At 41.9% G+C, this 112979-nt stretch overlaps 4 protein-coding genes and 1 non-coding gene across 7 annotated transcripts; 1 reads left to right on the top strand and 4 right to left on the bottom strand.

Annotated features, from left to right (window-relative positions):
- Positions 1-32693: 32693 nt before the first annotated feature.
- LYN (LYN proto-oncogene, Src family tyrosine kinase) lies at positions 32694-59631 on the top strand. Of its 3 annotated transcripts, none has more exons than XM_056854280.1 (12): positions 32694-32762; positions 34092-34137; positions 34230-34335; positions 35666-35764; positions 35870-35973; positions 37192-37341; positions 38745-38897; positions 44273-44455; positions 46230-46306; positions 52918-53071; positions 56057-56188; positions 59317-59631. In XM_056854280.1, exons 1-12 carry the CDS (start codon positions 32694-32696, stop codon positions 59517-59519), a joined length of 1476 nt encoding a protein of 491 aa, XP_056710258.1. In that variant the 3' UTR covers positions 59520-59631. The 3 variants fall into 3 exon arrangements, with proteins under 3 accessions (XP_056710258.1, XP_056710257.1, XP_056710259.1); XM_056854279.1 differs by having other exon boundaries at positions 32694-32825; XM_056854281.1 differs by lacking the exon at positions 38745-38897 and having other exon boundaries at positions 32694-32825.
- A 4470-nt stretch (positions 59632-64101) lies between these two features.
- Positions 64102-91670, bottom strand: LOC130482097 (kinesin-like protein KIF20A). Its single transcript, XM_056854913.1, has 18 exons — positions 91584-91670; positions 90134-90211; positions 89071-89190; positions 88021-88159; positions 87746-87930; positions 87277-87364; positions 82089-82262; positions 78500-78611; positions 76049-76120; positions 74651-74797; positions 73598-73763; positions 72528-72704; positions 71096-71235; positions 69907-70072; positions 69284-69389; positions 69131-69201; positions 67723-67842; positions 64102-64392 (listed from the first exon to the last, which is right to left on the bottom strand). Exons 1-18 carry the CDS (start codon positions 91668-91670, stop codon positions 64102-64104), a joined length of 2439 nt encoding a protein of 812 aa, XP_056710891.1.
- Positions 91671-97985: 6315 nt separating this feature from the next.
- Positions 97986-101210, bottom strand: RPS20 (ribosomal protein S20). Its single transcript, XM_056854291.1, has 4 exons — positions 101104-101210; positions 99465-99564; positions 98787-98860; positions 97986-98168 (listed from the first exon to the last, which is right to left on the bottom strand). Exons 1-4 carry the CDS (start codon positions 101104-101106, stop codon positions 97986-97988), a joined length of 360 nt encoding a protein of 119 aa, XP_056710269.1. The 5' UTR covers positions 101107-101210.
- Positions 98923-98990, bottom strand: LOC130482210 (small nucleolar RNA U54). The gene has a single exon (XR_008933501.1). It is a non-coding gene; the product is annotated as a small nucleolar RNA U54 (small nucleolar RNA).
- A 4542-nt stretch (positions 101211-105752) lies between the features above and the next one.
- Positions 105753-106799, bottom strand: MOS (MOS proto-oncogene, serine/threonine kinase). Its single transcript, XM_056854288.1, has one exon. It carries the CDS (start codon positions 106797-106799, stop codon positions 105753-105755), a length of 1047 nt encoding a protein of 348 aa, XP_056710266.1.
- Positions 106800-112979: the final 6180 nt, after the last annotated feature.

The following is a 112979-nucleotide window of genomic DNA, read 5'->3' as shown; positions in this document are numbered from 1 at the left end:
ATTTGCAATTGATTTGTTCTAGACTTTTTGAATTCTAGAACTACATTGAACCATTAATGTCTTGTTGTTAACAGCAATAAAACAAAGCTAGATTGGTATATGACTTGTAAAGTACATGCTATGATCCAAGGGGGGAAAAGCTAATGAATCTTCCAAGTCCCAGGTGAATGTCATCACCTGTTAATTTGCAGTGCTATGATAAAGCGAGTATGCATGGCATTGTGATAGTTCTCTACGTTCGTCTGGGGTAAGAAGAAATAACAATAACCAAGCACGTATTATGCCTTTAACTACATCTTAAAGTAGAAATTTAAACAAGTGAATGATGTGGTAGGAACCAACATTTGTGAGTCATGTATCTGCCTTTACTAGATAAATACAACAGGACATCCTGTCATTGCTGCCTAATTTTTCTTTAGCTTCTTCATTCTACCATCAGCATAGATGGAAAACAATTGGGGAGGGAGAATGAGGCTTTTCCTGCCACAAGGCCCTGGCACATTTCTATGGAGGAAAGAGTTGTATTCCTAATACACAGCAAAACATTTTTATTGATATATGATTTTAGACGGGGTTGGATCCAGCCATCTTTTTCACTTAATCTCACTCAATTCTGTTCACTGCAGCCCCAACCCACATTTGTATAAGCAGGTATCATAATCCAACAGATCATTTCTTGATTATCAAAGAGGACCCTCCTCCTTTTTCACCGGTAGAAGAACTGGTTGGCTCCCAACCCATGGTTTCATGTGCAGGAGCGGATACAAAAGATCACATATTTGACTACCAGCTCAACAGGAGATCAGTACTACCAGTAGTTTGTCGGGGGGGGGGTATGCACACTATCGGCCAGAAGATGTAGTGATGGTCACAGGCACAGATGGCTTTAAAAGGAGATTAGACTCATGGAGGATACATCTATCAGTGGATACTAGCCAGCGTGACGAAAGGGAGCCTTCCCATTCAGGTGCAGTAAACCTCTGAACACCGCTGCTATGAAGCAACAACAGGGGAAGGCTTTGGCTTCTATGCCTTGTTGTTGGCCTCCAAAGAAACTAATTGGCCACTAAGTGAGACAGGATGCTGGATTAGATGGACCACTGGTCTGAGCCAACAGGGCTCTTAACTGATCTGGCAAGTGAATAGTATCCTGTATGCTACAAGGGAAATCCTGCAAAGAGAATAGGATACACACACTGCACACAAGCTTGGGCCAAATTCAGAAAGTTCTCCCCATTTAGAAGCCTGCTTGTCTTCTGCAGGCCACCTTTATAGGTTCAGGATGATTGTCAGCTAGGCAATTTGTTTTGTTATTGGGCATCTGAGTTTCTGTGCTCCATGCCTCTTGCAATACTAGTTGCCACTGTTCCACAATCCCATATTTTTCATATCCCCCTTTATCCCTAATACATTAGGTCCACATGTTTGTCCTCTTTCCTGCTTGTAGCCTGTCTGATCCTAGCATGTGATGAACCACCATCTCATTTGTGTGGTATCACTTACAAAGGTACTTTGTTGTACTGCATCAAAATGAAGTGACCAGAAAAGTCATCTTGTCACTTTGCAGCTTCAAAAATTGCCATACAAATTGGGTCTTAGTTTTAATTTGTACCAGAAAAGCTCATATAAGAATAGCACATGAAAACAGGAGTGGGCACCTGCAGGTTAAAGGGACTTTCCCCCGTGTTCTGCCGAAGGTGATGAGAAGCACAGAATATCTATGGTGAGTTCTTGACACTCTGCCCCCCCCCACTTCTCCTAGGTGGCCAAATACTTAAGATGCAACCTGTGCACTTACCTAAAAGCAGACCAAATGAATGCTGTGAGTAAGCATGCAGAATCATAGCCAGGCTGAAAAACCAGCAAGGGAACAAAGATTTTCACTCTCAAGATAAAAGGGGTGAGCATTGTTTTGATTGATGTAGGTGCTCCTCTAGCAGGTGACTCTTATCAAAAGTGTCAAATCTGAAGCAGCACTAGGTGCGGGGGGGGGGGAGAGAGACAGGCATCAGAACACCCCATTGATGCTATTCCCTCAAACACCCATTCCTATCAACTGGTTGCCTGAACCCAGTCACTATCTGACACAGCTGTTACCTCTAACTCATTACTGTCTCTTCAGCGCTTCTCAAGCAGCCCTTCATTCGGTGCAGAAGTTAGGATAGCCTCTTCCCCACTTCCCATCACAAGTGTGGTTTTGGAAAGAACATCAGTAGCAGTCACCACAGCATATCCAGCAGCTTTCTTTGAGGAGGGGGCAGGGAGCCTGTGCCTTTAAAACCTGCTGAACAGACAGCTGTAGAAGTTGTGCAGCCATTCCTGGCAGGATGCTGTTAACAGTGGGAAGGCTGTACCTGCTACGTTGTAGTCTGTCATGCAGAAAGATTACGCTAGATAAAAAGTTGGCAACTCTACTCCATTATTCCTTTCTATGTCATTGCTGTTCACTAAAAGCTTTGTCTGTTTTATAGGTGTGTGTCTCTGGGTAAAATAAGTTAGCCCAGAAGAATGAGGAGCGCAGTTCTGTTCGCTGAGCAGGTTTCTACTCAAAGGACATTGGGTCTAATCCACTGAGCCCACAGTGGAGCCCAAAAATCATAGGAGGCTGTGAGGGTCCCCTCAGTTGGCAGAAAAGGCCTGTCCCAGCTGGTTTTGTTTGTATTGCTTTAGGACTCAGACAGAAATACAGCTTTAAATGTGTTTGTACCAATTTTCTCATTTGGTTGGTTGGCCATGCAGGAAGTGGATTTATAGACAAACTTGTATGTTCATGCATCTTTTACCTGTCTGTTGTAGGCAGAAGGGGTTCTGCACGAGCCATGTTTTAGTCCTTCATCAACCCCACCCCACCATAGATCACTGCACATTTTTGAATTTTTTTTTCATATTTTAATCTCTCCCTGTATTCAAATGTGCCTCTGTTACTATTAAGAAGCGTGGCTCCACTATTTGATTCTTATTCCCTTTCCATGACTCCGTGAGCATCTGCAGCAGGACCATATCCTTTCCCATCCTTGTTTCTGGACTCTGGTGAAGCAAATAAGTTTGGAATAAAGCCTTGCAAATTTCACAGTATTTTTTTGTTTTCTTTCCAAAGTCATGTACTGTACACCTACAGTGTCTGGAATGCATGGTAATTTTTTTTTTAAATCCCAAAATAAACAAGGCCTGCCAACAAGACTGGAGGGGAAAGTCCTGTCCCTTTAATAGGGGCTTAATGTGAGGAAATTGCAGTTGCAGATTGGCCATTAAAGTCACAGGGGAAGAGTCCCAGTAGGCTGATGACCTGGTAAGACACCCTCCCCTTCTTGGGGCCACCCCAGCCTCAAATGAGGGGCAACCCTCAATCTGTGCATGGCAAGTGGCAGCTGCCACCATGAGCCGCTAGCTCTCACCCATGCCAGATGAGAGGGAGATACACAGGTTCACTGACTCCCATGCTGGTAGGTTGCCAGGTCCCTCTTCACCACTGTTGGGAGGTTTTTGGGGTGGAGCCTGAGGAGGGCAGGGTTTGGGAAGGGGAGGGACTTCAATGCCATAGAGTCCAATTGCCAAAGCTGCTGGAGATCAGTTGTAATAGCAGGAGATGATGATCCAGCTAGTACCTGGAGGTTGGCAACCCTGCATGCTGGACAGGAAAGGAGGCATAGAGCCCTGGCAAGGTTCATGTAGCAAAGGAGATGCTTGGTCAAGCAATGTGCGGCAGGCAATTTCTTTCTCCCTCCCTCCTTTGGAAATAGGCAATTGAAAGCTTTCAAGACTTGGAGGTAAACAGCATCACCTTGTAACTGACATTCTTTTAAGCCTCTATTAAAGGAACAAGACATGTTTCTCCAGGTCTGTTTTTATTTTTATTTTAATCTTATTTAATTTTATTAAATGATTGGGGAAGGGATGTCATGGGGAGTCATGGACAGGTAATTCAGAAATGGGGGGCTACATATGAAATATAGCTACCTTTGCTGTAAACCTTGTCCTTGTTCACTGTTACTGGGTATATCAGTATCTGCCTCTTTAACAGTTTCAGGGGGTAGCCATGTTGTTCTGCAGTAGAAAAGCTAGATTCAAGTCCAGGAGCTCCTCACAGACCAACAAGATATTTGGGGTATAAAACTTTAACAATAAAAGCTCCCTTGGTCCCTAAGGTTCTACTGGACTCAAATCTAGCTCTGCCCCTTTAACATAATGCCCAGTTGGAACTATGGGGAAGAGAGGAAAAAGCAAATTCCATTGCAGTTGTCTTTTGCTGAGGATATGGTAGTAGTCCGTTAGGGCTGCCAGGTCCCCTTCTCCTCCAGCGGGAGGCTTTTGGGGCAGAGCTGAGGGGATTGCGTGTGCAGCCGCGCCAGCTGGGGTTTACAACCGGAAGTGCCACATTGTGAGGGGCCCTTTACCACTCAAACTCCCAGTGTAAAGCCCCTTCCAATGCGGCACTTCCGGTTGTAAACCCGAAGTGACGTGCCATGGTGTGTATGCGTGCATGCATGTTTGCCCGCCAACCCTCAACTGGTCAGCTGGCAGGGGGGAGGATTGCCGGGAGTTTGCCCGCCACCACTGGGCACCTGGCAACCTTAAGACTGTGTAAAATTATTCTGGGAGGTTGCAGGGCTTTGAATCAATAAAAGTTGATCTTGCTTCAACTCCTTGGAAAGTAATGTAAACATTTTGGACAAAAGAATTAACCTGCAAAGTTGTGGAAGAAACAGCTGGTTCTTAAAAAAAAAAAAAAGGACTAACACGGAAGAGGCACTTTATCAATGACTGAGTTGGTCAGAAGCTTTATTGCTAATAGTTAATTATAAATCTGGCTTGTGAAGGTAGACTTTTAAATCAGCCTCAGAAAAAGCAGTTGAGGGAAGCCTGTGACTTTTTAGATAATTCACAGATGGATTGCAATGAAGAGCCCTTGCTCAGACATGTAGAGAAGTATTTGGTGCTGTAAAAGCTTTATAGATTACTGAATCTGAAAAGGCTCCATTCATAACCTAGAAGGAGAGGCAATAAACTGAGAAAGTAAAGCCTAATAGTAGATCAGTTTCAGGAAAGGACAAAGGAGGGCACAATTGTGGTAGGCAGGAAACCACCTTTGTAAATGGAATTAATCTACTGTGAAGATTTTAAGAAAGTGATGCAACAGAATGCTCCTTACACTTGCAGTAGAATATTACTCATGCTTGTCAAAAGCAGGAAGAGAATTCCAAGTGTCCCCCCCTTTGCTGAACCCCACAAGAAACAGATTCTGTCCTAAAATGTGACACACACACAACATACTGCTCCATTCCATTCTTGCAATATTACAGAATTTGAATAATGATGCATTATTTTGAGATCTCTAAGAGGAACCACGTTGGTCCATTGTAAAGCAGCACCTATTATGGTTTTTCTAACTTATTCTTTTGGGATTATGTAGCTGATGAAGCCTATAGCGAAACGTGGTCACATGATCTAGACGACACGTCCCTTGGACAGCTATGGATTGATTGGAGGTTCCTTTCCAAGGCTTCTGTGTGTTTCTTTCTGTATAAAAGAGAAAACATAAGCCTCTACCAACAAAAGACTTTTATGACTTTTAGTCAATATTTGCTGTGTCAATACATTTAGTCAATACATTGTTTCTATCTTGTTATTGTTATAGGCTGGAAAATTCTTTTCCTCCTTCCTCCCACATATTTGTGTATATAGCTCTATGTGTTGTATTGTTTGTCTAATTATATTTTTGTATTTTTGCTTTGTTGTAAATTGCACATCTATTTATTGGCACTAACATTATAGACTTTCACGTTTATAGCATTGTGTTGTGCTGTTTTTTGCTTGCTAAACCTCCAGGTAATAGCAGAAGATCTCCTGCTATTACCACTCATCTCCAGCCAATAGAGATCAGTTCCCCTGGAGAAAATGGCCACTTTGGCAATTGGACTCTATGGCATTGAAGCCCCTCCCCTCCACAAACCCTGCCCTCCTCAGGCTCCGCTCCAAAAAACTTCCCGCCGATGGCGAAGAGGGACCTGGCAACCCTATGCAGACTTGTTTAAATAATAGCCAGAACATTTGTTCAACATGATCTCATTTGAAAAACTGAACATCATTATCAGCAATTTTACATTCAAGTCTCATTGATTGTGATGAGAAAAAATTAAACACTAAATGTGATACATAAGGCCCTTTCCTGAGACTAAAGGACGAAAGTCTTTAGGAGGCCAGGAAGGGGTTGCACCAGCGTTCAGGCCCCCTGCACCGGCGCCCATGCCAGGGTGGCATGGACCCCAGTAAGGGGGGCCTGGACACCATCCTCCTGGCGCTGCCGCAGCAGCACCACTCAGCGATGCCAGCACAGCTACGCCCCATCCTCCTGGGGGTGCTCCCAGGACATTCCTGTGCAAGGCCAGGGGAGGAGCCGCCTTCAGGCAGCCTCCTAAGGCCTTTCGGCCCAGGAACGCCCCCTTTCCCTTTTCTTGAGATATGCCACCTTTTAAGATGGCATATCCCCATGCAACCCTATGGAGTGGTTGCACAGGTTTTTGAGGGAAGGGGAAGATTTTGGCCTCAGTGGGCGGGGTGTGTGTCCTCCTTTGGAGTCACCAGCGCAGCCCTTCCCCTCAGGAATGGGCTGTAATTGTGTCAAGTCTCTAAAGTATGCTGAATATATATTCTCCTTCCTGTTTATGTGTGTCTATCTGTTTGTGTATTGTTAAATTGTTTTTATTGTTTCATATATGTGCAGCTAAAATTTTGTTGTAATGTTTTGACTGGGGACCCTGAACTGGGTGGAAAGATGGCATAAAATGTTTTAAATAAATAAAATAACAATATTCCTCCCCCCCCCCCACATAACATAGTCAAGGAGGAATTTTCTTTCAGCAGTGCCTTGGAAATTATTTTGGTTTACTTACTTAGTTGGCTTTGACTGTGTGCTTTCAGTTCCAGTGATATAAATCTTCTATTATGCTTTCATCACTTAACATTGTCTAATGAACTCCAACAGTCCTTTCTTTATAATGTATTTCACCTTAAGTAACCAGTTCAGGAATGTTTGATTATGAACAAAAGACTCTTGCTTCTCAGTAGCAACACAGCTTACAAAAATAAATTTACTTCCTTCTTCTGTAGGGGAAAAGGATTTAACAACAACTCACATACTTCTAATGTAGTTTGATTCATAAAGTTAAAAATAACCTGATGGAAAAAATAAGATTTGATACAATAACTAAACAAGTATCTTTTTTTCAGCTAATTCATATGTGGGTGTAATGGAAGTGCAGCAATTTAAAAAATGACCTTCAAATCTCAGCTGAGCCATGAATTCACTTGGTGGTCTCAGGAAAGTAATGGATCTCCTTCTTTTATATTGTCCCACTTTTCAGTTAAAGTCTTCATCTCAAACCCTGCCCTCTGTGCCTCTCCCTGCTGTAGAAAGGTGAGTAGTGAAGAGAGACAGGTTTTCCCAGTGATGGTGCCTTACCTGCCTTCCCCCTTGAGAGCCAGGGTGGTGTAGAGGTTAGAAACGGTGGACTCTAATCTGGTGAACCTGGTTTGTTTCCCCACTTCTACACATGAAGCCAACTGGGTGACCTTGGGCTGATCACAGTCCTCTCCGAACTCAAATTTTATGATTTTTATACTGCCGGCTTTAGCACACATACTGGGGTAGTTTTACTGCCAAGACATGAGTTTTATTTAATAGTTTTAAACTTTGTACTGTTTTTTCTTTTACTTATCTTTTCGTTAGTTGTCTTGATTAAGTATCTGGAAAGGTAAACAAACAGTATGGTAGAACCAGCATTATGTCAAGTTGATAACAATGGAATAGGGCTGACACTCTGCTATGAAGCTCAGTGAATAACCACTGGTCTATTGCTCTCTCATAACCTACCTAAACAACATAGGAGATGAGATAGAAACCTGTAACATTTGATAAACCAGTAGGATGGAGGCATGGTCTCATGATAGAACTGCCTTCTGAGAAATGTCTTCCATGAAGAAATAGAACCTCTATATAGAACCTCCCTCCCTGTCACATCCTTTCCCAAGCAAGCAGACCCAGAAATTTTAGTTGTCTTGATTAAGCCTTCTGAGAACTGTCTTCCATGAAGGAATAGAACCTCTACATAAGAGAACCAGCACTCACACCCCCTTGTCTTTCTACGGGGATACGTTATGCAGTTGGACAACTCAAGGGTTTCTAGAGTGAAAATGCATATGGTTCAGCGTGTAAGGATCTGGGCCCTTATGAATTCATGCTCACGTCTACATGTGGGTATGAAGGGTACTTCTTGCTGCCTAGCTATTTCTTCCTCCTTCAGACTGAGAAGGGAAGAGGATAGTTGACATATTGTTGACATAAATAGGTTAATGTAGGTCTTAAACACCGAAGACCCCAGTGCGAAATCACAAGAGACTTCCCAAGGTTCCCTTTTCCCATCCAGAAACCTGCCTGTTTCATAAGACTTCTTTTTGACATCCTTCCTTCCACATTTTGGAAGTGTCCTGAAGACACCATTGCTACATGGGCTGAGCTTGTCTCACAGCATGAGCAGTCACCAAGGCACCCACAGCCTCTTAGCTTTATTTCCTCTCCCCGGTAATTTTATGAACTTTTCCCTACCTGTTGATATTTGTTTTACCTGCTGGAGGGCTTGAGAGGTGTGCCCTCTGCACCACAGTATCAATCCAAGAACCTCAGCTTAAGCATCTTGCCCAAGAATGGTTTATGAGGGATCAGCTGGAAGCTCTTAAGCTCTTTAGGACTGGTACTGCCAAACTTCCTGCAGGGCTATATGTTAATAATGTCTTCAGTATCTCCACCATTCAACAAGTCCCCTTCTGAGTGATCTACGTAGCCAGCAAGGATAATGCTTTAGCGTGTAAATGGTAGGTCTCACTTCACCAAGGATTTTGTCTATGTTCTCAGGCAGAACGGAAAAGTATTTAAAACAAGCCAAGGCCAGTGTGACCCCACTGAGCCTAGTCAGTGTTGGCCCCTGTAGCAGCACAGTGTTACCTTTTGTGGTTCCATTTGGGGATGTGTGATCCAGAGTGGGCCAAAGCTCTTTTTAGAGTGCAAAGGGCATGCAGCTGCCCCAGTTCAGGGCATCTTCTATTAATCCCAGTTATCCCAAATAGACGTTCTTGGTGCTAAAAGAAGTGTTTAAACTGGGCACCTGTGTTTGTACCCTTTAAGGGCACAGTCCTCAAAGCATGGGAGTATACAGTTTGGGGTGGTCTGAAGGTTATGTTGAAATTCAGCTATCCCTAGTTTTAAACTTCATTTCTCCTGGGGTACCCCACTTTTGGGCAGTCAGTGCAAAAACAGGCTTTGGACCAGGAAACAACATTGGTCCGTTTAATAGGGCAGAATGCCCTGAATGTGGGAGGTTTATGATTTGTGGTGTTCCAGAGCTTATCTTGCAGTGTAGAGCTTGTTAAGTATCAATATTTGTGCCTGGCTTTGTGAATAAGGAAGTAGGAATTGTGAATAAGGAACTGGAAACCAACTTCAGCCTCCTTTCTATCCAGCACATGCCGGAGGGTAACACTTCCTCTTCTCCTACAAAGAGCCAGCATGGTGTTGTGGTTAAGAGTGGTGGTTTGGAGCAGTGGATTCCGATCTGGTGAACCGGGTTTGATTCCCCCACTCCTCCACATGAGTGGCGGAGGCTAATCTGGTGAACTGGATTTGTTTCCCCACTCCTGCATGTGAAGCCAGCTGGGGGACCTTGGACGAGTCACACTCTCTCAGCCCCACCTACCTCGCAGGGTGTCTGCTGTGGGAGGGGAGGGGAAGATGAATGTAAGCCAGTTTGATTCTTCCTTAAGTGGTAGAGAAAGTCGGCATATAAAAACCAACTCTTCTTCTTCTGAGTATATAATTCTTATTCTTCCCTAAAACCATAACAACCAAAAATCATAGTTTCAAAACTGCATTGCCCCAATAAGAATAAAATAAATGGAAACCCATAATCATTCACTGTGAGTGGGACACAGAAACAAGATGCTTTCACTTCCTTTGTCCTCTGGTTGATTCCAGCAGCAGATCTATCTGCCTGTCAACTCCAGGACTCAATGTTCTCTGTAACCATATCCTTTTGAATATATTTTGCACTGCTTGCTGGACTAACAGCAGGGTTTTTGGGGGTGGGGTACCCACTGGTTCCACGAACTGGCAAAGTTAAGGGTTTTGTCAGTTTTGTTGCCACAGGATTGCCAAGGTCTTAAAGAGGCAAATCACTCAGACCACCTGGACAGAAGGATCAAGCCATTTGTGCTGTTGTAGCCACAAACTCCTGACCTGGATGGCCCAGGCTAGCCTGATCTTGTCAGATCTCAGAAGCTAAGCAGGGTCAGCCCTGGTTAGTATTTGGATGGGAGACCACCAAGGAATACCAGGGTTGCTGTGCAGAGGAAGGCACTGGCAAACCACCTCTGTTAGTCTCTTGCCACGAAAACCCCAACAAAGGGGTTGCCATAAACCGGCTGCGACTCGACGGCACTTTACACACACAGCCGCAGACTTACCCCACTTCAAGTTTTTGTGGGTTGGCAGCTTATCATCAACCAGTCTCTGAGTCCACCTGCTCCTCTTTGTACATTCTGCTTCTGCGTTGAAGGGCTTGGAATCTGGCCAATATCATCAATTCTCAGAGGACTGAACAGATTACCATGGCATTACACCCCTGTATCTGTAACTCCTTATGTTTTCTCTGGATATTAGATTTTCATTATTGTTAGCCACATGGGGAGTCTTGGTTCTTGATAGCTGAAAAGTAGAAAATAAATACAAAACAACACATAAAGTTAATAAGAGGTTCTAGGGCACTGTAGCCTTGGGGGCAGTGGTGAGTCCTTCTGCCCATCAACAACACAGAGGCAAAAGGCAAAAACAATTTTTAACCTAGGTGTGTTCTGAAGCTTTCCAGAACTGAGCAATCACTATATTTGTTAATACTGGAATTTTGCCAAGTATTGTTACATAAGAAAACATGCTGCATACCAGCCAAAGAGACCAGACACTTGCCTATTCTTTTAACTATTCCGCCCTTAAGAAGTAATATATGAAATCTTTGTGTATTTTATTTGTCTTCCCTGCCAGCTTCCCATGGTATTTCACTGTTGTGCTTTTAACACTGACCTAGTAGTACAAATGTACCAACTAGTGTGTACTAAATGCACTAGTACTACAAATGCACTACAAGCTTTAGTACCATGTGGAAGTAGCGTGTACTTCTACATGGTACTAAAATTTGTGTATGTGTGTGCATGCCATCAAGTCATAGCTGACTTATGGTGAACCCAAAGGATTTTCAAGGCAAGAGACGGTCAAAGGTGGTTTGCCATTGCCTGCCTCTGCATCACGCCCCAGGTATTCCTTGGAGGTTTCCCATCCGTTCTAACCAGGGCCAACTCTACTTAGTTTCTGAGCTCTGATGAGATCAGGCTAGCCTGGGGCTATCCAGGTCAGTTGAACCAAAATATTACTCCCTATTTTGCAAAGGGATGCAAGAGTAACTGTATATTCTTATTTATGTATAACATTTTACCCTGTATCTCCAGGGTAGCTTAAATGAGACAGCTTACTGAAAAACACAGTCCATCAACAATGAAACCATAAAAAATAACCAATTCTGGCTCCTGAATCTTTCTACAGGAAAGAAATTGGTAAGGACAGTGCTCCAGATGATATTGATTGTGTGACAACCTATTACTGATGGTGGATCATCTTGTTAAAGGTTTGGGACCCGTCTCCTTAGCGTGATAGAACATTTAATTTACAAAGCAAAGAAGAATGATCAAAGTTCCATAAAGTCCACAGCTCTCTCTAGCAGAGTCGGAGGCACTTGTTCCTGAGATTCTCATAAGCAGGAAATCATAGAGGTAGCCAGTAGCTACTGCCCTTTGTTTGTCCCCACCAACTGGTAATCAGAGGTACATTGCCTCTGTCCACAGAAGACCTATTTTTAGTCATCATGGGGCCATCACTATTGATACTCTATGAATGTATTAATCTATTTTAAATGACAAGGAGTGGCCATTGTTTCCAGATGTTAACTGGGAGCCAGCAGTGTGCAGTGATTAGAGTGCTGGATTATAATTGGGGAGACCCAGATTTAAATCCCCACTCTGGCGTGCAAGCTTGTTGGGTGACCTTTGGCCAGCCACCATCTCTCAGCCTAACCTACCTTACCAGCTGTTGAGAAGATAAAATGGAGGAGAGGAGAACAATGACCACTGTTTTGGGTCCACACTGGGGAGAATGGTGGGGTATAAATAATGTAAATAAATAAAAGTTTGCATTATGCATTGTAATACTTTGTGTCCAGAATCCACTGCCATTAACCCTTATATGTTAATACTTAAATATTTTTCTTCTACATGTTTAAACAATTTCAGATTGACAAACTTTATGGTTGCCATTTCTGGCCTGCCGCCTTCCCATTTTGCATGTGTGTTTAAAGTGTTGTCAAGTTGCAGCCAACCCAGGTCACCCCCACAGAGTTTTCAAGGCAAGTGATTAAGCAGAAGTGGTTTGCCATTGTCTTCCTCTGCAAAGTTCTTCCTGGCGGCTTCCCATCCAAGTACCAACCCAGTTTAACTTCTGAGGTCTGAAGAGATCCGGTTCTATTATACCATTCCACCCTCTCCTGTCCCATTTTACAGACATATATAAAGGGATGATTAATGTAGCGGTTACCCATCCCCACACCATGATTATTAGAGGAGCCAGCCTCCAGGTACTAGCTGGAAATCTCCTGCTATTACTACTGATCTCCAGCCAATAGGGATCAGTTCACCTGGAGAACATGGCCGCTTTGGCAATTGGATTCTATGGCATTGAAGTCCCTCCCCTCCCAAACCCCACCCTCCTCAGGCTCCGCCCCCAAAACCTCCCTAAATTACAATCCTTTTGTCCATCTTATTCAGCACCTTCGCGGTCAAAATTGGTTGCCAACGCAAATGTATGTTGAGAATTGACTTCATGGATTTTCATTTGCGTTGCGTATGAATTGCAATTCTTTTTCTTTTTTTTTTTGGATGTTATGTTGATGTTTATTGTATAAGACAGGGGCTTTGTTTCTGGTGTTTTGTTTCTTGCGATTGACTATTTTCTTATCAACATCATGAGGTCATGCTAAGTGGTTTGTAAATAAATTTCAGTTATAAGACAGAGTACTGCTCAATGTAGATCGGTTAACAGGGCGTGAGCCTCCGTACTACCTGGAGGTTGGCAACTCTAGGCAGGAAACAATAGTTTCTCTAAAGCAGTGGTTCCCAACCTTTTTTTGACCAGGGACCACTAGGACTTTTTTGTTTGGTGCAGGGACCCCAAGGTTCAAAATAATTCTGAGAATTTGAAAATAAACTTTAATCATAACTGTTAGTTAAACATTAAACTTAGAATATTTGAATATATATTTTTATAATAGAGAACTTTTAATTGAAAATATTAATTTATTATGGGTTTATAACTTTGTTTCGCGGAACTTAATTTAGTTCTCATGGACCCCTGGGGGTCCACGGACCCCCGGTTGGGAACCAGTGCTCTAAAGGGTGAAATACTTTGTGTACAGCTCCTGTCTGCAGAGGCTGTATGTGTGATCTCTATCGGCTGGAGATTAGTTGTAATAGCAGGAGATAAATGCAAATATCGTCATATTTGCAAAATATAGTTATTCTGCTGGTCCTGGAATATTTTTATTTCATGTTTATATGTCTTCGTGAAGAAACAAAAGACTAATATAACAATGGCCTGTATACTGATTTGGATATCACTGGTTTCTTTTGCGTCATTGAAGGAACTATAGCCGGAGTGATTGCTTACCGTTGAGTACCTGGAGGTCGGCAACCCGCGCGATCCCCTCCGCAACAGCCTTCCCTCTCCTTTCCAACGCGGAGCCCAAGGCTCGGGGTCCGGATTCAAGTTCCCCGCTATGCAAATGCCCCACGCCCAGGAAGTCAGCGGCGAAGCCTCCGCCAGGGGCCGGCCGGCCGGCCGGGCGAGCCGCCCCAGTTCCCCTGCGCAGAGGAGCGCGGCCAGCTGCTCGGGGGCTGAGCGCGCGGCAGGCTCCTGCGCCCGGGTTGCGGGTCCTCGCCCGGGACTGCTGAGCCGCCCAGGTCGGAGCCAGGCGCCTCCCGCCTGCGGCCCCCGCCTACCTGCCCTGCCCTGCCCTGCCCAGCCCAGCCCACCCTCCAGCGCCTGAAGCCGCCGCCGGATTAATTGGCCGGCGCCCAGGCTCCCCGGTCCGGAAAGTAAGTGGGTTGCTTTGTTTTGGGACCCCTCTCCTCTTTGGGTTCTCTCCGCACGTCCTTCGGGCGCCTCTTCCTTGTCCTGAGAGTCGGGATCCGGGATTTCAGGGACGGGGAAGCGCCGGGAATGGAGTTTAGGGCACTTTCCCACAGCCCAGTGAACCCCCTGGCGATCCGCTTTCGCGGCACCTTCCTGGTCGCTTGCCAGTGGGGTTTGCCCGTTCGCACCGTCAAGTCCACCTCCCAAGTGGATTGAAAGGGCCTTCTTGGGGCTGTGCGAAAGTGCCCAAGGGACTCGTCCGGTCTAGCCCCAGCGTTGGCTGCCGCGAACCGCAGTGGCCAACAGGTGGCCATTTGTGCATGGGAGGGTTGGCCTTGGATTGGCCACTCTTTCCATCAACGTTTCCCCCATCTGAATTCTCAGAACTCCGCAATAAGCTCCCCTGCAGAGTTTTGAGAACTCGGGGGGGGGGGGGGAAACGGGCATCCAGAGGGCTGCAAATCCAGGGCAAAACCTCCCGTGCATAAATAGCCAGGGTTGTCAGCGGAGGGGAAGCGAAGTCCGAGGAGGCTTCCCTTGGTGGCCGTGCGTGGGAGAAGTTTTGGTAGACTGTCCGTGGGGGGCGGCGGGGGGGGGGGCGCCTGGAGCGTTTCATTGCAGGGACCTCGTTAGCTGGGTCCATAAACCCAAATATCGCCTCCGAGGTGATTGTCCTATCTTTCCCGTCGGTATAAAAGATCTCGTCGATCCCTAAAGGAGGGCTGTGTGGATGGGAGTGGCGGGCCGTGGACAGATCTAGATTGACCCCAGGAATGGTGAGGCTGAGTGGACTTGCGGGAAAGCCGGATCCCGAGCTCTCCAGGCTGGCCCCCTGGCCAGCTGCCTTTTCTCAGAAGCTCTAGGCGTAAAATCAGATAAGCAGCTTGTACAGTTCGAGAGCGCAGCTGATCACTGAAGGGTTGCTAATAGATCAAAGCTGGTCGATTTTTATCAAGTCCTGAAACCGAATCTCCTCTCTTCTCTTCCCTCCCCTTTTAAAGCACTGTAATGTGGACCATATGGGAAGCACGTTTTTTGAAAAAAAAAAAAAAAAAGAGGAAGTGGACAGTTTGTGCTTCTGACCCCCTAGAGGAACTTTTTCTCTGAACACCAGATAAAACCTGTTACAATACATTAGTTAAAAGGAAGTCGGTGTTATTTTCACAAGGGATCACTTTCCTCCTGCCTGAGGGAAGGGCCGGCAGTCCAGTTTAATCTCTCTTGCAGTGCTGATGAATTTTAAAGGACATTTGACCTATTGTTTGAATGTTTCCTAAGGATGCTTAATGTTTTCTAGCCTTCTTGTTATGATAATCTATAAACCTTGACTGTTCTTTGCTTGTTTTAAAAAAACCTCTGGAATGTGTAACATCTACCATTCTCCTCCAAACATGGTCAGTGTCTAAAATCAACTAATTTAGGTGAAGGAACATGATGAGTGACCCAAAAGATTTCAAAAAACGAATAGGATTTACTCCCTAGTAAATCTTTAGATTTGTGGCATGAATTTCTTCTTATTACTAATTCGGGGAGGGGCTGTAGCTCAGCGGTTGAGCATCTGCTTGGCATGCAGAAGGTCTCAGGTTCAATCCCCGCCATCTCCAGTTAAAGGGACTAGGCAGGTAGGTGATGTGAAAGACCCCTGCCTGAGACCCTTGAGAGCTGCTGCCAGTCTGAGCAGACAATACTGACTTTGATGGTTTAAGGGTCTGATTCAGTATAAGGCAGCTTCATGTGTTCATGTGCCAAGAAACGCAGACTGCTGTTCATTTGATCAATTCACAATTTTACTCTGGCATCTATATCTTAAAGGTGTGGTTTCATTTTGTCTTCACTAGTCCTCTTGAATATTCCCCCAGTAAGTTTAGGATTTTCAAAGTCTTCTTACTGTTTAGCATTCTTATCCCATAACTCTTCTGGCATTCAGTACAGGATTAACAAGAGTCAATGAGAATGGAGGGTTAAAGTGAGCAGACATAATACTGGATAAAAAAAAATACATTTCTTAATTTTAAAAATGAGGCAATACAGCAGCAAAAGTTGCTTCCTGTCCTGTCAACTACTCAAAAGGGAACCAACTACATGTGACATGAAGCTGGTACTAGCCCTTCTGCTTGAAAGCAGTAATGCCTTGGGGAACAAAGGCAGTTGCTAATTTAAAGTGTTTTGCTCCTTTAGCATATTTACCACCCACTCATCCCTCAAACTGGTTTAGATCGTGAACCATATGATTGAGTCCACACCTGTTTAGTTGTGACAGTAGCTATACATCATTCCAGCTTATTCCCCAGGCAGTCACTTATTTGGTTTGGGGGGATGTAATCCTGATCTGGATGGCCCAGGCTAGCCTGATCTCATCAGATCTTAGAAGATAAGCAGGGTCAGCCCTGGTTAGTATTTGGATGGGAGACCACCAAGGAATACCAGGGTTGCTGTGCAGAGGTTGCCATAAGTCGGCTGCGACTTGACTGCACTTTACCACACACACAATCCTGTGGTACAGTTCCTAAATAGGGAAGCTGCTCTGTTTCTGTGATTCCTTATCCTTCTTATTGACTGTTCTTTTTTTTTAAAAAAAAAAAAACCATTTGTTAGAAAGGTGTAATACTAATGTTATAAATAAATAACATTTAGTAACCCATCAATATGCAAAGCAGAAATGTAAGCATTCCCAAAGAGGGGAGCTGGAGGAGGATGGGAGGTGACAGGACTGGAGGTCAGTCTCCTTCCCTTGTATGAGACAGGATGGGCAGAGGGGAAGTCGGATGGTGCCAGAGTTTCCAGCAGTACTAAAAAAAACAACCACTGTGTGCCTCTCCTCTGTACTGGCCAGGCCATGATCAGTTATGGGCAGGATGTGGAACACATGAAGAATATTCAGAAAAGTAACCTGAACATTGTTGTTTTAAGCTCATTCTGCAGTAACCCTTGGTGTACTCTGGTAGGAATGACTCAAGCAGCTGTTGCATTATCACTTTTGTTAAAGATTTTTAAGCATGCACATTTGGTCTTGAAGAACATATAGATTAGAAATGATACTTTTATCCAGCTTTTAATGAAGATTTCACATATTCATAATTGGTGGTGGCAGCGTTTTGTTTGAAAATGGAAAAATACCAATGCTTTCCCCCCAAAAAAACAAATAAATAAAATTGACTGTCAATTAACTGGTTTGAAGACTGCTTTCTTTTAACAAGGCAAGCTTTGCCAGATAAATAATGGCAAGCAGCAAGCCTTGTTTCAGTAGGCTAGGTATTTTTTTTAGCAGTAATCAGTATTTGTGTAAAGGAATAGGGCTGCATACTGGTCCGAGTTTTTCAATATTCAAATAGGAAAGGGTGAATCTACAGAAAAGAAACATTCTGCCTCACGTCAAAGTATGTTTTCAAGCTCTGGGTGTTTTAGTACTGTGAAACAAAATGAGTTCTGCCATTACAAACAAAATCAGCTGAGTGGAACTTTTTCTAGCTCAAGAAAAAGGGTGTTTTTTTACAGTGTTGTTCGAGGGTTAAGAATATAGTTAGTTGCCATATCACATCTGTCAAGGAACATGTTGTATCTAAGACACCATAAATCTATACAGTTGCTAAAGGAGATAGCAGTGAGCTAGTGCTCCCCTTTAAGCCCTTTGTAACTGAAACCCCTGGATTTAATGCGTAGGTTAAGAGAGGGGAAAGAAGATACATTGTGAGCTTAGGCCCTGTTACAACGCTTCTCTGTTTGTTCCTATGGCTGTATGATTTAATTATGGAAACCCTGGTTTCTCCTCCAGTTGCCTCTCTCAATCTCTATCCAAGCTTAATTTTGCCCAAAGGTGGTTATTTTAAAATCCACGTCTGTTCCAAGGATGATACATATCGTATTTTTCCCATTTCATTGTCCTTTTCTGCTGAACTAATAACATTGCATCTATAGTCTTCCTGTTGTAGCTTCATTTTTCCTTGTCTGTGGCTTCATTTTCTCCACCTTGCAAAAAGTACATTCTCTCTCCAAGGATGTAAATACAAGTATGTTATGTGCAGTATCGTTAGCATTGTCTGTATGGCATTATTGGCACATCAGTGGAACGTGCAAGTCTTTCTCCTTGGAAGCTTCTGTGTTTTATTTTTAATATATGCCTTGTGACAACCAGACTGCTGATGGAGACAGTGCCATTCCTGGAAGCAAGCTTGTGCATTGTGGATGGATGTACCGAGTAGTCACAGAACTGGTTAGGATGCCATTACTATAGTATTTCTGCTGCATCTTACATGCATAGCTAATACAGGGTCATCATCAATATGTCATGTGGCTGGAGTTGTAATATTTTACAGGTGTCTGCTGGTATTTATGCCTTTGTCATTTTTTCTACAGGTATTATTTTGTTGTTCTCTGTGATGCTGGAAGTGGTGCTATCCTGGTGTAGCAACTGCTGACTGGCCGGTCTGTAAAATTAACCTGAAGAGAGTATGCTGGAAAGTTTCCGCCTCTTATAAGTCATGAACTCATTAGGGAGCATCATCAAACCTTTTTCTTTCAGGCTCCCTGATTGTAATGCATATGACTGACCAATCTTATGAGGGTTATAGTAAGGATTGTTGAAGGCTGAGCATTGCTCTTTGGCTTGGACTGTAGATTTATCACTAAGATTTTTCTGTAATAAAAAAAAATCAGTCTGCTGTGCATCTCCTTTCCCCCCACACAAAGTTCTCCAGTACAGAACCTTAAGAATATAAAAAAGGTAAAGTGGCAAATTTGCAGCATGAGCATGGGTTCAAATCACCCAATCATTAATGCAATATGAAGAGACTTCCATTTTGAAATTTTTTAAAACTTCTGTCAACTACGCTTCTGATGCACAGACATCTTTGAGTTGAAAAACATTTTCCTGAGGGGGAAAAGGAGAACACGGACTCTGGTTTCGCTGGAATTCCCTTTTGATTGCTGCTCATAAAGTATAGTTTCCTTGGCTGAGGCAATCTCAACTCGCAGTGTTTTTCCTGAGGTCTGAATACCCTAAATGCACAATCAGTCCTGTGTGCATTTCTGCTCAGGGCACTTCTACGATTTAGGTCTTGCTTTTCTATTAGTATGTTCAAGATGGCTAACAGAATCGAAGTTCTACAGAAGAATTATTCATAAGATAAAATGCAAAACGGAGGGCGAGCGCTTCTGCTGCTGCTGGAAAATCATTTATATTGAGTAAGTGCATGGCAAATGGAGTCAGTCCTTGGTCCCCCCTCACAATTGGTGTTCCTGTTCTAGGAGCAGAGAGTAGTACCGTAGTAATGGAATAGTACTGTCAGTCAGAATGGACAATCTCTTTGTCTTGGCTTAAGAATAAAGAGGTAACAGCCAGTTCTAAAGTACAGTGAAAGAGAATAATAGCATTTAAAACTATATGGTATTCTTGATAATCTATTTTTAAAAATCTCAGGTGGCAGGCTTGGGCAGACCTTGGCCCGAGATCTTGAGAACAGAGATACTGACCAAGATGGACCAGGGCTGTTGATTTTAATATTCTTTATCCCTTCATAATTGTAAATTAGATTTAGGCAGCAATGCTAGGTATATCTACTTGGGAATAAATCCCACTGAAGTCAGTCATCATCAGATTGTTATGTAGATAATGGCAGAATACCACCAGAATACATTATTGAATACAACTTTATAGTGTAGTTTCCATTATGATGAATCTGACATACCACCTCTGTGAGGTTTTGTATTTTGTGTATTAATTTGTTTATTTTACTGTTGGTAGTTATTACTTGCAGCTCAGACTGGATGTTGATTTTAAAAGCACTGTTTTTGTCTTGGAAGCCTGATGTTGTTGGTCTCATTTTGTGACAGACTTTTCAACATTTCTCTCAAATACACGAGTTTTCATGACAGCTCTACTGTTCATATTGCTTTGCTAAAGATTCGTCTTTGATCTGTGGGTGGGTGTGTCTGTGAAAGCTAAAGACAATGCTTTTAGCCTACCTATTTTGGCCTGTGACGTTTTGTTTTGCAGTGTGTACTGCATAGATTCCACATCCCTTTTTCTTTTCGGGTGATATACTACTCTTCCTTTTGCATAAATCATTCACTAATGAACTACTTGGTGAGCCAGCGTGGTGTGGTGGTTAAGAACAGTGAACTCTAATCTGAAGAACTGGGTTTGATTCTCTTCTCCTCCACATGAGCCACTGACTCTGATCTGGAGAACCACGTTCGATTCCCCACTCCTCCACATGAAGCCTGCTGCATGACCTTGGGCCAGTCACAGTTCTCCCGGAATGCTCTCAGCCCATGAGGAAGCAGGCAATGGCAAACCACCTCCGAACACCTCTTCCCTTGAAATCCCTACGGGGTCGCCATAAGTCAGCTGTGACTTGACAATACGCACACACACACACTGAACTGCTTTTCGTTCTCCAGTGTCAGGCATTTAAGCCTGGTTCAAAACCACATGACTCATGAGGTCACTACCTACAGTTTATAGGAGGAACAGACATGCTTGCGTAGAAGAAGAAGAAGAGTTGGTTTTTATATGCCAACTTTCTCTACCTTTTAAGGAGAATCAAACTGGCTTACAACTGCCTTCCCTTCCCCTCCCCACAACAGACACCTTATGAGGTAGGTGAAGCTGAGAGAGTGCAGAGAGAACTGTGACTAGCCCAAGGTCACCCAGCAGGCTTCATGTGAAGGAGTGGGGAAACCAACCCGGTTCACCAGATTAGAGTCCACCGCTCGTGTGGAGGAGTGGGGAATCAAACCTGGTTCTCCAGGTTAGAGTCCACCACTCTTATCCACTACACCATGCTGGCTCACTACACCAGTGGAAGGATCATGTTTCCTATGAGGTTATCCTAAATACCTGCTACAACAAATTGTTGATTTGAATACACATTCACGGTATGCTAGGATACTGTGTAGTGCACATGATAAAAGAAAATTGCCCAACCTAGGTGCTGTGGAACACAGGCAGGATGGTGCTGCTGCAGTCCTCTTGTTTGGGGGCTTCCTAGAGGCACCTGGTTGGCCACTGTGTGAACAGACTGATGGACTTGATGGGCCTGGGTCTGATCCAGCAGGGCTTTTCTTATGTTCTTAACCTGAATCTGACACCTTTTAAGTATGTCAGATGATAAGTTAGAAGACTTTTGCACCCTATTATGCTCTTGTTAAATGCTTAGTTATAAGGCTTTTGAGTGAAAGGGAGATGGGGAACATAGCTTAAGACAGATGCCGGAATTTCAGATGAGGAAGTGAAAGTTTCTGAGGTAAGCGGGAAGAGGGGGAGGAAGTGGAGAAATCTATATTTGGAGTCCTGGAGCTCAAGTTCAGACGCACAAAATACGTAATGTGATGCCTCATATGTGACCAATGTATGGTAAACTATATGTAAGTTTTTGAGTACGCCTCCATCAGCTCACTTAAGTCTCTGTCCCATGTGTTCAGTCTGTGTGTTATGGGTTAATGTCCTAAGTGTCGGCTGTCAACATGGACACTGGCTGTTTTTGGATCACTCTCAGGAGGCACTGTGCTATAGAGCAGCAGAAGTGAAGCTACAGAATTATCTGGTTGGTTTAAACTCTTCTGAAGAAAACATACTCCTCTTTGCTGCTTTCATCTTATCTTCTCCAGTGCAAAGACAATCTCCACAAGTTGCCTGTAGCTGAAATATACTCTAGATATATGAAGAAAGGTGAAGTTAATGAGCTAAAACTCCAGTGACTGGATGGAATTCTCTGTTACAGGGCATCTTTCTGGACCAAACTAGATGAGCTGTGGTAGTTTTTTTTTTTATTGTTCCATTTACTAATTTATTGACTAATTACAATTTACTGATAAATTAGGACTGGTGGAGAATACAGAAAATGACAATGTGCTTTTCCTGCTGCTACCCTTTTGTTAAGGAGCCCCGTGGTGCAGAGTGGTATGCTGCAGTACTGCAGTCCAAGCTCTGCTCACGACCTGAGTTCGATCCCAACGGAAGTTGGTTTCAGGTAGCCGGCTCAAGGTTGACTCAGCCTTCCATCCTTCTAAGGTTGGTAAAATGAGGACCCAGCTTGCTGGGGGTAAAGGGAAGATGACTGGGGAAGGCACTGGCAAACCACTCCGTAAACAAAGTCTGCCTACTAAACGTTGGGATGTGACGTCACCCCATGGGTCAGGAATGACCCGGTCCTTGCACAGGGGACCTTTACCTTTTTACCTTTTCGTTAAGGATGAGACAAGATTTTCAAAGCTGTCTGGTTTGACTGGAATATTGCCATTTTGATTTCATTTCTGATTTCCATTTTGATTTCATTTCTCCCTTGTGAGAAACAAATCCACGAGTCTTCATTTCACATTGTATCTCTCCTTGCACTGAAATTTGCCAGTAAAATGAACACATTATTTGAACACCAGTGGCATGTAACCTGTATAAAGAGAAAGGACAGCAATAACAAACAAAATCCAACACACAAAATCCAAAAATGATCACGTCTAATAATCCTACCACTAGTCTGTTGTTCCATGTACTTTTTCCCATTCTCACTGTTCACTTCTTTTATTGGCACCAAAGAGGGAGGAAAGTGCATAGAACATGAACCCCTGCTTTATACACGAATTACACCCTCACTAGTTCTGCTTCCATTGATAGTAGAAACAGGCCCTTGCACAATTGCAGGATACCTCTTCTCTTTCTTGTTGCTTCTCACTGTTGCTTCATATGTGTTTGCTGTATTTACAGTTTCTAATTTTTCACTTCACTCCTGTAGGATCCAAGCTTTTGTCAGGGTAAGCAATCTACAGCATGCTTCCGTTTCTCTTCACTGGCTGCTGTTCCACAAGGCTAGCATTAATACAGATGATACTACTCAGAAGGAGGTGAAGAAAGTAGTGAGGGACACCTACAACAATGAGAATAATTTAACTAAGCAAAGAGATCCATGTGAGATCCATGTTTATTGCAATGTGACGGAGGCCATGGAGCAAAGGCAGTGGTTGATGAAACTGAGAGCAGTTTCTGACTTTTATCTTTAATTATATATTCTTGATTAAAGCCTAGTTTTCAAAATAATGTCATGTAAAATACAAAGCAGAAGTTTTCATATCGATGCCATCAGAAAAGTTTATATTCAGCTCTTATGTGGTCTGGCTGGGTCCCAAGCTAACCAGCAAGAGATAAAACTGCTGTTTACAAAAACAGAACAGCATACAGCAACTATAGGGGTTGGGGGAAAGAAATGCTTTTGTACACATGAGAAAGCTGGAACTATTTGTATGTGCGCATGTGTTAACACGATAGGGCACTTTAATAAACACTGGATAATGCAGTTTCAATCCACTTTAGCAATCATTTGAAAGTGGATTTTGCCTTGGGTTTCCAGGTCCCTCCACGCCACCGGCAGGGATTGGAAGGTTGCCAAGATCCAGGTTAGAAGACTCCTGGAGATTTGGGGGTGGAGCCTGGGGAGGACAGGAACCTAAGTGGGGTACAATGCCATAGAGTCCACCCTCCAAAGAATCCATTTTCTACAGGGGAAGTGACATCTGTAGTCTGGAGATGAAGTATAATTCCAGGGGATCCCCAGGTCCCACATGGAGGCTGGAATCCCTCATTTTGCTGTTTCACACAGTAAAATCCATTTGCAAAATGCATTGAAAGTGCATTATTGTGTGTGTGAGAGAGAGAGAGAGAGAGAGAGAGAGAGAGAAAGCTCCCTTAAATTCTTTTTGCTTGGAAGTTTTGGAAGCCCCAAGGCTTGGGCCTAGATAGCCACACTGAGAAGGGATGGATAAGAGTATAGTGTGAAGTGAAGGATGGATAAGAGTATAGTGGAGTGAAGGTCAAGTCTAATATATCAGTGAAGACTGATAAGTGACCCCATGGAAATTTTAACTTTTCTTTCCAGCCTATCTCATAGAATTGTTTTGAGAATAAATGAAAAAATGGGAGCTATGACAAGATAATCCATTTTTGCTGTAAAGAGAACATTTTATTCACAAAAGATTGCACAAATGAAAACAAACATTCTTATTTCACTGTTTCTCTATATCCATTGTATTCCACAAAACAGACAGTATGATGTCAGATTTTTATTATGAAGTTAAAATAATAATTTCAAAAACTAAAGTCAGATTTAACCAATTGCTATTTTTCTTTGTAATGAGCTATTATGCCAAATAGATTTCTGTTTTTTATTGGTATTAATTCCAGCTATTCTGCCTCTCTTAAAGTATGTTTGTATCTCTTTCGTGATATAGTCATGATTTCTAAATTGAACCGGTAATCACAATGGAAATGCTCTCATGAAAAACTAAAGTCTGCTTTGTTTTATCAGTACTTTTTTTAACGCTGCTGCTGTTCAATGGCCTGTGTTTTAAATGGTTTCTGCTTTATACTGTGGTTATTTTATTGTAAGCTGCCTTGAGCAGAATTCTGAAGAGGCAGCATAGAAATATTCCATGGGCTTAAATTGGAGTAACAGCATAGGATTGCATTTATAGGGTACAATCCCAAATAGACTTTTCCCATGTGAAATGGGTCCAGGGCTGATGTGTCCTCCAGAAATGCCTGAAGATGTTTAAGACATTCTTCTTAAACCCTGCTGTCTGTTTCCATGCCTGCAGAGGTGAGTGGGTGGTGACCACAGACAGGGCTTTTTCAGTAGTGGCACCTCACCTGCAGAATGCCCACTACTTTAAAGCTCACCTGATGCTTCCCCTACCCTTTTTTAGGTGCCAGGCTGTAACTAGAGGATTTGGACTTTTAAATTGTTTTTACAATCTGCTTCTAGTCTGAGGACTGTTATGAGGATCATTTAGGCTGCCAAATGAAGGACTATCCTGTGTCTGTCAAGATCATTTGTATATAAATGTTATGCTTTCTGTATTTAATGTTTCCTTTATATATTTACTGGCCGTGGACTGTAACAGTAAAGAACTGAAGGCTGCTGAATGTTTTGTGCCCCTGAGTTGTTGTTGTTGTTTTTTTGCTCCTGTGTTTTATTGGCTGGTTTTCAACAGCTGTTAAGTTTAATGATTTCATATTTTTATGAGACTATAATTTGTTTTGTGAGGTGTGTCAAACAGGTCTCTGGAGAGGCAGCATATAAATGTTTTAATAAATAAACTTGATTTGCTGATAACCCTTCACTGATCTGACTTCAGTCACAACAAATGCCAGGAGGAAGCCCAGGCTGTCTCTGTGGGCAAGAGGAGCTTCTGCGTTGGTCCTTTTATTTCCCTGTGGCTCCCATAGGACACAGTCCATAGGAAACATAGTAGTGAGGGTCAGTTAGGGCCAAAATACATAGTACATTTGTTCACTGGATACTCTGGGTTCCTAGAACCCAACTAGTTTTCATTGGAGTCACACATCAGCTGCAGGAATGTCATTTTAAAGATCAGAGGGGATCTTTTTCAGCTGGAACTGCTGCTTTGAAGCTAAATAGTGATGGTTTGAGAGTCCAATGCCTGATCAAGATGTGGCAACCTCAATGTAAGTGTTTGTTAGACTGATACAACACTGGGGGAAAAGTAATGAGCTGACAGTACAATCTTAAGGATAAATCCATTGAAGTCAATGAACTTTTCTGAGGTAATACCAAACGGTGGTTTGGTGCAAAGTAAATGAGTTGGAAAGAACTATGGGCTCATACACTTCCACTTCCTTTCTTCTCTCATGTGCCACAAATTGATGAGTCATTTCCTGGTTTTCAGTAAACCATATGATCCTATTATTATTATCAGAACTGGCAAGTTACAGTTGCCTTGCCCTAGAAACCAGGATTGCACATCACAAATTGTTGCTGTTAGCTGGGCAAGCATGAAACATAGACCAACTTTCCATGGTAGATTTTGCTTCTCTCTTGCCTTGGAACAACAAAAAAAAAAAAACGATTTACATTTTTTTTCATGGCCGCGGATCATCCCCGTCAATCTTGAAGCAGCTTTGGTTTTTCATGGGAACAAAGCAGGCAGTATTCTACAACGATTTGGTCTGCCCCTTTGCTGGAGCCCTCCCCTTCTAATAAACTCATTGTTTAGGCCCGCCCCCAACTCTGCCCCAATTCCACCCAGCGAATTACCTTGTGCTGTTCACCTCTGTGGACACGGCCCCAGGGCAGAAAAACAAGCACCAGTCCCTCTTGTTTTCTTATATAATTTTTCTATTTACCATTCTCCCTGTTTCCCCCCACCCCCATACTTGGCGACTCTCCCCCCCCCCCTTTCCCAGACTTTGACAGATGGTCATCGTTGTGCCCCTCCCAGGACAGCTCCGGCCGTCCAGTGCCAGGAACCTCCATCCAAGAGGACTGGCAGCCTTGGGGGCGAGCCTTGGTGGTGAACGCTCAGGAGACCAAACCGCTCGACTCCACTTTCATGCAACCGAATGTATGGGGAGTTTTGCCTTGGATTTGCCACTCTCTGGATGATCTCTGGATGCAAACTCTCCCTTCCCTTCCCTTTGCAGCATGCCGATCTGCACACTTTCCCAAGATTCCCATAGTTCCTTCTGTTCTTTTACCAGGTTGGGGATGCACAGGATGCATGGGGGGGGGAGGGAGACCCAAAGCAGACTGGCCGCCCCTCCTCAGAAGGGTGACGGGAGTTTTGCCTTAGATTTGACACTCTCAGGATGTACATTTCCCCATCCGAATTCTCAAAACTCAACAATAAGCCCCCAAAGCAGAGTTTTGAGAATTTGAATAGGGAAATGTACATCTAAAGAGTGGCAAACCCAAGGCAAAACCTCCCATGCATAAATGGCCAAACACTCTCCCTTCCCTTCGCAGCATGCTGATCCATCCTGCTTTGGAGGGAGGCTGTCCCCCAGGCACAATCCCCTAAACATACCCCCCACAAGCAAAGCTGCGGCACTCGCTCTCCGAAGAACAAAGAGCGCACTCTGCAGCAGCTATGCGCCGCCCGGCAGTCCTATGAAGAGGAAATGCACACATCTCAGGCTGGAAGACTTCTGTGGAGGTGGAATGGCAGCCTGCAATAAAAATTCCCCTTGTCCAATCACCGTTCGCTTGCCGGGGAGGGAGGAGAAATTCGCCTGCATGGGCGGGGAGAGTACATCTGACCCCAGGGAGTTTTTCATGGAGATCTGCGCCAAAAACTGAGTAGCAAAAGGAAAAAAAATGGACCAAAACAGGTTTGACTTGATGCGGGGATGAAGCGGTTTTTCCCCACAAATTCGAAGCAGTCATGAAAAATCAAAAATTAGCAGCGTTGCAAAACAAAAATGAAACCGCTTCAAACCTCTGTGAAAAAATGACCATAAACTGCAGATTGAGATGGCCGAGAAAAGGAGAGAAGCTAGAAGCTTCTTCTTGGCTCATTCCTTTAGTACCAGACTTGGTACATAACAGTACAGTTCTAAGCAGAATTTGCACTCTGTTTAGTATTGCACTGTAAGAGTCCAAAAACCTTGATTTACTAAAACGCAGGCAAAGGCAAAAATAAAAATAAAAAAATCAGGTATACTCTAAAATGACATAGATACAGTAAGAATAGTCAATTTTTCTACTCTTCAATAATGTTTATTACTCAAAACTTGTTTCTAGCTGGTTAGAAGCCTGCATTGTGGTTTCATTTTATCCGTATGAAATGCATAAAAACATGGATAAGATCCTGTGTCTCTTCAGTAGTGGCATCTAGACTACAAGCACCTCCTGGTTTTGTTTTAAGAAAATATTCCAATACAGGCCATTGATTGATCTTTTAGGTACATAAGTAGAATTGGAAAAATAATATGGCCATAGTTTGGAATTCCCAACAGAGGACCTCATCCTCTCTGTTCCCAACCAGGCAAGCCCAAATACAATGAGTTAAATTAAGGTTTTTATCATGAAAGCATTCAAAAGGGATAAGAACAAGAACAAGTTTCATGGTAAAACAAAATGAAAAAGCAACCTGATTCCTGGCTGATGCTAGAGGTACATCCCTAATATATTAACTTGTATTTCGGTCCTTTCATAAGTTTCCAGAACTGGCTTAGTCTTGCATCCTATCAGGTTTTTTCCAGTCTTCAGTCCCCCCCCCCATCCGACCCTCCCCCTTTGTTCTTTGTTCTGTCCTACTGGCATAGACACAAAGAGAATTTCACCCTCCACTGTACCATTTTTTAGTGCCTAGTTTCTGGTATGGAAAGGTTATCCCCTTACCCTGAGGAAAGGGCCTGTTATTTGCTTACCAGTCTCCATAGAAACATTAAGACCACATCCTCCCTCGGTAGACATAGTCCTACTCTTGGGCATGTCAGATAGAGGAACTTGAGTGTCTTCCTAATATGGTGAACAACTGTTACGTATACAAGTAAGCTGTACATTCAAATGTACCATGCATCTATTGCAATCTTGTGTTTTGCAGGATTTATTAGTTTAGCTGTGCTTTTAGGGCAGAAGGAGAAGTGACACAACAAATGATGGTCTTGAAATATAGAAATATGAAATCCCTCAAGCCAAATTTTTCAGCTGTTTTGTTTTGGGGTTTTTTCTCATATAAAAATGTTCATCCCTATTTTGATAAGTGAAGGACATGTGTGTAAAGTGCATGGAAGACTGGCAGCATCCTGTACAAAGAGAACACTATAAAGCTGTTAGCATGTGAGTACATAAAACTTGATGTGTAGAGCTCAGTGTACTCTTTGTTGTAGTATTGGATTTAGATCTCTTTTTTATAAGGACAAGCTTGTAAAACTTTCCTTTTTGGTTTATTAGTGATGGGTTTTTGCTATTTTAGGTTCTCATGAGCTTCTGTCTCATGTTTTGCCATTTTGAATATTGCTATTCACAGACTGCTCTATTGAGGGATATCCTTTAAATAAACAGTAATTAGTAAGATACTGTAAATATTTTCCCCCCAGTGTAACCTAATATTCTCAGTATTTTGACAGTGGTTTGTGGTCCTAATGCTTGAGGACCAAATACTGATTGCAGGATACCTTTTCTAGTAGTGAAGAAGCCCTCTGGCTTTTTAATGTTTTCATTGTATCAGTAAGACATTCTTTGTTATTTTAAGAAATATATAATTTGACTTAATAGTTTTGTTTTGTTTTTTAGCTTGCATGAGACTTCAGTATAGGCGTGTGCATTTGGATATATATGGTCCAAATATATATCTGAAAAATACCTTATAGGTATTTTCCAGATATATTTGAGTCTCCAGATGGTATCTGAGATTTTCTGGAATACTGGAAAACAGGTCCCGAAAAAAATTCCAGAAATATTTGGGATTAACTGGAAATATCAGAAACCAGTGTTTTAAGGCTCCCAGGAATGTTTTTTCTTCATTTTTCCAGAGTTTCTGTGTCTTCCTGGGGCTTGGTATCAGCTTGTCATGGTGGTTTTGCTTTGATTCCATCCCTTTAAATTGGTTTTGTTAGTCTTGCAACATTGTATTCTTCGTGTGAGTGGCTTCCTGTCCGGTTTGCTTTTTTGCTTTGGATTCTTAGGTATGACAGTGCCTTTGATTCTCTGGTTGTACATTGGTGCAGATTCTCTGATTTTACATTTGTCACACTTGTTCAGGGTCCTATTCAGTTGAGTTTAGATGGTTATCTGTTTTAATGTTGGGTTGGATTCTCAGGCTGTACATTTGTTGTGTGAGGCTTGCCACATTTTCTCGCAGTTCTGTTGGGCTTCCATGGTTCTGCATTGGTTCTTTAGGTTTGTTGGTTCTCTGTGCTTTGAGAGGCTTTTGGCCAGTGATTGCTTTACTTGTTCTTGTGTCTTTGGCTAGTCTTTGCCCTGAAGAAAGCATGGAATGCCACCCCTCCCCCACCTCGCCTCCAGAGCAAACAGTGGAGGATGACTGTGGGCACCTTGTTCAAGCATGAATAGAACTGGGCCACTTGTGCTAATTCACTTGAATTTTAGTAGTTATTTAAAGGTCAGGCACCAGCAGCTCAGCTGCAATTTTGGTGAAATTTTCTCAAAAAACAACCCCTACAGCCCTCTGGAAATATTCCCCACAGGGAATAATGGAGCTGAATAACATTGGAATCTCCCCACAAATAGTCCTGAATCCAAATACCAAATGGGTATTTGGAAACCAAGAATACTGATATTTTTTAAGCTCTGCAATATCTGGATCCAAAAATACAGATTTTTTTTTTCTGAGCTGTATATCCTAACACTGAACTGTGCTTAACACAATAAGATTTTGTTCAGGAAGTATAGCACAAGGGTTCAGCATGATCATGTGATGAGCTGCCATGTAAAATGTCAAGTGGAATAGCTACTACAAGATACAGAAATAGCATTTGTTGGAAAGCAATGACTTTTCAAAACAAGCATATATGTCTGGCAGTGCCTCATGTCTGAAGCATAACTGAAATCAAAGGCAAACGTAAGCAAAGAAAAGCATACGTTTTTTAAAAAATCCCTGTAATGCTGGAATGAAAAAAGGTGATGACAGATAAGAAGTTCAAAAGGAAAATTTAAGCAGTGACTTTTTTATATATATCAGAAGGTGAGTGTCTGTACAGGAAAGGAGTACCAGTGATTCCCCCACCCCCACCCCCCGTTTTTAGCTCTATCTGTACTATTAACTACTGATCACTTGGAAAACATTGAAAATAAATTATTAGAACCAGTCTGAGCCAATTGGGCTTTGCTGATCTCCTTACTTTTGCAATCTGGTTTTCTTCCTCATATCTTTCAAAAAATTGCTTGTAGGTGTTTTCCCCTCCTCAGTTATTTTTATAATTGTACATCCTGTAAAGTCTTGTATAAATATTATTTAATATAGCATTTAGGGTGTAAGAAACAAATGACTATTACAAATAGGTGCCAGTTTCAGCATATTTCTGAGCAAGATTGTTTTCAGGGAAAGAACTGTATTAAAGTCAAACTATCAAAAATTATCTTTGAAGCCCCTCTGACTGTTTCTCCCCCGCCACCCATGGGGATAGATACATGATGTTGCAGAAGATCAGTGAGCAAGTGATCTCTTTGTCTACGTCTTCTGCTGCTGGAGTCTCTTCCCTTAATTCTGCTCCTTGCTGTAGTCCTCTGGTTCTATTACACTTGTCCACAAGGCTTCCCTCTGGTGGGGAGGGGGGTCACAAGATGCTGCTTACATATGTGATCACCCTGTTGCTTGCTGCTCATAGGATCCAACCCAATGTGACAATGTCCTTATACAAGGTACGAATCCCTTTGTAGTGAAGTAGGGGGAGACCCTGGTATGAAGATGGCATTTCAGTGGCATCCCTAGCCATGTTCCCAGTAATTTGTAGTTGTTCATTAAATGTACCCCATCTTTCAATATCAGTTTTCAAGCTACTATGCAATTTGAAAAAAGTTGTTTTCTGTTGCCCCAGAAGGTCAGACCAGAACCAACGGGTTGAAATTAAATCAAAAGAGTTTCCGTCTGGATGTTAGGAAGAATTTTCTAACAGAGTGGTTCCTCAGTGGAACAGGCTTCCTCGAGAGGTGGTAAGCTCTCCTTCCCTGGAGGTTTTTAAGCAGAGGCTAGGTGGTCATCTGTCAGCAAGGCCGATTCTATGACCTTAGGTAGATCATGAGATGGAGGGCATCTTGGCCATCTTCTGGGCATGAAGTAGGGGTCGCTGGGTGTGTGTGTGGGGGGGAGGTAGTTGTGAATTTTCTGCATTGTGCACGGGTTGGACTAGATGACGATGGTGGTCCCTTCCAACTATATGATTCTATGATTCTGTCATTCTATGATTCTATAAGTACACATTATAACTTGTTACACACTCACATTAAAATGAGCAAAACAAATAAACCAAATGTCACTGATGAAACGATGAGTAAATCTTAAAACAGCAAATGGAGATCTTGCTCTTAAAGGACAAAAAAAAAAAAAAAGCCAGTTGCTTAAAAAGAGAAAAGTTATGGCTCAAAATGACCTGCTAGAAAAGTTTTATGGATGCCAGCTAACTCCTGCAAAAGACAGTGCCTGGCCTAATTGAGCATAAAGTATGTGTGGAGGGAGGGGCATAATTTGGGTAATGTTCTTTGAGATTCTCTAGACTGAGACAGCAGGGGTGTTAATGGTGAAAACCTGTACCTTGAATTCAATTTGGAAATGTAATGACTGCTGTCATGAAAAGAAGTCCTCTCTGATTCTGATAGCCTTTCTTATTATGGCACTAGAAATTTAAGACTTTGTAGAAAATCACAGTGGAGCCAAAACATGAACATGAAAAAATGCACACAGATCTCTTCTCTCAATCCAACTGTACACAACATTACATCAAAGGGACATAAATGATTGTTTTGGGTCCACCCTTTATTTACTAACCTAAATTCAGTTAATCTTAAAGAATAGGATGCTGGCAACTTGAAGTTATGAATATCCAGTTTCTAGATGCCATGCTGTAAATATTGGTGAGAAAAGGAAATCTTTGTTATATAAACTGGACAATGTGACTACCTCGTAAAGAATTTTTGCTTAATCTTTTTTTATTCCAACAGGAAATATGGGATGTATAAAATCCAAAAGAAAAGAGAATCTTCATGGAGATGGGCTAGATATAAAGACCCAACCAGTACGTAAAACTGAAAGAACTATTTATGTGAGGGATCCAACGTCCAATAAACATCAAAGGCCAGTAAGTAGATAGTTTTAGGGGGGCTGGGAATGCAACAGTGAGATCATAGCATGACTGGCACATCTTAAAATTTAATTAAAAAAAAATGCTTGCCAAAATGAAAGTTGATTTTTGCCTGTACTTCTGCTTTATAATTATTGTTCAACCTGCAAAGAATATTGCTGAAATCACAAGCTTTTAAGCACAATGGGCTCTTGTCAATAGCTCTGAGGGCACACTGAATACTTTGCCCCGCCAATACGAATGAAGACTGTGGCACTGACTGTAGTTTACTAATCTGGCTTTTTGATTTACAATGGTACGACAGCTCATTCTTCAATGAGCACCACTTGGTTTATTCTTGATGTATTTGATGCTTTAAAAGAATCCAAGGTAACTTTAAAAAAAGTGTTGTATTCCGAAATTTCTTACATTGTTACTGAACATTGCTATTTAAAATTATTTCCAAACTATGCCGCTTGCTTTATGAAAATCAGAGTATTTGGTCACCTGAAAAAAGAGGTTCTTTTCAAAGTGTGGTTACATAAATAGGAAACATGCTCTTTCATATGCTTACCTCATAGGCCAAAAAGGGAGGGTCTCTGTAAATGAGGGGTGAGAACTTGTACTTAGTTTTGGGTACCATACTTGTGGAGGTTATATGTATCTCAGGGGCTTAGAAACAACACTTCAGTAATGATAAAGGAATCCAGTAATGATAAAGGAAAGTATTCACACAGTGCCTTTCCTTCACTCCAGTGACTGTAGCCTGTCTCTACACAGATGCAGGGAGGGGGGTTTCTATAGCATATGGTGCAATCTTCACACAGCTCCAGTCCATTCCTTCCTACACAAGTATCTGCTCCACTTTTTCCCTTCACCCCCTGCCTGCATTTCTGATCATCCATGCCTGCTCTTTAGGCATAGAACAAGGCAGAAGAGAGGCTAGCAGAGCCTTTCTGGTAATATAAGTAACAATAAATCTTACCTTCACTACTGCGTGCAAGCTGGCAGTTGCTTCTCTGGGAGGAGGCAACTCCAGTGAGAATTTCTGAACCTGATGTTTGCTCTGTCTGTATTCTTATCTTTGGAGATGGCATATGGGTGCTATGTAGTGGTGTGCCTGATTCCTTAGACTCTCACTTGGTGGTCTGTTAAGAGCCACAGTGTTATGAAGTGCTTCGAAATATTGGCCAAAGGAAAAATATCTAATTAAAAGTAGTGATTAATAAATGGGAGTTTATAAATTTGACATGGACATAAACTGCTTTTTTATTATTATTTTAGCCAAAAGCAGATGCACTTTTACCAGGTCAGAGATTCATTACAGAAGGTACGTTAATACGAGACGTTGGTTACTACAAATTTCTATTTATTGAAATCTGTAAATAAATTAAAATATACCTTAAATTTATATAGTAGAAGAGGAGAAGGATCTTCGGCCCATTGTAGTAGCCTTATACGCTTACGACGGTCTTCATGAAGATGATTTGTCTTTCAAGAAAGGAGAGAAAATGACAGTTCTTGAGGAGTAAGTATAGGAATCTCACAGCAGGGATGTACTTTCAAGCCTGTCCTCATAGCTGGAAAGAGTAGAAACTTTGTTTGTTTGAAAAATAATATTGAGATAATTGGAAAGCTGAATGTTCTGCATAATACTGTGCAGAATATTTTTAAAAATATATTACTTTCATAATTCATTTATACCCCACCTTTCTCCTCAATGGGCTCATTCTCCTCTCCTCTGTTTTATCCGCACAACAACCCTGTAAGGTAGGATAGGTTGAGACAGTATGACTGTTCCAAGCCTCCCAGTGAGCTTCCATGACATTAGTGGGGATTTGAACCTGGGTCTCACAGATCCTAGTTTGACACCCTTAACCACTACACCACGTGGCTTGATCTAGTGAATGTGGCAGAAAATACACACAACCCTGGTTTTGGTTTTAGAAAACGTCTCCTTTGGTAGAAGAAAACTCTTCTTTGTATATGAAAACACTCACAAATTACACAGCTATCGGTAAAATGTATCCATCTATGAAAGATACATCAAGTTCCACTGAAGCGTATTATTATTATCATTCTCATCATCATTTTTTATCCCACTCTTCCCAACAAGGTCAAGCTCAGAACAGCTAACAATATTCTGTGTCACTGAATAAAACAGAGCATACAAGCAATGCAACCAGTACAACCAATGTAAACTATAAAACCAGAGATTAACAATACATTTAAATACTTAAAAGATGGCATCCTCTGTCTTCTCTTAACGGAGGTGCACAAGCAGTAGCAAATACAGACAACTTGGTATAGTTTCCAACAGGTAGCTCATGAGTTACTGGTAGCATGCTGGCTGCTGCAGAGTAACTTGTGCATCGCCTAGAACGCTCAGAAAAGGTTAGTGAAAAGATCTGCTCTAGGCTTCTTCTTTTTTCATACACTTTTCCCTCTGTGCAGCTTAGCTGATAGTTTCATTTCTGGTTTCTTTCTATTCCATGTTCCATTTCTAGGAAAGAACAAAACTCGGTAACATGCTGGGGGTGGAGAGTAGCTCCGGATATTTTCTGTTATTCTTACAGCTCTCATTAAAAGTTTGGCGGCCCTTAGAATAGTCAAAGCAGTATTGAATGTGTTTCCCTATCCCAGTGTATGACAGCATCATCTACAAATGGCTGGTCTGTATCAAATTTGGGCTTGGAATTCACAATTTGCAGACTACTTGATTGCAGGCATGCCTAGTAGATAGCATTGCTTTATTTCCTCCCCACCCCCAGCAGTGAAGCCTGAGAGTGTTTGTTGGGTTTTTTTTGAGACTGATGATGATCATTCCTATTTGAGTGTTGCTCTTTCCTTTTTCTCAGGCATGGAGAATGGTGGAAAGCTAAATCCCTCACGACCAAGAAGGAAGGGTTTATCCCCAGCAACTATGTTGCGAAGGTCAACACCTTAGAAACAGAAGAGTAGGTTCATCCTTTTCAGCTTTTGTTATTCACTACCTTTAACACTGCATGTTCCAACCGAGAAAGGGAAGGAATGTATAACTTTTTTTCAAAAATATTTTTCAGATGGTTTTTTAAAGATATAACCAGGAAAGATGCAGAAAGGCAACTTCTAGCACCAGGAAATAGTCCTGGAGCTTTCCTTATCAGAGAGAGTGAAACATTAAAAGGTAGGCAACTGCTTTTTGAATTGCATCCAAATTAAAAGTAAACTTCAATCTTCTGCTCTTCTTAAGTCTGTACTTGGCTAGTTGTGGGCTTCTCCATGAGATTTCTTCAGGTGTATGAATTTAGTCATAATTTATAATTTAATTTATGGGTTCTTATAGTTCATGAGAAAACTAGATAATATTTTTGTATTACAAATACCGTTTTAACTGTGTTTATTATGTAGGAGTACCCAGCTTGCTGGGGGTAAAGGGAAGATGACTGGGGAAGGCACTGGCAAACCACCCCGTAAACAAAGTCTGCCTTGGAAACGTCGGGATGTGACGTCACCCCACGGGTCAGGAATGACCCGGTGCTTGCACAGGGGACCTTTACCTTTATTATGTAGGAAAACCTAAATTTATAAAGTAAACCCAATCTATATATATTTTTTTAAAATCCATCCTGCTTAAAATTATGTTTTGTCCAGCTCATACAAGAGAAACATTTTCCTAATCCAGTGTTTGCCCTGGAGCTCTGAGTTCATAGCACTCAAGCCTTCCTGATCCCTGATGGGAAAAAGCAACCCAGTAATGCTAAGCCTAGCTAAGATATATTCTTTGTGCACTTTGATGGCTGCCACTAGGGTTGCCAAAATGCATTCCTTTAGGAAATGGAGTAAGGAAGACTTCACATCCAGATGCTAATTCTGCTTGGTTACTGTTATTGGAATTGGTGCCATATGGAAGCAAAAGAACTCTTCCTGAGAAGTGGTAAAAGTTGGGTGTTGGTATAGTGGCCCTTTTTGCATATTTGGAATATCTACATTCCAGAGGAACCTGAAGCCCACATGCCACAATAGGTTTTATCGTGCGTATAAATAGTAACATGGTAATCCTCATCCTACAGTTTGCTTTCCTGGAATGTGACAGAAACCAATGGTCTCATAGACAGAAATAGTTGATATTGTTAGATACTGTAATAGCATAAGAGAAAGTTTAAAGGCTTTGAACTTTCTTCAGATTATTTTATTGGATCTGAAATATGATTCTGTGGCCTAGTCTTTGGGAAGGGGGGTATCACAATAACTCAGAAATGGCGATCTCTCTTCCACAAGGCTTTTTAAAAGAATAATTAATGTGCTAGCAGTAAAACAGGCCAGATCAGCAAAAAATTGATTTGGTGTGAATTTTATCTGTACCGCATGCAATGTAACTTTTTTAAAAAAAAATTGTCCACAGGTAGCTACTCTCTGTCCATCAGGGACATTGACAGTCAACACTGTGATGTTGTCAAGCACTACAAAATCAGAAGTCTAGACAATGGAGGATATTACATCTCCCCAAGAATTACCTTTCCCTCCATCAGTGACATGATCAAACATTATCAAAGTAAGTCAATTGGCTATTCTATTCTTGAACATACTGACTTTCAAAAATACAAGATGCTCTTTTGTTTCAGATTAACTAAGTCAAATGCATTTTGATATACAGTAGTAGGCCGCAGAAAGGCAAAACTTTGAGAATCAGATTAGCTTTAAACAGGAAGTCTTTGGCTAAGGAGATTAAGCAGTGTTTGGAGTCTTGTGTAGACCTAGTGATAAACTGAAAAGTTATCAGCGTTGTAATTATCTTGTACCAACACTGTAGCATTCTTCTGACCATATTTTCTGTGAGAAAGAAAAACAGCCATTAGCTTCTAACAGAGTACTGTTTGACTTCTACACAAATTTTAAAAATATTGATATTTATAGTTTTTTCCCCTTTGCACCTGTTTTCACCAGGCAAGGGGAAAAATGCTTTGAATACACTTTGGTTCTGATTTTAATCAGGGCTATTCAGCACCAATTTTACTTCTTTTGATGTAAGGGTGTTGCGAACCAATGTATTGGCACAGAAATGTAAACTTTCAAACATATTTTCGAAGGTTGAGTAACGATGGCTTTTCTTAAGAAGCTCCATTTTTATTGTCAATAACATCCCAAACAAAGTTTATTCTAATGTGTCTCCTGTGAAAGGCTGTTTACTGTTGAAAGCTGCTGACAATCTTACAAAGTGATCACAAACTGTGGTTTGATACTGGGTTGTACAAAGCTGGATAGGACTGACTCAGCAGCATCCACATTCTTATGTCAGGTTACTTTGGTGGTATCAGGTGGCTTCAGGTAGAAAAACTGAGTGCTGTGGAGTAGATGGCACAAATTGCATTGCTTAACTGCAAAACCCCCCTGCTCGTATCAGTTTTGTTGATCTTGCTGATTTTTAATTTTCAGAAGCTTAAAGAAGGTAGGGAGGCCCATCTGGCTATACTGTTCATTTTGATATAATTTTGGTGTATTAGAGAAAACTCGTGTGAGAATTCTGAGCTGAGCCTTACCTGAACTAAAGTAGAGCTATTTTTAAATGCTTCAGCCTGATTCTGCTTTCCATCTATTCTTTCCTGTGTAAAAGGTTTAACAAGGCACTTTGCCCCTCATCTACACATCTTATCTGCCAGCCAAGGACACAGCCTTACCTAAGTAAAATAATATGTGAAATGATATGCATTGCATTCCTAAGTCTCAATATGCCCCTCCATCGGTGCCATATGTGCCAGGGAGAGGAGGTAGCAAAATCAATGTGAACTTACCCCAAATCTTAGGATATGCCCAGTGACCAGGAGCACTTTAGGAGAAAAGATCCTCCCTAGAAATGCCCTTGAGAGATAGAACTGCCCATCTTCTAACAGGTGTTGTAGCTAACAGGTGTTGGTTAAGGCACTAAAGTGTAACATATCTTGTTTGTCTTTTAAACAGAGCAGGCAGATGGTTTATGTCGAAAGCTGGAGAAAACATGCATTAGTCCCAAGCCACAGAAACCATGGGACAAAGATGCCTGGGAGATCCCTCGGGACTCAATTAAATTAGTCAAAAAGCTTGGAGCAGGTCAATTTGGAGAAGTCTGGATGGGTAAGATGCTTGTTTGGGTGAAGAGCTGCTCAGATACTTTGTTTCTTGTAAAATAGTTCTGACCTTATAGTACTGAGGAGCTAAATTGCGAACTCTGTATGCCCTTTGGTGTCATTAATGTAGCCTATGAATTGTCCCACTTGATTCCCATAACTGGTTTTGTGTGTGTACATTTGTATATCAAACCTGCCTGTTATTAGGAGGTTTGACAAGAAGCAGAATGATCCACACTGTTGGTTCTGGGCTTTCACAGAGATTTTGTGTCCTTACAATTTATTTAAATAAATATTGTATGTGTTTAAAAAGATATCTAGATGCTTTACAGATTAGGTGATTCATATGAACTATTTTCTGTAACTTTTTTGTCCAGCAATTGGAGTAGGGCTGTGACTTAGTGGTAGAACATTTGCTCTGCATGCACAAGGTCCCAGGTTCATGTTCAATGGCATGACCAATAGATGGTCAAGTAGTAGGTGATGTGAAAGACTTCTTCCCGAGACTGGGTGAGCTGCTGTCAGTCACAGTAGAGAACGCTGACTTTGTAAGACTCTGTATGAGGCAGCTTCATTTCTATGCTGCCTCTCCACCAAAATAGGGTCCCCAACATCAAACATGAAAACGAACATCAAAACGATAAAACATTTCAAAATTAAAAAAATTAAAATCAAATGTTAATAAAATAATTCAATAAAAACATATTAACACACATAACACCAAAACCAGGGAGCAGGGCCAAGAACAGTTATCGAGAATATGCCAAACAAAACTAAAAAGTCTTCACCTACTGACAGAAGACAACAATAGACGGATGAATCTCATTCATTCATTCATTCATTCATTCATTCATTCATTGTTTATGTTTATAGCCCGCCCTCATTCCCAGCAAGCCGGGCTCAGAGCAGGTTCTAGTTGGGGAGGGAGTTCCAAAGTTTTGGCTAGAGCAGGTAAACTACTATCATTCAACTCAGGTTTAAGTCTCAGTTCAGATGCCATACCAAACCATAGTTAAAGATGCTTAGCTATGGATTGGTGTCACATCCAAGTAGTCAAACCATATGAATCTACCCACAAACTAGAATCAGAAGCCATGGTTAGAAATGAGTCTGCAGACAACAGTTTTCAACTATGTCTGCCTTATTTCTTTACCTTTGGAAGCTGCTGTGCTATAGAGATGGAAGTGCTAAGCACACAGAAGCTGAAAACAGATAAAGAACTTTCACTAGTAATTCCCTCGATGCAAGGTAAACTCCAAATGTGATGACATTTGCTGGAGTTGGATCACAGAATAGTAGCAGCATCTTCTACACCTGAAGCACCTACTTCTTCACAGCATCACGACACTCAACTGGTTTCCATTTAGCTTCTGGTTTAAGGGCAAGAGGATTTGAAGAGCAGACCACAATGGAAGAGCCTGTCCAAGAAAGAAATGCTGCAATTGGTCTCGAGCTACTGAAACTGGAAGAGGATGAGTCTCTGCTGCCCTTTGAAGATACAGACACCAGCAGTACTACAATGCTGATTTGAAGCTATATTACCTTAATTTTATGCAGATGACACCATATTACTGGCAGAAAATAGTGAAGACTTGAAACAACTACCGGTACTGATGAAGGTTAAAGCAGAAAGTACCAAAGTAGGATTACAGCTGAACATCAAGAAGACAAAAGTAATGACTACTGGGGAATTACACAACTTCATGGTTGACAATGAAACAATTGAAATTGTTAAAGATTTTCTATTCCTTGGCTCACTCATCAACCAAAATGGAGATTGCAAGTAAGAAATCAGAAGATTGAGACTGGCAAGGGCTGCCATGAAGGAACTAGAAAAGATTCTTAAGTGTAAGGATGTGTTGCTCGCAACCAAGATCAAGTTAATTCATGCCTAGTATTCCCCATTACTATATATGGGTGTGAAAGTTGGTCAATGAAGAAAGCTGACAGGAAGAAAATTCATTTGAAAGGTGGTGTTGGAAGAGGGTTTTACGGATACCATGGACTGCCAAACAGACAAATAAGTGGGTTGTAGATAAAATCAAGCTTGAACTGTCCCTGGAAGCTAAAATGACTAAACTGAAGCTATTGTACTTTGGTCACATTATGAGATGACAAGACACAGTGGAAAAGACAATAATGCTAAGAAAAGCTGAAGGCAGCAGGAAAAGAGGAAGAGCCAACATGGGATGGATTAACTCTATAAAGGAAGCTGCAGCCCTCAGTTTGCAAGATCTGAGCAAGGCTGTTAATGATAGGATGTTTTGGAGGACATTCATTCACAGGGTCTCCATAAGTTGGAAGTGACTTGATAGCACTTAACACACACACACATATCCTATCTTTCCACCCAATTAGGGCCCTAAAGGCAGCAAACACTGAAAAAATGATTAAAATCCTGTTTAAGAAAAATACAAATATGTAAAACAGAAAGAAGGATCAAAAAGGAAATGCCAAACAAGACAAAAAGAAGTCTTCACCTGTTGTCAGACGAAAGTAATAGAGGATAGATAGAAGACTCTTGTTAAAAAAAAAAAAATTATGGAGGAAAGATTTTCCTTTGCAGAAACCATACTGATTCTTCCTAAAAAAGGCTCATTTTCCTATACGCTTATTACAGAACTTCAATAAATTGACCTTTAAGAAAAAATATGTAGCTTGAGTTCTGGGTAAATGGAAAATAGTAATCTCTCCTGAGAGCCAGTGTGGTGTAGTGCTTAGGAGTAGTGGACTCTAATCTGGTGAACTGGGTTTGATTCCTTGCTCCTTCACATCAGCAATGGTCTCTAATCTGGTGAACTGGGTTGTTTTCCCCACTCCTACATATGAAGCCAGCTGGGTGATCCTGGGCTAGTCACAGCTCTCTTAGAGCTCTCTCAGCCCCACCTACCTCATAAGGTGTCTGTTGTGGGGAGAGGAAGGGAAGGAGATTGCACGTCGGTTTGATTCTCCTTAAAAGGGAGAGAAAGTCGGCATATAAAAATCAACTCTTCCTCTTCTTCTTCTTTAGCAGATTAATAAACAATAATAAAGTACAATAATAAAAAGGACAATAGTAAAGGATAAAAATAAAGGACAGTTTCATCTGTTTAATAGAAAACACATCCTCTTTTGTGTGACCATTCTAGTTAAAATATGGTGCTTGGGCATCAAGCAATAGGTAGCATCAGAGCATTTGCTATTTAATAAGCCCTTATGACAACTGTTTTGGACACTGAGCTAATACACAGAGATCAGTGAAGTGCTGTCATCTGTAGCAGAAAGAACTAATTTCAGGAAGTTCTGTGCCTGCATATATGCATACAAAACTGGAGAGGGGTGCTTTTGGTTCAAGATGTTTCCTCTTGTTTATGTGAGCCTTTTGACATCTATATTTGACTTAGCATGGTTGGTTCTCTGTGGGTTATTGTTACGTTATGGGTAAAATTACTGCACTGTGAACCAAACTGCATGCTTCCTCTCCAGGCTTCAGTATGAAAAGCCAGTGGGAAACAGTTTGATTGCAAACATCTTGGAACATGATGGTATGATTCTGTGGCATTCCAATTGCCTTTGTTGTCCTGGAGGTCCTGTGGCCTCATCAGTTCCTAAGGATTATATTTACTTAGTATTTGGTTATTTCTGAATGATTTTATGGTGGCTGAGGAATAAAGCAGACAAAAGAAACAGTGTGGGTGTTGACTCATTAAGTCCACGGGATGATCAGATAAGAGATTGATGTCTTTGAGTTTTAGAAAAGTAGTTGTGATAGTCTGTTGCAGCTAAAACAGCAAACAATCTTGTAGCTTCTTAAAGACCGACAAATGTATTGTGCGTGGGCTTTCATAGGCAAGAGCCTACTTCATCAGAAGTGACCATTGAAGAAGTTTGTGTATATGTACACACAGACAGCCAGTTCTGTGAGAACCTATTTTTGCAAAAGGAGATTAAGAATGTGTACTTAAAAATAGGAAACCTACAGTTTCAATCAACCTCTGCCAATTCTGTCCCTGTGGCAACATTGTCATAGGTCCAAATAATATTAGATTCAGTAGCTCATCTGTATGTTACATGTTAGTTCAGTACTGTACCGGGAGAGCTTCTGCTGTCCATGTGTAGTCCCTAAGGCCAAGATTTGTTCCTGGTAATCTATTTCCATGCTTGTTCCTTTAAATTAAATGATGTATAATTCCTGCATAAATGTGTGCCCTCACACCAATTACTAGTTTGAGGAGGCAGCTTTGTGTAGACAAGCTGGACTCTAAAGTCATAGGAAATCTCAATAACACAAATATTGAAAAGAAGCTTAATCACATGACAGCCGATAAGGCCAGTACCTTAAAGTATACTCTAAGTGTAAGGTAAACCTTCAGCCAGTTCTCAGCTCATTAATCTTACAAGCTTGGTTATCAGCATATTAACATGGGAATAAGCTACCTATGCTACAAGGGGAAGTAGTCTTTTCTCTCTAATTAAACTTTTCTCCTGCTTTTCCTGGTGTCCAAAAGACACTTATCATCTAGATCACAGACAGACTTTGGAATTCTCATTTTGAAACCAAGAGTGACGCAACAGTGTAGTTCTGGGGGGGGGGGAGGAGAGATCCCTACGCCTCTCTGGACCCATAATGTGGATCATTATCTGATCCCCCATAGCAGGTGGTTATGAAAAAAAGCAAATAGTGCTGTAAGGCTAAACCGAACCAAACACTGTGCTGAAAAGAAAGGGTGTTCCCTCCCCCTCCTTTAAAGATTACTGGTAACTCATGTGACAATTAGTCAAAGCCTGCAAAGCCTGCATATGAGCAATAGCTGTCTGTTAAGAGCAGCTTCACTTTCCTCAGTAGGTAATTTTCTCATGTATCCTCTGCACCTCTCTGGTTCAACTGCCTGTAGCATCTGAAAGAGAGGTGCATGTTTACAAACGTAGTGGCAATCACTGAGGAACAGCACCCAGTTAGGTTTGCCATACCTCCTCAAGTTCTTACATTCTCTCCCTCTCCCACCTCCAAAGAAATAAAAGGGGCAACCTTCTCTGCCACATAAAGAGTGAATCAGCTTCGTCTATTCCAGAGGATATCAAGAGGCGTATTTTATGCACAAATACTTGCTAAATACTACAGTTCTGTTTTAATAATAAGTGAATGGATTGATCTCAAAGTTGCATTCTATCTGTTCAGACTGGTAGTATGTATATTTTTAAAAAACAGTAAATTGTTCTGGGCCTTTGATGCAGGGGGGAATTAATATAAAATCAGACTATTATGGGCTTAGAGGCAAACAGTGACGTATCTGGATACTTATACTTTGGCTTTATTAAAAGTAACAAAGCACTTTGTAACACTTTGATGACCAGTTTAGCTTGGTGGGTTTTGGTAATACTATCACAATCTCTTTCATTCAGGGTACTACAATAGCAATACCAAAGTTGCAGTTAAAACTCTGAAGCCTGGTACTATGTCTGCGCAAGCTTTCATGGAAGAAGCCAATCTAATGAAATCACTTCAGCATGACAAGCTAGTTAGACTGTATGCTGTAGTCACCAAAGAAGAACCTATTTATATAATAACAGAATACATGACAAAAGGTAGGAATTACTGATTTCGGTAACAAGAAAATAACATGTTTGTGTGTATGAATGTATACTTGGAGTGTACTACTGATAGCAATTTGTTATGTATAGAAGTGACTAAGGATTTTGTTTACAGTGCCAGTTTTGTATCTTGGACTATATTACTTCACATTAACAGTGTAACAGGGACACACCAATGAATAAATGGCTGGACATTCCAGAAGATAAAGGAATGTACCAAGATTTTGATTGACTCATATATAAGTTCTTCTTATTCAAGCTAAAGTCTTTTTATGCCTTTATAGCAGCTAAAGATGTAGGGGGAGCATAGGCAGGAACTCATCTCACAGATGAGTTATCAGTTATCAGTCTATGGCATGTACCTACTGGTTTAGTTTCAGTATTTGCACAAAGCTGCATTAGCTGCAAATGAAGTACATATTGGAAGGATATTTAGGATTGTCCGCACCGTATTAAATATTATATGGTGACTAGGAAGAAGTAAATTGTTGCAGATAATTTGGATAATCAAATCACAGATTTTTTTCTTTATTTATAAAGTAGGTTACTTTGAAACTTGCTGGGTGACCTTGGGCCAGTCACACAATCTCAGCCTCAACCCTGGCAAGTATTTGGATGGGAGACCTCCAAGGAATACCAGGGGCATAATGTGGAGGCAGGCTATGGCAAACCACCTCTGAACATCTCCTGCCTTGAATACTCTATGGGGTCGCCATCAGTCAGCTGTGACTTGATGGCACTTAACACACACAGGTTACTTTGAAAGTGAATTTATCTTTGCACACACTCTTGGTGCTAAGATTCCAAGTACAGAAGTCAGCTGCCTACTTCATAAACACTTCTCAGAATGGTTCTTGTAGTTTATCCGGGCTGTGTGACCGTGGTCTTGGTATTTTCTTTCCTGATGTTTCGCCAGCAGCTGTGGCAGGCATCTTCAGAGGAGTAACACTGAAGGACAATGTCTCCAGTGTCTTCAGAGGCGACACTGTCCTTCAGTGTTACTCCTCTGAAGATGCCTGCCACAGCTGCTGGCGAAACGTCAGGAAAGAAAATACCAAGACCACGGTCACACAGCCCGGATAACCTACAAGAACCAATGAACTCTGACCGTGAAAGCCTCCGACAATACTTCTCAGAATCTTTAAAAGCCGCTTTTATTGGGTTCTCAGTGCTTTGCAGCATGTTTTTATGAGTATAAGGCTACACTTTTGAACCAATCGTATAAAAAATAAATGGATTCACTCTGAGTGTAGATTAGGCAGTTGTACACAATGATTGTGTGTGTGTGTGTGTGTGTAAAGTGCCGTCAAGTCGCAGCCGACTTATGGCGACCCCTTTGTTGGGGTTTTCGTGGCAAGAGACTAACAGAGGTGGTTTGCCAGTGCCTTCCTCTGCACAGCAACCCTGGTATTCCTTGGTGGTCTCCCATCCAAATACTAACCAGGGCTGACCCTGCTTAGCTTCTGAGATCTGACGAGATCTGACGAGATCAGTCTAGCCTGGGCCATCAATTATTGTACCCACTTCTTTTTCACTGCATGTGAGCATAATGTACACACATTGGGAACACATTGCTAATTGCTGAAAACAGCTTTGTAGCCACACTGAACTTTTGCAAAACAAAAACCTGAAAAGCTCACTCATATTTCAAAAATGTTGGTATGTAAAAGATGTACAAGTAAATTTCTGCTTTATTCTTCAAAGTTAGATCTCCAATGTTGGTACTTGTGCCTTGGTTTCAAATTGTTTTGAACTTTTATTCACACAGGTAGCTTGCTGGATTTTCTAAAGAGTGCAGAGGGTGGAAAAGTACTGCTTCCAAAGCTTATTGACTTCTCAGCTCAGGTAAACAAAGTATTAATACAGTACTATACAGTACAATACAATTTAATGCAAGGGTATTACAGGTCTGTTGCTGAGAATTCTAATATGGTTGCCTTATAAAAACTGGTGGCCACCAAGGATTTTACTTTCATAAGACTTTCTGCTATGGTAAAACAGAAACCATAGGAAACTGGGCCAGCCAGTGTCTCAATACTTGGCTGAAGTTCAGTATATTAAAGCATAAAAAGTGATGGAGATGTACTTTGGTTTCACTTAGACCTCTCTTCCACAATTGCCTGGAGGTCAGGCAATTGTATTGAGGCATGGTTTGATCCACACCTTCAATTTCCAACATTAAGATACTGTGTTCTTATTTAAATGTATTTTCAGTAAAATAATGTTCATGTGTGGCCATAAAAAAATGTTTCCTGTTTTGTGGGCAGATTAGTGTGACATTTCTCCTGTTGCTTTAGGCTGTTGCTACCAACTGTGGCTAAGTTGTGTCAGGGTCAGTTTTTTATCTTCTTTAAAGCCGCCTCAAAACTGGTTTGGTCACAACCAGCCAAAACTGGTAGGGGACAGAATAATGTACCAAGGAAAGGTCCTAATCATCTGCCTCAGCAATATAGGGAGCAATTTATTTGGCCATGCATGGCAGGTCAGCTCAGGTGGTAGAGAATAATAAAATGACATGCCTAGAATGTACTATAAATAGTTACTCAAGCACAGTGCAAGTGTCTGGACTCAGACCCCAGAATGAGGAAAAAAGTATCCTTTGAAATACTAAGTGGCATACCTGTAAGTATAGCTTTATTATGTAAACTTAAATTTAATTATGGAGGGATAATTCGTTGTACTCACAGCACTGTTACCTGTGTGTCACCAATTCCTGTAATCCTTGGCTGAATTGCTGTGAGGTCATGGAAATATTAATGTACTTCCCAACTGCAGGCTTGGGCTGTGGTGAGAGGAGAAATTTTGTATAGGGAAAGGAACAGCTGCTTGTGGTTGTCAAATGGAATGCAATGATTGCGGCTTAGATCTAAAGTGATTAAGAGGGCAGGGTATGACTGCTGCATAGATGGATGGCAGGGTAGCCCCCCCTCCCAAAAAAAATACTAATGTAAAGTGACTGATGAAGAGTCCTCTAAACTAGGATGGGAGGGAAGAGGAGAAAATACTCCATCTGTACCCAAAACATTCTTTATCTGGTGGGCACCCACAAAGACAAGGTAGCAAATCTGTAAGTGCTGTTCCGGGAACAGGAACAGCACCATTTTCCTCTGCAGGGCCTGGCACCTTTATCTTCATCAACCATAGAGGTGGGGTTGTCCTACACTGACTCTTAGATCTATGGAACAGACATGAAACTGGAGTAGGTTGCAAAGTTGAACAAATCCAGGACACATTGCTCCTTTTCTTAGGGCCTGAACTGCAGCATAGATTTTCCGATCTAGTGACAACTAGCTGTTGGGCAGTCCAAACTCAAAACTTGCAACAAGTTGGATTTCTTTACCCAGATCCACCCCTTGACCCCTTGAGTGTTGTGTAGAAAGCATCTTGTTTTTGGGTCCTCTTGTCAAATTAGGGAAAGGCTCTCAGTGTAATTCTTATCCACCTTTATCCAAAGCAGTCCAAGGGGGCACAAAGGCCTCCTAGGAGTAGAGATGGACCCTATTACTTCAGAGGGACTAGGGTTGCCAGGTCTGCCTTTGCAAACGGTGAGAGATTTTTGAGGTGGAGCCTGATGAGGGCGGGATTTGGGGAGGGGAGGAACTTCAATGCCATAGAGTCCAATTGCCAAAGCGGCCATTTTCTCCAGGTGAACTGATCCCTATCTGCTGGAGATCAGTTGTAAAGCAGGAGATCTCCAGCTAATGCCTGGAGGTTGGCACCCCTAAGAGGGACAGAAACAAGTTAATGGTGGGGGTGGGCAAAAGGGCAAGAGTAACATTTTGCAGTCTGTTAAGCGGGCACAACAGATTGCTCTCAGTTTCATCTTCCCTATTCTTGCAAAGGGCTTTCGTTCGTTCTAGAATAAGCAGCAGCTGGTCACAACAAGCACATTCTATTCAGTTTTCCCTTTAAAGGAAGCACAGTGAAAAGAGAAACAATAAGTGAAGTAAATGCATACAAAGCTTGGGTTTGGTGTCTGTCTGTCTTTCTTTCTTTCTTTAAAATCCTGTTTAAAGCAATATTTACTGCCCGCGACAATGCTACGAAGAGTCCAGTAGCAAATATCCTTTGAACAAGCCCTTAATTTCCTGATGTAAAAATTAGCCTAAATTTGACCTAACACTGTAAACAAAGTAACAAAATCTTCTGTTTTAATATTATATCACTGTACCCTGCTACTTGGCCCTGACCTGGATGGCCCAGGCTAGCCTGATCTCGTCAGATCTCAGAAGCTAAGCAGGGTCAGCCCTGGTTAGTATTTGGATGGGAGACCACTAAGGAATACCAGGGTTGCTGTGCAGAGGAAGGCACTGGCAAACCAGCTCTGTTAGTCTCTTGCCTTGAAGACTCTCTCCTAACAAGGTTGGGCCCTATCTAAATTGCCCAAGAGGCAGATTGGAAGCTGACTTGTAACATCTGAACAATCCTGTTTAGCTGTACACGTTGTTCTGCCCGAGTTGAACATATATGTGTGTTCAGCTGATGATCTGATTGTGAGTTTCAAACATGGTATGTTCAGCTGCCTAACTAGTTCACTGCAAAGTCTGCAGCATCTATAAGCCTATCCACAAGTAAGGGCATTTTGGAAAAACCATACCTACATAATATGGCTCTCATGGTCAGAGTTCATTGGTTCTTGTAGGTTATCCGGGCTGTGTAACCGTGGTCTTGGAATTTTCTTTCCTGACGTTTCGCCAGCAACTGTGGCAGGCATCTTCAGAGTAGTAACACTGAAGGACAGTGAAGGACAACACTCAACAATAGCCATACAGATTAGCTTTGGATTACACATATTAACAGATCACTTCAGGATACAATGGTTCCATATTAACATACCATACCCTCATTAGCACATTATCTTGATACTTACAGGACAATGATTAGCACATTACTTTTGCAGGACAGTACTCAGCTCAAACCCAACCCCTTTCTGACTATATATTACTCTTCCTACACACTTGACACTGAGAGACACTGTCCTTCAGTGTTACTACTCTGAAGATGCCTGCCACAGTTGCTGGCGAAATGTCAGGAAAGAAAATTCCAAGACCACGGTTACACAGCCCGGATAACCTACAAGAACCCTACCTACATATTTTGCTGCTATTGTAATCCAGTAATGTGTTGTCACACAGTGAGACAATAGAACAAGCACATACATTTTGTTGCATGAGATGCAAAAATTATTAGGATGTAGTTAAACTTCTTGGAGATGGGAAACAGGCTAGGTAAAGTATACTGTCTTGAGCCAAAATCATACTTTCCATCCAAAATCCCAGGAGGCATTTCTTACTTCCAAAGGTGCCAAGATAATCTCATTACACTGTTCATATAAAGCAGTAAACTGGGACAAGTTTAGTTCAGTCCTTAGCATCAGAGTGGCGCTGAGAAGAAATATAGTCAAGTGTGTCCACTAAAAATTGAGCACAGTTTGAAGGGATATGTGAATTAAAAACAACTAAGTTTGCTGCTGTCCTGGAGTGCCACTGTTCGTTCCACATACCCATCAGTAACATGGTTTTTTTCTTTTGTTTTTTCCCCTTTATGTCTAAAAAGAAAAAAATAGTATTTCTCCCTTAATTCAGAATGTTTGGGATAACATACCTTAACATAGGACAGGTTTTTTTCCAGCATAATTTGAATTTGTTGCAGGCGTGTAATGTAACAGGCAGTGAATACAGTTGCTGCATTTGTGTCTGAAAAATATAGCTATAGCTGTAAATATGGAAGTGCTTTCAGTTTAGTAGGATATCCACAAAACTCTTGTCAGATGAAAAATTATGGGGGAGGTCTCTTGTCTATTCAAGCATACATTTTAACTGCTTTATTTCTGTAAAGTTTAAAATGTTTAAGTTATTTTTGTTAGTCTTTAAGGTGCTACTGGACTCTTGCCCTTTTTGACTAAGTTAAAACTGTATGTTAATCCAGGTGTTTTTACTTTTACCATTTCTCTCCAATAGTATTAAAAAATACTTAGTTTCAGTCATGGTTAATAGTCAACTGGACTATAACCAAACACTTTAACCAAGAGTGTTGGCAATAAATAGTATGTAGTTATGTAACTTTTTAAGGCTCCATTCTGGCCTGTTCAGGGCCAGAGTTCTCTTTGAAGCTTTTGTTGTAACTGTTGTAGTAACAGCTGAAAAGACCAGCTGCTGCTTGGATTACGAAATTGCTTGACTCTTTGGCCATCTGAATTGATATGATGAAAGTTCTGAAAGCTTCTCCCTTGCATGAGCTTCCTGGGATTGTGGTTTAGGTTATGCCCTGTTCCACAAGACACTAGACTGCATAACTGCAATCAAATTCACTGAAAAACAGAAGCTTGAGCACATGCAACCATGTGAAATTCCTTTGATCAATAGCTGGAGCAAGGAATTACTCTGTGTGTGTGTGTGTGTGTGTGTGTGTGTGTGTGTGTGCCGTTTGTAATGCTTCTGTTAAATACAGGGCAGGAACAGGGTTGCCAGGTCCCTCTTTGCCACCGGTGGGAGGTTTTTGGGGAGGAGCCTGAGGAGGGTGGGGCTTGGGGAGGGGAGGGGCTTCAATGCCATAGAGTTCAATTGCCAAAATGGCCATTTTCTCCAGTGGAACTGATCTCTATTGCCTGGAGATCGGTTGTAATAGCGGGCGATCTCCAGCTACCACCTGGAGGTTGGCAACCCTAGGCAGGAAACAATAGTTTCTCTAAAGGGTTAAATACTTTGTGTACAGCTTCTGTCTGCAGAGGCTGTATGTGTGAGGTCCCTGCAACAGGTAGAGATAGGGTTGCCAACCTCCAGGTAGTAGCTGGAGATCTCCTGCCATTACAAGTGATCTCCAGCCAATAGCGATCAGTTCACCTGGAGAAAATGCCCGCTTTGGCAATTGGACTCTGTGCCATTGAAGTCCCTCCCCTCCCCAAACCTGCCCTCCTCAGGCTCTGCCCCAGAAATCTCCAGGTATTTCCCAACCCGGAGCTGGCAACCCTAGGTAGAGGTTGGGTCAGGGCCAGAGCACACAATAACAAATTTCCTCCAGTATGTATTAATTGCATCAGTTTAAAGATTATGTACACAGCACTATTTTGAGAGCCATATTTCAGCAGTGTTTGTAGTGGCCGTTTCATACAGATTCATTAATTTAAAAGTGAACTATTATGACAAAGGACATAACTCTACAAGACTATTATTCTTTGGCACAGACCTTAGCCTCAGCAGTTAATAGTCTGCAACCCACATGGTCAAATTGTCCAGTCACACCCCAAGGTGAATTTTGCAGCTTTTAAAAGGCAAATCTTATTAGTTATAAGAAACAGAAACTGCCGGTTTGTTTCAGGGATTATACACAGATGTAAGGGTTTAGCTTCATGCAATATTTCTCTTTTTTAAAAACCTGTGTTCAGTCTTGTGATAACTGTGGTGGGAAGTGCTGTCAACTTTTTTCCATTGTCTGACGCCCTAAAAGAGGAACAAGGAGAACGTGCAGTTTAGCTTTATGAATGATGATCTGCATGTCAAAGACAGGGCTGCTGCTTGAGGGGCATTTAAAAGGGTTTCCAAGGGTGTTGTGTTTACTCGTAAAAATGTTGTTCTAACGTTCTCTGTGTGGCAAAGATTGCATTTAAGTCAGATGAGTCCCATTGATTTATAAGCACGTGCCTGGCTTGTGTGCAAGTATTTTAATCTAGTTGGTAATCGTGATTACGCTGCCTGTTGCCTAACTTCCTGAAGGAACCTAAAGCAAAACTAGGAACTGAACTGAAACATTTTTTGCTGAATGTCCCTTTGATGAACAGCCAACAGCACTTCCAGCCTTTATTCATTCCAGTGAACATTTTGAATCGGGCCAATAAATTTGTAAAATAATCCAGTGGCTTTGTATCTGTTCCTTTGTTGTGATGCAGAGGAGCAAAAGTGGCAGTAACGTAACAAATGCCAAAAGACAAGGCGAGCATATTTTTGGAGTGGAGAAGAGCTGGACCTTGGTCTCGTTTTTTTAGAGGGGTTAGGTTAAGGACTGGAACTCCCTGCCTCCTAACACCATCTTAGTTTCAAAAGGCATTTAAATACAAACGTAACTGTATTTTTTTAAATATTAAAGGTATATTGACTGACTCACTGGTGAATCGTTCTGAATATGGTGATTAAGAATCCACAAGTCCTTTCCTAGAAAATCATTGGTGGGAGGGAAGAGGAGAAGATGCAACAGGAGAGGCCGCGGCAAATCATACTTCAGAAATTATGTACTTTTTAAAGACTGTTGTGGTCCATAATTATTTTTTTCTATTTCTAATTGTTTTAAAAGGTGAACAATTTTGTAAATGACTGAAAAGAGAAAATGTCCATGTATATGAGGAAATGTCTAAGTTATTTTTCACTTGATGGATTTGAATCTTAGATATAGTTAGCAGTACTTTCACATCAAACTTTGTGCCACGATACAAAAATGGAATACTTTTTCTCTTGTTCATATAGATTGCAGAGGGCATGGCATATATAGAAAGGAAAAACTACATACATCGGGATTTGAGAGCAGCCAACGTTCTAGTTTCAGAATCACTGATGTGCAAAATTGCTGATTTTGGACTAGCCAGAGTAATTGAAGATAATGAATATACAGCCAGGGAAGGTAAGTATCACTTTATAATAGTATAAAAACAGTTCTTTGAATAGTTATTTCTTATAAAAGAGTCTGATATTTCAAATTCCATTGCTACGTTTTTTTTACAACAGTAGTATATAAAAAATCATATAAAGTGGTGTCTGCATTGTTTCAGATCTTCAGAGCAAAGGTTTTTGCATATCACAGTCTGCACCTTAATCAACCAACACTGCATGAATCTATGAAGACTGTTCTTTTCTTACCTGGTTAAAGGGAATATTGCCATGTTTCCAGAGGATTTTAATTAAAAATAATTTTACCTTGCAGATAGTTACCAATTGTGTCTCGCCAGTTGCCCCTCTCCAAATCTCTGGGTGTCATGTTTTGGCCTCCTCTTTTTGCTTGAAAGGAACCAGGGTGTCCTGAGTGTGTGTGTGTAAAGTGCCGACTTATGGCGACCCCTTTTGGGGTTTTCATGGCAAGAGACTAACAGAGGTGGTTTGCCAGTGCCTTCCTCTGCACAGCAACCCTGGTATTCCTTGGTGGTCTCCCATCCAAATACTAACCAGGGCTGATCCTGCTTAGCTTCTGAGATCTGATGAGATCAGGCTAGCCTGGGCCATCCAGGTCAGGGCAGGGTGTCCTACTGTGACATTTTTCTCTTGGCAGAAGACATTATGGGAAATGTCTCTTCGTTATCTTGGTAACTTCCTGAAGTTTTAGAATGTAAACTTTTCTAAGAGAAACAGCGACAGCTTTTGTAATACACTTGCACAATGTCTGGGGAAGGTTGAAGCAGCTCCTGTACATTTCTGTAGGGGAGATATAGAAGTTTCCTCTTAAGACATACCCAGAGTGCAAACGCTTGAATCCTTCAGGCACCTGTCATGGGTCATTTATGCATAGTCGCTTTACCCTCCTTTATTCCCTGTTTCAGCCAGGAACAAATTTTTCAGTATGCACATTACATCATTCCTTGGAAGTTCAATGCTGCTTCAACACAAAATGAACCCGGCTTTTCCTCTTCTGGCCCAAATTAAACCGTTCATCCTGGCTCATTCCGGAGTCACAGACCGTGCATACTCTGTTCTCGGGTTGAGCTTCACCCCACCCTTTTCCAAACCCCTCTTCAAGGCAGCATGCAGATAGCCAAACAGGGGACGCACAGAAGATTGGCTTCTCTCACAGCCAATCATGAAGCAATGTGTAAAGAGACAGGGATTCAAGTGCTTCCTGCTACCTCGGAGCTCTTTCTGAGCAAAAGAAAGGCTTTTTTAAAATGAGGCTTGGATTTCTCCCCCTCCCCTTCTTTTAGATTGCTTCGTTTTTTGCCCTTAAAATGCTTTTTTATGCAGTGGGGAAGGAAATCATCTCTCAGGGTGAGTACTGCAAAGTTAGCCTATTACAGAGCAGCATTTAAAGGGGTGGGACTTGATTTGAACTTGGGAGACTGCTTCTCTGTATTCATGTATTCAGTTTTGTCCCTGATCATTCCAGGCAATGCATACAGTTTCCCCCAACCCGGGTTACTTTGATCCTGGCTGAAATGGGGAATAAAGGAGGTTAAAGCAACCATATGCATAAATGACCATGGTTTCCTTGCAATATCCGAAACAGTAGTAGAAAGTACAAGACAAGATTGATATGGCCTATCCTTAGGCATGTTGTACAACAGATCAATCATACTATGCTTCAGTAAGGAGTGCATGCAGTGGAAAGGGATCTGAAATAATCCCATCCTTATGTAGGGTATTCTCTACATAAATGAGAGTAATTTTAGTTGAAAATGTTCAGTTCTAGTAGATACGTTTCAGTTAGTTGAAATAGTCGACCTTCAACACTGGAATTCTTAACTCTTAAATGATCTTTCTCCAAAGGCTATGGAGTAAAATACAAAATGTGCTGCAAACTAAGCAGTAAGAAACACTTGGGGTGGGAAAGTGTCTAGCAAAACAGACTTTAAAGCATGTTCAATGTTAATGTTATATTGGGACAATATTCTTTTTGAGGAATATGTGTCTTGTTCATCACCATTGGTCTTACCCGTATAATATGGATTAAGGGAGTGTGCTTTGTGAGGATCACAGATAGGCACAGCGTGTTAGGATCTTCTGGCATGCACACTGAGACTGCCTTTTGGAGGCTGACTGCATTTATTGGGCATTTCCATACACGATTGGGGGAAATGTAACCCCTCATTCTCCTCCCCACATTTGCTCACCTTACTTCTTCCTTTTACTCCCAGCTCAGTGCTGCTGCCTGTAGTCTTTCTGCTCTACTAACCACTGTGGGGCTCTCCTGGCCCAGGATTGTCAGCAAAGAGGAGCACATGCGGATTTCATAGGGCTGTCCTGTTCGCTACATGTTAGCATTTTGGAAGTTGTAAACATTACTCCTTTTTCTTCTCTTTAAGCGCCAGGACAGTGTTAAAAGCTAGAAAGAAAAACGGGAACGCTGCACAGGCAGCTGCCGCGCCATAGCAGCCGTACATGTATCTCAGTCTTCACTGTTAGTCCAAGGACACTTAGGCAAGAACTGCCTTTCCTAACATGAAGACAGTGCAGGGACGAAGGAAGGAGCATACCTGTCTGAGAGCTAGCGTGGTGTAGTGGTTAAGAACAGTGGTTTGGAGCGGTGGACTCTGATCTGGAGAACTGGATTTAATTCCTCACTCCTCCACATGAGCAGTGGAGGCTAATCTGGTGAACTGGATTTGTTTCCCCACTCCTACACACAAAGCCAGCTGGGAGACCTTGGGCAAGTCACACTCTCTCAGCCCCATCTACCTCACAGGGTGTCTGTTGCGGGGAGGGGAAGGGAAGGTGATTGTGAGCCGGTTTGATTCTTCCTTAAGTGGTAGAGAAAGTCAGCATATAAAAACCAACTCTTCTTCTTCTAGATGCAACAGGTCTCAAAATGCTTCTTAAAAGCCACTTTCCTCTGAAACCTTTCTAATTTCTCAGTCAGTTCTCTTCCTCAGTAATTTCAGATGCACTTTTACCCCTTCTTTAGGTGCAAAATTCCCTATCAAATGGACAGCACCAGAAGCCATTAACTATGGTTCATTTACTATTAAGTCTGATGTGTGGTCCTTTGGAGTTCTTCTATATGAAATCATTACATATGGAAAAATTCCTTACCCAGGTATGTATCTTTTTATTCACTCTCTGTTTTATTTACCAGTTACCAAAGTATTTTCCTACTAAAACCTATATAAGGCTTACAAACACTTTTGAAAGAGTTTCAAAAGGGCACAGCAATAACTCCATGTTCATAATGCAACTTGTTACTTTTACAGAGGTTTATTTTGAAACTATCTTTATTGCTAAGACTCATAATGAATTACAGAATTAGAAAATAATGGAATAAAAAAAAGACACAACGCTTCATAAACAATGCAGGAAAAAACCATATAACATACAATAAGCAGTGCATCCTGTTCCCTTTATGAAAGCATCCTTCTGAATTATTCCATTTGCTACAGCAGTATTTATTTCTCTTAGAAAAATAGTTTGTTGCCATGCCCCTCAATTTTCCTGCCTCCTTTCATGCATAGAGCTTGGTGCAGAACTTCCTGGTGTGATTAAGGTTCACATCATCATATCTGAATGTAGGATCCTCAGTGAAATGGAATGTGTTTACTCCACACAAGACAGGATTCTAAAGAGGGATTGAACGGAGGTTTAGAATCCCATTTCATGTGGAGGAAACACACTCCAGTTCACTGAGAAGCCTGTATTTGGATGTCTTGGTGAGTCAGAGCATGCTAAAGCCCAGGCATTTTCATCAAGATCTAGGCACTGTGGGAGCAGCAAGAGGTGCCCACAATGCAGCAAGCTCTGTTTGGGCCTGATTTGGAATTTAATTGCCGTTTCTTGTGACATCTGAAAGGGAAGAGACTAAGATACAAATTTGCTTAAGTTAGTTTTATAAAACTGACTTGCAAAAGTTCCCTGTAATATTAGGATCTGCAGGTTCCAAGTTTCCTGTCATGGTACTTTGAAGTTACTTAGAAGAAGTTAAAGTTGATGAATGTTTCACAGGCATAGCAAATTAGAAGTACACAGATTTACCACTAGCTCTGTCTCAATGCCAGTGATCTTTCTTGACACTATATACTTCGTAGAAGTGAACTTTCTCACGAAAGCTCACACTTCTGTTTTGTTTAGAAAATCCAGTGATGTTTTGGAATGTTAGTGCTGTAGCATAGGCAGAGTTGCCAGCTCTGGGTTGGGAAATACCTGGATATTTTGGGGGGTGGAGCCTGGGGAAGGAACTCAGCAGGGTATAGTGCCATAGAATCCACCCTCCAAAGCAGCCATTTTCTCCATGGGAGATCAATTATAATAGCGGGAGATCTCCAGGTGCCACCTGGAGGTTGGCAATCCTAAGCATAGGGTGTAGTGGGAGACAGGAAACACATTCAACATATGAGATACAAAAGAACACACATCTCTGTATGATTATTCTTGCTAGACAAGTTAATATTCTCTTTAAAGAACAAAAGCTGTGTGCATTTTCTTTGTACAACGGAAAGAACAATGAGCAGGGGGGGCGGTTGGTCTCGATGGCCCTCTAGCTCTATGATTCTTTGATTCTAATTCAGATTCCCATATTTATAGATTTAAAATCACTTTCTAACAACAGCTAGCCATGCCACTTCATAAGGGTCACATTCTTATCCTACTAATTATCTTATAACATCAAACATTACACAAAGTCATCTATACTTGCATATCATCTTAAATACATAGCTGTTCATTCTTGCTATTTACTACAACTAGTATATTTAAAAATAGTGATTACAAGTTTCTCATGCATATTAATATCGGTCAGCCCTCAACCAATATAACCCATCCTTGAAATATATCTTCACTTCTGTAAAGTTAGATATTCTTGCAAATCTCAGGTAGTCTGACACCTGCTTCCCAGCACATACTATTTTATGATATGTTAGACTGTTTCCAATCTACAAAAGGCCACATTATTATGTTACTTCTTTGTTTCAAGACTCCCTCGTTTGGCATGTTTAGCTGAGAGACCAGGCCAGCTCTGTTTCTGGCCTGCGCAGACATCCTCCATGATGGTCCCCCATATTCCTGGCCCTATCTGTGACAATGCTCATCCTCACCTTTAAATCAGATTTAATATCTGTTGCCTTGCTGCACTAGTGACCTGTATTACACCATACTGGAAAGAGAAAATCTCTTGTTATTGCTACTGTAGATATAAAAAATCTTTAGCGTAACCTAAGAACATATTGACATTTGCACTGGTTTTCAGTTACAGAGGTGACACGTTTATTTTATTTTATTAGTTTTATACCCTATCCTTCCTTTCCTGACTACATGTGAGAGCAGTCAGGTTGCCAACTATTGAAATTAATTTTTTTACTATAGCTGGATTGTGGGCTTCTGGTAGATCCTAGCGCAGATATGGTGACAGAACCGAGGGCAGAGCCTGCTGATTTTTGGCAAGCCTGGGGGAGGGACAGTAGCACATAAACAGTCTATACCTTTAAGGGGAACAGATTAAAACTGGTAGAGGAGAAAAATGGGCTTAGCACCTTACTTTTCCAGCAGTAGGTTCAGAAGCTTTCACAAAAAAGTCAGTTAAAAGCTACTGCTTTACTCATTGATTAGCAACCTTAGAGTGCATCCTTAGTTTTAGAATACATGAGCAAAAGTCCTCAGCCAACTTGGTAGCTATCCATCTATTTGTAGTCATAGTTTTTTTAACAAGTGACTCAGCCCTCTGTAGTGTTTATACAACAGAAAATAATTAATTTTGCAGCAACAACAGCATCCTGTTCTATAGCATGCTTTGCTACAAGAGCAGGTGTGTTTGCTGAGATAGAAAACTGAAAGCCAGCACTGGAGTTAAAGCCAAGTTTTACAGATAAAGAAATTGGGGGTTTAGCTAGAGATTCTTGGCTATGTTTTTTTGGGGTGGGTAGGAGGGAAAGCTGAAGATGCAGGGGCAGATAAAGGTAGGCTGGTTGGTGGGTGTGAAAGAGAAAAGGAAGCAGGAAAATGGGAGAAGAGGTTGGCAGGTAACAGAAAAAAGAAATAGCGGGGAAGAGGAAATGCAGGGAAAGAGATGCTCCCACCATAGGTGGGTCCCCCACTTGTTTGACCTGAATTGTTTCCATTGCCTTCTTATTTCCTTGACTTATTTGAAAAATTGAGGAATGTTCAGACAATGTAAAACCCACTTGCTGTGATGTGGCCAGATCAGACAGCTTAAAGGAGTTTTTGCTTTTATTGTTTTAGGCATGAGTAATTCTGATGTAATGGTAGCTCTTCAGCGGGGTTACCGTATGCCACGCATGGATGCCTGCCCAACTGAGCTCTATGACATCATGAAAACTTGCTGGAAAGATAAAGCAGAAGAAAGACCAACATTTGAATATTTACAGAGTGTGCTTGATGACTTCTACACAGCTACAGAAGGACAATACCAACAGCAGCCATAAGAAAAAGACTCTCCTGTCCCTCATCGACAATCTTGGGATACGAAAATGAGGTTGGGGCAGTTACTTTGGATATATTGGAACACCCTTATCACTTGTGGTTCCTGAAACTAAAAGCTGCAGTTCAACTGGAATATGAATAATGTAAATTATCATCATCCTACTTAAGGTTAAAGTCCACTTTTAATGCTTCCTTTGCCTTTTTGCTTAAATAAACATCCAGTTGATATGAGCTTTGACTCAGAAGACAAAAGGGAAAGACAGCCACTCCAATGCCAAACATGAGGAAGAAACAGCTGCAAAAATAACGAACAAATGCAAGTTCATGAATGTAATCAGACCTCACAACAAATGGCACGGCTATACTGTGCATCATAAAAAGGTCTCTATCAAGGCAAAATCTGATGTTGCACAGGAAACATCTGAGTGTTCTTCTGGCAGAATGTGTGTCTTAACTGAACAGACGCTTCAAGGGCTACACTTGGAAGAGCAGTGGTAGAAGTGACATGAGAGGGGAAACAGTAGCTATTTAACTTCTTCCCTGCTGCGTGTCTACTTAAAATTCCCACCCAGTGTTTTACAGCTGAACAAGAAAATATATGGAAGCCCGGTATCTTATTACTCTGTGGGGAAAAGGTTGGCTGAGGGTTGTCTGCTGGTCACCATGATTTAAAGCAGGAAATACCTGTGGGTATCACTCCCCCTCCTGCCCATCCTAAATACCAGACCAGTTCATTATTCAAAGGTTCAATGTGTGGAAGTTGAAATACAATTTCTTGTATTAATTACAAAATGTATGTGACAAGTAGAATAATTTAAACTCACTTTGATAAAAGTAAATGCTTACTAGTGTTGGTAGGATCCTTTCTACCAATGAGGGTCACACAACTTTTCTGCCAGAGACAATTTTTTAAAAATTACTTCCACCACACACCACTACTAAATGTACTTTGTTTCAATTGGTTAATGCTGCCGAGGAAGCTATTTTCAGCTGTACAGCAATTTTGGAGTTGTTACTGTTCTTATTCTTAACTCTTTATGTTTTGTCAAATGTAGGGCACAACTAAAATGTAAATTTCTTCTTAGGAAGTATAGCTTGCTGTTGGTACAGCCAAAGAGTCTGATGTATTTGCACACACAGGCTTGGAACCCATCTCAAATTTCCATGCACAGAAGCATGTTTTCCCAGCCTCCTTCCTGTCGCCTGAGATGTTGCTCCTGGAGAATTGCCAGTTTCCTGCCAACCACATGAATGAGAGTGGGGGGGGGTGTATGTATGATATTTGACAGGATCCAACCCATTACCTAGAATGGTAACAGCTGCACTTGAAAATCAAATTAGAAATCTTCAGGGGTACAAGTTTGGGACTGAAGTCAGAAACTGGGTGAGAGTTAACTTTGGTAATCTTGTTAAGCTGTGCCTCTACTTTTTCCTCAATGGGACTGCTTTCTCTTTGTCATGATAACAATGGGAAGACAATGGTACTAAGGAAATGCTTACTCACAAGCTGTTTACCATAAGGAATGAGATTCAATTCAGTTGCGCAGACACCATTTTAAAATATATATATATTGTTTTCGAATGAAAGAATCCATTTGGCAGACTGATAATCAGTATGCCAACCTGTAAATATTTACACGGCATTGTGATTTTAATAAATAAGCATTCTTGAAACTTTGAACTTAATAGATTCCCTTGTATTCTTTAAGTTGTTAACTGAAAGATGTTGCTAAAGAGACATGTTTTTTAAAGTAGCTTAACTATCTGGGTCATGCCAGCTACTTTTTAACTCATAAAACCCTGGAAACGGTCATTTTTAAAGACTAGAAATGCCAAAATCAGTTATTTTAATAAAATTGTTCAACTTCTATTTTAAGGCTAATGAGGTTGTTGATAATAGTATTGATATGTGATCTGGCTAATCTTTGGCCAGCCATTAATTAAGCACAACCTCACTTAGGATATAATGGAGGAGACAGCCATGTACAATGTCTCTACTTCCTTAGGTGAATGGTATAAAATACCTCCTGTATCAATGTATGGGGGGGATGGGTTGCAGCTCAGTGTAGACCATCTGCTTTGCATGCAGAATGTCCCAGCTTCAATCCCTGGCATCTCCAGTTAGAAGGATCAGGTAGCAAGTGAGCTGAAAGATGTCCATCTGAGACACTGGAGAGCTTCTTGCCTTAGACAACACTGACCTTGGTTGACTAGCAATCTGGAACTGTATAAGGCAGCTTCATGTGGTCCATTGCTTTTGCTCTGTATTCCTTTTGATACCGTATGAACAATTCCAGTCTATGGCAAGCTAAAAGTGAGGTTTGTATAAAATGCAGAACCTTCCTCCAAGTGCAAACTGGTTGTTGTTTTTCAAGCAGTGTGGTACAATTGTTGCCATCTTAAGTATTCAATTTTGTTTGCTTTTCAAGGTTTGAAAAACACTTCCTAGTCGGATTCTCAGCTAAGCTGCTTACAAGAGTAGTTGGTGGTTTCTTCCATGGCTTGCCTTTTCAGTAAAGCTTCTGAATAATTTAGCTGTTTTAAAAATTGAACTTGTGACTTTCATCCTCTACGGCAAAAGATATCCATAGTATGAACAGCCACGTTTAAGCATCAGCTTCACCAGCTGGAACTTTCCTAGCCACTGTGCATACATAATTCAACTGAAAACAAATAATCTTCAAAGAACAATCCCCCAACTAATTACCAACTCTTGACTTTCCCAACACAATGTAAGGCTGAAACCCTGGGGGGAGGGGCAAATCACCTTAGGAGCCAGCGTGATTCCGCATTGGCGTAGGTGCCACTTTATCATGGGATACACTGGCAAACACACCGCGTCCAGGAGTGATGGAGCTCTGGCGGCTCCTGCCGCCAGTGCAGCTAATCCAGGAACTAAAAAGCCGGAAGAGAACGGCTGCGCCAGCATGGGGGAGGTGTTCCCGGGGACAGAGCTGCCTTTTTTGGGGTGGCGCAGCCTCACTGTTTTCAATGGGGCATTTCCCCCTATTTTTCCTTTTTAAATTTTTAAATACCCTTTTTTTCTCTCTGTGGCAGCTGGGAAGCCTCAGAGGAGGCAGCGCAGCTGTGACATTCCTGGCTGCCATGGATCTACATCCCCTTTAGGAACGGGCTGCCCGAGTGGTTGTAGAAAGCTGGTAATATTCGGCCCAAATCTAGATGTGGAACATCTGAGGTAGGCAATGTGACAATAGTTAACAAGAGCAGATGAGAGGAAGAAGCTGGAGGGGGAAAAAACCAGTTAACAGCCATTTCCCCTTCAGCCAGGAAGGTTAGGGGACCCTTGGTTGTAGGAGGCAGCAGCCCTTGTTCACTTGTTACAGTAACACACATACAGCCTGCAGATACTCGTGAACTCCTATTTGTAATAAAGTGCCTATGTGCATTCACTTTACAAATGAAACCTGGGGCTACTACCTGGATAAATGTGGGCGTTTCAATTACACATTCTGCTGTACAAGTGTTGAATGTGAGAATTACTCAATGCATGTATAAAGAAAACACACACTGTACAAGGATTGTATGCACATTCACTAACTTGTGAACAGAGCTACTATTAAGTAGCAAGCTGGTAGACTGTGGTGCTTAGGGAACACTCACACTCAATAATTAACTTTCATTCTCTAGGTCACATTTCAGCATCCTAAAGGATTCACTTTGAAAATATGTAAAAGGAAATGTGGAGGTAAAATCTTCATAAATTAAGATGTTTTGATTTTATAGCTATACTTAGGACATACCAAATAACAGCAAAAAAAAGTTGATAGTGAAGGTATTACTCCCAATTCTCCAATACATCTCAACTTTGGGGGTTACCACACTTGTATTCCCAGCGATGTATTAAGAGTTTGAAAACATTATAAAAAATACTGTTTGCACTTTGTTTGGCCCCTTTAGCTGTGAAGACGTCTTCCAACCATTTATAACCCATGGTATCCAAAAACCCTTTTAAAGCAATGTCTTTTACAACATTTTCAAACTCTTAATACATCGCTGGGAATACAAAGTGTGGTTACCCCCTTTGTATTATATCTTAAAGAACAGACTACTCAGGTTAAGAACTGGAAAATATTTATTAACAAGTATATAGGGTTTTGACACATTTATACTCCATTCCTTCACACAGAGAAAAATGTTCAGTCCTTTAATTTAGTGGCTCCTTTTCAACATGCTTGTATCATTTATGAAATCAAGGTATACATCTGAACACCAGCTGTATTTCTTAGAACTCATCAGTGTAAGGTTTCCAAGAAGTTTGGCTTATTGCCCCAAAAGTGATGTGTTTAAAAAGTGCTTTCCTATTCTTGATGCCGAGTTTTTCAAACACTACCCGTGCAAAGAACCTGCAGTGGATTAATTTACATTCTGCCAAAAAAAGCAAAATCCACAGCAATACTGTTTTCCTGTCAACAGAATAGAGAGAAAAAATGAAACTGTTTCCCTTCATTTTACAGTGACATTTAGTCAGCTGTCATTGTTTCTCCTGTGATTTTCCACTATGAAAAAAACACCCACAATCCAATGTCTTGCTAGCCTCTGTAGTGTTAGTTAGCTTCTGTAGTGTTAAAAAGACTGGAGAGATTCTTTTACTTTATGCATTACTGTCTGTTTGCACAGTGTTGTGGGCGACCAGTTAGGTTTTGTGGAGTCTTTGCTGCTGTTTGTTTTAGGAACCTCAGCTACTGCATATTTCAGATTTGAAAAGAAGCCTTTCTTGGATTTTCGATGCTTAAGATCTTCCACATTAAGAAACTTTTTCTTGCTTTCATCTAGTTCTTTTTGCAGAAGAGATACTGTGGCTTCAAGTTCATGGACACGTTTAGCCCAGTTTTGAAGACCTTCAATCTCTTGTTCCTATGGAAGCATTATTAGAAATACATTAGAAGGTTGTTCATGGGATTTGCTTAATCATCTCCCTAAGCTACAATGAGTCCAGTTATTCTAGCTGAAAGTTTAGAATGTTACTCAGAATACAATGGATGGTAGAGGCCATTTTGAAATTACCAGGGAATTTTGAAAATACCAAGGAAAAGACACTATGGTATAATGATAATTTCTTACCCAGTAATCTATTTACAACTTTTGCTATAGGTTATTCTGAAATATTATGTTACAAACTAGCTCCCTATTAAAATCCCCCAAATCATTGTATAATAATAATATAATGAGCAGGATCCCACAAGCTTTCTGCTGGTAGAACAGAGTCCTTTTCCTTCTTCTGAAAGTCTATGCTGGAGATCTGGTGACCAGCATGGGGGCAGGGGGAGAATCACAGGAGGCTGCAGTGAGGAGGAAGAATCAGGCAAGATTACAAAAGGAAGAGGGGCAGGCGGCAGAGTCCATTCCAGCAGTGGCTCAGTTCAGACTAATGGAAAGCTGGTTAGCATGATTGCCTGAATGCAGAACAGTCCACTCTGCCAGGATCTGAAGTTAGTTTATTAACCACATTTGGTGTTAACTATGGTTTAATGTGATCTCTAAATGCAGACATGCTGGCTTAAACCTGGTGATGCCCTCCCAGTCTACAAAGCAATAAAACCATCATTACTCAAGGCAAACTAGGATTTGAGTGACTGTCTGCAAGCTACATTCTGGTTTCAGGGAAAAAAATAAGCCATAGTTTCCTCATGGGCCTTTTATGCAGGGACGTTTTTCCGCAGTCACCCCCACTAACTGCTTCGGGGCTTCCTTTTGATTATGCATGCCTTTTCTTCACATCAGAGATTGCTTTGCTCTCCCCACATGTTTTGCCCATGTTTTCCAGATGCTGTTTTAGCCTGCCACCAATATGCAGATGACACTCAGCTCTATCTTGCAGTACCAGCAGATCCCAGGGAGGCCATGGAAACCATGAACAGTTGCCTGGAGGCAGTTTTAGAATGAATGAGGACTAACAAACTGAAACGTAATATTGACAGAACAGAGGTGCTACTAGTGGGGGGAAGTCTGACCCAGGAAACAGGTGATCCTCTGTTCTGGATGGGGTTGCACTCCCCTTAAAGGAACAGGTTCACACCAGATGCATGTGGTGCATGCCTTGGTAACATCAAGATTAGATTACTGCAATGCGCTCTACACGGGGCTGCCCTTGAAGACTGTCTGGAAGCTAGTTGGTACAGAGTGTTGACTGGAGTGGTCCTCCTTTCCTGTCCTTCTATGCTCCTATGACCCATAGGTCCTGAGCAGTTATTTCTTAGAGGAAAATATGATGGAGAGATATTTTGTCTCTTGTTATGGGGGCAGGAATTATTGCTAATATGGGGGTAATCCATTCATGTGGTGTTTAAAGAGAGGGCATTCCATCATCTTATGAGATAGTGTGTCAATTTTCTCTGAACTGCATGAGCAAAGTCTGTCAGAATATGGTCGATTTCTATATCTTCCATTTAATACAACTGGAGTGGGTCATAGGGACCTTATCACTCCAGTATTGTTCCACCTACAGTGGGCTTCCAATTTGCTTCCAGGCTCAATTCAAGGTGCTAGTAGTATTGACCTTTAAAGCCCTGTGCAGCCTGTAACCTACGTGCCTTAAGGACTGCCTTCTCAGGCGAGATGGGAGGCAACCCAAGAAAGGGCCTTCTCTGTTGTGGCAACAACACTTTAGAACTCCCTCTTCAGGAAGATCCATCTGCCTCCTTCTATCAGTGTCTTTTTTTCCAGCAGGGTGAAGACTTTTGTTTCATCTGGAATACCCCCCCCCCCCATTAATGGTTGTTAGTGTTGCTTGTTTAAATGTTTAATTTAATTTTATATTTTAACTGTATTTCAATTGGTTCTTGTAGGTTATCCGGGCCCTGACCTGGATGGCCCAGGCTAGCCTGATCTCGTCAGATCTCAGAAGCTAAGCAGGGTCAGCCCTGATTAGTAATTGGATGGGAGACCACCAAGGAATACCAGGGTTGCTGTGCAGAGGAAGGCACTGGCAAACCACCTCTGTTAGTCTCTTGCCATGAAAACCCCAAAACGGGGTCGCCATAAGTCGGCTGCGACTTGACGGCACTTTACCACACACACAGGTTATCCAGGCTGTGTGACCGTGGTCTTGGTATATTCTTTCCTGACGTTTCGCCAGCAGCTGTGGCAGGCATCTTCAGAGGAGTAACACTGAGGGACAGTGTCTCTCAGTGTCAAGTGTGTAGGAAGACTAATATATAGTCAGAAGGGGGTTGGGTTTGACTATATATTACTTCTGACTATATATTACTCTTCCTACACACTTGACATTGAGAGACACTGTCCCTCAGTGTTACTCCTCTGAAGATGCCTGCCACAGCTGCTGGCAAAACGTCAGGAAAGAAAATACCAAGACCACGGTTACACAGCCCGGATAACCTACAAGAACCGATGAACTCTGACCGTGAAAGCCTTCGACAATATTTTGTATTTCAATTGTTTACATGTTTTTGTGTTTGCTGCTTTATGGACCCTGATTGGGTGGAAAGGTGGCGTAAAAATGTTTTAAATAACTAAATCATCACCACCTTTGGCCTAAAGATAGAAGAGCAGACACTCCCTAAGCCAGAGGTCCCCAACCTTTTTGATCCTGTAGGCACCTTCGGAATTCTGACACAGGGATGGGGTGGGCACAACCCCAAAATGGCTGCCACAGGAGGCAGAGCCGAATATGCAGAGGAAGCTTAAATGTAGAAGAGAAGCGTGATATTTTTAAAAGTACACTAGGAAGGGGGAGAGAATAAAACCAACATTATGGTGGCAGCTGCTGCTGAAACAACATTTCCATCTGTCTTGCCAATTGGATCTCCAGTGGCCAATCAGAAACCCTGCTAGGCAACTGCCTCACCTGGTCCCACACATTTTCTAAAAACCCTTGATGGGTGCCAGGAATGGTGTCAGCAGGTGCCGTAGTGCCCATGGGTACCATTTTGGGGACCCTGACACTAAGCTATGACTTATGAGAAGCTGTCATCCCTTTCTGAAGGTGGTTTTCTAACCTCGAAGACAAGGTCACATGTTAAGAACCTAGAGTAGATTTGAACACAAGCAAAAGCATAAAAGTGGTGATGTGGCTAAATCTCATTCTACTGGCCTGGCAAATTTAGTGTATCATCACTTTCTGTTCCTTCATGATGCTAGGAGGCATGGTATAGTTACAAACAGAATCAAAACTAGCCAAGCACAGTACTCCAATGTTGCAATGCAGCTGTGAGAAAGATCACCAACCTTGAACATTATCACCTGCTTCAGTCTATTATTCTCCTCAACAGTTTTTTTATAGACATCATTGGCATCTTGTAACATTTCATTTAATTTCTGCATTTTCAACTTCAGTGATTTGATTAACTGCAAAACAAGACTGTTACTCTCATTAAAGCATTGTAAGTCCCAAGGAAAAATGGTTGAGGAACAACTCTCTTAAAAGGAACTTGGAGAGACAGGACAGTATTAACTGCTATTTATAATACTTTAGCTGATAAAGTAACATCAACTCTGATAGGTAGGGGAGGATTCCAGTCCTTTCCCTAACTCCTTTTACTATCAACCAATCTGCTCATTCGCTTTTGCCCCAAACCCAGTATTTGCATTTTTGACCCAGATGGATTTTTTTTTTTTTACATATATTGGGTTGGATCCTACTCTACTATTGCAACTCTTTCCTTTATGGCAAGAGGCCTTTTGCACCAGCAGTGGGAAACACCACTCTTAGTAAAATGCATCCATGTGCATTCCATAGTTTATAGTCCCTTTTCCACAAACCCTGGATTGTTCCAGAAAAAGAGATGGAGGCATCATTCCTTCCTCCTTCTCCAAAGGTGTTTGATAGATTAGAAGGGGAAACTCCCCAAACCACTTCATCCAATTTACTTTATTTATACCCTTCTCCACCACACTGGGGCTCAAAGTGGCTCAACACTCTCATTGCCCATTCTATTCTCACAATGATCATCTTATGAGTAGGGCTGCTAAACTCCAGATGCAGCCTAGAGATCTTTCTGAATTACAACTGAGATCAGTTTCCCCTAGAGAAAATGGTTTCATTGAAGGGTGGGCTGTATGGCATTATGCCCCACTGAGGTCCCTCCTAAAACCCTCCCTGCCCAGGCTCCACCTCCAAATCTCCAGTAATTTCCCTGAGTTAGCCTAATGTGCCTCACAGATACGTTTGTCCAGTATATGAATGGCTCAAGGTCGCTCAGCAAGCTTCCATAGCAGAGTGGGGATTCAAACCTGGGTCACCCAGATCCCAATCTGATACTCTAACCACTACGCCACACAGGTAGATCTTTTAGTAATAGGTTATGTCACCTGAAAGGCTGGAGTACAAAAATTACTGCATATTTGCAGCTAATATTATGTGAAACTTAACATACCCCATTTCTACCTTCCATTTGGTTACTATGTTTGACATCTAGCAACTACAGATATAGGAATGCATCCAACAGAATGGCACCTGTGCTGGCTGGGTGTTAACCAGGCAAGGAGTGGCAACTTCTGTTTACTTGCCTAGGGCTGCCTCTTGGGGGGGGGGCGTTGTCAGTCTTTCCTCTCCCTCCCAAAACGTTCTACTCACAGTTCACTGGATACAATCCACAAAGTCCAAGTGATGGCTGGCAATAACAAGGGAAGTTACCTCATCTTTCTCCTCACACTGCCTTGACAAGGCATCTGAAGCTCTCTGCATCATCATCTTGTATTTAACATCTGTGTGTAATAAACAAGGTTAAGAATATTTGTCCTACATGCTGGAGAATATATCAACTATAAACATAAAATAATCCCTTACCTGGATTAATTTCCCCTTCTGTAGTATCTGAATTAGGACTTTCCAAAGCAAAGGCATTCGGATCTCCGAACTTCAGTTTCAACTGCTGTATTTTCATCTCTCGAGCCTTGAACAATGACATATGCTTTGAGAATTTGTACATTTTAGTCAATATTTTTGATAACATCAAGACAGTTAATCTCTTACTGAAGGGTTTTCCCTTCCTATGCCAAGAAAAACCTGTAAAATTATGCTAATCTCATAGCCAATAGTCCAGTTGTCTTGAACCTTATTCCCTTAATTAAAGTACCGTGAGAAGTATTTTAATTTCGTGCCAATCTAAATAAACTTGTGAAAAAGCTTTAAAAACTTTAATACACAACTCTAAAGTTTTCTCAGTGCAATCCAGTTCATGCTCCTGGACAATGTGCTTGCTCTTAGGTGACATCGGTCAAAGTATTTGTACGGCACAAGCATTTCAAATACAGGAAGATTCAAAACAGCCAAGATAGAACACTTGAAAAAAATCTCACAGCTTCTATCTCCCACCACTACCTTTTAATAGAATCCCTGGCATGATTTTGAGAAGTCCCAACATTTTCATTGGGCTAGGTTAGCACAAATAGTTTTCTGGGAAGACATACCTCAACCTTTGCTTGTTCAGCTATGAACTCTTCAACTGGAACATAGTGCTCCTCAATTTGCTCCATTGCACACATATACGCATGCTTCTTTATAGCCTCCTTGTACATTTCAAATTTACTCTCCAGTTTCTCTTCATAGCTTTCTTTCATATCTTCCAGGCGCTTACTGGATAGAGTTAGCAATGAGAATTACAGAACTTTAAAGGGCTTTAGTTAATATTACTCTCAATTGTGCTGCATTATGAGTCAAACTAGATGAGCCATGACTAGATCCTCACATCTTCTTTAATGTTTAAAAGCAGCCATGGGGGGATTTGCATCATGGTCAGGGTAACAAGGAGTTTCATATACCCCACCTTTCCTGTTGGCTCAAGGGGGCTATGGCCCTTTTGACATTTTCTCAGCAGAAAAAATAGGCCTTCTCAAACTATTTTTTATTTCATAAAATATGCTGTCTTCTCCAGAGATCTATTCAAGATCGTCTCAAGTAAATCACAATATGAAAATACAGAACATTTGGCAGCTTAAAATGGTACTAATAAAATAGCCCTCAAGCTAGAAAAGATCCACAATAGCTTTAAAACATAGAAACACTGCCTGGGTACAACAAAATGTTTTGGCCTGGCACCTAATGAGAATAAGGTAGGCACCTCTTGAGCCTCAAGGGGAGAGCATTTTAAAGGAAAAGGGCCATCAATAAGAAAGCCACATCTCTGGTTGCCACTTGCCTTACCTTTAACTTATGAAGATGCTCTTAACTGGTGGGTTGCACAATATGAGAGTAGGCCATTCAAGTACCATAGCCCCAAATCATTTTAATACCTTAAAAGGTAAGCCCTGAACTGGCTCTATTTCTGGGCACAGGTGCAATACAATCCTTGTATCTAGCCTTCAATGATAGTTTGGCAACCACATTTTAGACTACTGAAGTTTCCAGACAATATTCAAAGACAGTCCCACATGAAGCACATTTACTGTAATCTAACCTGGATTTTTCCAAACAGCCTCTCACTTTGAAGTAGTTTGAACACAAGGCCAATAGAGCATAGCATCCAGTTTCCAGTCTGGTACTGATTCAAAATTAAGCAGCTTCATTTTAGTTTAGTTAGTTCATCATCCTGATGTCACACCAACTCAATGCATATATGCAATATTTTGTTGTTTGCCCTTACAAGATCTTACAACATACCGCCAGGATTCTTCTGTTTCCAGCAGCTGCTGAAACATGGCTTCTGCCATCTCTTTCCGTACCTGCACCTCAAGAAGTAACTTGCTTTGTCTTTCTGAAATCAGTTTCTCCTTTAGGAACTCAGTAGTTTTCAAGAGATCCTGCAATATTTTGTTGTAATATCATTAGGAGTCAGAAGAATTAAATAAACCTTGATATACGCTTTCACATGAGGAATCTTTCTTTTGAGCAGACTCCCGTCCACACTTGCATATTTCATAACACACACCAGGTCTATAGAATGTTATCAGGTCGAGTTTCTGTGAAAATGAAAATGTCTCTCTCCAGAGCATGCAATACTGATTCAAGGAAGGAGTGTTTTCTAGAAAAACTCAAGAGTGTTTTTATATCATTATATGTAGGGTTGCCAGGTTCCTATTCACCATCGGCAGAAGGCTTTGGGGGCGGCGCCTGAGGAGGGCATGGTTTGGGGAGGGGAGGGACTTCAATGTCATAGAGTCCAATTGCCAAAGCAGCCATTTTCTCCAGGTGAACTGAACTCTATTGGCTGGAGATCAGTTGCAATAACAGGAGATCTCTAGCTGCCACCTGGAGGTTGGCAACCCTAATTATATATGGAGTGGGGGAAGTGCCTCAATCTTCTCCCAAGCCCAATTCAAAGTGCTGATTTTGTCCCTTCAAGCCCCACGTGGCTTGGGACTGGGGTATCTGAAGGACCATCTTCTCCCACACATTCCTGCCCAGGAATTAAGATTGCAGGAAGAGGCCTTCCAGACAGTCCCACCAATCAAAGAAGTTCACCTTGTGGGCACACGAGAAAGGGCCTTTTGTAGTGGCAGCCCCACAATTACGGAACAGCCTCCCCAGGGGGGTGCATCTGGCCCCCTCATTTTAAATATTCAGGAAGCAGCTGAAGACAGTTTTACTTAGGACTTCATTTGACTGATTTAGTTTATTTATTGGCAGTCCTAATTGGAGTTTTTAAATTGTAACCTTTTATGTGTTTTTATAATTGTTGATTTATATTGTTTTTACTGTTTTTTATCATTGTATTTATATGGTAAGTCATCTTGAGTTCCACAAGGAAGACAGATGGATAATAAACATTTTAAATAAATAAAATAAAGAGGTTTTCTAAAAAAACAACATAGCAGTTCAAGAGCACATTAACAGTAAAGGCAGCACAGCAACAGACATTGCAAGATCACCTCCTCTAGAAGGTAAAGCAAGCCAAAGCAAGTTCCTGCCTACAGAACTCAAGGAAGGCATCTGACCAAGATCTGAGTACTGGGTAAAGTACAACAACAAATTATATAACATAATCTTGTAACAACCAGAGATTTCTAATATTGACACCACTGCCTTTATGACCAATGCAGACTGGTATGAAAAATCACAGACAATTAAAAGCAGCAAGATAGTTTTAAATTACCTCATGGGTCATAATGCTAATATCTATTTCTTCTTCAGAGGACGAGGAAGATATATTAGTATCATCTGGAAGCTCCTCAGCAGATATGTCATCAAAATGCACTGTAAGCTTACCTTCCCTCCCACTGTATTGTGGGGGGAAATAATCAAAGATTTTAGGTTGAAATGTTTGAATAATCTGAGGGGGAAAAGATTATTACAGTAGTACAAATCAAAATATGTAGTTTCTCTACATTCTAAAGGATGCTCTTTAACAGGATGTGTTCTGTACACGTTAACATAGAAGAAGAAGAGTTGGTTTTTAATAGGCGACTTTCTCTACCTCTTAAGGGAGACTCAAACCGGTTTACAATCACCTTCCCTTCCCCTCCCCACAACAGACACCCTGTGAGGTGGGTGGGGCTGAGAGAGCTCTAACAGAGCTGTAACTTGCCCAAGGTCACCCAGCTGGCTTCATGTGTAGGAGTGGGGAAACAAATCCAGTTTATCAGATTAGCCTCAGCCACTCATGTGGAGGAGTGGGGAATCAAACCCAGTTCTCCGGATCAGAGTCAACCGCTCCAAACCACCACTCTTAACCACTATACCATGCTGGCTCCATACTTTATCATCGAGTCCCTGTTCAAATCTACATTTGAAGCCCAATAATATACATATGTATTCAGAAGCAATTTTCTTATGACAGCTAGACTTAGGGTTACACTGGATGGGATGGACGGAGCTCCAAGTTCATCCCCTTTTACTTGTTCTGCCAGACTCCCTTTCACACTACTGGTGTAGTAGAGACACAAACATGTCTTTGTTATGGAGAAAACAAAATCAGCGAACAATCATGGTGCAGTGATCAGAGCTTCAGACAAGGACCTGAGAGATCCAGATTCAAGTCCCCATTCTGCCATGGAAGTTCACTGGGTCATGTTGGGCCAGTCACTCTCTTAGCCTGACCAACCTCACAGGGTTATTGTGAGGATGAAATGTGAGGACAGGAGAACGATGTTGCAAAGCCACTTCAGATACTGACTGGAAAGAAAAGCAGGGTATAAATATCTATATAAATAAAATCTTACTCACTTGCTTAGCTACAGCAGAAAATTTCATTACATGCAGGGTCTCATCATACGTAGAGGCACATTGGTTAACATTAACTACCATACAAGCTTTGCCTTTACCACAGAAGAATGGTTGAAATAAGCGGGTTAGCTTACTCTCTCTGAAGGGAATATATGCCTGCCTTAACCTTGAAGAGAAAATAGTATGAACATTAATGCCAAGATCCAAATCATCAGTAAGACCAGACATGTATCCAGTCATAAATGCAATTGTTCTCCATCTATAGAAGACAAAGAATGTCTTGTTAATGCAGCTACCATTAAATTCGGCTAAATTTAATTATTTTCTCATCTTCTTCCCTCCCTCCCATCCATACACTGGAAATGGAAAGAACTCCCAGTGCTAAGCCTCTTCTCAGACAGAGAAAGCAAGAATGGGAATGAAGGACCTCTCCAGGAAAGGAGCCTGTTAAACTGCTGACAATAATCACACATCTGAGCACCAAGCCCAAAACATTCACCTGTTGAACCTGCTCATTTAAAATACATTTATAGAAAGAGCAAAGTATAAGGTGTCAGCTAACAATGAAATTGCAACTGGACAAATACACGTAGCAACATAAAAGCATGCTCTTTTTTAATTTGCCAGCATAAAAAGCCCACAATCCTTAAAAGCTTGGACTTTGTTTTATTTACACAGTTCAGCTTCATCAGACTAGACACAGGGTTGCCAACCTCCAGATGGTGGCTGGAGATCTCCTGCTATTACAACTGATTTGCAGGCGACAGATTAGTTCCCCTGGAGAAAATGGCCACTTCGGCAATTGGACTGAAGTCCCTCCCCTCTCCATACCCCACCCTCCTCAGGCTCCACCCCCAAAATCTCCAGGTATTTCCCAACCCGGAGCTGGCAACCCTAACTACACAGCCTCCTCAAGTCTCCACTGCTCTGTTACCCAAAGAAAACCAAACCTGTAGTGCTGCCCTAGACTTCTCACCACTTGGCCAACCACAGAACAATGATGCTCGGTATAAGCCATTTTACCAGTTTCCAAAATTTGATTTTCACACTCACTTAGGGTTTTGATTTTGTTTCAGAGCTGCAATGCATTTTCCAAGGATAAGAAGAGAATTGTTAATATTGCCTGCTTCTTTAAGCCTGTCTCCAAAGCTTTGTGTTTTATTGCATCGTTCTGATCCAGCCAGGTCACAGAGAGAGAGTCTAAACAAATACATACTCACAGTTAAAACTTGTTATTTTACTTTAGACAGGTTGGCACTACAAGTGAGAACCAGTGTTTTATAATGAAGCAAAAATGCACATTGCAGAGTAACTACTTTCAGTTTGCTGGAAGTCAAAATGATCATCCACGAAACATTGCCACAAATAGAAAAGTGAAGAACCAGATATATACCACAGGGATGTCCCAGTCTAGTATTGTTGGTTCTGAGTTCCCCTATTCACCCTGAGCAAGCAAGCAACTCTACACACAAACACAAAATGGCAGAATGGTTTCAGTACTGCAAAATCTGTCTGTGGCATTTGCTGAAGTATATTCTCAAAGTAAATATTTTGCCCTCTCAGTTCTTGGTTTTGCTGATACTATAGAACCCCAAGGCAAAGCATTATTTCATAAGGCTCCTACAAGTTTAGAGCACCTGTGCCAAGGGAAAGTATTCCACGATAAGGCAAACAAATGAACACTCAACTCGCCTAGATAGTGAAGTCAAATTGACCTGAAGAAGTATGGGAAAGAAACTAAAACTTTGTTTTTAATCTTCTATAACACCTCCCTCAATGTATTCATCAATCTTAGTGAAACCAAATTCCCTGTGGTGTTTCATGTTTCCCACACTTACAATAGTTTGTTAATTGCAGTGTATAGACTTATGGCGTTGGTTATTTTACTCCAGTTGCACTGAATGGGAAATGGAAAACAACAAAGAGTTAACTATACAAAATTATATTTTAAGATTATAATATTCTCTTCCTGGAATAGCTGTTCTATTTGTTTACTGTCACAGGGAAATGTTCAAAGGGTAATTAGTTTTCTGAGCAACTGGTGTCATGTAATCCCAGATATTTTTAATTTTTAATACTTTAAAATCTATTTGACTTTCAAACTAGATGAGAGAATTACACTTTATTTTCCTCATAGATTTAGAGAACTGGTTTCCTCTCTGACATTTTACTAGAACCTCATTACTGAGAAAAATACATTCTAGCCCTAGCCTGGATGGCCTAGGTTAACCCAATCTCATCAGATCTCAGGAGCTAAGCAAGGTCAGGTTAATACTTGAATGGGAGACTACCAAGGAAGTCCAGGGCTGCTACAGAGAGGAAGGCAATGGCAATACACATCTCCATGTCTCTTGCCTTGAAAACCCTATGGGGTCACCATAAGTTGATTGCAACTTGATAGCACTCCCCACCACCACCAGTATAGTTTAGCAGAAGGGAGAAGACACTTACTCAGAGACTCCAAGAACATGTGGCATAGCCTCATCACTCAAGCTGATCAGTCTGATAGAAAAGATGCTGTGACTAGAAAAGTACAGAAATATCAGTCCATCTACTAACACCCCCATCTCATCTTTCTCTAAAAAGATTTGGACATATACACTTTACATGTGACATGAGCCAGGTCACTGGTAGCCAACCAGACTCAGTCATATGTTCACAAAACCTCTCCATCATTCAGTGTGGCTCAAAATACTGTCAGGGAGAAGCAGGGGGCTGCAGGCTTTCCTTCTAAACCAATTTAGCCAGTGGAAATAGCCTTGGGGAGGGCTATTTGTCTCTTTTTCGGGCTCCACATGACCACCCCAGAGCAGGTAGAGATTGAGAAAGGGGCAAAAGAAGAAGAAGAGTTGGTTTTTATATACTGACTTTCTCTACCACTGAAGGAAGACTCAAACCGGTTTACAATCACCTTCCCTTCCCCTCCCCACAACAGACACCCTGTGAGGTAGGTAGGGCTGAGAGAGCTGTGACTAGCCCAAGGTCACCCAGCTGGCTTCGTGTGGAGGAGTGGGGAAACAAATCCAGTTCACCAGATTAGCCTCCACCGTCATGTGGAGGAGTGGGGAATCAAACCCGGTTCTCCAGATAAGAGTCCACCACTCCAAACCACCACTCTTAACCACTACACCACGCTGGCTCTCTCCCCATGTGGCCATTTCCACTGACAAAAAATGGCGCAGGAGGAAAGCCTAAAATCTCTCCTTCTTCCTCAGTGTTTGAAGCCATGTGGAGTGACAGAGAGGTTTTTAAAAGGTTACTCCCCTCATTAACATGCAACCGAGGCTCTGGTCAAGTACCATGGCCCAACTCATGTCACACAGAAAGTCTTTTGGACCTAAACTTTCTCTGGACCCAGAATAGAAGACATCTTGACTTAAAATGTGTCATATTATTTTCAAATGTCATATTACAATGTTTTCTTTTAGTCCACGGCAGTCAATGAAAATTAAACAGAAATTAAAACTTGATATGTTTGGGTCGAGAGAGGGAAAACAAGAATAGATCATGCCATTATTTTAAGTCATATAGAAACAAAACTGCCTTAAGATTATGCAACAGGAGCCCTGAATTAATAATTTATGAGGAAAACAAAGCCAATTTAGAATAAGAGCTTTTGATAGTGGAAGAATATCAGTGGCCAAAAGGATGAGATTCAGGATCAAGATCTTAGAGTCTCTCTGAAATTAGACTAATAGCTAGAAGGAGGAGGAGAAAAGTTGATTTTTATATGCCAACTTTTTCTACCTTTTTAAGGAGAATCAACCCGGCTTACAATCACCTTCCCTTCCTCTCCCCACAACAGACACCTTGTGAGGTAAGTGGGGCAGAGAGAGTTGTGTGACAACTATGTCTAGCCCAAGGTCACCCAGCTGGCTTCATGTGTAGGAGTTGGGAAACCAACCTGGTTCACTGGAGTCCGCTGCTCATGTGGAGGAGTGGGGATTCAAACCCAATTCTCCAGATTAGAGTCCACCATTCCTAACCACTATACCACACTGGCTCAGTGTGCCAGTACTGCTGTCAAGCATGACTGCTTGTGTTCATAAGCATGTCCAAAGAACTTTGTGGCATGCAGTGCCTTGAAACAGACAAAAAAAAAAATCAACTATTTACCACTATTTACCATTTAAATTTCCACATGCAAAGTTGCAGCCAACCTCGAATGCTTCTTCTTTAATAGAAAAATGTATTATGCTTAGGATTCAATCCAGAATGTCTTCAGATATTATTAATGTCTTGCAAGATCAGTCACATTTTTTATTGAGAGCCAGCGTGATGGAGTGGTTTGGAGTGGTGGACTTTAAACTGGAGAACCAGGTTAGATTCCCCGCTCCTCCACATGAGCGGCAGACACTAATCTGGTGAACCGGGTTTGTTTTCCCACTCCTATACACAAAGCCAGCTGGGTAACCCTGGACTAGTCACAGCTCTTTTAGAGCTCTCAGCCCCACCTACCTCACAGAGTGTCTGTTGTGGGGAGGGGAAGAGGTGATTGTAAATCAGTTTGATTCTCCCTTAAGTGGTCGAGAAAGTCGGCATATAAAAACCAACTCTTCTTTTTGACCACGTGTACTTTGTACTGCACATGACTTTAAAAAAATCTAAGCACACACCTTGCCACATGGCAAGAGTAATCTGAAAAGCCCCGTACATATATAATTCTGAAGTTTCAGGTCCTAGCGCTACTGTCGGCTTAAGGAGAAAGGATTCCATTTTATTTCAAACATATCGATGCTGCCTTTCCACCTGATCAGGGTCCCCAAGGCACTTAAAAACATTAGAACTAAAAAACATTTAAAATTATAAAATAATTCAATAAAAACCACATAAACAAACACTACCAGAATCAGAGACAGCCAACAATGGTTACTAGGGGTATGCCAGTTAGAAAGAACAAACCTTCTACTTGATTGCTGATTTGTCTTAGTGCATGCCAGACTTCGGTTTTTGTTTCCTATTTTAATTATTTTGCAAGCTTCATCTATGTTTTTTATGTTGATCCACTTCAAGTCTAGGATAAGAAAATGTTTAAAGTACTAAAAAAAATGAATAAAGAGGAGTACAATGTAAAAAGTTTTAGCAAGTTAAATGTGAGAACAAAAAGGGTGGCCAAGAGGACTGGAAAAGCAATTACCTAAAGTTGCAACAAAACTTTATTTGTAATTGAACTGAGTCGATCTAAGAATTTTCTTCTGTTAAGAAAAGAATTTTCCACTAGAGTAAGAAGTGGCCGCACTTAGCAGAAGGGTGTCCTTGGATCCAGCCCATCTAAACCAGAACTAATGGAATCATTGGAACAATTTTTAAATATCTCATGTAATTCTGACAAGACACTTCATTCCTCAAACAAGGCATCAGAGAAAATCGGAAAACACAACAATACTTTTAACCACCCGCATGAGTTTGGAAACATAATAGATCAATAGTTTTATATTTATCCAACATACAAAATCTCAGAATCAAAACTGAATATTTCATTGCACACAAGGATAAATTTCTTGTGTAAAATTAAACCCAATTCTGATGGCACTAAGTTTAGCAATTGAATCTCCCACGCCTTTGAGGAAGCCTTTGATCAAGTCCTATACAAGAGGCCTCTGAAAATTCTTAACATGAATGGTTTTAACCACAGATGGTAAGATGGATAAAAACAAAGCGTACACAGTGGTTAATTTTCCAAACAAAGTAAAACATTTAACATTATTTAGAGTCTGTTTTGGAATGTATTATGTAGGTATTATGGAATATCTACAAATAGAATACCTAGAAATGCCTTACATTAAAGTTACATTAGCTAGCCTTTAATGCTGTATACAATTGTTTAAACACAACATAGTATCTTTTAAAAATAACACTCCAAGAACAGGTGTAATATAGCCTAGAACAGATTGCAAAGAGTTCCAGCTGGATTTTACAACACAAATTCAGCATTAACAATGTTAAGTAATGTGTTTACGGGAGGGTTACCACTTCAGTCCAGCATCAGGGACCAAATTAACACTCAAATATCTTTGTCATTGTAAATAGCACCATGATCAGCTCAGTGCAGGGTAGTTAACAAAGCACTGAACTTCGAGAATTAATTAGCGTAACGTAAAAGCATCTCTACACCTTACATACCATGGTTGTATCCTACCATGCTACTCAGTTAAGGACAGTGCATTCTGCCAGCAAAAGAGCCATCCATCAATGCAAGTAACTCCTCTGCCCAACTGAAGGCTCCTTAATATTGTCGAAGGCTTTCACGGTCAGAGTTCATTGGTTCTTGTAGGTTATCCGGGCTGTGTAACCGTGGTCTTGGAATTTTCTTTCCTGACGTTTCGCCAGCAACTGTGGCAGGCATCTTCAGAGTAGTAACACTGAAGGACAGTGTCTCTCAGTGTCAAGGGTGTAGAAAGAGTAATATATAGTCAGAAAGGGGTTGGGTTTGAGCTGAGTATTGTCCTGCAAAAGTATTGTCCTGTAAGTATCAAGATAATGTGCTAATGAGGGTATGGTATGTTAATATGGAACCATTGTATCCTGAAGTGATCTGTTAATGTGTGTAATCCAAAACTAATCTGTATGGCTATTGTTGAATGTTGTCTTTGTCTGGAGGTTTTTCAGGGCAGGAAGCCAAGCCTTATTCATTCTTAAACTCTCCTCTTTTCTGTTAAAGTTGTGCTGATGTTTGTGAATTTCAATGGCTTCTCTGTGCAATCTGACAAAATAGTTGGTAGAATTGTCCAGTCTTTCAGTGTCTTGGAATAAGACCCTGTGTCCTGTTTGTGTCAGTCCATGTTCAGCCACTGCTGATTTCTCAGGTTGGCCAAGTCTGCAGTATCTTTCATGTTCTTTTATCCTTGTTTGTATGCTGCGTTTTGTGGTCCCGATGTAAACTTCTCCACAGCTGCAAGGTGTACGATATACTCCTGCAGAGGTGAGGGGGTCTCTTTTGTCTTTTGCTGATCGTAGCATTTGTTGTATTTTCTTGGTGGGTTTAAACACTGTTTGTAGGTTATGTTTTTTCAAAAGTTTCTCCATCCTATCAGTGACTCCTTTAATAAATGGCAAGAATACCTTTCCTATGGGAGACTGTTTTTCTTGAGTTTTCTGATTTTTGTTTGGTTCAATGGCCCTTCTGATTTCATTCTTGGAGTAGCCGTTTGCTAGCAGTGCGTGATTTAGATGGTTAGTTTCTTCCTTAAGAAACTAACCATCTAAATCACGCACTGCTAGCAAACGGCTACTCCAAGAATGAAATCAGAAGGGCCATTGAACCAAACAAAAATCAGAAAACTCAAGAAAAACAGTCTCCCATAGGAAAGGTATTCTTGCCATTTATTAAAGGAGTCACTGATAGGATGGAGAAACTTTTGAAAAAACATAACCTACAAACAGTGTTTAAACCCACCAAGAAAATACAACAAATGCTACGATCAGCAAAAGACAAAAGAGACCCCCTCACCTCTGCAGGAGTATATCGTACACCTTGCAGCTGTGGAGAAGTTTACATCGGGACCACAAAACGCAGCATACAAACAAGGATAAAAGAACATGAAAGATACTGCAGACTTGGCCAACCTGAGAAATCAGCAGTGGCTGAACATGGACTGACACAAACAGGACACAGGGTCTTATTCCAAGACACTGAAAGACTGGACAATTCTACCAACTATTTTGTCAGATTGCACAGAGAAGCCATTGAAATTCACAAACATCAGCACAACTTTAACAGAAAAGAGGAGAGTTTAAGAATGAATAAGGCTTGGCTTCCTGCCCTGAAAAACCTCCAGACAAAGACAACATTCAACAATAGCCATACAGATTAGTTTTGGATTACACACATTAACAGATCACTTCAGGATACAATGGTTCCATATTAACATACCATACCCTCATTAGCACATTATCTTGACACTTACAGGACAATACTTTTGCAGGAAAATACTCAGCTCAAACCCAACCCCTTTCTGACTATATATTACTCTTTCTACACCCTTGACACTGAGAGACACTGTCCTTCAGTGTTACTACTCTGAAGATGCCTGCCACAGTTGCTGGCGAAACGTCAGGAAAGAAAATTCCAAGACCACGGTTACACAGCCCGGATAACCTACAAGAACCAATGAAGGCTCCTTGATGACCAAAGTGGTAGGATGCAACCTTCTGAGTTTATTGTGGTACATATATCTCAAAAGGATGAAAATTCCTGCTGCCCTTGTCTCCTACTATCAAGAATGAGAAATATTTTGTGTGATCAGTCTGCTGAGTTTCGAGCTGTAGTAGCTACTACATGTTTGAAGTACCTCTACCCCCCAAATAGAAAAAGCTCAGAGCAATATTAGAGTTTCAGCAAGGAATAGAGTACTATTAGCACCCCCTGGTGTCAAGAGCTTATTCAGTTAGATGGACCATTGGTTCAATACTGTGTGTTCTAAGACATTACCACCCCATGCCAACAGTTAAACACTGCACCGAGCCCATAAACTTGAAGGGTTATTGTTACCTTTTACATAAGAACTTCCTCCTTGATCCTCACAGATCCTCAGAACTTTGCGCTTTTGATTTTTTGATGTTGGCAGTAAGTCCAGTAGCTCATAGACGTACTCATTATAGATTTCAAAGAAAGAAACCCAGACAGACAACAGTGTTCTCTGATACTTGTTAATCCTCTCAGAATCTAGTAGTTCATCACTTTGATCTGTTAACCGAAGAAAAGGGTAAAGTAACTCAAAACATCAGTTGCTTATTAGTGTTAAACAAAGGTCAGTGTTCATACTATTTTGTTCACATCTACAGGCAATGTCTCAGGAAAAATATACTTCTCCCTGAGGTGAAGGGCATCTTGCTGATAGACGGGTGTTTCCGTTCCTGGGTTCATAGACAGGCAGGAAGTACACAAAAATCGACCTCGCTTCCTGTCCCCTGACCGGAAACTCCCCTTCGTCTCCACTTTCTTTCCTGCCTCGCTTAGATAGGCAGCTCCTCTGGTTGCTCCGTTTGCAACCAGCAACATCGATTTTATTTTCTCCAGGCTTCCAAGCCACTCGATTCTTTTTTGCCCTTTGGGCATCCCGGGCTTCCCCGATGAAGCGCGGATGGGTTCCTACGGCCGGAGGACCACGTGGTTGGTCTCCTGCTGAAGACCAGGCAGGGGACCCTGGGCTCCCAAGCTCCCGCGGATGCGGTCGAGCTGGGCAACAGCAAGGCGCCCGGCAGGGCTTCCGTGGAGGCGGCACAGCCCATGACCAGCAACGCCGGCCAGCTCCCCGCGGCGGCAGCAGCATGGCGCCTGGCAGGCTCCCCGCAGAGGCGGCGGCTCCCGTAACATCCAAACCAGCTGGCAAACCGACGCACAAGGCGTCGTCGTCCGGGACCGGCTCCGGAGGCAGCAGGCGCAAAAGAAAATGGGTAGACGAGAAGGAGAAGCCCCGCCAGCACAGTCCTCCAGTGCCCAAGGTCTGCTCGGCCCAAGTAGCCGACGAGGACCAGCAAAGGGAGCAGAGTTCACCAGTCTGGGCTAGGAAGCTGGCGACCTTCATCCCTCCTGATAACAAGAAAGCCACAGAGGGCATGAACAGGGTGCAGAGGGCAATCACCTTCCTGGCAGACGCCACCTTAGACTCACTGACCCTCAGCGCCAGGGCAGCAGCGGCCAATACGGTCACCATGCTTCTGGCCTACCCCTGCCAGGGATGCCGTCTCTTTGGGGAAAGGCTGGACTAGATCCTTGTTGAAACGAAGGATAAAAAGAATGCGCTGCCACACAACTTCAGGAAGGACAACAGAGGACGACCCTCCTCTTCTTACTCCTCTTTTCGGTCCTTTTATTCCCTGCCACACCCAAGACCCGAGGTGGGGCGCCCAGTGTGGTCTAGTAACCGGGGAGCAGCAAGGGGGGGCAGCAGGCCCAGCAAAGGTTTCCAAGCCTACAGAGGCAACAGGCCGGGTCGCTTCAACAAACCAAAGCGACAGTGACTCCGGGCCCGCCCCAGTGGGGGGAAGGCTGAGCCTCTTCAGCCCCCAGTGGGCTCAGGCCCTCCCCGACCACTGGGTGGAGCAGATAATTCTCAAAGGTTACCTGATCAAATTCCGACTTCTCCCTCCCGACCGGTTCTTTCAGTCACCGAGGTCCTCCAACTGCGACAAGCACACGAGGACCTGGGCGGCCATCAATCACCTGCTACACATCGAGGCCATCGAAACCGTACCGCTACCAGAGAGATCCACCGGAGTCTATTCTATCTTTTTCACCGTGCCCAAAAGGAACGGAGACTGGCGAGCCATTCTGGATTTAAAACATGTAAACAGATTCATCCGAGCAAAACGCTTCTGGATGGAAACCCTCCGCTCCATCGTGGAGGCACTCCGGCCAGACGACTTCATGTCCTCCATAGATCTGACGGAAGCGTACCTACACATCCCCATTTGCGATGACCATCGCAGCTTCCTACGCTTCAATTACATGGACCGCCATTTCCAATTCAAGGCTCTCCCCTTCGGCCTCTCCTCTGCCCCCAGGGTGTTCACCAAAGTACTGGTCATCCTGGTAGCCCTGCTCCGGAAGGAGGGAATACACGTCTACCCCATCTAGACGACCTGCTCATCGCCGCTCCATTCAAGCATCGGGCCATCCAGCATATGCAGAGAGTTGCGCAGACTCTAGAAAACCACGGCTTTCTCATCAACTTCAACAAGAGTCACATATCTCCAACTCGGCGACTACAACATCTGGGGGTAGTCATAGATACCACCTGCAGCACCCTTTTCCTCCCGAAGGACAAGGCCGATAACATATCTTCCTTGGCCCGGGGGGTGTTCACCTTGAGAACAACCAGCCTGTCCTCGCTGGCCCGGCTACAGGGTCACATGATAGCATGCATGGCCTTGGTCACTTGGGCTCGCTTCCACGCCCGTCCTCTCCAATGGTTCAAGCCATACCAGCAACTCATCCTGAAGAGTAACATTCGCTTGACCCTGCCACAAGAGGTAAAGCAGCGCCTCCGCTGGTGGCTGAACCCTACCAACCTACAGAAGTGTCATCAGTATTGGTACCAGACGACTATATAGCTCTTTACCGACGCCAGCCTAGAGGGCTGGGGCACCACGGTGAACCAACAGATGGCACAGGGCACCTGGACGGAGAAGGAGCGATCCCTGCACATCAATCAGCTCGAGCTCCGAGACATCTACTGAGCCCTCCACTCCTTCCGACAATATCCTCACACCACGTCCTCGTCCGGAAGGACAACGTGGCTGCAAAGGCCCAACTAAACAAATAAGGGGGCTCCAGATCATCAACCCTCCACCGGGAAGCCAGCAGGATCCTACGGTGGGCAGAGAGACACCTACGGTCCCTCAAGGCAGCACACATCCGGGGCGAGCTGAACACCCAAGCAGACTGGTTGAGCAGGAAAAAGGTAGAAGAGGGGGAGTGGTCACTGCAGCCTCGAGTATTCCGCATGCTCTCCATTCGCTTCGGCCGACTGACAGTGGACCTCTTCGCGTCCCCGTCAAACAGTCAGCTACCTTGATTCTTCTCGCGATACTCACATCCTCAAGCAGAACAGACAGATGCCCTACTGGCCCCCTGGCCACAGGGCCTACTCTACGCCTTCCCTCCGCTTCCAATCATCCCAAAAGCTCTGCGGAAGCTGTGTCAAGAGAGGGTGACTGTCTTGTTCATGGCTCCAGACTGGCCACGCAGACCCTGGTATCCCACCCTCCAGGAGCTGTCCATTCAGCCACCGTGGAGGATACCAGTTTCCAAGGACTTGTTATGCCAGGGGCTGATTCTGCATCCGGATCCAGATTGGCTTTGCTTGACCGTCTGGGTATTGAGAGGCACAGGCTCCTCGGTCTAGGCTACACCCCTGACGTGGTCAACACTATGCTGGCAGCCAGGCGACCTTCCACCCAGCGCATTTACAACTCCGCATGGAAGGTGTTTGTTCGCTGGTGTAGACGCAAGGGATTCGACCCGCTGGCACCTTCCACGGCCGTCCTACTGGCCTTCCTGCTGGAGGGGGCGCAACAGGGATTGAGACCCGCCACTCTACGTAAACAATTGGCGACCATCACCACCGTAGTCCTCTGCCTGGGAGACTACATCACCCCCAGGCACCCGCACGTTATCACCTTCCTGAGGCCTTTCACTGCTCTCGCCTCCAGTCGTCCTTAGATTTCCAACCTGGCGACTACACGTGGTACTCACGGCACTCACCCGCTCACCCTTCGAGCCTCTTGCCGAAGCACCCTTGAAGGCCCTTCTCATGAAAACTCTCTTCCTCACGGCCGTAACTTCAGCCAGCCGGGTTTCTGAGCTCGCCGCCCTGTCCTCCCGGCCAGGTCTCTGCGTGTTTCACAAGGACAAGGTGGTCCTAAGGCTGGACCCCACCTTTATTCCAAAAGTCAACACGGTCTTTCACAGACAGCAGGAAATTCACCTTCCCTCCTTCGCACCACACCAGCAACATTCACGGGAAAAAGAATGGCACACCCTCGACCTGCGGCGAGCCCTACACATATACATCACTCGCACCCCACCATTCCGGCAGACCAACGTGCTGTTCATCTCGGTGGCCGCTCCCAACAAGGGTAGACCACTTTCCAAGCCTGCCCTCAGCAGGGCATTGCGTAAGTGCATTGAAGAAGCATACAGGCTCAGCGACAGGCCTATTCCGCCCGGCATCGCTGCACACTCAATTCGCAGCACAGCCACCTCGGCGGCTTTCGACAACAGGGCGTCAGTCGAGGAGATCTGCAAGGCAGCCACCTGGTCATCAGTATCGACTTTCATGCGTCGCTACCGACTGAACCAGTTTTCCTCGGCGGACGCTGCCTTCAGACGTCGGGTGCTCCAGGACGTCCTTTCAGCTGACGACTCCCACCTTTCGACGGATTAGCTCTTGGACATCCCGTCTATCAGCAAGATGCCCTTCACCTCAGGGAGAACGGGACCTTGGTTACTTACCGAGAAGGTTCCTTCTCCTCTGAGGTACGAAGGGCATCTTGGCCCCACCCTGAGGCAGAGACTGGAGCACTACATTCCTTTTCCTTTATTGTTCATAGTTGGGGAGAGAGCGGGCCTCCTCCCACTCTCACTTTTGACGCACCTGTTCGACAAGTTGCACATAGAATACGTGAATACAAAAAAAATAAAAGAGGAAAGTTTGTGTTTGATAGCAGACCCAAGTTCAGTGTACCTCAGTTTATTCCTCATTAAAGTTACAACACCTAAGTGCCTGAAATTTGGCCCTGTGTTGTCCTTCATTACTTACCCTTACAGATTCCTGTCCAGCTCTGGAAGTCTCAAGTGGAGACGAAAGGGCGTTTCTGGTCAGGGGACAGGAAGTGAGGTCAATTTTTGTGTACTTCCTGGCTATCTATGAACCCAGGAACGGAAACACCCGTCTATCAGCAAGATGCCCTTCGTACCTCAGAGGAGAAGGAACCTTCTCGGTAAGTAACCAAGGTCCCGATCTGAACCAGGGCAACTATGTACTTAGCACACAATTATACTCATGTATCTTTAACAACTTTGATTCAAAATGTTTGAGGCAAAATACTTGCTCCTGAATTAATTATTTCCTTTATTCCCTATGGAAAATAATTCTATTCTGATATCATTTGCATACCACAGGGTCACAACAGTTCCAAAAGTATTTTGTTAACCATAAACATTTAGCAGTTACCTAATTGGTCCAAAGCAAGACTGGGGGAGCACTTATTACAATCTGGTGCACCCGAAGTAGCAGTATGCTTGAAAGAATTATCAGGCTCCTTGATAAAACATAAAAAGGTTAATGTTAATGATGTTCTAATATGTATCCAGTTATTATGCTGTGCAATATCTAAAATACATAAAACTGTCCATCAATTAAATATTTTTTTTAAATTGGCCTAATCAATGAAAACGTTGAACTTGGTATTTCAAAAATATCCATTTACGTACTTCAATATAAGTGCAAAACAGCCCACAAATTTAACAAGTTATTATTACTGTAGGTATATTCCATCTTTCTCACTGAGACTCAAGGCATATGTACAACAGGAAGGCATGGCTGGAAACTCAATGTTTCCTTTATGATGTAGTGCTATCCTCAAACACTGTTAATGTTTGGTAACATCAGAACACAAAAGAGAACCCTGCTTGCTACTGACCTCTTTCAAAGAGGCAAGGAGCACAGCTTTTATGGATTCCTCTCGCTTAGTCTGCAGATCATCCAACCTCTTGATAAGATTGCTGAAGCAGGGCTTTAAGTTCATCTTTTGATACTGTCTTCCTCTTACATGATTGAAGATCATCTCAAGAGCACGAGGCAGGATACCACCATCTTTTGGACAACCTACGGAAATAATAAATGTCTCTTTTGTTACAGGCTATAGTTTTTAGAGCTTCTAAATTGTGCATTTCTTGAATAGAACAGCAAATGTACCATGAACAGTGAATGTTTTGCCAGCATTTGTAACGCCATAGGTAAACACAAGCCCATTCACTCCATTGATGTATGCTTTTATTATCTCATTCATTGTGCCTTCAAAAAATTCACTTTGAGTACTTTCTGGTCCAAAAACCTAAAGAGAGAATACCAGAGTTATAGTGTCACTGAGGGAACATCAAGTTGTTTTGCTTATGGGCATCTTTGCGGAGATATTCTACACAGCAATCAGCCTGATTTTCATATCAAGGCATCATTTTGAAAGCCAGTATGCTGTAATGGTTAGAGCAAGGAGACCCACAATGAAGCTTAGTGGATGACCTAGAGCTAGTTACTCGCTCTAAGCCTAGTGTACATTACAGGGTTATTGTGAAGGATAAAACAGGGAGTGGGGGCAGACTCCATTCATACCATCCTGAGTTCGTTAAAAGAAAAGGTGTGTGGGGAGATTTAAGAAATAATCAAATTGAAGTGATAAATAAAAGTTCTATTCATCAAACCTCCCTAAATATCACATTACAGGAGAAGAGGAAGAGTTGGTTTTTATATGCTGATTTTCTCTACCACTGAAGGAAGAATCAAACCGGCTTACAATCACCTTCCCTTCCCCACAACAGACACCCTCTGAGGTAGATGGGGCTGAGAGAGCTTTAAGAGAGCTGTGACTAGCCCAAGGTCACCCAGCTGGCTTCATGTGGAGGAGTGGGGAAACAAATCCAGTTCACCAGATTAGCCTCCGCCACTTATGTGGAGGAGTGGGGAATCAAACCTGGTTCTCCAGATAAGAGTCAACTGCTCCAAACCACTGCTCTTAACCACTACACTATGCTGGATGTACAGATTTCTAGTGAGAATCTAACTGAATTTTTATTCAGTCTCATACAGAAGAGTGGTCCACATTTTATCTGGTTATGCATTTAAGGGTACAATTTACTTTTAACTAAGCTGTATGTCCATGGACTGACTTCTGAGTAAGCACTCTGGATCAGTACGCACAGCATTAAAATGCCTTAAGTATATTTTTCTCTCAAGGTCAAGTAATCTTACCCGAGTAAAGGTGAACCGATGTGCACATTGCCCAATTCCCTTTTCACTGTTCTTCATTGCAGCCGATTCTTTAGGTGCATGAAGAGTTACTGTTTCTTGGTTTTCAATAGTCAAGCAATCCTTAGCAGCAAACAAATTGTTTTAAATGAATTTCCTGATGTGTACTTCATCTTCTAGAATTAACAACTCAAACATGTTTTAAGCACTCTGAGTTCTGTCAAGTGGATGGCACCATCAGAGCATGAAAGGGGTGACCTCCCCACGGTGAGAAAAGAGGGGAAGGGACAGGTTTGTGGGTGCACAAAAACAGCAGAATCAGACAGAGGGTAACAGACAGGAAAAGCTCTGCACTGACAGATATTTGGAATGATTATTTTCAGAAAAGAGGCATATAATATTCTTAAATACATTTTATAGTTCCACTCGCATCCCCCTTCCCAGGATCTAATATTGGTTAGCAGGAATCCCTCTTAACTTCCACTTGTGTTCTACCTGTACATTTGTAAACAAACTGAATATTACAAATACGATGTAAAGCTCCAGCATCTCTCCTCCAAAGGGAAACAACCTAGGCAGTGCTGCTCCTAGAACGTTCCGCCCTTTTAAAAAAGCTTGGAGAATGCTAGTGTGGTTCTATTTATATGCCCTTTGTTGAATGTTCCTTTTGTCTTGTTGGTACTATTCTTGGTGTGCAAGGAGCACTTCAATTTTATTTTTAGCCAAGAGATTTTTTGATTTATTGTATGATTTTAATCACACTTCATAAAGTCCTCTGTTCCAAGAGGGCCTATTTCCTAACATGCTTTCATTGTGTCTTATTTTCTTGTCTGATTATATAACTTTTGTGGTCAAACATTCTCGATTGTCACGTTCCTTCACCATATCCAGCAGTACTCAGGCTTTAATCTCACTGAATCTTCATAAAGGCTACTTCTAGGTACAAAGCAAGTCAAAGGTACATTCTTGTATCTGCATTTTTAGGGATGGAACGCATTAGACACAAAATTCTGAACCTGATTCTACACATGCACATGTCCCATTAGTGATAAGCTGTACCACTCACCTGGTTTTCATTATTTTCAAGCTCTGCCTTGGAGAAGGGTCGCACTCTCAAATACACTTTCAGTGGTTGACACACATCCTAAAATAATTAAGGATGGAATTTACCATCAAAAAGCTAAAGATGCCAGAAATGTGTGAGTAGTGCATCTCCACCTCCATTACATCTAGTCTTAAGTATTTCCCCTCTTGTCTTCATGATTCACTGCCTGTGTGCTCCTGAATATGAAAACATCTCTTCCTCAAATGTATCAAACATCTTTCCAGTAACATTCAGACATAGGACTACATCTTGGAACAGATGTGCTTTGGCTTGGTTCGCTGGTCATTCTGGGTTAGCTCCAACTCCATGAGATCAGCTGCTCGTGAAACTTCTCTCCTTCAGCTATAGTCTGCTGTGTCCTCTGCAAAGCTACTTCCCAGAGGTCAAGGAACCCCCAGGAATAGCACTAGGCACAATATGGGGTACTGCAATGGGAAGGGAAATCTCACTCTTCCTCCTCAGCTAACAGAAAGACTCCCGAGCTGATAGAAAACCATAGGCTCCAACACATTAAGCTTTTATTTATTAAAACCACAATGACAATGCAAGGACCTCACATGAGGAGTTATCTATCGATAACTGTCACAAGAAACTTGTCCTGTCTGGCAGAACCATAATTTCCATGCAGTACTTTAATGATACTGCTCATTCAGCCAATTTGGTTCTGAATAGTGTCACACTAAGACTAAGTGAAAAGAATATATATATGCAGCAGTTTATGGAATTCACAGCTGGGCCACTTTACTATTCACATTAAGGGAGACATTCCCACTCTGATCCCACCATCCTTTACACATTCCAGGGGTGGATTACGGATTCCAGCAAAACAAACTGAAAGGAAAGGGATGATACTTATACACCACTATTCTCAATGGAAACACAAAGTGGCTTAACAGCACAGTTTTCACATCAGCTTTGACTCTATGAGATAGATCAGGCTGAGAAAGAATGTAAATAGAAGTTTTATGGTATTGAACATACATATTTTCTGAATGGTTAAACCTTTAAAATACATAAATAGTTATATGTTTCTATTTCTAATACCTTGACCAAAGTTTCACAGGACAGGTACACATTTCTGAAGACTAGTATAGTTGCTTTACTCCACCTTTTTGACTAACACATCTGTCTTTTTTACCTGCTTACTTGTTGCAAAAACATGCAAAGGGATATCTCATTTTGATTCTAGATTTAAGACTCTACCTCTTTTCACACAGGCTTTATTTTACATAAGAACAGTTTTATTTTGCATCACTGGGAAATTTAGTCATTCCTCCCTACAGGACTTGATATTTCTAAACAATGACCACAATTAAGAGAAAGGAATTTCATTTTCAAACAATTTGCTACATTGAACATAAAGGAGAAAACACACTAATATCAACATAAAGTTGAAAAGCAAACAGCTCACCTCTTTCTCATTATGCTCTTTAGTGCCAGATACCTCTGATAACTCCATGGGCAAAGTTAAGCCCACATTAGAGGCCAATTCAGTCATACTACATGTTGTTGAGAACACACCAGTTCCTTCCTGACAACTCATTGTTTCACTGTAAAATGGGAGTAAGAAATAGCAGGTTTGTACCCCAGCAAATCTCTAGATTTTTTTTACTGATGACGAAACACTTCCCATTTAAGTCAATGACATAGTTTTCAGAAATGTTAAAGGTTCAGGCCTCTGAAATCCTCATTAAAACAACAGAAAAACAGCAACAACAAGGGGGCAACCAGGAATTTGTTCCCAGAACAAAGCAAGAGAAAAAGAAAAGAAAAACCACACACATTCACAAAGTAAGATTGTAGCTACTAGGGCACACCTTTTCAATGATTAGACACCAGCCTCTTACCATTCAGTAGAAAGTTGCCCATTTCACGGGGATTCCAGAAGTCTTTTATTGGCCAGCACTACAGAGTAACACATAGCCAGGACAGGATCCAAATCCAGCCCACAAACCCCTTTCCTCCTTCCAGATCTACCACATTAGTAACACCATTGCCCCTTGTTCCTATGCTTGCAAAGGCATTACCCACACACCCTGCATCATTGGCTATCATTAAATACTGAATGCCCCAATTTAGTAGAAGCTAATTCAAATTCTGAGGCATTAACAGAAACAATACATGATTTAAAATACTCTGCAAACCTATTGTCTGTCAGACACCACATGTACATACACACCAACCTTTGCTTCATTTTTTTCATATCACTCTCTCTTGCAGTAGCACTCCTCAGAGACTACACACACAGATATACATGTCTTGGCCCAAACTAGGCACACTTACACCCTTTGGTTGACACAGGTTTACCCATATCTAAAGCTTCAGAGCAACAGGATGTCTGGCTTTAATCCTCCATGCAATTACTTGGGAGGAAGTCCCAATGAATTCAGTACAACTAGCAAATATGCATGGAATCAGGCTTCTTTCCCATATTTTCATTCACTTTGTCCTACTTCTAACTTTTACAAATAAGTCTTCTTCTTGCTTTTACAATCACATCTTTCCATCATAGTCTTCTTTACACATTTACTTACCTACTTCATGTACAAGCCCTACTCAGTCCCACCTTTTTTGCCTGTGATATCCTCTACGCCCCTCCCCCAAAGTTTTATGGGCTACCATTGACCAATAAGGAACAGTCAAGCAACATTAGTAACCATCAATCCACTCATAGTCCCACCCTCTAAATGACTTAATAAGCAATCCTAATAACTTCTACTCAAAATCATATTCAGGTCTATTCAATGAGGCAAAAGCCCAGGAAAGTGTTTTTGGGCTTTCTCTGTCAGAACACTAAGAGATAGGCAGTTTTCTATGGTATAAAGCCACAATGAACCACTGAAAACAATAAAGACACCAGATCCTCATTTGGGCCTGCAAGTACTTAATGAACTTTATAGGACATCTGCCATTTTACACTTACCTAGAACTGATGTACTTAAGACTCATGTGCATATCATTACAAAGGTAATTAAAGTGACAGTCAATCCACTGCACTGATTTGCAGGCCCAGGAAATAAGGAAAAATGAAGTAGCCATCAGTCAGGCAAAGCAGCTTGACAAAGCTTTATGCACATATACCACACCCTCTTTCTCATTTCCTGTTGTGGCTCTGATTACGTCTTACCATTTTATTTTTTGGTATGCAACGGTCACCTCTAGGCTGGATTACTGTAACTCACTCTATGTAGGGCTGCCCTTGAGACTGACCCAACGGCTCCAGCTGGTTCAGAATGCGGCGGCATATATAAAGCCAGTGCTTTACCATCTGCACTGTTCCAACTGGAGTATCGGATCAGGTTCAAGGTGCTGGTTTTGACCTTTAAAGCTTTACACGGTCTGGGACCCTCGTATCTCCGGGACCGTCTCTCTAGTTATACCCCCCCCCCCCCGAAGGACACGAAGATGGTCTGACGAAAATTTATTGGTGGTCCCTGGCTCTAAGAGCGTGCGGCTGTCCTCAACAAGAGGACAAGAGCTTTCTCAGTCCTGGCTCCAGCCTGGTGGAATGCTCTGCATAGTAACATCAGGGCCCTGCGGGACCTGAAAGTCTTCCCAAGGGCCTGCCAGACAGAGCTTTTCCACCAGGCCTACAATTGAGCTTATATTATCTATACCATCTTACTGGTCTTTCCCCACCTTGAGTGGGAACAACGCAAGCGAAGGGTTGCCACCTGTACGATCCTTAGAGTTTTAAACCTGGTGCGCCATCATGTTAGGTTTTAGAATTTTATTGTTGGTTTTATCATGAATATTTATATTGGTTGTTGTATTTTAAAATGATGTTACCCGCCCTGAGCCAGCTTGCTGGGGAGGGCGGGTTATAAGTCTAATAAATAAATAAATAAATAAATAAATAAATAAATAAATAAATAAATATTGTGGCCTGAAATTTTGAAGGACCCATAAATGATATCATTCCATTTATAAAAGACAGTGGTTAGAGTGTTGGAAAAGAATCTGGGAAACCCAGGTTCAAATTCCCACTCTGTTGAGGAAGCTTGCTGGGTGACCTTGGGTCAGTCACACACTCTCAACCTAACCAACCTCATAGGGTTGTTGTGAGGGTAAAATGGAAGAACCAGGTAAGCAGATTTGGGGCCTCCTTGGGATAGAAAGGCAGAGTATAAATAAATAAATAAATAAAAATCCTGGAAATGGAAATATACCTCTGATACTACATGAATCCCATGTCTCTGAGAAAGAATAATTTCAGATCAGTTGTTGTTCCAAATTTTTACTTTAGGCACTCAAAAGTGTCACTGTTCTGTTTTACTGTAAACTGTAATGGACCTGAAAAAACATCTCTTTCTTTAATTATTGGTTAAAACTCCTTCAGATGGCAGAAGATAGTAAAACAAATCCTGTTGTATTTTGATTACCCCAAACTGCCCATTGAACTCACAGAATAGCTCAACTAGTTTAATTCATTATTCTCCCTAGATTGTCTAAATTCTGATGTGTCCGTTCTTAGAGTAAAGAAGAGGATAAGAGACATATTTGTTGTGTATAATTCTCTAGTGTTAAAAACTGGTCTCTGGTATCGAATTAAATTAAATAAATAATCTTACATTTGTGCTAAGGAACCCTCTTACCTTGCTAATGCTGCATTTGCTGCCCTCTGCTGTAATATATGGGTAATCATACAACATTCAGCATAATTTAAGATACTGTGCTTGTGGTGAGGAAGCAGATTTCTTCTATAACCTATTGAAGAAGTGTGCCAGCTGGACATCAGAAACAATATTTTCCTAGCAAAAAACACATAGAAAGTGTGGCTACTGATCTGGTGGCCACAAATATTTGCAAAACCTTTGGTTGATCCTGAGGCCAATTGTAATCTGGAAATACATATTTTGTATCTCCCTGCTTAAATGCGTTGGATTCCTGTATGGATATTCCGTTTAACAATTTAAATATGATGCGCATGTTTCCCAATAGGATCCCATGTATCAACTAAGGTAATCAGCCACCCTGAGCCTCACCTTGGTTGGGGGAGGCGGCATAGAAATTGAATGAAGCGCCTCACTTCTCATGGTCCTGCCTATTCGGGAGGTTCATTCAGCTGTAGCCTGTGCATGGTCATGTTCAGTAGCAGTACCCACTTTGGAATGGCCTGCCTGACATGATAAAGAATGTTCCTACTCTCTCTTCCTTCCCTCAAAGGTACAAAGTCGAATTATGTCAATGCGCCTTTTCTGGAAAGAATGTCTCTAGGAACTGGTGTGTAAAGTGCAGTAGTCACAGACAATTTAGGGCTATTCCATAGGCAAGAGATGTTCAGGGGTGGTATGGAATTGCCTATCTCTGCAGAACATCGCTGGACTTCCTTGGTGGTGCCCCATCCAAGTACTAACCAAGGCTAGCCCTGGCTTAGCGTCTGAGATCTGATGGGATCAGGCTAGTTTGGGCCATCTAGGTTGGTTGGGAAGCTGGTAGTGAGTGACAACTTGATGTATTTTGTATTTTAACTATGTTTTATAATTGTGTAAGTCATTTTGTGCTTTGAGGAATGGCAGGATATATACACCTAAATGTTTTGTGCATCTCCTGTATATCCAGCAATCATACTTCAAACAGTCCTTTGCATAAATATAACCAGGAGATATCCTTTTGGAATTCCACTCGTCAGCTGCATGTATTTATACATGTAGGGATAAAAAAAACACAGTCTAAGCATCCATACAGTACACTACTTACTGCAAGTTAGAACTATCCAAGGTTGAACAATTGCTTTAATTTAATTAAAACGCATGTAAATACAAAGGTAAAATATGCAGGCCAGAATATACTTTAAGAGAGCCATTTCTACCCCAAATTAACAAGATCACAAAAATATCCCGCGAGCTTTTTTTTGCTATATACTTTTATATTAAAGTCTCTGTGACAGTATCACATTCAGGTCTCTTGCCTAACAGTGCAATCCTAAGCAGTTATTGGGGTTGCTAGCTCTGACTTGGGAAAATCCTGGAAATGTGGGGGCAGTGCCTGGGTAGGGAGCTCAGTGGGGGGATGCGATACTATAGAGTCCACCCTCCAAAGCTGCCATTTCCAAAGAAACTGATTTCTGTACTCTGGAGATCAGTTGTAGTAATTCTAGGGGAAATCCATGCCCCTGCCTTGAGGTTGGAAATCCTATGTTATACCCTTTATAAGCCCATAATGCAGCAAAATGAGGCAGACGAATTATGAGGATACAGAAGTCAGTACCATGTCAGACTGTTTGGGTCATATTCTTAATGCTTTCCGTGCAAATATTTCCTGCAAAAAAACAAAATTAGCACATCCGAGAATAAAGTTAGAGCTTCTTTCCTTGCACATAACTCTATTTAAGAAATTAAAAGGTAAAGGTACATCCCCTGTGCAAGCACCGGGTCATTACTGACCCACAGGGTGATGTCACATCCTGATGTTTAATGGCATCTGAAGGAACCAGATAGTAAGACTAACTAAGCTTTAACCTTTTTGTCTCCCTAATGGGGCATCAAAGCAGGTTACATTGTTCTTCCATTCTGTTCTTACAAGCCTGCAAAGTATACCCCAGGCTGAGAGTCTGGCCCAAGGTAACCCAGTCTTTCACCCTTATACCCAGGTTGAATGACTAATTCATACCTCAAGAACATGGGCCTCCATCAGTTTCATTTGGCTTCATCTTACCTAAGCAGTTGACCAAAACTATCTCAGTCTAGTCTAAAAATATTAATTTTAAAAAACAAGAAATTATTATTAATCTTTCTCCTTGGTTATATTGCCAGCCTGAATGCTGTACACATTTTCACTATGCTCTCCAAAATCAACTTCAAGAGTTCAAAAAAATTCTAGATGAATTGCTTTCTTTAGCCTTATTTGTTAGTTGCTACCACTCAAGAACAGTTAAACCACCTTCAAATACTAGTAGCATTGTTTTCAAGTTCTTTCCCAGCATTTTAAGCATTTGACAGTACTCTTTTCAAGCCGAGATATATTCAATAAAATTCACTTCAAACCAGATTTGTTGATTTAGTCATTCTGCTTTTAAAGTAAATGATCTTCCAACTTTACAAAGCTATTAATTCCATGGTATCTATTTGTCCTCTAGCATTTGCGTGGTATAAGTGGACTATAACTCTTTAAGCAAGAAATGCTGTGAAATGTGGTATACTGCAATTTGTTAACGTTCCTCAGCCTAACAATTCATTATCAGTGCATCTTCAGTGCATCTTCACGTGGCACGTTAGCATTCCACAGGAAGTTCAGGAAGAATCCCTGGGACATCCATGTGCTGATTCTATGATTGACCATACATATCACATTGCTTCTGCTGTTCCCACATGAGAAACTGGAACCTGCTGATTTGTCCACCTAGTCCTACTACTGTTTATTCAGACAACAGCTGTTCAGGATCTCTGCTTTGTCTTTAGAAACACCCTGCCTCCATGTAATTTTTAGAATTTCCAGTTATCCAACAAACAGATTTCAGCCAGTACTTCAGTGAATGAACATTAGACTTGGACTAGGCAGAATGCAATTCATGAATCAGCTACTCAATGGTCTCGAACAAATATTTGGTTCCAAGATTATATAAAAATGCTCTATAGATAATTTTGGTTATTTAAGTAATTAACAGCAGCAGTGCCACCTTATGCAGGGAGAATTATATCTAGTTAATTCATATTAGTTTGCCCCATTTACTTAATTCACAGAATGATTTCAGTCTATTCACACTCACGTCAGTATCCTATTAACTTTATAGTTCTTTATAATAACAAAGCCAAGAAACTAATAAGAGGCACGTAAAAGTTTCTAACAACTTTTATTGAAAAGATGACATCATTTAGGCATCAGCAATAGTAACTTCAACTTCTACACCAGGCTCAATACTGATGGAAGTAATCTGCTTGACAATCTCTGACGGACTGTGCAAATCAATGAGACGCTTATGAATACGCATCTGGAAACGATCCCAAGTCTTGGAACCTTCACCACAAGGGGTTTTCCGTGTAGTGATTCGCAGAGTCTAAAACATGAATAAACACAACAGCAAATTCATAAACAGATTTCAATTAGAATTTTATAAGTCCATATGGAAAGTGAAGCCTAACATAAAATACATTTTCCATACATTTTGTAAGTGGTTATCCATGATGCTATTAACTTCAAAGTTTGGAGAACTAAGCAATTGGGTGCACTTATGCATAATGAAATGCTAGGTAAATATGGCCTTTGTGTAGAGGAGCCAGGAGGGAGTTACCATATGCAGTTACCTCCATCTAAGCTTACCAAAATCAAACACTGTCTCAGCAATGCTTATAAGAATTCCTGTTCACAGCAATCCTACCCAATTCTTTCATTGCCACTAACTTTGCCCCGAGGCGCATGAACCTGTGCAACTCTCTCTTCATATTAACTTCATTTTGTATCCTCAACCACTTGAAAGTAACCTTTAATAAAAGTTGCAAATTTCTTCTGTCCACTGCAGCTACACCAATGCCCACACTAGTCCCCCCACACAAAAAAGAGATGCTGCCCTGAACAAGGCCAACCATTCTCCCTCTCCAGGTTGAGGTATCACTATCATCTATTACATTATTATTAAACTGTATTTGGGGATTTTCCAGAATCCATAATTATATACCTTGGTAGGCATGCGAACAGGTCCTTTCACTTTTAGGTTTTTTTCTTTCGCACCTCTGATCAGATCTGCACAGACTAAAAAACAATATACATTTGTAAAAAAATAATGTTCATTGCTATAAGCATTCAGTAACCACTGTTGGCTCAGAATAGCGTATTACAGAATCACTGAAATTCAGTTAACAATTGGTTTTCCTCACAGCCAACCGTATGAGTAAAAATTTTCATTCTAAACTTATCATTATCATCAACTAGAATTTTTATTTAGCATAACTAGGGAAATCATTTTACTGCTCCTGCCTTTCTTGGACATTAGAAGAAGAGTTGGTTTTTATATGCCAACTTTCTCTACCACTTAAGGGAGAATCAAACCTGCTTACAATCACCTTCCCTTCCCTCCCCACAACAACTCTGTGAGGGAGGTGGGGCTGAGAGAGTGTGACTAGCCCAAGGTCACCCAGCTGGCTTCATGTGAAGGAGTGCGGAATCAAACCCAGTTCTCCAGATCAGAGTCCACCAAACCACAGCTCTTAACCACTACACCACGCTGGCTCTCATACTATAACATTACTGTGGAGACAAGTTACTCTAGAATACAGACCATAAGTTACTTCCCTTCCTCTAAAGTGTGCAGAGTGGCCTAGATGGCTTTTGCTTAACAGTCTATTTTGCTACTTACCTTTCTCAAGAGATTTCACATTACGACTTGTCAAGGTAATTCTGATTCGGTGAATTGCTACTTCCTGTTCAACAGGTGCCTTGCCACTATCTTTAAATGCCTGCAGGAAAACAGATCACAAAGATGAGCTTGCAAGCCAAATATCTGTCAGAGTTCAGCACAAAGCAAACACTTAACAGGGTTACAAATACAAAAAAATTTGGAGCTCTCTCCTGATGTTGAAAGCAAACGACAGCTGAAGGCCCCTCTCCACCTCAGCAACAAACTCTTGCAGAACTCTGCAGCAGTTGGAGGAAAGAGCTGCTTATGTCCCGTCTTTTAGATCAATGTCTACAGCAACGATGACTCTTGTTGCCAGGGAAAGTGGAGATGATGGGGCTCAAGGGAATAGTTAACACTAATACTAAAAACATCCTGCAAAACAGATGGCTGGCGGTGCTCTAAAACGTGAACACATGAATAGTCATTCAAAAAGGAAGAGAGCCATATTTTTCAGTTTTACTCCAAGGTACCTTTTGTGAAAACAGCCAACTTTCTGGAAAATAATATAATGCTGCTCAAGAGTCAAATCTTGCATTTATTTAAAGTTGCCTTTTCCTCCTTTAAAAAGTCTCTCATAGAACAACCACTTAGACCTAGATCTAGAAAGAATCTCTTCGCCTCCCACATCCCCATCACAATTAAAAGGGCCAAAAACGAGCTTTTAAGACACTCGTGTATACTGAAAGGGCAAGCAGGCGACAAAGCAGAATTCCTTTCCCCTTTGCAAACTTACTGAAACCACAACCCAACGACCGAGTCTCTTTTCAGACTGGCGCTTAAATATTTCTGCCTCGCATAAAACCCCTCCTCTCTGCCTTACTGAAACACACGTGAGTGCAAAAAAAGCCAGTGATCCAAAACAGGGCGCCGCGTTCCCCAACACCTGGGCAGCCCGAACCAACGCACGCTTACTCAGACCTAAAAGGGCAAGAGTCCAGTAGCACCTTAAAGATTAACAAAAATATTTTCTGGTAGGGTATGAGCTGGTAGGGCAAGAGTCCAGTAGCACCTTAAAGAGTTACAAAAACATTTTCTGGTAGGGTATGAGCTTTCGTGAGCCACAGCTCACTTCTTCAGATATCTGAAGAAGTGAGCTGTGGCTCACGAAAGCTCATACCCTACCAGAAAATATTTTTGTAAGTCTTTAAGGTGCTACTGGACTCTTGCACTTTTCTACTACTGCAGACAGACTAACACGGCTACCCACTGTGAATTACCAGTCTTAAAACTGCACTTCGTTGAAACGTGTCCATCTTTGCACACCTTGGCGATATCGCTACCGTGCTTTGGCACAGCCCAACAGAGTTACAAGAGGAGCATCAAAACAACCACCCCCAGACGGTAAAAATGGGGGACAAAAATGAACGCTCCAGTCAAGCCAAAGAGATAAAAACGCTGCAGACATTTGCGCGCGGAGCGTAGGGCTTCAGCTCCTTAAGCCGCGAAGGACAAAAGGCCCGAGACGCATGCGCACAGCCTTGCTCTCGCGGGCGGCGCGAGGCAATGGGGGGGGCTCACAAGCGACAGCCGTTCAACGGAATTTCGACCGCGCCTCCAGCACAGCAACTCCCTCGCTCTCCCCCTCCCTCCTCCTCACCATGGCTGGTAGGGACCCTTCCTGACCGACTTATTCCAGGCCGGAGCGAGCGAGGCCCAAGGAACAGCGGTGAGTCAGGATAGCGCCACACCACCCGGCCGCGAGCGTACACAGAGAAAGAGAACAGCGCAGGCCAGGCCGCGCGCTATATAGGCCCGCCGCGAAAGGCCCGCCCCTTTGCCCTTCGCCCCGGAACCGGTTGGGAGGCAGGCGAGGGAACTGGTTACCACAGAGTGGGAAATCCTAGTGCGGGAGGCGGAAACTGCGCCTTCTAGAGGTGCTGCCTTTTTTATGATTATTATTTGCAGACCTCCCGGGAGTGGAGGTAGAGCGGAAACGCGCGGGAGGTTTTGCCTTGGACTGACCACTCTCTAAATAATTCACAGTGGGTCGCCGTGTGAGTCTGTCTGCAGTAGTAGAAAAGGGCAAGAGTCCAGTAGCACCTGAAAGACTAACAAGAATATTTTCTGGTAGGGTATGAGCTTTCGTGAGCCACAGGTCACTTCTTCAGATATCTGAAGAAGTGAGCTGTGGCTCACGAAAGCTCATGCCGCCAGAAAATATTTTACTGGACTCTTGCCCTTTTCTACGACTCTCTAGATGCACATTTTTCCCAGCCAAATTCCCAAAACTCAAAAATAAGCCCCCGTGCGGTTTTGAGAATTCAGATGGGGGAAATGTGCATCTAGAGAGCGGCAGATCCGAGGGACTAACGAACATGAGCCGGTTTATTCGGAAGTTCAGCTGAACACAGTAGGGTTCACTGCTAAGTACGTACATCTTAGGTTGCAACACTGCGTTCTTGCCTGAGAATTGTTCCCTTGGACTCAGCGAGACGTCGCGATAAACATGCGTCAGATCAGGTTTGTAGTTTTAATCTAGTACTCATTCTTCTCCAAAGTCCAAACTGTAGCTGTAAAATTACAACAGTCCTGTAGCCCCTGCCCCGCCACACACAAACACACCGGCTGAGTTTGAACTAGGCATGCCCTGTTCGTAGTTCATGGTCAGGTGTATTCTCACTTCATTTCCACCATTTGATATGTGCCGAACATTTTGCCTGATTTATATCTAGACGTATAGAAGGGAATACAGACTGTGGGGCACTGGTTAGGAGGCAGGCAGCTGGGTACTCATTTGACCTACCTCGGAAGGATGGAAAGCTGAGTCAACCTTGAACCGGCTACCTGAAACCAACTCAGGTCGTGAGCAGAGCTTGGACTGCAGTACTGCAGTTTACCACTCTGCGCCACGGGGCTCCTTAAGATTGCAAATTATAGAATCTTTTTTCAAAAACAGTCATCTAGTGGCACACGCATGCAACAACACAATTTCTGCTAAATAATGGGTTCTTACAGTGTGGTCCTGAACAGTGTTACATCTAAGCCCATGGAAATCAGGTCTTTAATGCATGGCTGTTTCTTTCGCAGTCATTCCTCTGATGGCTTTGGGTCCTTGTTTTGATTATGCATGCCATTTCTGACTGTCAAGAGTTTGCCTTGCACTCCCCTTGCATGTCCCCATGTTTTGCCCGTGTTTTGAAATTCAAGATAAAACAGTTCCCTAAAAACGTGGCCAAAACTCATCTCAATTGGGCAGACCTGGCAATCTCCCCCTCCCCCCAAAAATCTGGTAGACGCTTATAGTCTTTCTTTGTTTTGCATCTGTTTAACCTAATAATCTGCATATGCTTATTTTTTTTCCTTTTGTTTTCCTAGTGTGTGAGAACACTTTTCAAATTATTTGTTTAAATTAAAAATGAAAGCTGAAGATGGAGAATGCAGACAGAAAAGTTGGTGAGGGAGGGGGTAGAGACTGCAAGAGCAGAGAAAACAGGAAAAGGCTAGGGTTACTAACCTCCAGGTGGTGGCTGAAGATTTCCTGCTATTACAACTGATCTCCAGGTGATAGAGATCAGTTCATCTGGAAAAAAAACAGCCACTTTGGAAGGTGCACTCTATAGCATTATGCCCCATTGAAGTCCCTCCTTTCACCAAACCCTGCCTTCCTCAGACTCCACCCCCAAAATCACCAGGTATTTCCCAACCAGGAGCTGGCAACCCTAAGCTATTATCTATTATGTAAATTCACTTGGCGTGCTAAATAAATTTACTTGTACCTAAGAATAATAAAAGAAAATTTGATTTTAAGCTTTCCTTAAAGGACAGTAACTCTCAGCTTTGTTCCTCAACCATTTTTCAAACTATAAAAGTAAGAATTCCCTTTTAAAAAACCTAAATGATTTCCTCATTATACATCTAAAGAAGTGACTTCTGACTCGATCATTTGTTTCAGCATGAAGTTAGTCTTTAAGGTGCCACTGAACTTCTGTTTCATTGTGCAAACTGTCATAATAAAATATTACTCTAGTCCCAATACAGAAAATAGCAGCACACTGTATATAAGATAATTTCTTGAAATATGAAGGAAGCTTTTAAAAGCAATTGTTGGGGGGGGGGGGGGGAATGTAGACTGTACTTTTGTTAGTGGACACAAACCACACACAAAAGAGCCTCTCTGTACTGTGACCGTAATGGTGGTGGCCGGGGAGTTCCCAGCAATATCCTTGAAGAATTTTCTCTAATCAAAACAAAGATGTCAGCTATATCCTGCTGGTGCAGCTATTTACAAAGAAATCATATTAAACTAAAACAAACCACGACGTATATTTTCAGGCCACCATGGAGTATATCCCAACAGAATAATGATGATATCATCACATGTTGTGGCAAACTATCACCATCCTTATGTCTCCTGTTTTACTACCCAGGGGGTATGTCAGATTTTATACAGCAACATCATATAACCATGAATCTATGCCCCAATTCATTATCAGTATTAGAAGTTTATGTTTTGCTTATTGCCCAAAATATTTACATTGCAGGTTTATACAAGTTCTGGCCAGCAAAAATAAGTTAAATAGGTCAAAGTCAGATCAGCCTTTATTTAAGCTTATACCCTTGGTAATTCACCCAGTTAGCTTTGGTTTTGAGCTGCACAGCCAAACATCTTATTTATATGTCTCCTCTTACATAGTAGAAGGAATATTACAATCACTCAGTTGATATGGAACAAATAGTGTAAGAGATACCATGGTAAGTGACAGTGAATCGGAGGTATCCCAGTGACCTCCGTGGGAGAGTTAAATTCTGCCGCTACTAGATAAGCAGACAAATACATCCATGGCATATTGTTCAGGGTTCTTAGGGTATGCTAAAATTAGTGTGTCAATAGTTGTCAGCATCTTTGATTTATTTTTTAATATAAGCAATATAAGAAAAATGCTATATTGTCTTTAAATATTTTCAAGAATTATTCAGATAAAATAATTTCCACATACCGGTAAAAGCTTTAAATTTGTTGAACGTTAAGATCACACTTAATTTTTTCCTAATTAAGTATTTCAGTTATAGTATTGATTTAGCTGACACAGAATTAAATATAACTTAAAGTAACTATGCTAACTCCAATCACACTCTATGTTTTTTGAAGAAGTCCAATCACTGTATAAGAATATATACAAAGTAAGCAAGTCCTTCATAAATAGGGTTGCCAGCTCTGGGTTGGGAAATACCTGGAGATTTTTGGAGCGGAGCCTGAGGAGGGTGGGGTTTGGGAAGGGGAGGGACTTCAGTGTCATAGAGTCCAATTGCCAAAGCAGCCATTTTCTCCAGGTGATCTCTGTCGGCTGGAGATCAGTTGTACTAGCAGGAGATCTCCAGTAGGAGGGTGGCAACCCTATTCATAAAGTGTATTGAGTTGCAATGAGCAACTAGATGAGGCACATGTTCTTGTGGCAGACAAAGTAACTAATTACTAGTCTTTTGTAATGTATAAATATGTTCCTTGGCAATTTGCAAAAACCTGTGTATCATGCACACATATCTCTGCAGTGTTTGCAATGCCAGTTCCCTCAGCTTAAAGCCAAGACCTTCACGAGAACATTTAGAACATGAGGTAAAATTATTTCTAGTGAAATTTACTTACAAAGGACCACCAATGTCATCTTCAGCAACAAAACAAATATACTTCCAGTTACTTCCCTTCTTTTGTCTCATGAATTTACATACATTTGTTCAAGCCAAGCAGTATGACAGTTTTGTCACACACATTTCTTTACAGTTCGAATCATAATTGTGTACCCTACTTCTATGAAGGTTTATTCAGTTCCTCTGCAATCAGTAGAGCTTACTACCAGGTAAATTGCATAGTACTGCAGCCCAAATTTCAGAAGTCAGGATGGGGAGAATCAACCTAAAGGAAGGGAAGGAAAACAGGCAGGCAGACAAGCAGAAAGAAAGAAATTAGAATTAAAAAACCAACAACAAAAAGCCTGAATACTGCTGGACTTCTTGACTTCATGAACAATTTTAAGCAGGTCTAGTCAGAAGTAAGTTCCATGCTATTCAATAGGGTTTAGGCCCAGGAAAGTGTTCATAACATCTACAACCAGTTGATAACATTCTCCTAAGCACAACATGATCAAAACTATTTCTAATTTTCGGGGAATAACTTTATTTATAGAATATTTGATCACTTGTAACATCTTTTTTGAAGCTCCCTTTACGTTCCAGAACAGTAACACTAATTTACCAAGAATTAACAATAATAAAACTGTAAAGAGATTTAAGACAAGATGATAAAGAGTTTTACACTGTTAATGATAGAGAAAGAAGATTGTGGAGGAGATGATCTGCACTAGGACGCTCTGCTACATCAGCTCTCCAACAATGTCCAATTATAGTCTCAAGTGTTCGTCCAGTGGCTGAGTCTCTAAACACAGCTGCAGTCAGAGGGGGGCGCAGGTTATTAGCCACCACAGAGTAGAGTATGTACTGGCGCTCACCCAGATAAGGCTCTTCCTGTGTAACCATTTGCCATAGAGTAATGGCAAAAGAATAAATATCTGCTTTGGAGGTGACTTTTTCCCCTTTCAGGAGTTCAGGAGCTCGGTGGGTATATGTTCCCCCTTGGTGATACAGCTGTGGGCCTGAGGTTGCAATATCCTCTAGCTTCTGGGAACACCCAAAGTCACCAATTTTGCAAATATTTTGTTCAGTGATGAATATGTTTGCAGGTTTTAAATCCAGGTGCACAATTAACTGTGAATGGAGAAAGGCTAAACCTGCCACAATGTCACGGGAGTAGCGCAGAGATTGAGCTAGGCTTAAGCACTCTCGGCCACACCCAAGGCCATCATCCTTCCTTTTGACTGTTACCCAGTTAGTCCCATAGATAACATGATGCAGAGTGCTGTTACCTACATATTCCATTATTATGGTCCCCAGACTGTCCTGACCAGCAGGGGAGCATGTGCTAGCAGCTATTACACGCACCACATTTTGATGATTGAGGCGTGCCACGTTTAGTTCTGCCCAGAAGCTCTGCCGCGATGCTAAACTGTTCTTACTGCATTTCTTCACCTGCTTTACAGCCACTGTAGCTCCGCGGTAAGTAGCCTTGTAGACCGAACCAAAGCCACCAGAGCCTAGGGGATGCAGCAGACACAAATGATCCCAGTCTATAGAACACCAAGCCAGGCGAGGGGGCAGCCGACGCAGCTTGGGAGAATTTTCCCCTGCCAACAGCTTTCCATTTTTGGCAGGCAGCACCAAGGGACTGCTACAGGGTCGTACATTCAAAGATGGAGAAAGTTCCAAATGAAGAAGACGACTAAGAGGTAGAGGAGATGGCATGATTATCTAAAGTTAGGAATGGTAAATAAAAAAATTAACCAATTACTGTGGAAGCTTTAACTCCAGTTCCTGTCTCATAAATATCTGCATCTATTTTCAGATGATAGCCATTTTCATAGTGATTTACTAACCTGGGCCTATATAGGGAATTTAAATTACAGTCTCAATCCTAAAAAGACTTATAGCAGTAGCCTAATACTCAAATTAACTACCACTGAATTCAATGGGACTTAATCCCTAGGAAGTATGTTTAAAATGACAGCCTTACAAGGATATCAATTACATGTAAATGTTTTCAGGAGGATTGGAAATTAAAGTGTTAACCCTTTCTTGTATAATAGGCCTTAGTATTAGTTTGTACATGCCTGAAGACACCAAGTAAATAGACCTGAGAGATACAGGGTTGTCATTTTAGGAACACCCCCCTCCATCTTTAAGAGCTGTAGGACAGACATTTAGCAGCCATAGCTTTCCTCAGCACTGTATCTCCATGCTACATACCTGATGAATGTCTGTCTGTCATGCAGCAACACAAGAGCTCTGCCAGAAAAAAAGTGGAAAGCTTACATAGCCTTAAACAACAAAGATTATTTCTTGCTTTATGTAATAAAACTAGACAATGCTTTTCAAAATTTGTCTTCAAACTATCTACAAAGACAGTCAGTATAAAGCATTTCCCAGTTTAAGTGGAGTTTTGCGATTATTGCACAATGGTATCTCATGGAACTCCTTACAGGGTTTTTGTGTGTGTGTGAGGGTCGAACATGCATTGTGCTCCATGGCAGTTATACAGACTTTGCCAGGACAGTCACAGCTAGGAGTGCATGTATCCATTTCACAGGATCAAGTGGTCCTTCAGATGGTGGTCTTGAAGTATAATTATATGATGAGACCATACAGTACTTCATGGTTTTTCTAGATCAGCTGATGATAATCAAGACAAAACAGTATAGTGGTTAGAGTGCTGGACAACCTGAGTTTAATTACCACTGAGTCATGGAGATCACTGGGTGATATTGGCCAGGCACTGATTCTCTGCCAGACCTACTTCCCAGGATTGGAAGTCTAATCTACCTCACAGGGTTGTTGTAAAGATAAAATGAGGGGAAACCATGTATGCTGTTCTGATGTCTTAGGAGGAAGGGTGGAATAAAAATGTTCTGGTTAGATAATTTTAGTAAATCTCCAGCACAGGTGTTCACAGTATTTCACTGTGCCGTCCTAAGAACACTTTCATGGGTGTAAGCACCATTCAATATACTTGAGTAGGATTCTGAGCAACCTACTGAGGATTGCTCTCTAAGTTGCTCTGTTCTGTGCTACAAACCTATCCACATTTATTTAGAAATGTCCTACTATGTTTTGATGGGATGTAATCCCAAGTGTGAAATTTAAGGGATACTATTTCCTCTTTCCCTTTCCTGAAAGCCCCTGTAGCCTTTTCCTGCTTTCTTTTTAGGGTTGCCACTTGCCATCTCCATGTCCAGAAATTCCTGGAGATTTGGGGGTGGAGCCTTGGTACGGCAAAGTTTGGGGAGGGAAGTAACCTCAGCAGGGTATAATGCCATAGAGTCCACCCTCTAAATCACCCATTTTCTCCAGGGGAATTGATCTCTATCATCTGGAGATCAGTTGTAATTCCAGGTGATCTCTAGCCCCCACCTGGAGGTTGGCCCCCCTAGTTCTCCTGGAGGAAATGGCTTCTTTGGAGGGTCTATTCTATGGCATTATACCCTCCCTCCCCTCTGCAAACCCCACCCTCCCCAGGCTCCAACCCCCAAATCTCCAGGTATTTCCTAACCTGAAGTTGGTTAACCTCTCCTTCCCACCCAACAGCCAACCTGTCTTAAGCTTTCCTTCTCGTCCCCTCCTCCCAGCTGCTTCTGTTCAGGAAAATTGTGGCCAGTTCTGTGGTGCTTGGACGACCACTGGGCAAGGCCTATTTGCATAGTAGGGAACCCTTAAGGACTTGTGGGAAGACATCTCACTTTCCCCTCCCCACACTATTTCCTCTTTCCCTTCTCCTGGCAACCCCCATATCCTCTCTCCATTCCCTGCCTCAATCTCTCCTCGGCCATTCACCAGCCCCTCTTTTATCTGCCTCCCATCTTCAGCTACATTTATTATTTATTTACTTCATTTATATCCCACCCTTTTCCACAATTGGGACCAAAGCAGCTTACATTATTCTCCTCTTTTTATATCTGCACAACAACTCTTTGAGGTAGGCTAGGCTGAAAGTATGTGACTGGTCTAAAATCACCCAGTGAGCTTCCACAGCAAGATGGGGATGTGAATCTGGGTCTGGCGGACTCCGCTCTGAAGATCTAACTGCTACACCACTCTGGCTTTCATAAGGTGGCTGCTGTTGAAGAGTAGCAAGCAGCCAGGTTTTGTTGAGTCATGCAAGTTGGGTGGCATTAAGAAGCCCAGAGGTTGCTGCCAGGCTTAGGGTTGCCAATCTCCTGGTGAGATATACAACTGAACTCAAGTTGCAGTCAACGTATGGCGACCTTGTAGCGTTTTCAAGGCAAGAAACTAACGGGTGGTTTGCCATTGCCTTCCTCTGCATAACAACCCTGGAATTCCTTGGTGGTCTCCCCCATCCAAATACTAACCAATGTTGACCCTGCTTAGCTTCTGAGAAATGACAAGATCCGGCTAGCCTGAGCTATAGAAGGGTGTAGCTCTGCTTAATATCCCACTGTAAATTCAGCAGAGTGTTGGAAACAGCTGAAATAGTTTATAGTTATATAAAGCTCATTCATTGTCTGCTCCCCCAGGAAACTTACTGTATGATCTGTTTTTCTGTGCCTTGGCTTCCTTCCAGCACTGGTTTCCGGAGCATTTTCTGGTCCCCATGTTTCCCCGTTTTGCCGCGATCTTTCCCAAACCTAGTTTGATACAATCTTTTTAGAAAGATCTCAGCCCAGGTATCTTTGGATGCTGCAGGGTTCAGAAGGTGCGCATGTATTCAGGTCCTTCTTACATTGATGCCATTTTCCTTATCTTATTCTCTGTGGTAGCCATTTTCCCCTGCCACTGGAGGAATTTGAGGTATTTTTTAAAAAAATATTAACAGCAATATCCCTATAGCATTATAATGGTCTATTTGCATCAAGGTATCTTTTTTAAAAGGGAAGTTTAAAGGGAAAGGTTGCACGTTTCTTGTAACTATGCAACGAAAAGGGCTCAATACTTTTTTTAAAAAAAATATGAAAGCTGTGAACCAGTACATTGTTGCAATAAACTTATAACTATTACTGATATTTTAAGCCCTAGAAGGCCATCCAGTGGCAGTGGGGAAAATGGTATCCACAGAGTAAAGCCAAGGAAAACTTCCTTGTGGATGTTATATTGCCACTGTAAATGCCTCTGGATTCTCCACGAGAGCAACACAGAGAATAGTTTCGGTGTGGAAACAGCCCTGGCATAGCTGGTGTGATACAGTTGCAAGTTAGGAGCTCATTAAAGTTAATATTTTATGGGACTATAATATAACTGAATACAGTTTTCAGTACTGTGTTTGTGTCTATCATATGTAGGGCTACCACTCTGAAGATTCAATCCACCTTGGATGACCACTCACTTAATTTTCCCCTGCAATGCTTCTGATGCAGGTCAGATATATTAGCTGTTTTTGCAGGTACTAAAATGTATTAGTTGAAATTAATAATCTTGCAATTTAAAATGTTTCCAATTTTGGAACTAGAGTAGGAATCAGGGTTTTCAAGGCAAGAGACTATCAGATGTGGTTTGCCATTGCCTGCCTCTGTGTAGCAACCCTGGACTTCCTAGGCGGTCTCTCTTTCAAGTACTAAACAGGGCTGACCCGGCTTAGCTTCAGAGATCTGATAGGATCTGGCTAGCCTGGGCTGTAGAAAGATATAGTAATTCATGTCCTTCAAAATCGTTATTTGTACTAATCTGGGGAATATTTGAAATGACCATACATTATGGACTCTTATGTTCTAATGTATATGGTATTCTCTTGTTAAGACTGTTTGATATGTTTTAATTTTTTTGTATATGAAGTATTTAACCAACAGTGTTTGTATTTCACTTGCTATATATGGTTGTAATTTTATTTTGGTCTTCCTTCTGTACTGTAATACTCCTAGATTAGCCATGTTGCTTGTACAAAATGTACAACAGAAAAAATAATAACAAACCCAAAATAAAACACAGACAGGGTCTAGCCAAAGTGACATACTTTTAAGAATAATTAATTTCATCTAAGTACACACTTAAACCATTTTGTGAACAAGGGATATTAATCGTGCAAATGTGGAAAAGTAATTGTATTGTTAATAGTGAAGAGTGGGAGCTACAGCAGAGTTAAATTGAGACAATCTACATAGGATTAAAGTTATGTATAATTACTATAACTACTGTGTTCAAACTAAACTGGCTTGTGGAGGTACATGTGCCCTGTTAGCCAGGACTTCAGTTTCACCTTTCTTTCTAGTCTAGCTGTATTTTTATCCTGTCAATTATATATTTAAATTATAAGCAGGGGCAGGATCATGTTAATGTATTTGTACCTTCCTTTCTAGTCTAGCTGAATTTTTATCCTGTCAATTATATATTTAAATTATAAGCAGGGGCAGGATCATGTTAATGTATTTGTACAGTTACCCCTCAATTTGGGAGTTTTGTATATCTATTATGATAATTACATTTGGATTTTACGTATATTTACTTGGATTTAAAGGCTGAAGTTATCAACTGGCCAAATACTAGAAAAGCAAGGAATAAAGCCATTATTTCCCAAAACTGTGATCTCCAGAAGGATAAATTTAAAATTACTCTCTCCTATACCTACTTCAACCCACTATGCTTCTTTCTGGGATCTGCCCATAATGTCAGGGCTCTGTTGGTAAAATGCTTCTATCAGTAAGTAAGCAGCCATTTTCAGGCTGTATCCCAATATATATATAAGAATGGATTCCATCATGACCCCTTTAATAAAGAGCTCTAAAGCTGGTTACACAAGTCATAGCCAAACAGAATCTTCTTTTGTCAGATATCATAATCTTTGGTTCTTGTAGGTTATCCGGGCTGTGTGACCATGGTTTTGGTATTTTCTTTCCTGATGTTTTGCCAGCAGCTGTGACAGGCATCTTCAGAGGACTAACACTTAAAGACACTCCTTCAGTGTTACTCCTCTGAAGATGCCTGCCTGCCACAGCTGCTGGCGAAACATCAGGAAAGAAAATACCAAGACCACGGTCACATAGCCCGGATAACCCACAAGAACCGACGATGAACTCTGACCATGAAAGCCTTCGACAATATCATAATCTTTGACTGCTGAGTCAGTAGCACCTTAGAGACCAAGAAGATTTTGGGAGTATAAGCTGACGAAGGGAGCTTTGACACTTGAAAGCTCATACCCTGAAAATTTTATTAGTCTCTAAGGTGCTACTGAATTCGAATCTAGCTCTTCTACTGCAGAACCACTCAGTTACCCTCTGAAACTATATTTCTTTAAATATATTTTAACCTGGCAGGAAGTTATATTGCAGTCATATATTCAAGCATTTGGGTAAGCAATGGTAAGCAAAAGATTTGTGTGTGTGTGCAAGATGTACAATTAAAACAACCTGTTTCCTACGAAAAGCAGACTATGCATTGGCTCATAGGGGAAGGGTTACAGAAGCCACTGTGGACATTAAAATGGCAGGAAAGTAGACTTGCCTCAGAGGAGCTAGCCAGAACTTGTTTGCTTCTTTCACTTTAACGTGTGTCCATGGAAAATGCCCCCCCCCCCATTATATATGAGGTAATGGTGTTGTGTGCCCCATGTGAGGTTATGTGCTAGAAAAATGTCAGTGTAGTCAAATTAGAGGTTTGGTGATTTTTGAGACAAAATATTTTATTGCAGTTGGCCAGGAAAGCAAGGCAGCCTATTGATTTTTCGGTAACTGGACATAAGGAAATCATGTATATTAAGCAAAAAGAACTGGCATCTCCATTAGAAGATAGCTTCAGAGGGTAACCATGTTGGTCTGCAGTAGAACAGCTAGAGTCCAGTAGCACCTTAGAGACCAATAAGATTTTTGGGCGGCGGGTCGGGGAGATACATTCCCTTCAGACTCTCGAAAGCTTAAGGTGCTACTGGACTCAAATCTAGCTGTTCCGTTAGAAGAGTGTTGCTGGCACAATATCGGGAAGAAA

The sequence above is a fragment of the Euleptes europaea genome, chromosome 8 (assembly GCF_029931775.1).
Source record: "Euleptes europaea isolate rEulEur1 chromosome 8, rEulEur1.hap1, whole genome shotgun sequence".
Taxonomy (NCBI): Eukaryota; Metazoa; Chordata; class Lepidosauria; order Squamata; family Sphaerodactylidae; genus Euleptes; species Euleptes europaea.
The sequence above is the reverse complement of the archived record's forward strand: the minus strand, read 5'-3'. Positions and strand labels throughout refer to the sequence as shown.

Bases quoted from the DNA above. Each gene is read 5' to 3' on its own strand.
- LYN (XM_056854279.1), top strand. From the start codon at position 32,694: ATGGGATGTATAAAATCCAAAAGAAAAGAGAATCTTCATGGAGATGGG. The intron at 34,336-35,665 runs GTAAGTATAGGA...CCTTTTTCTCAG, and splicing joins AAAATGACAGTTCTTGAGGA to GCATGGAGAATGGTGGAAAG. The intron at 35,765-35,869 runs GTAGGTTCATCC...AATATTTTTCAG, and splicing joins AACACCTTAGAAACAGAAGA to ATGGTTTTTTAAAGATATAA.
- LOC130482097 (XM_056854913.1), bottom strand. From the start codon at position 91,670: ATGACTGAATTGGCCTCTAATGTGGGCTTAACTTTGCCCATGGAGTTA. The intron at 87,931-88,020 runs GTACATTTGCTG...TTATTTCCGTAG, and splicing joins CAAAACATTCACTGTTCATG to GTTGTCCAAAAGATGGTGGT. The intron at 70,073-71,095 runs GTATGTTGTAAG...AACTCTATCCAG, and splicing joins GAAACAGAAGAATCCTGGCG to TAAGCGCCTGGAAGATATGA.
- RPS20 (XM_056854291.1), bottom strand. The intron at 98,861-99,464 runs GTAAGTAGCAAA...ATTGTTTTTTAG, and splicing joins TGTGAAATCTCTTGAGAAAG to TCTGTGCAGATCTGATCAGA. The intron at 98,169-98,786 runs GTATATAATTAT...TTCATGTTTTAG, and splicing joins CTGTTCGCATGCCTACCAAG to ACTCTGCGAATCACTACACG.
- MOS (XM_056854288.1), bottom strand. From the start codon at position 106,799: ATGCCATCTCCTCTACCTCTTAGTCGTCTTCTTCATTTGGAACTTTCT.